The 121,173-nt window shown below is 34.4% G+C and overlaps 1 protein-coding gene and 1 long non-coding RNA gene across 2 annotated transcripts; both read right to left on the reverse strand.

Moving 5' to 3' along the window:
• Window positions 1–36,528: 36,528 nt before the first annotated feature.
• Window positions 36,529–47,529, reverse strand: LOC128558422 (uncharacterized). The gene is made up of 5 exons (XR_008371593.1): window positions 46,815–47,529; window positions 40,367–40,413; window positions 39,932–40,013; window positions 38,658–38,743; window positions 36,529–36,979 (listed from the first exon to the last, which is right to left on the reverse strand). It is a non-coding gene; the product is annotated as an uncharacterized LOC128558422 (long non-coding RNA).
• Window positions 47,530–50,937: 3,408 nt separating this feature from the next.
• Window positions 50,938–95,876, reverse strand: LOC123554999 (neurogenic locus Notch protein-like). Its single transcript, XM_053548946.1, has 32 exons — window positions 95,811–95,876; window positions 94,272–94,364; window positions 90,008–90,080; window positions 89,509–89,625; window positions 88,673–88,786; window positions 80,313–80,426; window positions 79,750–79,869; window positions 77,791–77,904; window positions 76,899–77,018; window positions 76,111–76,227; window positions 75,702–75,815; window positions 75,325–75,441; window positions 74,212–74,325; window positions 73,571–73,684; window positions 70,121–70,234; window positions 67,839–67,952; window positions 67,146–67,259; window positions 66,746–66,859; window positions 63,915–64,028; window positions 63,527–63,640; window positions 62,160–62,273; window positions 61,628–61,741; window positions 59,104–59,202; window positions 58,281–58,394; window positions 57,883–57,996; window positions 57,353–57,466; window positions 54,721–54,834; window positions 54,193–54,306; window positions 52,582–52,695; window positions 52,184–52,297; window positions 51,657–51,767; window positions 50,938–51,002 (listed from the first exon to the last, which is right to left on the reverse strand). Exons 1-32 carry the CDS (start codon window positions 95,874–95,876, stop codon window positions 50,938–50,940), a joined length of 3,492 nt encoding a protein of 1,163 aa, XP_053404921.1.
• Between the last annotated feature and the right edge of the window lie 25,297 nt (window positions 95,877–121,173).

Here is a 121,173-nt window from a genome sequence, read left to right on the forward strand (position 1 = left end):
AACATGGAGCACATAGCCGCAACCCGACATATGCTCAAAGCGCATGATACCCGGCAGAAACAATGTTTCAAATTTTCATTCCATTGTTATATTTTCCCTCAATTTAGGATCCGTCCAGGCCTGGGGAAAATGAAATAATTAATAGTATGATTTGTCACAAGTAACTCTTGAGGAAAATTAATTTTAAATGACAAATGACATTCCTGCTCATGTAAGTATACGCTTAATTTCTTTAGCCCTAGAGGCAAATATCAGATTGCATCAGACATTAAAGAAAATATTTCACAACTCATTTCTTTTGAATTAAAATTAACTAAATTGGATGTTTTAGATTGCGATCTCGCGTGGACATAACGCAATCTTCGGAAAAATACCATTCGTGCTTTATATATGCAACTATACCGCAAACAAAGCCTACTGTATGTTGTTGTTGTTTTTTTGTTTTTTTCAATGACTAAAAAGTTATTGAAATTCTATCTACGCCTTTATAAAAATGTTACGCTATGATATCTACAATCTGAAATACAAAATTTTGAAAGTATCGAAAGACGTGAGAAAAAAATCAAAGTCGTTTTTAGCTTTATTTAACATTATCTTTTTTTTAATTTAATCTTATTTAGATTTCTGATATTTTATTAACAATATGTTGACATACAATCTGTTTCAAAAGCGTATGTTTAGTAGTTCTAAATAATATTGCAAACTGGTGGTTAGGCTGTTTTGTACAGGATATATTCAATCGATAATAATGGCTTTAGTGTGTAAAAGCTCATCGTGTGTAAGAACCGTAATTTGGTTATCAACTGTTATCAAGTGTGTGTTTCTCTTAAAAGCACAAAATATTGAGTCTATAAAATTATTATATTACAAAGTAAAACAAAAAGTTATTTCTGAAATGTGTAGCGACAATCTAATAGCTTTATTTCTGCAATGTGTCAGGTGAAAACCTCAGTACAATCTTAGAAATCGTCACCATTAAAATGACACTGAGTCACGACGAGTTTTCCTTGTAATATTCATTTATAATCAAATTACATGTTACAATGTATACATCTAAAATAGGAGAATAAATATTCATGACGATAATTATTCATACCACAGTAAATCTCGTCTATGCTGCCCTCACAAGTCGGCACACCATCACACAACTTTGCACATGTCTTCATGTCAGGACAAACGATTTCTTCCTTTTCACAGTCAAGTTTTCTTTCTTCGAAGCACTCCTCTGCATATAAAGAATAAAAAATCTACGGCGGTTGACACAATATTTTTACGGAGCCCTCTCACTATAAAGAGCAATTAAGTACGACGGTTGAGCACTATTTCCCCGGTATCTTCCCCTGAATATAAAAAACAAAATGAGTACGGCGGTTGACCCAATATTTCTCCTGTACCCTCCCCTGAATATAAGGAACAAAATAAGTACGGCGGTTGACCCAATATTTCTCTGTACGCTCCCCTGAAAATAAAGAACAAAATAAGTACGGCGGTTGACCCAGTATTTCTGCGGTACCTTCCCCTGAATATAAAGAATAAAATAAATATAGCGGTTAACCCAATATTTCCCCAGTACCCTCCACGGAATATAAAGAACAAAATAAGTACGGCGGTTGACCCAATATTTCTCCAGTACCCTCTCCTGAGTATAAAGAACAAAACAAGTACGGCGGTTGACACAATATTTCTCTAGTACATTCCCCTGATTATAAAGAACAAAATAAGTACGGCGGTTGACCAAATATTTCTCCGATACCATCCCCTGAATATAAAGAACAAAATAGGTATGGCGATTGAACCAATATTTCTCCAGTACCCTCCAATGAATATAAAGAACAAAATAAGTATGGCGGTTGATCCATAATAACAACTGGCAATTTTCTTTTGATTACGTCTTTTTCTGTCGGAATTTCCCTTTTCTCACCTTGACCATGCTCAATGTCTATGATAAACTTGTCTATTTTTCAAATTTGGTCAGTACAATTAACTGATAAAAGGGGTGTTTATAAAACCCACGGACTGCCTGGCGAAGGGTGCAGATCTTGATCAAACTGTGTGGTAGGATGTGAAGCCGTGGAAAGGGTTAAAGCCATGTCAATGATCAAAGAACACAGAATGCGGACACAAAAGGAACGTAATAGCAAGGAAACTTCCAAGCGCAATTACGTGTGATTCAAAACCATTTATAATACAAGTTTACATATCACTACTAGAATATGTATGAGGAAATGCAACGACGTTGTTTCTGTTGGGCTAAGTAAATAAAATCTGAATTTACCTCGCATGTTTGCTCTCTCAATTGCCCTTTTATATGTTGAGATACTCGTTGCAGATTGATACTTGCCACGACAACTTTTTTTATCAAATAAACCAAACAGTGTCCACCTCCTGTTCACAAAACATTGTATGGCGGATCCTTTCTTTGCCTGTTAATATTAACAAAATTTTTCATATAAACGTAAACAAGAGATGTTTGAAGGGAACTATGGGCTGTACCAACTAAATTAAAAATACGTTCATATAATAAGATTAAAACATAGTATGGACGGACACTTACAGCACACGATGCTGAGGAATCTTCAACCTGGACACATAATTTGTTCTTTGCCCTTTCTGCCGTTAAAGGAACATTTACTCGCAGTCACCACATACACAGTCTGGACATCTGGTTTACCTGATAGTGTTAAACAACAGATACCTTAACGATAGTTTTGATTAGACAATAATTCTAAGTACTTGTACACTCATTTGAGATACGTTATTAACTCCCTCACTAGAATAAATCTACATAGAAAATATAAGACATTTGCAAGGATAAAAGACACGAATCAATATATTGAAAATAGAATTCCGACAATGCTTTATTATAAAATTGCAGAAAGTGCCTAGAAACTGGATTTACTGTCCGGTCATGCTATAGTCTGTTTCCATACATATTTTGAAAGTACAATGTCTTGCGGATCAGAAAAATCGGGCCTGCAAAACAAAACTGATCTTAGAAATGTAATGTCATGTTTTGTAAAAATAAAAAGAACTTTTAGAATAAAAACTGCAATATACATAATTATACCCCCTTAATATTCTCAAGTTTTTCAAAAGCTTTTGTTTTGTAGGCCCAAATTTTCAGATCCGCGAGACATTTATCTTTCATAATACGTATAGAAACAGACTATAGCATGATTGGACAGGCTCCCCGGTTATAATTGCTTATTACCACTGTCGTCGAAGCCTGTGAGAACGCATGGTTTTCCGGCCACTTTCTCATCTTTGGCCTCATTGGCAATTCTCGGCAAGCGGTTGATGCCGTCTTCAGGTATATCAACTTTTCCTTTTGGGGTAATAAATATTAGGCCGCCATTTTTACTCTGTAATTTGATATCATAAAATGTTTTAGAATTTTACTTCCCTACCAGTACATACCTGTTCTCCACAAGTAACTGCCATTTTCCCCACAATAATCAGACATGGAGGACGAATGATATCATATGAAATGTCGTTTATCAATTCGTCACGGAGAACAAACCATAACATGCTTTGGGATCGAACTCGCGACCCCGATCTGAGTTCTCCCTATTGAGCTAAACGGGCGGCCATACCTTAAATGGTCCATGATAACCAAAATAAACTAAGTCATATACTGTGATCACTGTTTGATTAAGGGGATATATGTTTTGAAATTATCTCGATCTGAGCGTATCATTCGAAGTAAACAGACATTTGTTTATTATTCTAACTGTTTGCCATACCTCTTCAGCTCTTTTTATTCCATTTCTTGCCACGTCGCTATTCTCGTAACCAAAAACGAGCCTGTATTCTCGGAGCTTCCTGTATTAGAATACAATGTACAAATAAATATGTATAATAATGGTCATATTTTCTTGTGAGTTTTATTGACAAAATGAACCGCCGTGAAAATATGCAAAACTTTCGATAAAAAGATGTTATGATATTAATCAATAATCGCACGATTTTGATTTTGGTATGGCATCGCGAATGTGTGTTGGGCTTTTTTCCGTGTCATGTCTATAACTCTGCTATCTATGAAAGGATTTAAATATTACTTGACACAAATGTACCCCATGATAAGGCAATGTGTTATGCACAACTTGTAGGCCCCTGACTTAAACGTCAAAGTCATACTTGGTAGTCAAATATTAACATGGCATGAACAGGGCCTGTTTCGTATCTGATCCGGAATTCATGTCATCCATTAAAGGACTACAATATAACTTGGCATAAATGTTTCCCATGATGAGAAGAGATGGCATGTTCAACATCTAGAACCCCAGCTTTAAGGTCGAGATAACACTTGGAGATCAAAAGTTTTTTTTCCTGTCCGGACTAAAACTCTGTCATATAAATATCAATTGGCACAAGTATTCCCCTGTATGAAACGTGTCGTGCGCAAATCTCAGATCCTTAGCTGAAAGGTCAAGGAAACACAAGGAAGTCAAAATCCAAGATGTTGTTTTTTTCCTGACCGGCTTGTAACTTAATAATATGTAAGGGATTTTAATACTAACTGGTACAAATATACCCCATAATTAGGCAATGTATCATGCGCAAAACCCAGATCCGTATCTCGAAGGTCAAAGTCACACTTGGTAGTCAAATATTAATATGGCATGAGCAGGGCCTGTCTTTTGTCCGATCCCATGATTAGACTAGATGTCATGTGCAACATCTAGAACCCCAGCTTTAAGAACAAGGTCACACATTGAGATCAAATGTCCATAGATTTTTTCCTGTCCGGTCTAAAACTTTGTCATTTAAATATCAGCTTGCACAAATATTCCCCTGGATGAGACGTGTCGTGCGCAAATCCCAGATCCTTAGCTGAAAGGTCAAGGTAAAAAGGATGTCAAAAGTCAAAATGTTTTTCTTTTCCTGTCCGGTCTGTAACTCAACAATATGTAAAGGGTTTTAATTAAACTTAGCACAAATATACCCCATAATTAAGCAATGTATCATATGCAAAAACCAGACCGTAACTTAAAGTTCAAGGTCACAATTGGAGGTCAAATGTCAAACTAGTTTTTTCTTAAATGGTCAATAACTGTCATCCATAAAAGAATTTTTATATCACTAGGCACAGATCTTCTCCATATTAAGAAATTATAGCGTCTTAAAATTAGATACGTTTTATATTTATAGATGTTATGAAACAGTTTTTGCATATGCATATTTTAATCCAAGTGTTGTGTAGTTACATATAGTCTATTGTATTTAGATATCAGATCATTTTATCATACTACAGTAGAGAAAATTAGATTGCACGCCAATACTTCACTCTCTTGTTATTTATGCTTCGAAGAAGAGAAAGGAATAGTACAAATTCAAATTATTTGATTATAACATCTAATATAACAGTCACACATACGTCGCGGATAGCTACGGATAGAAACGTAGTAATCCGTATCGATCCGTACCTGAGTCGTACGGACTGTTACGGATTGGTACGGGTTACTACTTCAAGGTACGGCTCAGGTACAGATCGATACGTATCGATACGGATTACTACGTTTCTATCCGTGGCTAGACATAGCTATCCGCGCCGTATTTGTGACTGGGGTATAAGCAAGTTTAGGTTGCGTCACGGTTGGCGCTGTTTAATGTGGCAGTGCTAGGTTTCCGTATATAACAGGGACCGTTAATAGATCTCTTTCACCCGGAAGACCTATTTTCAATAATGTACTTTCTGCCCCCCCCCCCCCCCCCCCCCCGCCAAAAAAAAAAAAAAAAAGCTTTAACGTCAGGATTTTTTTAATGTCCCTTTTATTCATTCCCCTTTGCACAAATACTGAGCAATTTGTCCCCAAATCATAAGCCTTGATCTCTACCATTCATGTTCAAATAAACCCGTGCTTTGACAAGACTTTGCGAACTATCTTATAGTTTAGCATGACATTAGAATGAGTATTAAGATTTAGAAACGGCATTGCAAATTGGTATTAAATTTTGGATTAACATTAAAATTATATGTGTTTGATTTTACCACTTTTATTGAAACGGAATGGTTAGGTCGAACAGGTCCTTGATCAGAGTTAAATTTTCGGTTTGATAACATTTTCGTGTTGTTGTTCTTTTAAAAAATATTGTTGTTGTTGATGATGAAATGAACCAGACAAAAGATGTTCAAATTATCTGAAAAATTGATACATTTGATATATATATCATTTAATTACAAGATTGACATTCAAGAAAGGGGTTTTAAAATAAGCTTTCAGCATACTTCTCAATCCTATCGCATTAACATATGTTTGCATGAAATGGATATCTGGACATAAATATTGTTTAAAGCAAGATTTGATAAGACACTTGATATTGGCATGTTTTTTGAAAATTATAATGACTTGGCCGATTACAATAAACTACAGGTGTTCGGGTTTTATGTGATTCTGGTGATTCAAAAGAAAACTGTTCGAGTTAAAGCCTCACTTTTTATTAATACACCCTGGTACAGTAAGTATTTTTTGTCTGCCCATTAGTATTCCTCCACATACGAATTTTCCATTTCTTTCTATCCTAACCACCCAGGAGTATCCATTTGATTTAATTTCCGGTTGATTGCTTCTACTCTTGACCACAACAGCACATAATACCATCAACAGTATCGCTGTAACAAACAGATGGAAATTTTGATATTTTTTCTCGTTGACAATCGCTTCGGCCTCTAAAACGGACTATATATTACTGAACAACAGTGTTTAATCCGTTAGCTACTGCTAACAAACAACAAGTTTAATTTTGCAGCAAAAGCAAATTTCTTCTACGAGTATTTAGACAACTACATTGATCACTAAGGCATTACTAACTTTGCAAATGAGGTAACATATTAAATTTTACAGACTAGGTTCAGTCACGACAGATGATAAAACCAGCACATATACTGCCACAAAATACCGTTTACAAACATAAAGGATGTTACATGCAAAGTTTCGACTTATTAAATAAATTGTATCAATATTAGATTACTGACAATAACAGCGACAATACTACTACTATGCAAAACATTTTTACAAAATTATTACTGAAACCAACAATTGTACTATTGTAATAAATATTCTCAAATTTAGACAATGACAATTGAAAACAACAACGGCCTACTAGCTGTAAGTACAAATTGTATCATATTTTACAATATACTCATTTCCTGCAATAAAATATACACCTCATATAGTGAAATAACTGCAAGATGAACATGGGTATTTAAATAACAATGGAGAACATTGTCCTGCCTTCGAAGTTCAGACTTGAACAGAACCTAAAACAGTTTGCTACTAAGCTCATTCTCATAAAATTTTGAGTGCAGTTCAATCTTATATTATGGAAAAAAGATCAATTGGAATGAATTAGAAAAAGAAATCTGGAGTTGCTATGCTAATTTTTATTATACAAATTCTTAATAATGTTTTGACTCTTAAATTGCATAATATCGCGGTTTGTACTGAAAATATGAAAACTATGTCGAAGTATAAAATATCATAGATGAGCTTAAGACCAATATTAGGATTGCGTTAAACTTTACATTTAAAGCAGCAAGAATTCCTTCCTAATGGCAACTGCCGAAATCACAGGAAAAATGTTTCCTGATGGCAATTTTTGAGATCGCAGTAAAATTATTTTTATAGCAGTTATCGAGATTATAGCAAAATATTTTTTTTACGAAAAATCGAGACATAAAAATATTTTTCATCTATTTATTCATCAATCTATCATCAATCAGTGTTATTTTCTCCCTCGCTACGCTCGTCCGAAAATAAAACATTTCTTGATTATACTGTGATAAGTAAAGAAAACAACACTGATGACGGTTTCAAAGAATTTTATAACAATTATTGTTAATGATTCATACAATTGTATTAATTAATATATGATTAACATAGTATTAAACAACTACTAGATTATGTGCATGAAATGACATCAAATAGATATTGTAAGTTACTTAGAATAACCACATGTTTGGAATTTAATAAAAGAGCTATTTATCTTTCAAAAATATGAATTTCTAAATAATAAAATATATGCGAGCCAAAAAAAAAAAAAAATATATATATATTTAAAATAAGACATCATTAGTATATTTATAGATTATATATCCGGCCTCACTTTTACAGATTTATTCCAGAAAAATTTAGCGCACAAACGACTTTCTTCTATCAGTAACGCCCGTCGACTGATTTGAAACAACAATACTTTACACACGCCTGGATAATTTGGCGCCACGCGTTTTATTCGTGTTTATAAATTCCTTTTAATTTTAAAGACCCGATAATCAAAACTAGAAAACCAGTTAAAGACCCATAATGGAGTACCATAAAGAAATTTAATTATATTACTTCAATGCCTTGCATAACTTCTTTGATATATTTTCGTATATAACAAAAATACAGTTCTTAAAAACTATAACTAGATGAACAATACTAATTCGCTAAGTAAAAATGTGCATTTGTCTTGAAAAAAAGAAACTCTCATATTTTCTTTTTAAAATAGCCGCCGGTTTCTTTTTGCCACGCCGGTATTAGGCAAATTCAGCCCATATTTATACGCGCTTTACAAAAATCGGTCGCGTCATACCAAAGACGTAAAAATGGTGTTAGAAGCTTCCTCACTTGGCGCTCAAGACGGTAGTCTTAGGACTTGTCAGTCCGGTGTCAGTATAATGTTACTGGGTGAGTTAACATATCACGTTTTTACTGAGTGATATTCTAGTAAGGCAGCACTATGAAGTTGGGCGTTGTGCACACTGCTACATTTTTGTTTAATTTTTCATAAAAAAGTGATTTAACAATGTCCAAACGAATGCATTGGTAGAAATATATTGTTTCATAGGGATAACTCAGTTGTTTATTTTATTTTGCCTTGGCAATTAAGTTATTTTTAAAGGAAGTTCGATAATTTTAGTGATTATGAAATACAATACAAGAGAAACAGAGAAGATTTTATATTTCCTATGTTGGCACATTTAAATCGACAAGCACAGAATCTTGCTTCAAAGATTATCTCGCCATTGTTGGGATAAATGCTAATGTTAATTTTCAGTGGCAATGATTAGTTTTTTACTTCCTTGTTTTAATGAATAAAAATTGATGAAATGTAATTGTAATATTATATAACAGTGATCATATGACATATATTTTTCTGATTAGAACAATACATATATTTCTCGAATTACACATATAAAAAGTAAGTTTCTTTCGTTTAATATGAAATACGATAGTAGTTATTATCACAGTATCTTAATCTTTGATGTTATATATGACTCGAGAAGTTTAGCAGGCTTGGATAATCTTAGCCGCGCAAAAATAGAAAAAAATATCCGAACAAAAATGTTTAGTACTTTAAAGTTTTTTTTTATATATTCTTGATCTGCATTGAGGTACTTACGCATTCTAGACATAATTGTGAATACAGCGATTTTTAATGACGAATAGAAAGAATGTGTATCAGATTTTCCCTTGTACATAGGTTTGTGCAACATATGCTATGTTACAAAAATGAGCATTTTTCAAAACCCGTAGAAAGTCACACACCTGCGAAACCGGTTATAGGTTCGATGCCCGGTCGCGTCATACCAATAATAAGACATTTAGGACAGCATATAAAGAAAACAATCAACAGTGTGCAAATATCAAAATGAAATTAAATGGCACAAACCTAGGATTTCCTTAAGACAAATTCGATTCATCCTTTCAAACAGAATTATTAAACTCTACTGTCTGTTTTTCAAATATCTATAATCTAAAATCATAATTAAAATTCCTTAAGGCATGGAATTTTTTAATCAACAAGTCACGTTACATTTACATACATCTTTTCGTAAAATATTTATCAATAAGATATCTAAGATATTTTATAATTAAAAGTTATTGAATATTCAACCCGATTTCGCAACTCAATTTCTTTTGTATACATGCATAAAAATTGTTTTATACTATTATTATAATTACATGTATTATTATTATACCAGATTTATATAGCGCCCTTTTCATGATCAATTTCACGTTCAAAGGCGCTTTACATAATTCAAATGCAGCCACATATGCAGGGCGCATAATTCATCCTCTACTAGTACAGACACAGAACGATCTGACCAGAGGGACAGAGTGAGACAAAACCCCCACGACAGAGAGATCAGAAATCAGATACAGGCTCGCCGGCTAACTTAGCCTAGCTCGTTTCTAATAGACAGCCTGGTTCTTTAACGTGTCCAGTGTATAGCACTGATACACTACAGATGGTTCAAATTTCTAACTCCTTTTTTTATACAAATACAATATGTAATGATAAAATCTGTATAAAGATCCTTTGGAAGCAACGAATGCAACCAAGAACAATAATAGCAGACTCGGTTTGATTAAGTCTGTTCATGAAAGTTCTTTTTTCTTCATCTGTAAATGATAACGTAAATTCGACCATTATACACAAGTTCAAATTAATATGTTGGTGGGCTGTTTGCGCTTAGAAATCTCCGTGATGATGACAAAATAGCTATTAATAAATCATAAAAGGATAATGTTACGGTTTTGATGGACATAAATGATTATATATATAATCATATGTGAGCATTACTATGCAAAGGTTAAGGAAGATCGTGTGGAACAATTATATTAAGATAATACGTGTGATAGTGATATCCTTTCTGCAGCCTTAACGTACTAAAACGTATTAGCGTCTGATGGCCCTTTCACGCTTCCGTAGAAACAACATTTATTACACGAAACTTATTTTGAAAATATTTCTGAAATGTCTAGGTCTGCAGCTCTCAAATAGGGTTATATCTTACATCTGAGGCATATACTGACACTCTCAGACAACATCAAAAATGACATTTTGAGCGATTTGATGAAGTTCCAAAATTATCAATGTACCCTTGGTCCGTTACGGACACCTGTGGGATTTCTGTTTATCCAGAGCTCAAATATTTTTTTCATAGATTAAAAGCTGACATGCTGTACTAAAGCCCAGGTAATTTCAATTCGTAATTAAGTGCTGAAAATTGGCCTCCCAGTAGCAAAAAAAAAAAAAAAAATAAGTCCACGCGCATACATTTAGACGGGATGACCCCTGCGCGTGACCCCTGACTATCTACGAATCAAAATGCGGCTTTCGTTTTCAAGTTTAGCATTTCTACTTTCATTTTATTCACTTCCGGAAATAGCTGAAGGTCAAGTGACGTCATTTTCTGTGTTGTCAAAAACTTACATATACCTGGCGAGATTGCATAAATATGTGCTGGCCGTCCTAAGGATATGGACCGCAATGCTTATTTAAATTAAGCTAATGATTTGCTGATGATGCTAGAACACCACAAGTTATATTTGGCCCAAAACGACGTACAAGGATTCTAATAATGAGCTATTTCTTGATATATAGTGATGGCATCCCGATGCTTCATATGGAATTCTTATCCGCAACTTGCAAAAACTCCCCAGACTTTATTCATTGTCATTGTTTAAGGTCATTGTCAAAGTTGACTCACAATTCGTAACAATGGATTCTACATCCCTTTACAGCAGACCACACTAAATGGAATAGAGTCCCGTGAATTTTATTTGAATACATTCAAATGTATTCACACAAGTTTCTCTTTTGCAAATACATGTGAATTGATCAAGCTGGTTTTGACTATAAATCTTTTCTAGTTAAAAGGCGATAATTATGTCCAAGTCCTAGGTTCGACTATTGGCCATTGTTTCTCTTTATTATTTTTTACTTTTCTTTTTTTTTTCGTTAAATTTTGCCACTGAAGCAACAGAGTGAGAATTCAAAACTAAAATCTTGTATTAACGATTTAAAACTAATTTTGGTTTTACATATTTTGCTTTCATCTAAATCTTTCTATCAACAATTTACGACTTCGCCGGCGTTCTGTCAAATCTAACGTAATGACGTCAGTGTGACTTCATTTCTATCTATCTTTCAATATTGTCTTACTGTTTACAGAGACGTAGACATTTTTGAGCATTTGAACCTGTTTTCTGAGAAATAAACGCTTCATTTCATTACCAAAATGTATCTGTTAAAAACATTTATCAATTTATTAATTAAATGGAAGCAGTCTCATAGGATTTTTATCTGGTATCTTTATTATAATGAATCTTACTGACTCAGTCGACTGATACATGCTCTTCACTGCGAAGCATTGTGACGTCATAAACCGCAATAATAAGACTGAACAATTATTATACGGTGCTAAAGAAGAAACTATTCTAATATTCAAACCTACATATACTTTGTCATATTAGATAGTAATTGCATGGTAGTGAGGTGAATATCCAATTCTACTGATCTTTATTTTTACCGATATTATCATAAAAACGTGTTTCAGATTAAGACTACATATAAAAGAGCAGTATGACGAAAAGCTCCTTTAGATTCTTCATAGAAAATATAAAAAATCTAAACAAATGAATTGTTATAATAACAAAACCTTGATGTGCAATGTTTATTTCGGCTAGAACGGTTTTTCTTTGAGACCTTGATATTACAAGAACGAGGCACTTTCACCTGGTGTAATCAGTTCTGACTTTCCAATAACGTTTGGCTGTGTTACTGCTTTGACATAAAACGATTTACTTAAACACGACATTGTGCGTGACGTAAAGCACTGTATGGTAACTACGCTGGTAGCCGTGTGTTTGGATCTGTCCAATATGGCCTCTCCCAAGGAAAAAATGACAAAAACGTAACGATAGTTTTTATTATTTCTACGATTAAACACATATTTTTGCATGAAAAATTATTACGTTTTCAGTTTTCATTTCAAGGCTCAAATTATTCGATACAAGAAGTACAAATCATTTCAGTTTTAATTGCTAGGTGATAAAAACGTGCAGATTATGGAATCAAGAAACGACAACGAAACTTTTAAATGATGTTATCAAAATTCTTGCAATAATATTATTTTGTATCATCAGAAAAATCTGTTGAGAAGAAAGACGAAACATTTTCACATATCTTGGCACCGGTCTCTTAACTGAAATTGTAGAATTTTTGCGAAAAAAATACCATCCTAAGTCAATCACACGTATCAAATATGTAACGGTTTAGATACAAGCGATTGAAAAACAGTAGACGGTTTGGATTTAGCATATGCAACGGTTTGGACAACAACTTAATTCACATTTCTGCACGAAAAGTCGGTATCAAGGTTAATAAAATCAGATTCAACAATATATATCTCCTTCATTCATTTCTGGAATATCAGACGTTACCTTTTGTATGGGTTGCATAAAATCTAGGGAAAGAAATAAACTGAACGTCACAAAGCTAAATATCTTAGGTAAAGGGAAGAACTGTTTATAAACGATTTTTGATTAACATTGTACCTACTGTAATTATTGTTTGATACCGGTGCATAAAAACGTGTCACATTTGATAACGATTTATTTCCGGGAACATTTTGTCAACGAATCACTATATAATATCCTGATAGGTAAATTAAAACGACTTAAAAACAGCGTTTGTACGTTTGAAGACCAGGCCTAAAACAAAACGTTTGTTTGCCCTTTCCAATACCAACAAAAAAGGAATACCATTAAAATAATATACTGTCATCCTATTTTAGCCAAACTGTAACCTTTCATATATTTTACATGTATTAGATAGTTGCAAAATTATTGCAGGAAAGAGGTATAAAAATGATAATTGCATTCATATATTATATAACATTTTTTGCCTTCATGTATTTAAAATAGAAAACCCATGCTCTAAGTGATATTTTAATCAAATGAAAAGTGATTACATTACGTGAAGAAATTTAGAAAAGAAGGTTAAGGTAATGCAGGCATTGTTTATTCATATCTGTTTTGCTGACCATTGTTTTAAACATATCTGACATCCTGAACGAAATAAACCCGACAATATAATTACGTGTATATAAACCTAAAGTAATCTTATACTGTCATGTTGTCAATCGAATGTAGGTGTTTATTCGAATTATATTATTTCCATTACCTCTCATGAACAGACTCAATCAAACCGAGTCTGCCATTATTTTGCTTGGTTGCATTTTATATTTTCAAGAGATCTTCTTACAGATTTTAATCATATAGCATTGCATGGTCATATTAAATTCCATTATCGATTGATTTAATGATACTACCGATGTTGTGCGAAAATAAGAAACAAAACAATGAATTATATACCATAGAAAAACAAAATTACACGAAGTATGTAATTCAAAATACAAAATGATTATATGTCCAGCCACCTAACCTACTGTTCCCTCAAGCCAACTATTGATTTTATTTCATGTATCTTTTGTTATAAACGAGAGTGCAACTGATTGTTTATTTATATATCGCTAAAAATAAAAACGCCATAATACTGTGCGGTATTTTTTCATACTTTGTATTATAGAGACTTCTCAGTGACTTGAGCAGTGATTAAATAGTATCAGCAAAATTTATCATGAAAGCTTATTTCCACAGAAGAAGTATTGCATATTCTTAAAGTAGTGATATATTTTTTAAGATTATTGAATAAAACATTGAATTGAATTGGAATTGAATATGCCCATATTTGACCGTTAACAACTGTTTGTCTAGTAAACGTCATGCTTCCTATTCCCTTATTTGTACTACAAATCTCATACACTTAAAGTGGAATACAGCCTATATATTACTTACTGTTGTATTTATGTATACTTAACTATTGTTGTTATATAAACAGTATTTTTTTCTGTGTGATGTATAATAGATGTGTTAGAGATGGACTCAATCATCAGGGACGGTTTGCGTGCTGTGATGCATTTCACAGGTACCATACTGATTAATTCTGTCTACATCCTTTGTTCTATTTTGTTCTATCAAGATCAGTTAATACATACATATATATATATGAAAATTATATATATATAATATATATATATATATATAATTTTCATGTTTTGATCACACCTATTGGTTCGTCTTTTGTTTGAATACAATGAATGTCTGCCATATCTATTTATATATTATCAATTACCTTTATAGGTCCATTTGGCCGGGTGTTCTTTTTGTATTTATAATTATTGTTATAATTGTATTATGAATGCACATGTTACTATAATAAACACTTTCTTATCTTATCTACTATTATATTATTGACTACTACCGTAATTAGCGAATCTTTAATCTTAATGGTGAATACTACACGCCTGATTTCTATAATGTGCTAGTATTCAAATTTCTGACAGAATCTTCTTTTTTTATCTGATCTGGATTTCCCCTTAACAGGGGTTAAGTACGTAAAACAGTTAGACATTCAGTAATTCGTCGAGAGCTTAATACATGTTAGATTTTCACTGGATGTAGTTTTTAGATTTTAGTTTGACTTTTCTGTCCTTTGTTCAACCAATATAATTATATAGTGAGTTTTAGCACGTGAATAAATTAAAAAATAAAAAGACCTTGCCAAAGGAATTTTAAAACTATAAGAATAATTTTATTATATTTCTCAAAAACATTGCATTTACCTGTATTTCATTAGAGGTGCAAGTTTGTAAAATTATTATTACTTTCCTTTGCCTATCATTGCGCAACCAAAATAGATTAGAGTAAATGAATTCGGAAGCTACGCGCTCTTTTTGTTAAATATTGTTGAAATATCCAAATATCTATCGAACGCAAATGTAAAAGAAGAAACTAAATTGAAATCAAAAGAAAAAGACCGTTGACGTATATTTACATATTAGAGAGGAAAGGACCTGGATCGAAGAGGGGATAGTTACTTAAATCTAACAGTAAAGTAAAAGATACACTTCTAGAGGATCAAGTTCTATGAAATGGGTCTTTGTTTATTTAATTGATCTTTAACACACAGCTTGCAGCGGGTGCTCTACCACTAAGCCAAGGCGGTTCAGGTATTTTAAAATGTATGTTATACAGTGCAGATAAGGAATATCAATCTCATATAAAAAAAAATGAATCGCTTGACTATCATTTCCGAGTTTTCTACATATGACTAAAATATTTAAATTTTTCAAAAAGGCGTCGGAATCGCTTTATTATTTATTTTTTTTTATATACTTACTAATGATATCATTTTCTGCACTGAAAATAGATTTGACATGAATCTTGAAGTTTGCAACTTTAAACCAAAATTCATAAGAAATCGATGCAATTTTAATGAAAGGACATTGATGAATGCGCATACGTGAACCAAGATGGTAAAATATTTTCAAACAGAAGGAATATATTGATATTAACTGTTTTTTGTGGAATATATATTTGATTATGCGAATCAAATGTGATGCAAATGATGTAAATATAGAAACATTCATGACAAAAAAAGCGAAACAATGTAAAAAAAAAACTGCCAGAATCGACGCAAAACTCTATAAAAAGAGTCACAACAATGGCACAAAATGGCGCGAGCACAAATCAAAATTTGAACAATGGACAAACCGGACAACTGGACCATTTTGGGCCAATACAAACAGGTCAGATCTTTAATATGCCTTCACCAGTGTTTTATAGTAATAACAATTCATATATGCAAATGAAATCAGCGTCGCCGCCTGTTGCTAAAAATAATGTCTCATCATCTCCAGTGAACAGTTCTCAGCAGGAAGATATTTGGACAATGATTATACAACGTCTAGATTTAATGGACAGTAAACTGCCCCAGTTAGACCAAATACAATTAAGTATTACCGCTGTAACGGTACGCGTGGATAATATAGAGCAAAAGGTCACAAAATTGGATCACAAAATCAATGTAACAGATTGATAGTGATAATATGAGAGACTTCGAGAAAAAACAAAAGGATATTGATCTATCGCTATTGAAATTTCGAAAACTTGAGTCAGAATAACATAGCCGTGAAGAGCAATTACGACGTGAAATAATCGATTTGAAATGCCGAAGTTTCCGGGACAATTTACTTTTTTTATAGAAAACCAGAGGAAAAAGATGAACAGCGTGAAGAAAAAGAACTTGGACTGTATAGAATCAAAGCTAAAAATTGAAAATGCTAAAACGGACATGAAAATAAAAAGAGCATATAGGGTTGGTCCCTATAACGCATCTTAAGTATGCCCGATAGTAGCCAAATTCTCCTATTTCCCAGAGAGAGAGAGAGAGAGAGAGAGAGAGAGTTAGAAAGGCATCGAAAAATCTAAGTGGTGCACAGTATGGAGTTGGGGAGCAGTTTTCCAAGGAAATCGTTGAAACACGGGAGCGACTGATTCCAGTCATGAAGAAAGCCCGGAGTGAAGGCAAAGAGGGCATTTTTAAGTGTGGACAAACTGTACATTGATAAACGTCTATACAGAGGAGAAGTTTAGGATAGTTATAAGAGTGTTATAAAATGTGTGTATCGGGATGTCAAAGGACTTACCTAAGCAATAAAGTCATCTGACGATTCTTTAAATATTCTTAGCCAGTATAATTTAGTATGTTTAAGTGAAACTTGGACAAACAGTAAATCAAATATATCCTTAAAGGGATACAGTACTTCTTTCTGGTCTGTGGGCCAGTTTCTGAAAGTCCTCTAGTTTTTCGATTTCGTAACCCAAAAATTAGGCAAAAGTTCATCCACTTCAGCCATTAATACATTCATTCCGGGATTGTTTAAGACCGGATGTCGCTTTCTACCGTATGTCAAATAAAAATTATACACATTTTAGTTAACCTTGTGTATGAAAAATGCGGAATTCTCTCTCTTTGAAAGTATTGATGGCTACACACGAATTCTTAACAGATTGTTTCAATACTGACTTTCAAATATTAGAGTTTTGCTTATGTAACTGTTCTAAATCAATTAAAGCTTCACTGTAACAAAGTTTTCCAAATTTTGACGATTTCTACTAAAATTTAGGGATGAAAATACCCCACCCACCCGAGCTACATTTTTGCCATTTTAAATAACTCATAAAATTATCAAAATTACTATATTTTTTAATAAGACATCATCAAATAATTGTGTTAAGATTCACAATTTTATATATTTTCATGAGAAAATATGAAATATTGCAATCACTTTAGGTTATAGACAACGTGCATGCAAATGTAATACATATAAATCACATGCTGTTTCTTAATAAATCAAGCCTATTTGTGTTTCATTCAGAAAGGTTTTGGGTACCAATAATTTTCTTCTATTTTAGATGTCAAAGTAAGCTTACATGTATAATTTTAACCTTTATTTGATAAAGATACTTTAAAATGTAACATACGTAACAGTCGCCACTCAAATTTTCCACCTTGAAGAATTAGCAACATTGAAAATACTCCAGCAATTGTATTTGTATGCTTTTAATTAAAATAAACTATGCACACATGACCGTTATAATTTTGTTGGACTTAACCCTGTAACTATTCTCAATTATAGGATGTCGACAAACTACAGTAAAACAACGGTGCCTCTTTCAGCATCACTGTAAAGATAGCATAGATTTAATAGCATTTTATGGATTCTGCTTCAAAAGATAGCATATTGATAATTAACAATAAACTTGGTTACAGTTTGTACGCAGTCTGAATATTTTTGCCTTTCATTCAAAATAAATACAGAACGTGCGGGTATCTAAGAATCAAATGTACGTTACCTAGGTTTTAGTTTATACTTATTTGTTATAGCTCGATTGTAATGAAAGCTTCAAGCCTTTTGAAACCACTCTTTGAGTCCGCTTCCTGGAGAAACCAATACTGGTGCCATATGAGAGGTCATGGTCGTGATTCTAGTGAGGCTCGAAACCAGAACCACTGGATTGAGCGGCCGGCACCTTATCCACTAGACCACCTCTCCTACCTAGGTTTTAAAGGTCACCTATTCAATTTTATATTTCGTATATAATTATTCTAGGCTAATACATAAATCATGCTTACTGGCATCGCAAAGCACCAACTCAGTCAGTTTTTACAGCATTACAAAGATGAAATGAATAATATATTATGAAACATACGTTACCAAGATTACACAGAACATTAAGTAATATTAAAGCTACATTAAGTAACATTAAAGCTATTATAGTTTTGGGGTTTCGATGGACTTAGGCGGTTTCAAGACAGGGGATTTTATATTTTAATGCGTTGTTTTGATATTCACGGAAGGTAAGATTGTATTCATCACTGAAATTATCGGTTTATATGCATTATGTGTTCAAAGTTGCTGATATAATTCCTGAAGTAAATAAACACAGCACATTTTGAACTTATGGAGCATCATACGTATACAGCACAACATGTGGGTACATGTAGTGAAACAAATGACACTTTTTGTAAAACATGCTTTTTAAAATAGTTCTGTTTCTGACCATGATGATTTTCAAATATCACTTAAAATGTGGGACGGAATTACTGAACTACGAATTCATATTACATTCCCTTAACGGAAACATAGATAAGACTCCTTGTTCATATCCTGATTGTGGTATCATTATTGTCAGTTCTGCGTTCTTACTAAAATTCAATATTCTATTTTCAAAACTATTAACAAATACAAAGAAACTAGTTCGTTCAAAAATTGGTGTATTTCAACTGTTACATTTAGATTACCTTGGTATGTAACTGTGTTTCAACCATTAAGTCTAGTAACTACCTTAATCTAATTTCGGTAACGTATGTTTCAGAACTACACAAGAGGGCACATTATAACACCTATGTACACCATATGACAGAAATATACTCTAAATTTTGATATGAGAGGTTGCGTGGAAGTCACTTTTCGGTATCAGTATCAGAATAAGTTCATCATACACGTATAAAGGCATATGCACATACTTACAGAGTCTGTACTATTTGCTTGGAAAACGCCAGTGGTAATTTGATATCTTCATGACATATCTGTAAAAACTCTTTTTAGTTAAGTGCTTTATTCCGTAGTAAAATCATTAAGCTACATCCTAAAAGGGATTGAAACATACGTTACTTTAAATATTAATTACAACAATACCAATAATTATTGCTCATACAACCAAATAAAAAACAGATACGATACACGACTTTTTGATTCCAGGACTTGCTCAATTTATAGCTGCGAAGCTCTGTACTACCTGTTCATTATGTCAAGCAAATGCATGACTACAGATATATTCATAACAGTTTGGCACTATTTCAGAGGAATACGCATTGAAAGGATTTTGTTGAATGATGTATGATATATCTGACTATTTCTATTTCAAACAAAACAGATAAAACTTTCAAGCACAACCTAAAGGTACATCAATTTATATGCATCTTAAATTGCTTTGATAGGTTTAGAACTGTATATGCTAATTTTTAGGATACACTGTATATGTAACATCTATCAGGCAGCCATTCTGATACAAATTTATATTACATTTAGCTACATTCAAAATCCTTTGAATGAAAATTGAGAGTAACATGTTTAGTTTTAAAAGAAATAAAAGCAGTATTTAAATCATATTACTATTATGTCTTTTATGGTACGCATTTTGAAAATGGCGCCATCTTGATTAAAACAATAGAAGTAGTTCATATTGGTAACGTAGTTTTCAATTGAACATTATAAATCCTTTAAAATGTTTAAAAAGACATAAGTGTTTGTACAATGATCTTTTTCACTACCTCAGAAGAAAGTGACAATTTCATGATATGTTCCATTCTCCATTTCTCATTATTCCACTAGGATACACTGTATATGTAACATCTATCAGGCAGCCATTCTGATACAAATTAATATTACATTTTAACTACATTCAAAATCCTTTGAATGAAAATTGAGAGTAACATGTTTTGATTTAAAAGAAATAAAAGCAGTATTTAAATCATATCACTATTATGTCTTATATGGTACGCATTTTGAAAATGGCGCCATCTTGATTAAAACAATAGAAGTAGTTCATATTGGTAACGTAGTTTTCAATTGAAATTATTTTAACTTCTATTACAGCAATGATTAATTAAATCTTATCCATATGTATGTTTACAAACTTACTTTTGGCGACCAGTTTGAAAATGACAGGACAGTATCTTTATTAGATTGATCTGGATAACCAAACTTCAATACTTGGAAACTTATTTGGTTTGTTTTATAATACTGAATACCTAAACAGTAGTAGCTCATCAATAGTTGTACATGTAGCCGATTTCAGGTGGTCATTTTGTGAGCGGTAAAATCCTCTGTAACATGTTTCAATCAATATCAAGTGATTCGTGTTATAGTTTTGACTTTTAAAGAGCTACGCCTCTTTCATATGTGCATGAGTGATCAAATTTAAAGCAGTTATTTGGAAATTTGGAAAGTGGTGGCCGTCTAAATTTGTATAGTCTGCGTAACTAAATAACCTAATTTGTTGGTAGTTTAACAAACATAAATTTTGGGTGATTTAATAACTACGTACAAAATGACTACTAAAAAGACCTAAGCTAGAAGAGAACTAAAGTCATCAAAATATAAAAACTTTTGTTGCATTAACTCATATGTATAATAATTTTGGATTAATTTGAAATAGCTGTCATCTTGAATAAAGACTTATATTGCTGGATCTGCTTCCATTTTGATGTTCTCCATAGGGAACTTCCATAAAACGTTTGCGGTCGTTTTAGTTTTTGCAATACTTTCATCATTTTTACTGCACTAGCAAAGAATAGGTCTGTCAGTATGCAATTCGCCCAGAAATAAAACATAAACCATAGGTTTAGCCAACTGATATTAAAGTGTAAAGGTGTCTGAAATTTTAGTTAATTATTCATTCATTTCGTTTTCATTACTGTAAACATTAGGATTCTGTTCCTTTATAAAGGATTAAAAGTTTTAAAGATTTCCCGCATAAATATATGTACTAATGTGGTGGGTGGGGTACATCAACCCCTACTTTTTACATTTTATTCAGTATATAATACATATCGTAGCATTCTTTGACAATAAAAGTAAATTATTGATTATTTCAGACATTAAAAGATAAGATTTGTTATAAGAAATGTCGCATAAATGTCTCTTTTACCATCCAAATCGGCGATATCCCTATGCAATGCTAAATCGTATTTATTAGACACCAACGTTTTTAAAATCGTCATTAAATTTTACTGACATGTCGCTCAGACCGACATCCACCCTTAAAAGTTTCCTGAATGATAGTATAACATCATGATATAGCTCAACCTTTGCCTAATTTCTGGGTTACGACTTTCAAATTTTTTGGCCTTGACCCACGGACCATTCTTTCGTATCGCAAATTTCAGCATAGAAGAGCAAAACGCTGCAGTGGCGGAATAATAATAATAATATATAAGGGAAAATGTAAGAAAAGGAATAAGATTAGTTAAAAATACTGTAGATTGCATTGTATGGCTAAAGTTTGATAAAACATTTTTTTCAAATCTGGCCGTTACGTATATTGCGCCTGAAAACTCCACTTCCTATGATATGTACGATATCGACATTTTCCGACAGATGGATATTGACAAATTATTTTCAAAATAAAGGCAAAGTTTTTGTCACTGGTGATACGAACTTAAGATCCTTGATACACCATTACCGCGTTATTCACCTGATCAGAGATTTAATCGTTTTGGGGATTATTTACTTGTCTTGTGCAAATCTACCAATAGTAGAATTGTAAACGGTAGATTTCATGTTGATAGTACGAGTATCGCGTGCACAACAACGGGGAAAGCACTGTCAACTATCTATTGAATTCATCGTCTAATTTTGATGATAGTTCATGAATTCAACGAATTTTCCAATCATGCACCTATTCCGTTTAACTTCAAAAGTCTTTTTGATACGAATATGAATAAAACAAAGTCACAGATTTTTTATAAATGGTTACCAGAACATAAAGAATCTTTCATTGCAGAAATTAAGAAGAATATAACAAATATAGAGGAGAGGCTGGCAGAGGGAATAGAAAACGGCGAGAATACCGATTACTAAACAAACATTTTAGGTGAATTTCTCAGTTGAAAAGGTTAAAAATACTCTGAGAAAAATGTTAAAAATTGCGAAGTTGTATTTGCTTCTATAGATAGTAATAGACAATAATGATTTAATCAAATGTGTAGAGGTAAGCGCGAAATATATCAAAAAGCTCTATATATAGTTACAATTTAGAGAAAAACAATAAAACAAGCCATGCTGTTCTGAGTGCAAAGATAAATTATAAATACTGTTGTAGAAAAAGAAGAAATGAATACAATAGAAAGTTTGGAAGTAAGATGAATGAAATGAAACATAACAGCTCGCGCAAGTTCTTGAAAATGTTTGAATCTAACAAAAGCCAACCTGCAGGTGAAAACATAGATATTCAACATTGTTTCAATCATTTGGAACAATTATCGCAAACCAATGAAGAAAACAAGTCAATATTTCAACGATAATGCTGGCGAGTGTACATTTGAAGAACTTGATATACCAATTTTAATGGCTGAAATTTTTGCAGCAGTCAAGGTTTTAGGGTTAAATAAATCGTGTTCACATGATAATATTTCATTTGATTATTTAAAAGAGATCATTGAGGTAACAGCACATTCTATTGAAATGTTATTCAACTATATTTGGCGCAATAAAGTCTTTCCACGTAGTTGGTCAAAAGGAATTATCATTCCGTTATTATAAGAAAGGCGATTCATCCGACCCGAACAATTACAGAGGAATAACGCTTTTCGGTTGTTTTGGGAAGCTTTTTACAACTATCTTAAATAATAGACGTAAAAAGTAGTCCGAGTAAAATGATATTCTATCAGATGCCCAGTTTTGTTTTAGGGCAAATTTCAGCACAGTAGACGCATTTTTATTTTAAACGCTTTAACTCAGAAACAATTTCACAATAAGTTAAACCTTATGTGTTGTTTCGTGGACTGAAAAAAGGCATATGATTTAACCGATAGAAATTGTCTATGGTACAAGTTGCTTAAGTGTGGTGTTGATGGAACTATGTTAGCGATTATCAAATCTATGTACGACGAGGTTGAATTATGTATTTGTCATATGAATTCACTTTCTGATTTGTTTGAATGCAACCTAGTTTTATTTGAAGGGCCTAAACTATTTTCATTGTTTTTAAATGATATAGGAATGCAGTTACAGAATAATTTAAATGCAGGCATTGCGCTTGATCAATTATCTATATATTTGTTATTATTATTTGCCGATGACGCTGTGTTATTCTCAGAAACAAAAGAAGGTTTACAAAGATCTTTAAATGAGTTAGAATTATATTGAAAAATGGAACCTGACTAAATGTAGATGAAACGAAAATAATTGTGAAAGGTGGTAGTATAAACCGAAGTTATAGATGTACATATGACGGAAAAGAAATTGAAATTGTTAACAGTTTTAACTATCGAGGTGTTGTATTTTCTAGTTATCTATTTTAAGTTACAACTTTGAGATATCGGGTTTTCTAAAGCGGAAAATATAGAAAGAATCCATAGAAAGTTCTGTAAATGGCTTTTCTTAAGTTAAGACTGTAACTGTACTTTATCTACTGTCGTAAGTACTCAAATAGAAAAATTAACCAAAAATCAGAACGTGAAAATACTGGGCAGCTAATGTACGTAACTTGTTGCAAAATTCTGGCTTTAATGGTGTTTGGTTATACACAGAATCTATTAAGGATGTAGGAACGATTTTTTTCTAACGTTAAGAATGTTTTCATACTCTGTGTGCTTGAAGAATATTAGTTTCCAAGGCAAACAAGAGGGAAAAAAACCAGAGGTCACCGAACTCTTTTTAATTTTTTAAGGCATTTTCTTCTCCTACCGTTTAAGCATTTCTGAAATTTTGTAAAATTGAAAAAATGGTGCTACTTCACAAAACATATAATATCCAACTTAATTCCATAGAGATTTAAAGTCTTACATGTGAATATGAATACAAGGTGATGTCAGTTTTATATAAGCATACTTGTCACTAACAAATCTCTTTCATTTTTACGTGTTGACACAATTACCCCACCCATTTTACAGTCAATGGAAAAAATGTATTTAGATCTACAAAAAAAATCTGACGTTAAGATTTTCAAAATATTTTGCAGATTTAATGACACACAAACATGCTTCAAAATGGAAAGAAAAAATATGGGGTCACCGTGCATCTAAGAGATTTATTAAGAAAAATCTGATAAAAACTGGTGACTGTTGTTATTGTTTGTTCTTTTTGATTTAATTTATATTTTCTAGAAAATATAAAATGCTATCTTTAAAACCTTTATTTTAGTTACAGCTGATCATTATATGTATCAGTCAGGAAAATATCAAAACCAAACCTGATCTACTTTAATAGATATTTGATATTACCTAACCCTAACACACTTACGTCAATTTTAGGCAAATGCCAGCCGAAAATAAGGGCGAAACATTTATTTCGCAAAAAGTAGAATCTATTTGGCTAAATGGTCCATTATTAGCCATTTTTAATTATTTAGCATTATGTTTTGGCAAAACCTTTGTTAGAAAGCAATATTCGTAAAAGCATTTCTCAAGATGGCGGATATCCAGAAAAAAACGCTCGTACATCCTTAATATTAAAGTATTTGTACCACTTCGTACTACCCGTCTTCGGGATATATATATTTTAGAAAGGCATACTAACGTTTCTTCGGGATCCTCATTATTTTTATATAAACAGTTAAAGGCGTACGCTAGAATTCCCTGTATATGAGATGGGCGAAAATTTTCCCAATAACAGAATTTCTTTAAACTTTGGATATTGAAGGACAATCATCTAAGAAACAAAAATATGCAATAAAAATCATAGGTCACCGGTATCGAAAAAGAGTTATCTGCCCTTGAAAACGCCATTTTTGGGGGAAATGCGGTTTTCAAGGGCAGATAACTCTTTTTCGATACCGGTGACCTATGATTTTTATTGCATATTTTTGTTTCTTAGATGATTGTCCTTCAATATCCAAAGTTTGAAGAAATTCTGTTATTGGGAAAATTTTCGCACCAAATTCTACCATACGTCCTTAAAGCTTATTTTCAACGTGCTTGTTACCTGAGAAATATACCAAATCCTAAAATAAGAAATGCTCTGGCGAACATAAGGTTATATTCACATAATCTATTTATCGAAACAAGACGCCATAGAAATATAGAAAGAACTCAAAGGGAATGCTGCTTATGTAATTTAAACGACATCGAAGATTAATATCATTTTGTTTTAATTTGTCCACTATACAGCGATTTAAGAAAGATATATATATATACAAAAATATTTCTATACAGCTCCTAGTATGTACAACTTCATTGTTTTACTCGACTCGGATAAAAAAAGTCATGAGATGGGGAAATATTTTTCCGACAAATATACTAAAATTTTAAAACGTTTGAAAATTTAACGTCCATCTTGCCACGCATGTACATGATATTATTTATTAGATATATTGCTATGTTATAAAAAGACAAGCCACGGATGCGCACTATCTTATATACTACTATGTTATAAAAAGACAATTAAATATTGCATGCATTAATTTAGTCACACATATAAAATATTCTATATTTCACATAAAGCATTGCATTGCTTGATTGAGACACACGTTTAATCATTGAAACCACCATCTTTTATCGAATCAACTAATGTCTCATTGACCCTTGCGGGTTTATTCAGCCGTTTCAATACTAACTGACCTCGGATTCAAAAAGAAGCTGAGTGTACTCCATTTACATGAATTGGACGTGTGCATACTGTCGGGATTTTAATACCAGGCCTTTTTTTCATGGCTAACTCAGCCACATCTATACATTGTATACCTAGCTCCTCCTTACGCTTTGAAAATTCGTTGGCATTATCAACATGGATTGGGCATGTACATAATCGGGACTTTCATGTCAGATTTGGACTAGCCTCCTTTCCAGACTACATAACATTATTCTACGTTACACTTGTTCCGTTATTTCTATGTTGATCCTCTTGAACTTAACAATATCATTAGGGCAAGCATTAATAGACAGAAGGTTAACACCACTCTTGTTAACTTTCTTGCTTATTGAACTGTTCCGACTAACAGACATTTTTTTTTATTTTCTGATAAATGCTATGTTTCAACGGACGTAGACTGTTTGTAAAAATGGGTAACTATTTGAACGTTCAAAGCATTAGTTTGTTCAGAATATCTAAAGAGCCAGAATACCTATTATAAATGTTGTTTAGTATGTATAATTTCCCAGTGCTAATGGTAATGAAATAAGAATGACATTGGTTATAATGCGGCTTTAACTTTTGTTAAACATAAAACATGCAACTGTTTTGTTATTTCCTATGATCGTTAAATGTTATTCCATACGATTGTTATAGGTTTGAATACTACATTAGCATAGACAAAGTATCGAAGCATTAGTGAATTTATTCTTCCAACTATAGCAGCCAAGGTCAGTGAGAAAACAAAGATACTATAATATAGAATAAATGTTCTTGAATATGACAACAAACAGTTAAATGATACAATAGAAAAGGTGCAGAAGGAGATGAAAGCAAAGATCCATGACCTTCCAATATTAGAAAATGAGAATGAGCGTCGAAGCAGAAAGGAAATGCAGCTTACAAATTACAATTAACAATATTCACGTAAGACTTACATTGAAATTGCAAATGTTCAAATAACTGAAGGCGAAAAGAATGAAAAACTAGAAGCGGAAGTACAGGAAATCTTAAAAAGCATAATATAGCTTTAGTTTAGGCTGACATAGTAGCAATGCACCGCTTTCCATCTTAACGCAGTGATTTTAAACCCGTGTTGGAGGACCATAGACAATGAAGCCAAACTGGGGATGACGAGGACAAGGAAAGAGATGAAAAATGATTGTTACACGAAAAGGGATGACTAGTTTGAATACTGGTCTCATCAGTAGACTACTAAGACATGATGAAATCGCAAGTGCTTGGTTCCTTAATGGAGCTATATATGGTGAGTCAACAAGAAATGAAAGACTAAAATTTGACATTTATGACTGTATTAAAGAAATTGTTTCAGCCTATAGACAAAATAAATTAAAGAAAAGAAGAAAGACATAGACAGTGCTGTGAATTTATACTAATAGTATATCAATGATATTTCTGCTGTATTGCCAATACATTAAAGTATGGTACACCTGTATGTTAATGCAATTTTACATTTAGTTGTTTTGTACTTTCTTGTACTGTAAAGTAGATTGCGTTAAGATAAACTTGTTTTGTACTTTCTTGTACTGTAAAGTAGATTGCGTTAAGATAAACTTGTTTTGTACTTTCTTGTACTGTTAAGTTGATTGCGTTAAGAAAATCTTCTACTTTCTTGTACTGTAAAGTAGATTGCGTTAAGATAAACTTGTTTTGTACTTTCTTGTACTGTAAAGTAGATTGAGTAAAGATACACTTGTTATTTCCTTTTTGTACTGTGCAGTAGACCGCGATGAGATGTTATGTAACTGCACACTACACAGTTAGTTTACATTCAAATGAAAAATTGCACTGCACTGAATTATCTATACAGTTTATTTAAAAACATGAAAATCTACTATAAAATTATGATATATATATATATAATAACATAAACAGAAATACATGTACTTCTTAAAGTTGCAGAACATTCAGAATATTGTAAAAGGTCATACGCTGTCATTTCACAAGGATAACAGATTTTACTATATGGAATTTACTGTTATTGTAGAAGACTATAAGTATAGTTTCTTCATAGTTTATGTTTTAGTTGCTCGTTTGTTTGTTTGTTTTCAAATTATCACCACAATAAAAGATGGGAGCCTACTGTTTTTTCCCTATACATTCCTAGAGATATTGTGCTTAAATGCAGTTTTGAAGCATGCAGAGATTTTATAGTTAAGGAAATGAATAGTCCAATCTGCAATGGCTGATCTAAATATCTATTCTTATAATTGTTGGACTGAGGGGTGCCAAAATAAGGTTATATATTTTAATTTTGTTCGAGGAAAGGAAGGTTAATATTTTGTGTCTGCAAGACACTCACTTACTCCAGAAATTGAAACAAAAACATTACATACAGAAAGGAATGGAAATTGCATGTTAAGCCATGTAAAATCAGACGCAAGAGGTGTTACCTTTTCAGAAATCAGTTAGATATCAAAATAGTTCATAGCAAAACACATGTAAATGGTAATTTTTTGATCTTAGAAGTATTATATAATGACATAAAATTCGTTTTGATAAATGTTTACACACCTAATATTGCTGCTCCCGAATTTTCAGCAAACTTTTTGATGTTGTTGATACTTTAAATACTGCAGATGTTATCATGTGTGGTGACTTTAACCATGTGTTAGACCCAGACATAGATAGTAGCAATTAAATCATAAATCGAAAAACCATAATGTGCATGGAAAGCAAACCTTTTATCCATAATTGATGACAGAAATCTCGTTGATCCATTTCGTGAATTTCATGGCAACTTAAGAAAATATACATCGAGAAGAATGAATCTATTACAACAGGAAAGGCTTGATTTCCTTTTGATTTCAAATAATCTATTGAAAAATACCAGGAAGTGTAGTATTGATATTAGTTATAAATCAGACCGGTCGAGCATATGTCTGGAAAGTCATTCTCACCAACAGTACATGGGAAAGGGTTCTGGAAATTTGAAAATTCTCTACTACATGACATTGACTTTATAAACAGCATAAAAAATGAGAATATTTTACAATATTGCATACTCGTATATAATAGAACAAGTGTTTTGAATATAGACAGAGCTAATCTTCAATTTGTTGTTTATGACGAATCATTCCTAGAAACACTGCTGATGGAAGTTAGAGGAAAATTATATCTAATGCAAGTTATAAAGCGAAGGAAAGAAATAATAATGAAAAAATCTTGAAAGAAATTACAAATATTAGATTATGTCTATCAGATACAAAAAAGGACAAACTGACTTTCCTGAAACTCAGTAGAAGAATTGATAATTGAGAAATACTAAATGAAATAGTTCATTTATTAGGTCTAGAGCAAACTGGGTGAACAAAGGGGAAAAACTACAAAACATTTTTGTAACTTGGAAAAAGCTCATATTTCAAACAAAATAATATCATTCCTTGAAAAGGCTCATGGATCAACTGTCTTTGACTAGGGCGAAATCTTATAAGAATCCGAAATATATCATAAAACTCTTTATAGTTAAACACGTTTGTAGATGCTTTTAAACTAGAAAGTGAACTAGAAGAGTATGACATACAGAAATTAAATGCTGAACTAGCCACTGAATTTGAAAGTCTTTTGAATTATAATGAGGTAAATGAAACACTAAAAATATGAAAAAAGATAAAAGTCCTCGATTGGATGGTTTTACTTTACAGTTTTTCAAAGTGTGTTATGGAAAATTAGGGCATTTTGTTGTAAGAGCAATAAACTATGTTTTATATCAAATGCTTTTTTAAAGAAAATTAAGCTAGGACATATACCTTGCATCCACAAGGAGAATAAACCAAAACAATTTTTAAAAACAATTAGAGACCAATAACACACTTGAATGTACTAAATAAACTGGCTTCTGTTAGCATAGCAAATAGGTTGAAAAAAAGTATCAAATTCGCTTCTATATAATAATAATAATTTGTGCAACTTTTGTCAGAGCCACGAGGAAACTTTAATCCACATTTTTTTTGGGAATATTCCAAGATCAAACCAATCAAACAATATTTAATAAATGAACTAGAACATTTTGACATAAATTATGAAATAAGTAAGTTGACTGTCTTGTTGGGATCTGGAAGGACAGATTACATATTAGATATTCTCTGTTTAGAAGCAAAAAGGAATATATACTTATGTAAACGGAAACAAGGCATGCCTAGCATTGTAGGTGTAAGAAATAGTCTCAAGTTTTCATGGGAGATATCTCAAAACCCAAACATGACTGATTTAGAGTTTGACAGATATGGGCAATTGTAAGACATTTTTATATCTTAAGGTAGTTCTGCACGTTTGGGTCGAACTTTTTTCTACAATGTAGAATTTGATTAAACCCTGATTTTTCAATAGTTCAGAATATGCCTAGATAATTCAGTTCAGCAAATAAAAAGGATAGGGTCGTGTGCTTGATTTTTTACTAGACTGATTTGAAAAGTTTGGACCTCAAGCAATTTTTCATAATGGGAGTCTATGGCAAAATAGCAATTTTCATAACATTTTCGCGAATAGAAAATTTTCCACGATGTAGATTTTAAAGAAACTTCTCACAGTCGTAAATAAACATATGGCCTATAATATAGTGAAATAAAATGTATAGGTCCGTGTGCTTATTTCTGAGATATTTGGCCATGATTAAAGTAAACCGCCTTTTTGAAGCTAATTTTAAGACATAATTTTGAATTATTTAACGTGTCAGATGTTTTAATATCATGTTTTTACTTTAGAAAGATAGTAACTGTTACAATTTAATAAATTTATTCAAAGATTGCCATTAATTCATAAACTGATTGTGATTTCCGTACGCCGAATCCAGCATTTATTCTACGTTTTCCGGATAAATGACGTTACGCCATCACTTCCGATTTATCAAACGTGCAGAACTATCTTAACAAATATAGTGTCTTGACATGATGTTAATGTAGTCTTTGAAAAGCCACTGAGCTTGTCTGTAATTATTATATGTCTTATAACATAAATGCATTATCCAAAAACAACTAACGTCTGATCTGCTGCTTATCAGTTTATTTTATTAAGTCAATGTAGAATAATAATAATAATAATAATTGTTGTTATTATTGTATCTATCATTTTTATTAATATTATCATTATTCAACATTAAATTAATAGTAGTAATAATAAACAATCGTTGAATCAACAAGAGCTGTCCATAAGACAGCCAGTGCTCGACTATTCGAGGTATTGTCCCAGAAGCAGGAAAATATTACCCTAAATGTTAAAAATCTATAGAGTTTCAATCCGGTATCTGTATTAGCTTTCGTAACTTGCATGCAAAACTTTAACCAGAAGTTTTCAAGTTCAAAAGGGGACATCATTTAACCAAAATGCATGTCAGAGTTATGGGACTTGATGCTACCAACTAGTTTTATAACCCCAAAGATTCAATATCTGCATTAGTTTTTGAGATAGTAACTTGCATGTAAAACTTCAACCAGGATTTTCTTAATCCAAAAGGGGGCATAATTTGCTCAAAATACATGTCAGAGTAATGGGACTTGACCTAGTGAGGTTGGTAATTGACATAGAAAAAGAAAGAAAATAAGTTTTAAACCTATATGCCTTTAAATGATAGCCATATGTTCTTGCATGCAAAACGTTAACCAACGTGTGACGCCGACGCCAGTGTGTGTAGAATAGTTGATGTATGTGATTGTTGTTTCTGTATATATGTACAATAAAATATGATAAAACTAAGTAGAATAGCTAGACTATTATTCGGATAGTCGAGCTAAAAACTAAATAATTTTTGTATTGACAAGCAATATCTGGCAATATTATAATAATGAAAAATGTCAAATGTTGCATAAAGTATACCTTTATGCTATAACTATGAAATGTACATTGGGTTTTTAATCTTAGACAAATGTTCTTTACAATATTCAGAAAGAAAAAAAACACATTATCTATAGATGAATGTCACTGTTTAATATCAAATTAGATTTGTGCACATTTAAAAAAAGAAAATAAATAAAATAAAATAAATAGAAAATAACTTGTTATTCTTCCTACAACATAATAAAACATGTAATGTATTCCTAAATAAGTTTCTTGTCATCTTATTATTATATCTGAATAACGAACAGTTTTTGTTTAAATATAGAAATAATTTTTAAGTTATCATAAAGTTATTAAATTAATATAATTATAATACACGGTTTCCTCTGCTCACTTCAAACTTACTGATACAGTTGTGAAGTAGCCTGACTTTCCAATAATCAATGATACTTGTTTATTGGAACCACACTGAAAGTCATAAGACCCCAACTGTTCTAATGAAGAGAGAAATCCCTTATACTACTGCAAAGTTCTAGGCCTTTGAACACTGCTGTTGTTAGAGCAAAAAACTAAAATAGATCATTCGGAACATACATAGAACACAACCTATCAGTTTAAGGACTTTTCATTTTGCTGTTCTTTTTTTTTTTTGTTTTTTTTTTTTTTTTTTTTTTTTTTTGTTTTTTTTTTTTTTTTTGCATTTGAACATAACCTCAAACGTTTATGCCTTGTAATTTGCTTGATTTTGACATCGTAAAATTTCTTCTGTGTTGAGTAAGCGTAATGCTCTTGCCGCTTTCTCAGCGCATGGTATATGCAAATTATGTAGAACGTGTTCTATGTTTAATTTTGTTCTTTACTGAAAGTGATGAAGAGCTTAAATGTGATTGTCACAAACTGACATATGGGCCTCGTTGTATCTGTAGTGTAAATGCAGGTATTGCATCATCTTTTTGTAAATTTTTGAGTTACTGAGGTAAATGTCAGATTTCACGCATAAAATACCTCTAATGTTTTTCTGTATTTCATAAGTTAAAATTCCATGTAAATTTTGTTAAATTCGGTTCAGTAATAAGAAAGTTGATATTTTATAAACTTCAGTAATTCATGTTTTTATCGCTAAAACCACTATAACGGGCCTCAAATTGTCAATTTCAATCCGCGCCAAAGTAGTCACATTTCCGGGCTATATCGTGAATCCCGTGGAAATACAAATAGTCGGAGTCCACGGATTAGCCGTGAGTCCCATGAAATTCAGTATTTGGCGGGACATTACCCTACAAATAGACTGGACTAGATATGCCTAGCGCACACCACATTCCGACATTAGACGAATCTATGTCCGATTGATTTTTCTTGCTAGAAATTTATGCTCGATCGAGGTAAGAAATTTATTTGTTAGATTTTTGTACAGAATTCTGTAACATTTACTTTTCGGCATGTAATTTTGGCTAGTTTCGGTATGTCAGGATAATTTATTAAATTTTTCAGACTTTTGTAAATTATTTCGAAAGAGGAGTCTAAAATGTTTCGTTTACATAAGATGTAAGATTTGTACTGAAATTTGTAACATGATAATTGTAAAGTACTCTGTTTCAAAAATATATGTCAAACAATTCGTTGTTATGGAACGCCGATACTGCATTGCACTGTAATGTGTAAATCTATGTGGCAAGTCTAGTACCATGTATGTAATATATTACTGAAATTTGAAATATTGTTCCCGTCTATAGCATATACATATAATATCCGTTTTGTTGTATGGCATTAGATATTATATGGATGCCAACTATGATATAACGTTTGATTTGCATTGAATTTTGTTAATTTGTAGTTGTAACTAATAGCTGCAGTTTATCATTTCCGTATCTATAATTTTTCATCATAAGCTTTTCATATCTTTTTCATACTTCAAGGATAGACTTTTCAGTAATTAATTTTAGTAAATTTTGGAAGTAATCAGTGACGTATTTTAATAACGTGAAAGTAGCACGTATTATTTAGTGGAGTCTACGGAGGTATGGTTTACCCAAAGGAGCAGTTTTATGCCCTGACTTATTTGTTTTGCTATGGTGCTTACCATATGTTATATATTTTAGCTTCTTCCACCAGACGATTTTACCTGGTGATGTCACAACCCGGAAGTACAATACCCGAGGTTCACTTGTCTTCACTCGCCTGGATGTGATTTTCCCAGCGCAGAGCTTTCGTCCCATGGTTGTGCCGTAAACCGCAAAGACGATGATTTTTGTTATCCTCTGAGGTCAGCTCAGGGATGCAATCACCTACCATCATAGGGAGCCAAGACGGAGTCAACGTATTCACGGTTTAAAGGGACTTTATCTGAAGATATGTTACATCTTTAGTGCTACTTAAAGTTCGAAATTATCTGAAACATCCGTTACAAAGAAAATGTCAGTGATAGAACTTTGTATCTAGAGATACTTAACTCTGATATTTTTCTTATAATCAGGGTTTTTTTTCTATTAATCATCTATTCATTATTAATAATCATTTTATGTAAATAAATTTGTAAATATTGTAAAGGGTGTTGATTTGTTCTGATAGTTATTGTCGCCGGTACGTCCATCCTTGTCACAGTGATATAATCAAAGTTTTAAAAAATACTGTTATATAACTCAGCAAACAATACCAATATGACCGTTTCTTGAAATCTGCGTTTTTATGTCATTTAAACCACATAGTGTATCGTGAATATATTGATTTTTTTCATTCTCTTTACAATTAAACAATACCCATGACAATCTGACTTTCTCGAAATGTGCGTGATAATGTCATTTAAACTACATAATATATCTTGAAAATACATGTATTGATTTCTTTATGAATGTCTGTCTGCAATAAATGTTGTTGTTTTTCTATATGACCAAAGGCGCGTACTCTGCAGATTATCATTTTAAAAATTTGAAACTTGTTGAAAAGTAAGAAGATATAAATAGTGTAATTTGTCTGTTTTTATGTTAAACTAGTGGACCTTATTTCAACTTGCTGCTATGTCCAAACAGTTTTTTATATTATATATAATCATAAGTTACGTCTTTAGTCTACAAGTTCATTATGTGAAACATCTTTGTTTTATGATTGTATAGCAGTTAATTTGTAAAGGACAATATTCACTAAATTCCTACATAACTGGGATCTTTGTCAACTTTATGATAATTGAAAAGGTATAGATGTTTTGCTACCAGAATGTTTATCTTCTACAATGAAGTTAGCTTTCGTGATACAGATTTACTATATTTAATTTATCGTTCGAAACATGTCAATGAGTATTGTCGAATTCACAGATTCCTAGAAAAAATGGGTGTTTTTTTACATATTTAGGTCACACAGGAATGTTTTAGTAGTGAGCACCGTCAAAGACCAAAATAATATTTTTACCATAGGTCAAGATTCTTTCACAAAATTATGGTGTTGTTTTGGTTATGATCGACAACTGAGTGCATACCAAAATTTAAGATACGGGTCCATATCCTTAATTCAACTTATTTGTCTGCATAATGTAAAATCCTTAATTGTTGTGAGACAGTATAGACAAAAATACGTTCAATCCAAAAATGATGGAGGCGGCGTTAGAAGCTGAATTCTAAAACTTCTACTGAAATCATCATTTAATCGAACAAATGTTTGGTCAGTTTAATATACAGTCTAATTATATTTGTAATAGAACCAGGTTTATGATTTATAAAAAGTGTCGTCAATTATATTCAATAATGTTTTGGAAGAATATACTTAATAATGTAATTTTCTGAAAGGAAAAGTACACAGTTTAATGGCACAGTAATATGTTTAGATAAAATTCGACCAAAAAATCTTTTGATCACAAAAACAATCTGTAAACGTTACATACGAAATTTAATAGGCAAAGAAAAGATAGTATTAGCATGCACGTGCAATATAGAAATACTTTGTATTGCGTTTTATTATATTGTTATGTACAGGCAATAATGGTTGTTAAATAAACCTGCTAAATCAAAGTGATTTTGAAATGAAACAACAGGTTATATTTTATAAAGAATCAGTTCAACCAAACGTAGTTTAGTTTTTATTTACTTATATTGTAAAGTTATGTGTTAAACATTTCGTTTCATGAAAAGACTCAATCAAACCGTGTCTGCTATTCGTTTTGCTTCAAACGAACCTACATACAGATTTTATTGAACTTTGAACTGAAATTTGAATTGATGAATTTGTTAAACATGTTACACAAATATGCATGCATACTCACTGTATGGTAAAATTAAACAAAAGTAAAAAGAATCGAAATAACTAGTTTGTTAAATTTTTATTTTACATTCAGTCTATCTTGTTCATAATATAGTATTATATACATCCGGCACAAGTACTATTACTTTAATGGCCATCAAAGTGTTGAGGAATTTGAATTCGTACATATATATATAATTGACCTAATTTATCACCTCTTGTAACGAAGTTGTTGGGATTTTCCGTGAATATCAGTGTTTCTCCATTTAGAATGTTACATATGTACAGGTAGTGTTTTATAAAGTAATATATTCACAATTCACAAATATATTTATAGGCCAGGTGACAATAGTTATCGTCCCATTTGTTTCCATAATAGCCAATCCAGACACAATCCCTGTCTTTCGGTTCCCCGGGGGCCCAATTCTGAAAGAACAAATATAGAGAAAAAAATGGACCTAATTTGAAGTTATCACTTAAGACATGATCAAATACTTTAAGATTTAGATTGTAAACAATCATAGGGTTTTTATAATAATTGCATTTTAGATATAGAAACAAGATAATAATTATAAGGATTAAAACAAAACACGAGCATATGTTTCGTTGCATTTTGCTTTTAAAACTGGTATATAGAATTTACAAATGATTGGATCTGTATTACAATGTACATGTACTAATAGGGCTAGAATATTAAACGCATATAATCATGTTAAATCGAAAACACACAGTTTGATATCAAACATCCCAACAAAATGTTCCTGTTTTACCAAACTAGGAAATAAAATCTAAAGCCGTCATTTATTATTCTATCATCAATTTATGCATGATTCATTTCACGTTATAATTCACTGTACTTAGTCATGTGACTTAACAAAATATACTTTCAATTACCCTTATCTTGAATAAACCAGTGGACATTACATATCACTGATTGATACCATGTACTTAGTCAAGGTTCTCCTACTTGCAGTTACCCCTCTCCTATATATATATCTTTTCAATGTATGACACACTGTAGTTAGTTACGTGCATTAGTTAAATACTTACAATTACCCCTCTCCTGTATATCTAATATCAACCCAAGTAGTGGTCATATCACTGTATGACACACTGTACTTAGTCACGTGCCTTATTTAAATACTTACAATTACCCCTCTACAGGTCATATCACTGTATTATACACTGTACTCAGTGACGTGCCTTAGTTTAATACTTACAATTACCCCTCTCTATATATATCTAACATCAACCCAAGCATAGGTCAAATTACTGTAAGGGGCCGAGTGGTTAAGGTCGCTGACTTCAGATCACTTGCGCCTCATCGACGTGGGTTATAGCCTCACTTGGGGCGTTGAATTCTTTATGTGAGGAAGCCATCCAGCTGGATAACGGAAGGTCAGTGGTTCTACCCAGGTGCCGCTTGTGATGAAATTATGCACGGAGGGGCCCCTTGGGTCTTCCTCTACCACCAAAGCTGGAAAGTTGCCATATGACCTATAATTGTGTCGGTGCGACGTTAAACCCAACATATCACAGTACGATATACTGTACTCAGTTATGTGTCTAAACTAACTCTCTATTCTTTTTTGTTTTTGGTTTAACGCCGTTTTACAACAATATTTAAGTTATGTTACAGCGGGCAGTTAACCTAACCAGTGTTCTTAAATTCTGTACCAGTACAAAAAACAAGGATGAAAACAAAAACAAGGATGAATATCCAGCAGTGAAAGCCACGTTTTAAAAACGCAGCCTCCGAAAACGTAGTTCGCACACGCACACACACGCACACACACACACAAAAGTAAACAAACAAGGACAAAACAAACAAATAAAGGAACACACCTGTAACTGCCAACTTCCCCACATGAATCAGAGGTGGAGGACGAATGATATCAGATACAATGTCTTTTATCAATCCGTCAACTTGAAGGAGAACATCCGGCCCGCTCGAGGATCGAACTCGCGGCCCAGAGATCCGTAGATTGGCGCTCTCCCTTGAGCAAAGCGGGCGGCTTATCAAGCATCTTCCCATGAACAGTTCTTACCAGTGTTTAATACATTATACTTAGTAAAGTATCTCTATTTAGATACTAGTACTCACAATAAATCCGCTTTCTAGGTTTCTACCATCAACCCATGCACAGTTGGTACCACTTTGACATCTCAAACCAATCCAGTGCTGAAAACCTAAGTAGAATAAGATTAGTTCTTGTTTGATATCTAATAATAATATGATGGTAACACAACTTAGATATGGCAATAATACGTACATAAGTATTACTCAGAAACAAAACGAAGAAAAGAAATGCAATCAAAAAGACCACTGCTTCAAAAGTAGACACTTATCGTAACAAGGAGCTTCTTTTATCAAAACGCAAAATCATGGTACTAGGCGTATGACCAAATATGTTAACTCTCGATAAGTTTTAAGTTGAAGGTAATATGAAGATCAATGTCATCTTTTTATATAGTCAGTTTAAAGGTCTTTCCATAAGGTTTGCATAGTGTGAGTATCAACTAAATTGGAATATTTATGTAGGCTGTAGGACCAAAAATGTTGTGTACTAAGGTTATAAGTTTGAAGGTGAAGGTCATGTGAATTTCAAGGTCAACTATTATAAAAATCAGTTTGTAAGTCCTGCACAAGGTTTGTTGAGTGCGGGTATGAACTAAATCGGACCATTAATGCGGCCTGTAGGCGGGTTTGAAAAGACGGACGAACATTTTGATCGAAATATGCCCTGGGCATAACAATATAATTTCAACACTTATAAGTGGCATTAATAAAATCTGTTCGAATATTTCTGGCAGCACAGAATCTAACCAAGCAAAATAATAGCATGTCTGTTCATGGATAAGATGTCGGTCGCTCAATCCAGGGATCGTGGGTTCGAGCCCCACTGGGGTCACGGTCACGACTTCTGATATGACACTAGTACTTGTTTTTTTTTCAGAAAGCGGATTAGAGAGTGGTTCCAATAAGATTGAAGCTTCATCACAATCGAACAAAACAAATAAGTATAAACTAACTAAAAGGTTTTTATGCTTTTTTTTTTTTTTTTTTTTTTTTGGGGTTTTTGGATTTAACATCGCACCGACACATGATAGGTCATAAGGCGACTTTCCACCTTTTAATGGTGGAGGAAGACCCCAGGTGTCCCTCCGTGCATTATTTCATCACGAGCGGGCACCTGGGTAGAACCACCGACCTTCCGTAAGCCAGCTAAAAGGTAATGGAATATTCAACACTCATAGTAGTTCCTCAGTCGGCTTTAAACTGCGGTCAAATCAGGTTTTAGTTTACCGTTACAGAAGCTGCATCAACAGAAACTCTATCATTGCCATGTTTTGCAAAACAAGGTCTTGACATCGTACCTGTTAAACGACTTTGGAGTAAGTCAGTTTCCTCTTGATCGTCTATTATCACAAGTTTCATTGACATCATCTCGCATGCTGCCTGAAGAAAAGAGAATATATATTTAGTTTGTTACTACTATGTAGCGTTACAAATTGAAAATAATGCTGTTTATATATGGTTAGATGGTATATTCAGCTGTTACTTTAATAAAATGATAGATATAGTGTTTATGTCAAGGTATATTCTAGTGTACCGCTTTTTTCGTTTAAAGTCATTCCGTATAAAATAAGACTCTATAACTCTTTACATAAAATTCACACTTAAAAAAGTATTCACGATATACACAAACGTATCTGTAAGTGGTACAGCAATGACAAGCTTGGTGTTCATTTTCAAAGTTTAGTCTTATTTCTGCAGATTGTCTAAATTCTTATGAAAACTCCACTCATTACCTTAGCGTCGTCCCATGTCGCTTGGCTGGTGCTAAAGTAATAGATGTCTGGAAAGTAATGATACATATTACCTTCTTATACATTATATACGCATTAAGATAATAAAATATACACATGTTCCTGTCGGTAAATATTTACATCTATCGCCAAGGTTAGGTTCGGAGAACCAGGGACCAATAGTTATAGGTTATTAGCTTTGTATCGGGAAATATGCACGAGTTCTGCGGCGGAAATATTGCGCGACTTTAGGAGCGCAATATTCTTCCGATAAAGAACGAGTGCATATTTCCTGATGCAAAGATAATAAACTTTTTATTACATACGTATCTTCACGTATAAATGTAATTATGAATTTGTTCAATAGCCTAAATAAGATTGACAATACTCAACTAAATAAAGAATTAATACAACGATACACATTGAATTACGTAATTCACCCGATATGAAATTCAGGCGTTAGTGTATGAAAAAGTATTGACGTTCCCGGTACCATTGTAACTTAACGGAGAAAAGAAACGGGTATGTAAAAATTTCGATTATTGACCGGCAAGACATTCAGTAAGTGTTTTATTACATGACATCCGAAATTTATGTGTACGTTTTTCTTTTACTTATTAGGCCAGTAAACATTGTTAAATACTGACCGGACATATATCACAAACTTAGGAACGGCGATTCATGTATGTTGTCATATTATAATGCTAAAACGTGTGTAGAGCTACTAACAAATCGCTGCCTCGGTTAAGCCGTGTTTAATTTAAAGAGGCACTACAAAATAACTGTATTCTTTTGTATATCCATAATGGTAATTATATATGATTTGCGTGAAAAATATGTGATATACAAGAATTTAGTTTCAAATTGACACTGACAAAATATTAGGCCAAGACAATGTGTTTATTGTCTTAACATTTTATTGAGTTAATGTAGTAATATGTACAGAAATCAATGTATTTAGTTAAATTTCAATCACGTTTTGTTTCTACAGTGTAAGACAGTTATTCATCTATATTCTTAAAACTATGCTGAAAAGAGATTGACTGAATAAGTTTGCAGATAAAGTTGTGAAAACACATTTATTCAGGAAGGGCCTAAATTGTCCGCCTGAAAATTTCTAGTAAAGCTGTATATTATCTGTATTATAAGAATGATTTTCATGAAGTTATTGTGGGCTCAAAAAATAGGTCACTAGGTCGTGGTGGGTCTTTAAGGTGTCATCGTCACGCCCAAACAAATCATAGATCATGCATTGAGTCTTCAAGTTTTCCATGGCGAGGGAAGTACATATGTTTACTTCCATATATTATTTCATGCACAATACTTTACTATATCTATAATATCTAATAATTAATCACAGCGTTCATTTCTTCATGTGCGTGTGGCGGCCGTAAAATTTCTACCAAATACCTGTATTCAGTTTTGTCATAGTTCTATCCTTTCTAATCATGGAGACTATTCAATATCGATGTAAGAGAGTTTCGTTTAAGCCGGAGTTAGTGGGGCGTGAAGGATGTTGCACTTTCCATTACCTATCATTAACAGACTCAGTCAAACCGAGTCTGCTATTATTTTGCTTTGTTGCATTCTACAATTCCAACGGTTTCGACGTTTGCCTAAACATGCAAAATATTGGAGCAATCTTGTTTATATTTGGAATGAATGTTAACCTCAGTGAGACGGAGTGTAGGTCCTATCTCAAAGTTCAAGACCCCAATTGAAGGTCAAAGGTCATGTCATATCTTGTCCGGCCCATAACTTTGACATGCATTGCGGAATCTTGTTTATATTCAACATGAATGTTTAACTCAATGAGACGGAGCGCCGTGTGCAAACCTCGGGTTCCTATCTCTAAGGTCAATGTCACATCTAGGCGTCAAAGGGCGGACTCGACAAGTTGCCCTTGGGCATCTAGTCTATTGTATAGAAAAATATAATATATTTTTTTAGTTTTCTTTGAAAAACCTTTACTTCAATGAGTGGTGATTTTATATATTTTAAATATTATTATCTTAACGTAATTCTGTATTGATATGGATTAACGGTGCTCAATAAATGATACAGACAATAACTGTAAAGCACGCTATAACTATTTATAAAACTTTTTATGGATTTTTAGCAGAATAACTCTTTGTAATTAATTTAAAACATATACTCCACCAACGGTTAAACCTTAATTCAGGTTATCTTCATAGTCTACATGATAATTAACTCAAAGAATGCGCACAAAATTCTGTCAGAAAGGACAAATTTTATTAAACATAGTATTTCTATGACGCAACTCATGGAGAAGCCATACGTGAATCACACTTAAATCTCTATAACCGTCATATGGGTGAGCGGTCAATGTATTGTGCATATTAGATTTTAATTTTTAATAAAAGCGGTAGATAATTGTTATTCTTTTTCTTTAAACATAAATCTAACATTTAGTGGACGAATACCGATTTCTCGCAAACATTAAATATAAAGGATGGCGTGAGATGTCAACATAGCGGCGTTGTTTGTCACAACTTTGAAACATGGTAGTGCCAGAATAAAATCATTTCAGTCAAGTGGACGAGTATCAGGCATAACATAGACAAGAACAGTGCGATCTTTAACGTAATTCTTTATGAAAACAATGAAAACAGTTTGTCATTTAACTTTAGATCGGAAACTTAATCATGCGAGCTGAGTTTGAACTACCCTGAACATCATACATTATTATATTGCTGAAGGATGGCAAGTGAACTCTAAAATTGGTAACATCCTAAATCAAGTGTACACAAAAATAGGTAAAATCCTAAATCAAGTGTACTCTAAACTTGGTAATATTTTGAATAAAGTGTACTCTAAAATTGGCCATATTTTGAATAAGATGTATCCTAAAATTGGTAATTTACTAAATCAAGTGTACTCTAAAATTTGAAATATTCTTTATCAAGGGTTTCTAAAAATGTTGATATTCTAAATAAAGTAAAGGTTGAAATTAGTAATGTTCTAGTAAAGTCTACTCTAAAACTCGTAATATTCTACATAACATGTACTCGAAAATTGGATATATTGTGAATTAAGTGTACTCTTAAATTAAGCGCAGCCTAAAATTAGCAATTTTCTAATAAAATCTTATCCAAAAGTGGTAATATTCTAACTCTTTTGTTCTTATGAGATCTACTTTATAAATAAGTAAATTTGATTTCACTGTCAAGTATTTTCAAACAGAACTGCAAAGCTTTTGTTGAGTGGCAAGTTGTTTAAATATATATAAGGCATTAGCAAGAATTGCAAGCTCAAAAGTCTGATAAACTCATATATTTTCATTAGTAGTAATTCTAATATGATCCGATTTATTTCGTTATAATACAAAGGAAACTGATTGTGTTATAACACAAAACGCACACAATTTGTAGTTATTTTAGAGGAAGATGGATATTAGATATCTTTAAATTCAATCTACACATTCAAATATCAGTTCTTACAATAAACATTCAGCGTAAATGTAATAAGTGACACATTTTTCGTCTTAGATCTCATTTTTTTTCACAAACATAGTTCGTATTGAACGTACTGGAAGAAAATGGTTAATATGGCACTTTTGCCTGTCTGGCGGTGAAAAGCAAGGTGGTCCAGGTGAAAGAAAACCTTATCTTTTACTTTCAGAAAGTACACGCTATTCATGCGCCTTCTGACGCCAATAGTCATAATTTTACATCATACTGTAGTGTATGACGTCATAGTGTATAAGCAATTTTCATAAATGTATTTAAGACCTTTTCAATAATATTAAGGGTAGGTAATAAATTATCCTACATGTCTACCTAAGTAAAGCAGATGTTGTCCTAACTCGCGGGACAGCACGGATGGAAAACATTGTTTTGTGCACGTTTTGTCATTCCGTATTTTCCCCGCATCCCTAGGGTTTTGGGAGTCCATGTCTGACGGTCAAGAATGTAAGAACATTATGATACACACAGCATACAATCAAGCGGATATTGTTACACGTAAAGAAAAATCCTTATCTCCTGTTCTAAAATCACCCTACCAATGAGTAATTGACTTTTGTCTAAATACTAAATAATCTTGATATTTCTTCTTAAATTGAAAAGTCGCGCACATTTCTTACAGGACAGAACATACATTTTACTAGACTTGTAAATAGTTTATCATCAATATAAAACTTACCTTTACATTACATATAGTAACAGAACACGTAAGACAAGACTGTATGGTGAATAATAACATATGTTAAGCAGTTTGCATTACGGTTGATCAGATTTTGTTGAGCATTGTATTTCTAATTTCCAAACTTTCTTTGATATATTTTGCAATTTCTTATAATACAGTTTGCAATAGCTCACTAAATGTGTACATCGATTGTTGTACATGAAAGTATTTCTGTATGTATTTCCTACGTAAATTACTGTAACAAGGACAAATCCGAATGAAACGGTACTCATCTTCAACATCAAGGATATTATTGCGTTGGCAATGACTCATTTCGTATCAGTCTGTTTCGAATAAAGCGTAAATCTTAACTATTTGATAGAATATCAAGATAAATTTCATATGACAAACTAGTTTCATAATGTCAGTAAAGCTCTAACGCCTTGTTATTTTGAATGGAGGTATGCCAGTCTTGCATATAATTATCAATAAATCTTTGTTTAAATATATTAAAGAATGTTTTAAAAATTATATAAAACAATCGGTATATTTGGTAATTCAAGGGCCATAATACCGAAGTGCATGGGCCAATTTAGAGCTCTGATTATCGAATTTGGCCGATGACTTATGGTCAAACATATTTTGTTCAAGTTTGGTGAAGTTTGGATGAAAAATGTTTGACATAGAGCGCGGACAAGAGTAAAAAGGCCGATTTTCGGTAATTCAAGGACCATAATTTCAAAGTACCTGAGCCGATTTGGCTAGTTATCGGACTTGGCCGAACACTTACGGTCACACACACACACACACACACACACACACACACACACACAGGGTTATACATTGGGAGGCATAACTAAATTCATATAGTATAAACAGCCTAGATTATTAGATTATTTTTTTATTGAAAGCGTATATCAAAGGTCAGATAAATTAATAATGCAAGTTGACAAATACCCATTTAAGTAAAATTTTCAAACGACAATCAGTCCCGGGTCTGTTGACGCAGCAAACATACTAGGAAATGTGCACTTCCGTGATTTTAAGTTTGTGAAAGTACAATTGGTAGTATAAAACGAACTGTGAAATGAATGTTAAAAGTTTTTAAGCATTTGTTCTGTTTCGGACGAAGCCTCTCTTTAGTTTGAATACTAGTTGAACAAAACATTGAACAACTTTTAAGATTATTTGACAATATTTCAAAATATGAGTTTCATTTATATCAATTTTAATGACGACACGTACAAAATAATATCATGTAGCGTACAGTTCACCATGCTTTATTAATACATAAATAATGGAAATAATGGATAAAGACGAAAAGAAACATTGTTGTTTTTTGTTTTTTGTTGTTTTTTTTTTTGGTACGTTCTAGAGGCATTGTAAAATAATAATCATTATTTCCTTTTAAGGTGCGTCCATTACCAAGTGGGTAATGTTGCTGATATTGTATCATTTGCATCTGATTGATGGGAGTTCGAACTTTTTTTCAGTTTTGAGTCTATTCCGTTAACTTAAGAAAGGTCGCTCGTTCAGCCCTGATGCCCACATATGCCCGGGATACGGCTCAGAGATTCAATTCTATGTGCGTGTGTGTGTGTGTGTGTGTGTGTGTGTGTGTGTGTGTGTGTGTTAGAGTAGGGGGATGGTTTCTCCGTGGTCGAGTGGTAAATGTCGCTGACTTTACATCACTTGACCCTCATCGATGTGGGTTCGAGCCTCACTCGGGGTGTTGGATTCTTCATGTGAGGAAGCAATCTAGCTGGCTTAAGGGAGGTAGTTGGTTCTACCCAGGTGCCCGTTCGTGATCCAATAGTGCACGGAGTGGCACCTTGGGTCTTCCTCCAACATCAAAGCTTGAAAGTTGCCATATGATCTATAATTGTGTCGGTGTGACGTTAAACCCACCAAATAAAATCCATGTGTGTGTGTGTGAGGGGGAGGAGGCGTGCGTCAACCTTCGCAACCAAAAGCTGAAACGTCGCCATTTGGTCTACAAGTAGGCCTATATCGGCTTTACTTTTAACCAAAGAAAGCAAAATTGAAACATAATTATATTTGTTTGAAATAAAATGAGTTATCATGTGTAATTATTTTATATAGCTTTGTCTCTTTCTCGGTATATGTAAAACAAATTTTAACAAACACGTACACGTTAAAGAAATCAAAATATACAGATTATTTTGCTCCGCAAGGTGTTATATATTTTTTTCGAAAATAAACATATTTTCAGAAAAAAGAATGACTTTTGCTTCGTTTACAAAATGATATCACATGCTGTAGAGCACTCTACGAAATGTCTTACCTGTCTCACAGTAAAATCCAGTGTATCCAGGACTGCACGTGCAGCTGTAGGAATTGACTTGATCATTACACGTTGCCCCGTTTTGACAAGGGTCTGGGCTACATTCATCTATAGGCCGATTTTCGGTAATTCAAGGACCACAATTCCAAAGTGCCTGAGCCGATTTGGCTAGTTATCGAACTTGGCCGAGGACTTATGGTCAAACGCAGACACACAGACACAGACACACACAGGGTAACACATTGGGAAACATAACTAAATTCATACAGTATAAACAGCCTAGATTATTAGATTATTTTTTAATTGAAAGCGTATATCGAAGGTCAGATGAATTAATAATGCAAGTTGCCAAATACCCATTAAATTTTTCAAACGACAATCAGTCCCGGGTCTGTTGACGTAGCAAACATACTAGGAGATGTGCACTTCCGGGATTTTAAGTTTGTGAAAGTTCAATTGGTAGTATAAAACGAACTGTGAAATGAATGTTACAAGTTTTTAAGCATGTGTTCTGTTTCGGACGAAGCCTCTCTTTAGTTTGAATATTAGTTGAACAAAACATTGAAAAACTTTTAAAATTATTTGACAATATTTCAAAATATGAGTTTCATTTATATCAATTTTAATGACGACACGTACAAAATAATATCATGTAGCGTACAGTTCAACATGCTTTATTAATACATAAATAATGGAAATGCAGGGTTTCAAAATTGGATAATGGCGAAAAAAACATTCTTTTTTTCTTATTGGTTCTTTAGAGGCATTGTAAAATAATACATTATTTCCTATTAAGGTCGTCCTTGCAAGTGGTAATGTTGCTGACATTGTATATTTGCATTGTTGATGGAGCTCGACCTTCCTCTTTTGAGTCTAATTCCGTTAACTGAAGAAAGGTGCTCTTCATGCCCTGATGCCCACATATGCCGGATATGTCAGAGATTCAATTCTATGTGGTGTGGTTGAGTAGGGGATGGTTCTCCGGGCGAATGGTAAATGTCGCTGATTTACATCACTTGAACCTCATCGATGTGGTCGAGCCAACGGTGTTGATTCTCTGAGGAAGCAATCAACTGTAAGGGATAGTTGTTCACCCAGTGCGTTCGTGATCCAATAGTGCAAGGAGGCACCTTGGTCTTTCAACATCAAAGCTTAGAAGTTGGCGTTAACAGAGAAGCAAAATTAAAAATTATAATATTGTTTGAAAAAATGTGATATGTACGTTATTATTTTATATAGCTCTTCTCTTCTCGATATTAAACAAATTAACAACACATACACGTACAAAGAAATCAAAAACATAGATATTTTGCTCCGCAAGTGTTATAATTTTTCGAAAAATAAAATATTCAAAAAAGAATGGACTTTGCTCGTTACAAAAGAATCACATGCTGTAAGCACTCAATACAAAATGTCTTACGTCTCACGTAAAATCCAGTTATCCAGGCTGCACCGTGCAGCTGTAGGATGACCTGATCATTACACTTGCCACTTTTGACAAGGGTCTGAGCGACATTCATCTATATCTGTGTTATTTTTTTCAAATATAAGGAAAAGAAATCAGAAATAAATCTGAATGGTTCTTGAGATAAGAAAGTATACATTTCAAAATACATAAATTAACATAGACGAAAAGATGGATTGTTGAACGCAACTGAGGCACTCAATAAATAAGAAATATTATACAGTACTACAGAACTACGTTTTCGACATTCCATTATATTCTGAACATGTTATAATCTTATTTTACCGAAACGTAAATGAAAAGCAAGTAAATATCTTATTAGTTTCCATGTCTTGCACCGCAAGGCAGTATTATTTTTTTTTTAAAATAAACATATTTTCAGAGGAAAGAATGACTTTTGCTTCGTTTACAGAATTATTACATGCTGTAGAGCACTCTACAAAATGTCTTACCTGTCTCACAGTCAAATCCAGTGTATCCGGGAATACAAGTGCAACTGTACGAATTGACTTGATCATTACACGTTGCCCCGTTTTCACAAGGGTCTGAGCTACATTCATCTATATCTGTGATATTTTTTTCAAATATAAGAAAAAGAAATCAGGTAATAAATCTTTGAAAATGGTTCTTGGAGATTAGAAAGTATACATTATTCAAAACATACGTAAATTAAACATAGACGAAAAGATGATTGTTGAATGCAATACTGAAATAACTCAATAAATTAAGAAAGACTTACTACAGTACTACAGAACTACGTTTTCGACATTCTAATTATGATTCTGAACATGTTTATAATCATCTATTTTACGCAAAGAAATATTAAAAGCAACAGGTAAATATCTTACTAGTTTCGCATATCTTGCACCGCAAGGCAGTATATTTTTTTTCAAAAATAAACATATTTTCAGAGGAAAGAATGACTTTTGCTTCGTTTACAGAATTATTACATGCTGTAGAGCACTCTACAAAATGTCTTACCTGTCTCACAGTCAAATCCAGTGTATCCAGGACTACATGTGCAACTGTACGAATTGACTTGATCATTACACGTTGCCCCGTTTTCACAAGGGTCTGAGCTACATTCATCTATATCTGTGTTATATTTTTTTTAAATATGAGAAAAAGACATCAGGTAATAACACTTTAAAAATGATTCTTGGAGATTAGAAAGTATACATTAGTCAAAACATGCATAAATTAAACAAAGACGAATGGATGACTGTTGAACGCAATACCGAAGTAACTCATTAAATAAAGAAAGACTTACTACAGTACTACAGGACTACGTTTTCGACCTTGCAATTATGTTTTTGAACATGTTTATAATCATCTATTTTACGCAAAGTAATATTAAAAGCAACATGTAAATATCTTACTTGTTCCGCATGTAACACCGGTGTATCCAGGACTACACGTGCAACTGTACAAGTTCACACCATCTTCGCACGTGCCTTCATTCGAACAAGGGTTTGTGCTACATTCGTCTATGTCTGTGTGCATTTCCAAATAAGAAAACTTAACTGTAAAACGAGTTATATAATGCACAACAAAAACTATTACGAAAAAGGGGGGAAGGTGTAAGGGGTAGCAAGGGGTATTGAAGAGGAGGGCGGTTGAATGAGCATTAACAGTTATCAGAATGGTGACAGTCATTCAAAAGAAACACGTATCCGATAACAATTACACTTAACAAAGCAACCTCAGCATTGCACAATTAGCAGAAAACAATATTCACACTAGGATCTGCACCAGAATAAATATAATTACTTTAAAATGAAGGACGTTCCAAATATAGAGCAAATGCATTGGAAAGGATGCATAACTTGAGAAGGAAAGAACGAACAATAATTCAGTATTGTAGCAAATGCATCTGTAAGCTTAAAGAAATCAAAATTCAAAGTGTTTAACTTGACTGAATGATAAGTCAAAAAAAACATTTTCAAAAAATAGAAGACTTTGATTCTTTAACAGAATACATGTTGTAGAACTCACAAAATGCTTCTCCTTCCGTAAGGCAGTTATGGATGTTGCACTGTAGGAATCATTGATCATAACACTGCCCGTTTACAAGGTCTGAGAGCACATTATCTATACTGTGTATTTTTTTCATTGGACAATCAGGTATCATTTGAAAATGTTCTGAGTTAGAAATATACATTATTCAAAACTAGTAAATTAATAACATTTCGAAAGATGTTGTTGAATGCATAGTAACTCATAAATTAAAGACTACTACAGTATACAGAACTACGTTTTCGACATTATTAATGATTTGATAATGTATAATCATTATACCAAGTTATTAAGAAGGAATATTCAATATTGCAGAAGATATTTTTTTTTTCAAGACTTAGACATATAAAAAATACTATTCTTCTTTACATGAATTTAATGTGCATCTACAATGTTTACTGCCACGGTTCATGTATAGGACGTCATGAGAATTGACTTTCTTTTTGCTATTCCGTACTGAACACAATTCGTGTTTTAACTGAGCCCAAATAACCAAGATACTGGCTTAGAAGATTTGCAAATATTAATGGATGTGTGAAGAGTAGATGTTCTCCGATGACATGGTATATACGCTACAACTACATTGACCCTCTGATGTGGTTGAGCCTACGCGTGTTGCAATGTCTTCATGTGAGAAGCAAACTAAGTGCTAAGTGTAGTAATGATGTTCATAACAAGGGTTGTGACCATAGTCGGGAGTGGCATTTCTATAACCAACAATAAAGTTAAGTTGACACAAAACCAAGAAAAAGGGAGGAAGGTTAAAGGTAGCAAGAGGGTAGAGTGGGGTTGAAAGGAAAAGGAAAGTGATAATATTCAAAGGAATGCTACGTTTCATTATCACAGTTACACTCAAATAAAACAGCATGCAGACAGTCATGTAAAAAGACAAAACACATAATTTAACAGATAAACAGAAAAATATAAAAATATACAACACTGTAGGGGCACTCCAAAGCTACCTGCACAGTGCAAATCACATACAATGCACTCATTAGCAGGAAATGAACAATAATTGGGACCGCCTAGGACTCTAGGCAGCCATAAAAAGGTGGCACGATAACTTACTCATAGTAATGGGAAGCGTTCCAAATAAAAGCACAAAATTAAATAGGGAAAAGATGGGTGACGCATAGGGGGAATCTAAGTAGAAAATGAAAGAAACGCTAACACTTCCTTCCATTATATGTTAAAAGCACATTTGAACTCGTACACGTTAAAAAACAAAATTCACAGTTTAACTTGCACTGCAAGGCAGTATTATTGTTTTTTAAAATAAACATATTTTCAAGAAAGAATGACTTTTGCTTCGTTTACAGAATGATATTACATGCTGTAGAGCACTCTACAAAATGTCTTACCTGTCTCACAGTCAAGGCCAGTGTATCCGGGACTGCAGTGCAACTGTAGAATCGACTGATCATTACACGTTGCCCCGTTTTCACAAGGGTCTGAGCTACATTCATCTATATCTGTGATATTTTTTTCAAATATAAGAAAAAGAAATCAGGTTATAAATCTTTGAAAATGGTTCTTGGAGATTAGAAAGTATACATTATTCAAAACATACGTAAATTAAACACAGACGAAAAGATGATTGTTGAATGCAATACTGAAGTAACTCAATAAATTAAGAAAGACTTACTACAGTACTACAGAACTACGTTTTCGACATTCTAATTATGATTCTGATAATGTTTATAATCATCTATTTTACGCAAAGTAATATTAAAAGCAACAGGTAAATATCTTACTAGTTTCGCATATCTTGCACCGCAAGGCAGTATATTTTTTTTTCAAAAATAAACATATTTTCCGAGGAAAGAACGACTTTTGCTTCGTTTACAGAATTATTACATGCTGTTGAGCACTCTACAAAATGTCTTACCTGTCTCACAGTCAAATCCAGTGTATCCAGGACTACACGTGCAACTGTACGAATTGACTTGATCATTACACGTTGCCCCGTTTTCACAAGGGTCTGAGCTACATTCATCTATATCTGTGTTATATTTTTTTTAAATATGAGAAAAAGACATCAGGTAATAACACTTTAAAAATGATTCTTGGAGATTAGAAAGTATACATTAGTCAAAACATGCATAAATTAAACAAAGACGAATGGATGACTGTTGAACGCAATACCGAAGTAACTCATTAAATAAAGAAAGACTTACTACAGTACTACAGGACTACGTTTTCGACCTTGCAATTATGTTTTTGAACATGTTTATAATCATCTATTTTACGCAAAGTAATATTAAAAGCAACATGTAAATATCTTACTTGTTCCGCATGTAACACCGGTGTATCCAGGACTACACGTGCAACTGTACGAGTTCACACCATCTTCGCACGTGCCTTCATTCGAACAAGGGTTTGTGCTACATTCGTCTATGTCTGTGTGCATTTCCAAATAAGAAAACTTAACTGTAAAACGAGTTATATAATGCACAACAAAAACTATTCTAAACATTGAAACCGGTTCTGAAGGATTAACATGGATTATCGAGTACACATAAGAAAATTGGTATCGATAAGTGAAGTACCTTACAAGTGCTTTGGTTTCCAATGGTCTTATCATATTCTTACGTTTGGGATTACTGGAGATGTTAAAGGCTTCACACAGCAGGAGCAGTACTAAAATTATTTTGGTGCTCGAGTAAAGTTTTAAAGTTGGTATTTGAAGAATGACTCCTTTTAAAAAAAGCCTCTTCTGTCACATTATGAAAAAGTCCCTTTGTACATAAATGTACAAGATTATTGCACCGTACTTGAAAAGTAAACACGTTTTTCTTTTGGCCAGGACATTTGACTTTGTATAACTTTTCAGCGATAATTATAATGTCAGACGGTTGCGGGATATCCAGCTCATTGCTTCTCTGATGTTTGTCAGATTTATGACCATTGTTTCAATGAGAATGTAAGAATGAAAATATAAAATACCTTCTTCTGGTTAATCATCCAATTTACCACGGTTCATTCGTTCAGACGCCTGGATGTTGATTTTTAATTCTAACGCATCTGAACACAGAATCGTGCTTAATTAGACAAAAGACCAAGGAAAGGCCTTGATAATTTGGCAAAAGATAATAGGTAAAGGTAGATTTCTCGAAAGCACAGAGTACCGCAAACACATTCTCGGGGCCACGCGTTTGCAAAGTCGGCCCACAACAAAAAGAAGCTGTGACGGAAAGATATTACAAACGGGTTGTTTGAAAAACCAACAAGTATAGTTTAATGTTACGCAAAATATAGAAAAAGGGGAGGAAGGTGTAAAGGGTAGCAAGGGGGTAGAGTGGGGCGGTTGAAGAGGAAAGAGAAAGATGGATGAATATTCAAAAGGGAATGCTACGTTCATTAATCACAGTTACACTACAAAGTAAACCTCAGCAGTGCAGACAGTCATGTACAAAAGACAAACACACATAACTTACAGATAAACAGAAAAATAAAATATTACAACACTGTAGGGCACCGCCCAAAGCTCACAGACGTGCAAGCACATGAATGCACATAAATTAGCAGGAAAAACAAATATTGGGCACCGCCCTAGGACTCTGGCAGCCAGAATAAAGGTGGGCACGCTAACTTACTCATAGTAAAAGGGAAGCGGTTCCCAAATAAGAGAGCACAAATGCAATATGGGAAAGGATGGGGGCGATAGGGGGACTTAGGAGAAAGAGGAAAGAAACGCTAACAACTTCCTTCCAGGTATATGTAAAAGCAAATTTGAAACTCGTACACGTTAAATAAATCAAAATTCACAGTTTAACTTGCACTGCAAGGCAGTATATTGCTTTTCAAAAATAAACATATTTTCAACAAATAGAATGACTTTTGCTTCGTTTACAGAATGATATTACATGCTGTAGAGCACTCTACAAAATGTCTTACCTGTCTCACAGTCAAGGCCAGTGTATCCGGGACTGCACGTGCAGCTGTAGGAATCGACCTGATCATTACACGTTGCTCCGTTTTCACAAGGGTCTGAGCTACATTCATCTATATCTGTGTTATTTTTTTCAAATATAAGAAAAAGAAATCAGGTAATAAATCTTTGAAAATGGTTCTTGGAGATTAGAAAGTATACATTATTCAAAACATACGTAAATTAAACATAGACGAAAAGATGATTGTTGAATGCAATACTGAAGTAACTCAATAAATTAAGAAAGACTTACTACAGTACTACAGAACTACGTTTTCGACATTCTAATTATGATTCTGAACATGTTTATAATCATCTATTTTACGCAAAGTAATATTAAAAGCAACAGGTAAATATCTTACTAGTTTCGCATATCTTGCACCGCAAGGCAGTATTTTTTTTTTTAAAATAAACATATTTTCAGAGGAAAGAATGACTTTTGCTTCGTTTACAGAATTATTACATGCTGTAGAGCACTCTACAAAATGTCTTACCTGTCTCACAGTCAAATCCAGTGTATCCAGGACTACACGTGCAACTGTACGAATTGACTTGATCATTACACGTTGCCCCGTTTTCACAAGGGTCTGAGCTACATTCATCTATATCTGTGTTAGATTTTTTTTAAATATGAGAAAAAGACATCAGGTAATAACACTTTAAAAATGATTCTTGGAGATTAGAAAGTATACATTAGTCAAAACATGCATAAATTAAACAAAGACGAAAGGATGACTGTTGAACGCAATACCGAAGTAACTCATTAAATAAAGAAAGACTTACTACAGTACTACAAGACTACGTTTTCGACCTTGCAGTCTTGTTTTTTAACATGTTTATAATCATCTGTTTTACGCAAAGTAATATTAAAAGCAACATGTAAATATCTTACTTGTTCCGCATGTAACACCGGTGTATCCAGGACTACACGTGCAACTGTACGAGTTCACACCATCTTCGCACGTGCCTTCATTTGAACAAGGGTTTGTGCTACATTCGTCTATGTCTGTGTGCATTTCCAAATAAGAAAACTTAACTGTAAAACGAGTTATATAATGCACAACAAAAACTATTACGAAAGGGGAGGAAGTGTAAGGTACAGGGGGTGTGGGGCGGTGAAGGAAGTAAAGATGGATGAATTCAAGAATGCTACGTTCATAAACACAGTACACTACAGTAAACTCAGATCAAGTCCTGACAAAAGACAAACACTATACAGATAAACAAAATAAAATTTAAAACCTGTGGCACGCCCAACAACAGACGTGCAAGCACATAAATGCACATAATTAGCAGAAAAAAAATATTGGGCACCGCCTAGACTCTGGCAGCCGATAAAGTGGCACGCTAATACTCATAAAGGAAGCGGTTCCCAAATGAAGCACAGCATAGGAAGGAAGGGGCGATAGGGACTAGAAAGAAAACGTAACAACTTCCTTCAGGTATATGTAAAAGCAAATTTGAAATCGTAACGTTAAAAAATCAAATTACAGTTTACTTGACTGCAAGCAGAATGCTTTCAAAACATATTTTCAAAAAAAAACTTTGCTTCGTTTACGATTATACTGCTGTACATCTACAAAAAGTCTTACCTGTCTACAGTCAAGCCATGTATCGACTGCACGGCAGCTTAGAATCGACTGTCATCACTGCCCGTTTCACAAGGTCTGAGCACATCACTAAACTGTGTTATTTTTTTAATATAAGAAAGAAACAGGTTATAATCTTTGAAATGGTTTGAGATTAAAATTACATTATTCAAACATAACGTAAATTAAAACAGACGAAGTATTGTGATGCAATACAGTACTCATAATTAGAAGACTTACTACGTACTACAGACTACGTTTTCGACATCGATTATGATTCTGACATGTTATAATCACTATTTACGCAAAGTAATATAAAAGAACAGTAAATACTATAGTTTCGCATATCTTCACGCAGGCAGTTTTTTTTTAAAACTAAACATATTTTCAGCGAAGAATGACTTTGCTCGTTACAGAATTATACCATGACTGTAGGCATCTCAATGTCTTAACCTGTCTAACGTCATCAGTTATCCGAACATGTGAACGTACAATGCTGATCATACGTGCCCGTTTCACAGGTCTAGCTACATTCATTATAGTTTAGTTTTTTACAAATGAGAAAGGCTCAGTAATACTTAAAAATTCTTGGAAGAAGTATACATTAGCAACATGCTAATAACAGAGATGGATGACTGTTGACGCATACCGAAGTAATCATTAAAAGAAAGAACGTTTTCGACCTGCAATTATGTTTCATGTTAAATCACTATTTTACGCAAGTATTAAGCACATGTATATCTCTGTTCCGCAGTAAACGGTATCAGGCCACACTGCAACGTAAAAGTTCACACTTTCGCAGTCCAATCATTCGAACAGGGTTGTGCTACATTCGTCTAGTCGTGTGCAATTCCATAAGCAAACTTAATGTTTAAATGGTTATAAACACAAAATATAGAAAAAGGGGAGGAAGGTGTAAGGGTAGCAAGGGGGTAGAGTGGGGCGGTTGAAGAGGAAAGAGAAAGATGGATGAATATTCAAAAGGGAATGCTACGTTCATTAATCACAGTTACACTACAAAGTAAACCTCAGCAGTGCAGACAGTCATGTACAAAAGACAAACACACATAACTAACAGATAAACAGAAAAATAAAATATTAAAACACTGTAGGGCACCGCCCAAAGCACACAGACGTGCAAGCACATAAATGCACATAAATTAGCAGGAAAAACAAATATTGGGCACCGCCCTAGGACTCTGGCAGCCAGAATAAAGGTGGGAACGCTAACTTACTCATAGTAAAAGGGAAGCGGTTCCCAAATAAGAGAGCACAAATGCAATATGGGAAAGGATGGGGGCGATAGGGGGACTTAGGAGAAAGAGGAAAGAAACGCTAACAACTTCCTTCCAGGTATATGTAAAAGCAAATTTGAAACTCGTACACGTTAAAAAAAATCAAAATTCACAGTTTAACTTGCACTGCAAGGCAGTATATTGCTTTTCAAAAATAAACATATTTTCAAAAAATAGAATGACTTTTGCTTCGTTTACAGAATGATATTACATGCTGTAGAGCACTCTACAAAATGTCTTACCTGTCTCACAGTCAAGGCCAGTGTATCCGGGACTGCACGAGCAGCTGTAGGAATCGACCTGATCATTACACGTTGCCCCGTTTTCACAAGGGTCTGAGCTACATTCATCTATATCTGTGTTATTTTTTTCAAATATATGAAAAAGAAATCAGGTTATAAATCTTTGAAAATGGTTCTTGGAGATTAGAAAGTATACATTATTCAAAACATACGTAAATTAAACATAGACGAAAAGATGATTGTTGAATGCAATACTGAAATAACTCAATAAATTAAGAAAGACTTACTACAGTACTACAGAACTACGTTTTCGACATTCTAATTATGATTCTGAACATGTTTATAATCATCTATTTTACGCAAAGAAATATTAAAAGCAACAGGTAAATATCTTACTAGTTTCGCATATCTTGCACCGCAAGGCAGTATATTTTTTTTTCAAAAATAAACATATTTTCAGAGGAAAGAACGACTTTTGCTTCGTTTACAGAATAATTACATGCTGCAGAGCAATCTACAAAATGTCTTACCTGTCTCACAGTCAAATCCAGTGTATCCAGGACTACATGTGCAACTGTACGAATTGACTTGATCATTACACGTTGCCCCGTTTTCACAAGGGTCTGAGCTACATTCATCTATATCTGTGTTATATTATTTTTAAATATGAGAAAAAGACATCAGGTAATAACACTTTAAAAATGATTCTTGGAGATTAGAAAGTTTACCTTAGTCAAAACATGCATAAATTAAACAAAGACGAATGGATGACTGTTGAACGCAGTACCGAAGTAACTCATTAAATATTGAAAGACTTACTACAGTACTACAGGACTACGTTTTCGACCTTGCAATTATGTTTTTGGACATGTTTATAATCATCTTTTTTACGCAAAGTAATATTAAAAGCAACATGTAAATATCTTACTTGTTCCGCATGTAACACCGGTGTATCCAGGACTACACGTGCAACTGTACAAGTTCACACCATCTTCGCACGTGCCTTCATTCGAACAAGGGTTTGTGCTACATTCGTCTATGTCTGTGTGCATTTCCAAATAAGAAAACTTAACTGTAAAACGAGTTATATAATGCACAACAAAAACTATTACGAAAAAGGGGAGGAAGGTGTAAGGGGTAGCAAGGGGGTAGAGTGGGGGCGGTTGAAGAGGAAAGAGAAAGATGGATGAATATTCAAAAGGGAATGCTACGTTCATTAATCACAGTTACACTACAAAGTAAACCTCAGCAGTGCAGACAGTCATGTTCAAAAGACAAACACACATACCTAACAGATAAACAGAAAAATAAAATATTACAACACTGTAGGGCACCGCCCAAAGCACACAGACGTGCAAGCACATAAATGACATAAATTAGCAGGAAAAACAAATATTGGGCACCGCCCTAGTACTCTGGCAGCCAGAATAAAGGTGGGCACGCTAACTTACTCATAGTAAAAGGGAGGCGGTTCCCAAATAAGAGAGCACAAATGCAATATGGGAAAGGATGGGGGCGATAGGGGGACTTAGTTGAAAGAGGAAAGAAACGCTAACAACTTCCTTCCAGGTATATGTAAAAGCAAATTTGAAACTCGTACACGTTAAAAAATCAAATTCACAGTTTAACTTGCAAATGCAAGGCAGTATATTGCTTTTCAAAAATAAACATATTTTCAAAAAAAAGAATGACTTTTGCTTCGTTTACAGAATGATATTACATGCTGTAGAGCACTCTACAAAATGTCTTACCTGTCTCACAGTCAAGGCCAGTGTATCCGGGACTGCACGTGCAGCTGTAGGAATCGACCTGATCATTACACGTTGCCCCGTTTTTCACAAGGGTCTGAGCTACATTCATCTATATCTGTGTTATTTTTTTCAAATAAGAAAAAGAAATCAGGTTATAAATCTTTGAAAATGGTTCTTGGAGATTAGAAAGTATACATATTCAAAACATACGTAAATTAAACATAGACGAAAAGATGATTGTTGAATGCAATACTGAAGTAACTCAATAAATTAAGAAAGACTTACTACAGTACTACAGAACTATGTTTTCGACATTCTAATTATGATTCTGAACATGTTTATAATCATCTATTTTACGCAAAGTAATATTAAAAGCAACAGGTAAATATCTTACTAGTTTCGCATTTCTTGCACCGCAAGGCAGTATTTTCTTTTTTTTCAAAAATAAACATATTTTCAGAGGAAACAATGACTTTTGCTTCGTTTACAGAATTATTACATGCTGTTGAGCACTCTACAAAATGTCTTACCTGTCTCACAGTCAAATCCAGTGTATCCAGGACTACACGTGCAACTGTACGAATTGACTTGATCATTACACGTTGCCCCCGTTTCCACAAGGGTCTGAGCTACATTCATCTATATCTGTGTTATATTTTTTTTTAAATATGAGAAAAAAGACATCAGGTAATAACACTTTAAAAATGATTCTTGGAGATTAGAAAGTATACATTAGTCAAACAATGCATAAATTAAACAAAGACGAAAGATGACTGTTGAACGCAATACCGAAGTAACTCATTAAATAAAGAAAGACTTACTACAGTACTACAGGACAAACGTTTTCGACCTTGCAATTATGTTTTTGAACATGTTTATAATCATCTATTTTACGCAAAGTAATATTAAAAGCAACATGTAAATATCTTACTTGTTCCGCATGTAACACCGGTGTATCCAGGACTACACGTGCAACTGTACGAGTTCACACCATCTTCGCACGTGCCTTCATTCGAACAAGGGTTTGTGCTACATTCGTCTATGTCTGTGTGCATTTCCAAATAAGAAAACTAACTTAAAACGAGTTATATAATGCACAACAAAAACTATTCTAAACATTGAAACCGTTTCTGAAGGATAACATGGTTTAAATCGAGTACACATAAGAAAACTGGTATCGATAAGTGAAGTACCTTACAAGTGCTTTGGTTTCCAATGATCTTATCATATTCTTACGTTTGGGATTATTGGAGATGTTAAAGGCTTCACACAGCAGGAGCAGTACTAAAATTATTTTGGTGCTCGTGTAAAGTGTTAAAGCTGGTATTTTTAGAATGACTCCTTTTTAAAAAGCCTCTTCTGTCACATTATGAAAAGGTCCCTTTTACATAAATGTACAAGATATTACCAGAAAACTAAACACGTTTTTCTTTGGCCAGGACATTTGACTTGTACAACTTTTCAGGATAATTATAATGTCAGACGGTTGCGGGATATCCAGCTCATTGCTTCTCTGATGTTTGTCAGATTTATGACCATTGTTTCAATGAGAATGTAAGAATGAAAATATAAAATACCTTCTTCTGGTTAATCATCCAATTTACCACGGTTCATTCGTTCAGACGCCTGGATGTTGTTTTTTAATTCTAACGCATCTGAACACAGAATCGTGCTTAATTAGACAAAAGACCAAGGAAAGGCCTTGATAATTTGGCAAAAGATAATAGGTAAAGGTAGATTTCTCGAAAGCACAGAGTACCGCAAACACATTCTCGGGCCACGCGTTTGCAAAGTCGGCCCACAACAAAAAGAAGCTGTGACGGAAAGATATTACAAACGGGTTGTTTGAAAAACCAACAAGTATAGTTTAATGTTACGCAAAATATAGAAAAAGGGAGGAAGGTGTAAAGATAGCAAGGGGTAGAGTGGGGCGGATGAAGAGGAAAGAGAAAGATGGATGAATATTCAAAAGGGAATGCTACGTTCATTAATCACAGTTACACTACAAAGTAAACCTCAGCAGTGCAGACAGTCATGTACAAAAGACAAACACACATAACTAACAGATAAACAGAAAAATAAAATATTACAACACTGTAGGGCACCGCCCAAAGCTCACAGACGTGCAAGCACATGAATGCACATAAATTAGCAGGAAAAACAAATATTGGGCACCGCCCTAGGACTCTGGCAGCCAGAATAAAGGTGGGCACGCTAACTTACTCATAGTAAAAGGGAAGCGGTTCCCAAATAAGAGAGCACAAATGCAATATGGGAAAGGATGGGGGCGATAGGGGGACTTAGGAGAAAGAGGAAAGAAACGCTAACAACTTCCTTCCAGGTATATGTAAAAGCAAATTTGAAACTCGTACACGTTAAATAAATCAAAATTCACAGTTTAACTTGCACTGCAAGGCAGTATATTGCTTTTCAAAAATAAACATATTTTCAACAAATAGAATGACTTTTGCTTCGTTTACAGAATGATATTACATGCTGTAGAGCACTCTACAAAATGTCTTACCTGTCTCACAGTCAAGGCCAGTGTATCCGGGACTGCACGTGCAGCTGTAGGAATCGACCTGATCATTACACGTTGCTCCGTTTTCACAAGGGTCTGAGCTACATTCATCTATATCTGTGTTATTTTTTTCAAATATAAGAAAAAGAAATCAGGTAATAAATCTTTGAAAATGGTTCTTGGAGATTAGAAAGTATACATTATTCAAAACATACGTAAATTAAACATAGACGAAAAGATGATTGTTGAATGCAATACTGAAGTAACTCAATAAATTAAGAAAGACTTACTACAGTACTACAGAACTACGTTTTCGACATTCTAATTATGATTCTGAACATGTTTATAATCATCTATTTTACGCAAAGTAATATTAAAAGCAACAGGTAAATATCTTACTAGTTTCGCATTTCTTGCACCGCAAGGCAGTATGTTCTTTTTTTTCAAGAATAAACATATTTTCAGAGGAAAGAATGACTTTTGCTTCGTTTACAGAATTATTACATGCAGTAGAGCACTCTACAAAATGTCTTACCTGTCTCACAGTCAAATCCAGTGTATCCAGGACTACACGTGCAACTGTACGAATTGACTTGATCATTACACGTTGCCCCGTTTCCACAAGGGTCTGAGCTACATTCATCTATATCTGTGTTATATTTTTTTTTTAAATATGAGAAAAAGACATCAGGTAATAACACTTTAAAAATGATTCTTGGAGATTAGAAATTATACATTAGTCAAAACATGCATAAATTAAACAAAGACGAAAGAATGACTGTTGAACGCAATACCGAAGTAACTCATTAAATAAAGAAAGACTTACTACAGTACTACAGGACTACGTTTTCGACCTTGCAATTATGTTTTTGAACATGTTTATAATCATCTATTTTACGCAAAGTAATATTAAAAGCAACATGTAAATATCTTACTTGTTCCGCATGTAACACCGGTGTATCCAGGACTACACGTGCAACTGTACAAGTTCACACCATCTTCGCACGTGCCTTCATTCGAACAAGGGTTTGTGCTACATTCGTCTATGTCTGTGTGCATTTCCAAATAAGAAACATAACTTTAAAACGAGTTATATAATGCACAACAAAAACTATTCTAAACATTGAAACCGTTTCTGAAGGATAAACATGGATTAACGAGTACACATAATAAAATTAGTATCGATAAGTGAAGTACCTTACAAGTGCTTTGGTTTCCAATGATCTTATCATATTCTTACGTTTGGGATTATTGGAGATGTTAAAGGCTTCACACAGCAGGAGCAGTACTAAAATTATTTTGGTGCTCGTGTAAAGTGTTAAAGCTGGTATTTTTAGAATGACTCCTTTTTAAAAAGCCTCTTCTGTCACATTATGAAAAGGTCCCTTTCTACATAAATGTACATAATTACAGAAAACTAAACATGTTTTTCGTTTGGCCAGGACATTTGACTTTGTATAACTTTTCAGTGATAATTATAATGTCAGACGGTTGCGGGATATCTAGCTCATTGCTACTCCGATGTTTGGCAGATTTATGATCATTGTTTCAATGAGAATGTAAGAATGAAAATATAAAATACCTTCTTCTGGTTAATCATCCAATTTACCCCGGTTCATTCGTTCAGACGCCTGGATGTTGATTTTTAATTCTTACACATCTGAACACAGAATCGTGCTTAATTAGACAATCGACCAAGGAACGGCGTTGATAATTTGGCAAAAGATAATAGGTAAAGGTAGATTTCTCGAAAGCACAGAGTACCGCAAATACATTCTCAGGGCCACTGCAAGGCAGTATATTGTTTTTCAAAAATAAACATATTTTCAGAAAATAGAATGAGTTTTGCTTTGTTTACAGAATGATATTACATGCTATAGAGCACTCTACAAAATGTCTTACCTGTCTCACAGTCAATGCCAGTGTATCCAGGACTGCACGTGCAGCTGTAGGAATTGACTTGATCTTTACACGTTGCCCCGTTTTCACAAGGGTCTGAGCTACATTCATCTATATCTGTGTTATTTTTTAAAACATGAAAAAAAGACATCAGGTAATAAAACTTTGAAAATGGTTCTTGGAGATAAGAAAGTATACATTAATCAAAACTTGCATAAATTAAACATAGGCAAAAAGATGATTGTTCATTGCAATACTGAAGTAACTCATTAAATAGATAAAAGACTTACTACAGAACTACGTTTTCGACATTCAAATTATGTTTTTGAACATGTTTATAATCATTTATTTTACGAAAAGTAATATTAAATGCACCAGGTAAATATCTTACTTGTTCCGCATGTAACACCGGTGTATCCAGGACTACACGTGCAACTGTACGAGTTGACACCATCTTCGCACGTGCCTTCATTCGAACAAGGGTTTGTGCTACATTCGTCTATGTCTGTGTGCATTTCCAAATAAAAAAACTAAACTGTAAAACGAGTTATATAATGCACAACAATAAATATTCTAAACATTGAAACTGGTTCTGAAGGATCAACATTAATTAAAGAGTACACATAAGAAAATTAGTATCGATAAATGAAGTACCTTACAAGTGCTTTGGTTTCAAATGGTCTTATTATATTCTTACCTTTCGGATTACTGGAGGTGTTAAAGGCTTCACACTGCAGGAGCAGTACTAAAATTATTTTGGTGCTCGAGTAAAGTTTTAAAGTTGGTATTTGTAGAATGACTCCTTTTGAAACTAGAACTGTCACAGGAGTGACTCATACCCTCACCATACGGTCATGTCACAGAAGAATGGCAACCAAAAGAAATCTTAAAAATACTTAGAATAATATAAAAATGTCAAAAAAAGCTTAATACTTAAAAATAATTTTACTTGTACTTGGAGTACTTCATCCTGGGCTTCCACATATAATTAATACTAGTATAATACTAGTATAGTAATAATAGTAAATATAAAAATATCTCTAATATTAGAGATACACTAAAAGTGAATACAAAAAAGTGTCTTACCAACACATGTTACCACAGAAAATGTAGTTACTTTTTACATAGGTCTTATAATAAAAAAGTTTTAAAAAAATACCTAAAATATTGAAAATCTGAAAATAGGATTTCTAAAAATAGACTAATTTCTGGAATTTAAGGAGAAGAAACTTAGTACAAAAGTTAAAAAAGGTTACTTCCCTTTGGCTCTAAGCCAATCAGAATGAGATATAGTGAAAATACATCAAAATTAACCTTAAATTCTAAGTAAAAGGGGACATAATTCAAGAAAAATTGGTGTCAGAGTTATGCACCTTGTGTCACATGATGTGGGTGATGAGGTGGAACATCTTTTTTAAGTTTGAATCAAATCCATTCAGTAGTAACTGAGATATAGTGAAAATACATCAAAATTAACCTTAAATTCTAAGTAAAAAGGGGCATAATTCATGGAAAATTGGTGTCAGAGTTATGCACCTTGTGTCGCATGATGTGGGTGATGAGGTGAAACATCTATTTTAAGTTTGAATCAAATCCATTTAGTAATAATTGAGATATAGTGAAAATACATCAAAATAAACCTTAAATTTAAAGTAAAAGGGGACATAATTCATAACAAATTGATGTCAGAGTTAAGCACCTTATGTCACATGATGTGGCTGATGAGGTGGACCAATTATTTTAAGTTTGAATCAAATCCATTTAGTAATAACTGAGATATAGTGAAAATACAAAAAAAAATAACCTTAAATTCTAAGTAAAAGGGGACATAATTCATGAAAACTTGGTATCAGAGTTATGCACCTTGTGTCACATGATGTGGTTGATAAGGTGGAACTTCTATTTTAAGTTTGAATCAAATCCATTTAGTAATAACTGAGATAATAGATTTCGCGACGCGACGCGACGGGACAAAACTGACTCCTATATAGCACCCCCCAAACATGTTTGGTGGGGGTATAAAAAGCCCCTTCTGTCACATTATGAAAAAGTCCCTTTGTACATAAATATACAAAATTACTGCACCGTACTTGAAAAGTAAACACGTTTTTCATTTGGCCAGGACATTTGACTTTGTACAACTTTTCAGCGATAATTATAATGTCAGACGGCTGCGTGATATCCAGCTCATTTCTACTTCGATGTTTGGCATATTTATGATCATTGTTTCAATGAGAATGTAAGAATGAAAATATGAAATATCTTCTTCTGGTTAATCATCCAATTTACCACGGTTCATTCGTTCAGACGCCTGGATGTTGATTTTTAATTCTTACGCATCTGAACTCAGAATCGTGCTTAATTAGACAATCGACCAAGGAACGGACTTGATAATTTGGCAAAAGATAATAGGTAACGGTAGATTTCTTCGGAAGTACAAAGTACCGCAAACACAGTTTCAGGTCCACGCGTTTGCAAAGTCAGCCCACAACAAAAAGAAGCTGTGACGGAAAAACATTACAGACGGGTTGGTTGAAAAAACAACAAGTACATTTTAATGTTATGCAAAATATAGAAAATGGGGAGAAAGGTCTAAGGGGTAGCAAGGGGGTGGTTGAATAGGAAAGTGGAAGATGGATGAATATTCAAAAGGGAATGCTACGTTCATTAATCACAGTTACCCTACAAAGTAAACCACACCAGTGCAGACGCTCATGTACAAAAGACAAACACGCACACACACACACACACACACACACGCACACGCGCACACACACACACACACACACACACACACATTACTAACAGACAAACAGACAAATAAGATGTAACAACACAGTAGGGCACCGCCCCAGACACGCAGACGCATTAATGTACACATATAAGCAGGAAAAACAGATATTGGGCACCGCCCTAGTATTCCGGCAGCCAGAATAAAGGTGGGCACGCTAACGTACTCATGGTAACAGGGGAGGGGATGCCAAAGGAAGGGAAAGCTAATGCAATATGGGCAAAGATGGGGGCGATAGTGGGACTTGGAGAAAGAGGAAATACCCTAACAACTTCCTTTCCGTTAAAGAAATAAAACTTCACAGTTTATCTTGCACTGCAAGGCGGTATATTGTTTTTCAAAAATAAACATATTTTCAGAAAAACAAATGACTTTTGCTTCGTTTACAGAATGATATTATATGCTGTAGAGCACTCTACAAAATGTCTTACCTGTCTCACAGTCAAGACCAGTGTATCCAGGACTGCAAGTGCAGCTGTAGGAATTGACTTGATCATTACACGTTGCCCCGTTTTCACAAGGGTCTGAGCTACATTCATCTATATCTGTGTTGTTGTTCTTTTAAATATGAGAAAAAGACGACATCAGGTAATAAAACTTTGAAAATGGTTCTTGGGGATTAGAAAGTATACATTAGTCAAAACATGTATAAATTAACATAGACGAAAAGATGATTGTTGAACACAATACTGAAGTAACTCATTAAATAAAGAAAGACTTACTACAGTACTACAGAACTACGTTTTCGACCTTCCAATGATGTTTTTAAACATGTTTATAATCATCTATTTTACGCAAAATAATATTAAAAGCAACAGGTAAATATCTTACTTGTTCCGCATGTAACACCGGTGTATCCAGGACTACACAAGCAACTGTACGAGTTGACACCATCTTCGCACGTGCCTTCATTCGAACAAGGGTTTGTGATACATTCGTCTATGTCTGTGTGCATTTCCAAATAAAAAACTAAACTGTAAAACGAGTTATAATGCAAAACAAAACAATATTCTAAACATTGAAACCGGTTCTGAAGGATTAGCATCGATTACCGAGAACACATAAAGAAAAATAGTATCGATAAGTGAAATGCCTTACAAGTGCATTGGTTTCAAATGGTCTTGTCATACTCTTACGTTTGGGATTATTGGAGATGTTAAATGCTGCACACTGCAGGAGCAGTACTAAAATTATTTTGGTGCTCGAGTAAAGTTTTAACAGTGCGTGTCTGTAGAATGACTCCTTTTTTTTAAAAAAAAATCTCTTCTGTCACATTATGAAAAAGTCCCTTTGTACATAAATGTATAGAATTACTGCACCGTACTTGAAAAGTAAACAATTTGTTCATTTGGCCACGACGTTTGACTTTGTAAAACTTTTCAGCAATAATTATAATGTCAGATGGCTGCATGATATCCAACTCAATTCTACTCCGATATTTGGCATATTTATGATCATTATGTTTCAATCAGAATGTAAGACTGAAAATATAAAATACCTTCTTCACTCTACAAAATGTCTTACCTGTCTCACAGGCAAAGCCAGTGTATCCAGGACTGCACGTGCAGATGTAGGAATTGATTTGATCATTACACGTTGCCCCGTTTTGACAAGGGTTTTGGCTACATTCATCTATATCTGTGATTTTTTATCAAATATAAGAAAAAGAAATCAGATAATAAATCTTTGAAAACTGTTCTTGGGGATTAGAAAGTATAATTTAGTCAAAACATACATAAATTAAACATAGACGAAAAGATGATTGTTCAACGCAATACTGAAGTAACTAATTAAATAAAGAAAGTCTTACTACAGTTCTTCAGAACTACGTTTCCGACCTTCCAATTATGCTTTTGAACAAGATTCATAATTATCTGTTTCACGCAAAGTAATATTAAAAGGAACATTTTTAGCTCACCTGTCACATAGTGACAATGTGAGCTTATGTGATCACCCTTCATCCGTCGTCCGTCGTCAGTCAGTCCGTCCGTGCGTCCGTCCGTGCGTCAACAATTTCTTGTCCGACGATAGTGGTTTCATTTATGATTTTATTCTAACCAAAACTGAACACAAGCAAGTTGCATCATCATAAGATATTTGTTCCTTTCTTGAACTTGCCAGATTCAGTTATGGCCCCTGAAAGGGCCAGAATTAGCTGTTTTGACCTTGTCGGCACAATAGCAGCTTCATTTATAAATTGATTTTAACCAAACTTGCAAACAACTTGTATCATCACAAGTTCTCAGTTCCTGTCTTTAAATGGTCAGATTCCATTATGGGTTCCAGAGCTATGGTCCCTGAAAGAGCCAAAATTAGCTATTTTGACCTTTTCTGCACAATAGCAGCTTCATTTATGATTTGAATTTAATCAAACTTGCACAAAACTTGTGTCACCATAATATGTTGGTTCTTTTCTTGAACCGGCCAGAACCCACAATGGATTCCAGAGTTATGACCCCTGAAAGGGCCAAAAAATAGCTATTTTGATCTTTTCTGCTCAAAGCAGCTTCATTTATGATTTGATTTTAACCAAACTTGCATACAACTTTATCACCATAAGATCTCAGTTCTTGTTTGAACTGGCCAAATACCATTACTGATTCCATAATTATGGCCCCTGAAAGGGACATAATTAGCTATTTTGACCTTGTCTGCACAATAGCAGCTTCATTTACAATTTGAATTTAATCTAACTTGTACATAACTTTTATAACCTAAAGATATTGGTTCCTTTCTTGAACCAGACAGATCCCATTATGTGTTTCAGAGTTATGGCCCCTGAAAAACCCGGAAATAGCTATTTCAACCTTGTCTGCATAATAGCAGCTTCATTTATGATTTGTTTTAACCAAACTTTCACAGAACGTGTATAACTGTGAGATCTCGGTTCCTATCTTGAACTTGGAAAATACCAGCAGTTATGGCCCCTGAAAGGGGTTTGGGGCTTGTTTTCTCTATATGGCTATATAAAAAACTGATTTTAAAACAATTTTACACAAGACTAGTGTTTCTTAGGTGACTCTCTACTATATTCCTTCAAAATAATTTTGATTCAGCGAAAAACATGGCATCCAAGGGGTTTCGCTTATTTTCCCTATATGCCTTTATAGAACTTTGAAAATCCTTTTGTCAGAAACTGCTGGTCCGTTTCCAAAATAATTTTATAAAATGTTTCTTGGGGGACCCTCTACCACATTCCTTCAAAAGTTTTTGATTCATTGAAAAAGTGGTCGCCTGGTGGACCATATGGCTATACAGAAAACTTCTACTGGCCTGATTTGAAAATAACTTTATTTGAAGTAAGTTTCAGAACATTTCAGATGTATTTTCTCATAATTCTTTCGATTGGTCTTGATTATGATTTTTTGACCTTCTTGTCCTTAAGTGCAATGATAACAGATGAGCGATATAGGGCCATTATGGCCCTCTTGTTAGCTTCAAGAGTCACAATGACACAACCGCGGTTATCTGCCGCATTTTACAGCTTTTGATGTTACCCTCAGCATACTGTTTCAGGCAATGACGAACTGTCGACCTCTTGAAAACCAGCTGGGTGGCCTCCTCACATTTAAGGGTTCTACATCCCAGCGAGGTTTCGAACTTATATCGCATTAGGGCGTGTGATTTGAAGGGAACGCCCTGAACTAATCGGCCACAGGGGACTCATTATTGCAACGTACATTTGAACAGCAAACCTAAAGTTCTACATCTAATTATATCCAAATTTTGAATGAAATTGCTGTGACTTAAGCTGTTATCAGGATTATCGTTTATCTTTCACCTTCTTCATTAACTTCATTTCCTACCTGTCTGACAATTACTTCCCGTGTACCCTGTATTGCACGTGCACCTGTAGGAATTAACACCGTCAACACATGTTGCTCCGTTGTGACATAGGCCTGGACTGCACTCATCAATGTCTATTGGTTATAACAAAGAAATAAGTAAAAATACAATATTCAAAGTATACCCGGACTCTGTCACTTTTACAAGGACTTACATTTCTATGTTCCTTCACCAGAATGTTAAAAGTATATATTAACTATCTTAGATGAAACTGTAATGTCCAGAATATTTGAATTCATTGTTACAGTAAATTGAATTTAAATGTGTTATTCGCAAGAAAAACAATTAAAATCATTTATCCCGCCGTTACATAACTGAATACTGTTGAAAAACGGCGTTAAACCTAAAACAAACAAATACATTCGTTTATTGTGCTTCGAAAAGTGTTGTTTTTTTTTCCTTACAAAGTAAAGGTATCGCCCAACAAGGAAACTGAATGCCTCTCGATTTCTTTTGTATAAGACTTTAGACCTACTAGGTTCTTTCTGCAAATCAATATCATAAACAGTAGGTATAAACTGAGTAACATGCCTCTTATTGAGAGGAACGTGGCAGATGCTCAGTTTGAACAGTAGGTATAAACTGAGTTAAATGTTCTAATTGTGAAGGACATGGCAGATACTCAGTTTGAACATAGGTGTAAACTTATTGAGAGGGACATGGCAGATGCTCAGTTTGAATAGTAGATGTAAACTGAGTCAAATGTTTTTTTATTGAGAGGGACATGGCAGATGCTCAGTTTGAACAGTAGGTGTAAACTGAGTCAATTTTACTGAGAGGGTGACATATCAGATAAATACTATGGATTAGTCGACGAACATGTGTTATGACTTCCGTTTAAGTGAGGAGACATGGTGCCACTCGATCTGCATTATTCATACGAGAGCACTGGGAAACAACTTCGTAACCGTGCTATTACAAGATTCAACGCCGAGTTGAGGCTCGAACCCACATCATGAGGGCAAGTGATTGATGTCAGCGAAAGCAAGGAAGACCAGAAATGATTGGACAGTGGACTTAAATAACCGAATAAGTCACCAATTCAGTAAATACTCAGTATAATGTAAGCAGCATTTAAGACGCTCGATAGTTAGCCGAGGAACAATATCTCAGGCAAGCCTGTGACGTTGACGAAAGCTTACGTTTGATAAACCGAAAGTGATGGCGTAAGGTAGCTTATCCGGAAAACTTCGAATAATTCCGGGATAAGGCGTACGAAAAAGAAAATCGTTTTATAAATCGATGGCAACCCGCGAGTAAACTTATTACAATGTCACAGTTACTACCTTTCTAAAGTTAAAATATGATATTAAAACATCTTATAAGTTATATAATAAAATTTCTGAAAATTTGCTTGAAATGTGCGGTTCACTTTAATTACTTTTAATCATAGTCAAATATCTCAAAAGATAAGCACATGAGCCTACACATTTTATTTCACCACATTACAGTTCATATGTTTATCTACGACTGCGAGAATTTTTATTTAAAATCTACTTTGTAGACAAAATTCTATTCGCAAAAATGTTATGAAATATGTGATTTTCCCATAGACTCCCATTATGAAAAAAAGGGCGAGGTCCAATTTTTTCCTATCAGTCTAGCAAAATATCAAGCCCACGATTATATATTTTTTATTTGTTGAATATTCTACGTATATTCTAATGTTTTGAAAAAATCGGGTTTTATAAAGTTCTGCATTATAGGAAAAAATTCTATCTGAACGCGCAGAACTACAGTCGTTGGTTCTACTGAGGTGCCCGCTCGTGATAAAATAATACACGGAGGGGCATCTGGGGTCTTCCTCCAACATTAAAGCTAGAAAGTCGCCATATGACCAATAATTGTATTGGTGCGACGTAACCCCCCCCCCCCCCCCCCCCCCCCCCCCCCCCCCCCTCACACACAAAAAGAAATTGATTATATAAGTACGTCCTTTTTCCTTAATAGCATAACTGCACACATTGTTGTTATTGAAAACTCATCTTAAGTAAATTGATTAGGATCGTGTGTGTTACCCTCTTTATGCGAAATAATATGAGCCGCGCCATGAGAAAACCAACACAGTGGCTTTGCGACCAGCATGGATCCAGACCAGCCTGCGCATCCGCGCAGTCTGGTCAGGATCCATGCTGTTCGCTTTCATAACCAATTGCTATTAGAGAAACTGTTAGCGAACAGCATTGATCCTGACCAGACTGCGCGGATGCGCAGGCTGGTCTGGATCCATGCTGGTCGCAAAGCCACTATGTTGGTTTTCCCATGGCACGGCTCATATAAAGTTTAAAACATATTCTTTAAGTTAATGGTTTTGTTTTGCAAATATCTAATGAGTAAAACGCAATGTGTGTCTAAGCTTGCTGAATAGCAAACTGAAGTTCTTGAAGACTTTCGAAGTAACGTTTATATACGTTACAGTCAATTCAGTTAGTACATGTATGTCGAAAATCTTAAATTGCACTATTACAAATCTATAAAATAAATTTTAGAAAATTCAGGAAATTATACGAAACTGTTATGTACAATAGAGAAAAGTGGAAACTTCACAGGTCGCTCAACACGACCAAAACGAAAATGTTGCAGGTTCGGTTTGATTGAGCCTTTTCATGGACGGTAGTGGAAATGAACGCTACCGTCCATGCCCTCTAGCCCTGCGTTGAGCAGAACTCAACATTTACACATGCTAAAAGTACAAAAAGCAATTTAGAGACATCCGCAGATGTATTCAAACGGCGGTGAACATGGAACCTTCAATAATACACGTGTTGAGGCGTGTAATTCCATGAAGAGCGGCGTTTGGTCCCCAGATAAAGTAAAGGGTTTGCCCCAAACGAGAAAACAATGGGAAGAACTAAACAAACTGGAATTTAGGAAGGGGATCTGAGGTTATGGAGCCTGCGTATCACAGGAACTGTCAAAAGACAAAATTAAAAAGCAGGCACCATATCCAAGGGGTGATTAAACAATACCCAAGGCTATGAAAGCGGCCGAAAAGGGCATGTTGAGAAACTAAACAGTACCAATAACACGACATAAAAGTCGTGCCGAACGATCTGAGAAGATCGAAATATAACAGCCCTGATTGAATGTACGGAGAGACTTTTTACGGCCGCCACACGGCACAAACAACGCTGCTGTGATAATAAAATAGAGAAAAGTGGAAACTTCACAGGTCGCTCAACACGACTAAACGAAACTGTTGCAGGCTCGGTTTGATTGAGCCTGTTCATGGACGGTAGTGGTAAGCCATTTATTCATTTTCAAAACTATTCACCTAAAACTACGGGGAAATTGTCTGTCTAAAAAGAATGCTTCAATGTATCCAGGACTGCAAGTGTAACTGTAGCAATTTATTTCGTTTTGACAAGGTCTTGATTTCTGTATTTAAACGTCAAAAATAAATACCTTACCTGTGTCACAATTACTCCCCGTGTATCCTGGACTGCACGTGCAGCTGTAGGAATTCACATTATCAATACATGTTGCCCCGTTTTGACATGGTTCTGAACTGCACTCGTCAATATCTATGAGATAAGTGAAAGCACCAATTTCTAAACAATAGGAAGAGATCAAATCAAATTCATTAACGTCTTTATATTTCAAGGTCTGGTTATTTTAGTAAGTCCTTTTCTGTATTATTGTATCAAATATTAATACATTTCTTGGAAATGTGCGTACTGAAATTTTATTTTAAACGCATAAGCTGGCTCGATTCGCACAGCAACGGGCTATCCCGATCAGGTGATCGGTACACCGGAATGCTTCGTAATGTTCCGTCGGGCTAGTCGGCATGTCTGTCCAGCATGTGTATCAAATTAATGCGCGCTCAACTAGCCTAACAGAAACGAGTATAAATCGGGTGATACCGGGCCGTACAATCGAGCCTACCTTTGATTCGGATAATGTTTGTTATATCCTTTATGTGAAAGAACACAAATGCTAAAATATAATTATATTATTTTGGGCTGATTTTCGCTTGAAAATTTCTATCTACCTTACTTTTAATTACCGTGTATATGGGACTGACGTGCAGCTGAAGGAAGTGACCTACCTGTACTACAATTAGTTCCCGTGTATCCCGAGACACACGTGCAACTGTAGACGTTAACACCATCAACACATGTTGCCCCGTTCTGACATGGGTTTGAGATGCACTCATCAATGTCTATAGGTTTAATCAAAGTTCTGCTTTTACAGCAATATCAAAATATTAAATAAAACTTTCACATAAAAATAAATTTAACAAAGCCTTACATTTTGTTTACCATAACGTTCTTCCTTCACATTTCATGAAAATAATATAGTTCAACATTAAAATAAAACTACGATACATAATACATCAAAACATTTTTAAATACATTAAGTGTGCCATAAATCACATGCATGTGATTCCTTATGACGAAAGTTTCATTCCTTTTTATTGGGGGAATTCATTGTTTACTTAAGGCATTGATCACCAGTAATTAATATTATCGGCTCTTTTCGTGTAATTACCTATTCTGCGCATGCCATTTCGGTATTTTGTGGCTAGTTGCGCGTAATACAGTAAGAGAATTCTGACCTAGCATTAGCACATTATGCAATCTCAAGTAAATCACAAATTGTCATTAAGGGTCCGTTACACTATGATCAAACTATACATCAACTGTATGCAAAGCAAAATTATAAATAGCATGTATGCTTCTCATTTGTTGCAAATGTAACACCGGTGTAACCAGGGCTATACGTGCAGCCGTACGAGTTGACATAATCCACACAAGTGCTTCCGTTCAAACGAGGATTTGGACTACATTCCACCATTTCTGTTTGTGTTCAATCACATTATCAAACATGGGCAAAAGTCATTAACAATCAATATTAACATTCTAATATGTTGTGCATCTTTCTACATTTCTATATGATTGACTTTCCAAAAGAACTTTAAATATCAGTAGTAGTGGTGAATGTATATAGTATCGAGTTCGCCTTCAACCTTTCTTATCTGTCTCACAATTAGTACCGCTGTAAACAGGACTGCACGAACACTTGGACAGTCTTCGTGAAACTACACATTATATAAGTGTGCTGTATGAAAATTAAAAAAAAAACATATCTTTATAAATATTAACATAAAATTCTGTGCCAATTAAAACAAACAGTTTGCCCTAGCCTCTTTATTCCTTACTTGTCTCACAGTTGGTACCGGTGAATCCTGGAATGCATGTACACATGTATGAATTTCCGATATTGACGCAAGCACCATTTACACAGGGGTTCTGGTTGCAGGCACCCGTTCCCAATTCTTGATTTTTAAAGAATAAATTGAACGGTATGTACATACGTTAAACATAGTATTTTTGACACAATCTATGTTGTAAAACATTGAGAAATAAACACTTTCAAATTATGCGCATACTTTCGACCTAGCTATCTAATACATCTACTTTTTATCTTGTCAGCTTTTCGAATGCACAGATCAATAATGTTATCTTAAAGAGGAATTAACGAGATGCAATCATTTGCATCCAATATTTACAAAAAAAAAATAATAAAATGCCTTACCTATCTGGCAGTTAATTCCTATGTAACCTGCATTGCACATGCAGCTGTATGAATTAACACCGTCGATACATGCTGCCCCATTCTGACATGGATTTGGACTACAATCATCGATTTCTAAACGTCGATTAGTCAAAAATACATAAGTTTAGTCTGAATTTTTATTTAGTTACACACAGGCAAAACTGAAAAATTAACAAAATCTTGTTATATCAATATCTTCTCTATATATCGGAACTCGTTTCATTTTCACACGGGTTTAAACACCGTAATCAAATCTAAACCTATTCGAGCTTAGCGAAGCTTGAAATATTAAATAATAGCACTATTCTGGGTATATAGTTAACAAAATACTTGGTACATTTTTAAAAACAAAACAGTTCGTTAGGGTCTGCCAGTATACATTCCTTACCTGTCTCACAATTTGTGCCAGTATATCCTGGACTACAAATGCACGTGAATGAATTGCCGATATGGACACAAGCACCATTTACACAAGGGTTCGTACTGCAGGCACTCGTCCCTAATACTTGGTTTTAAAAAGTAAATTGAACAATTAGTACAGACGTTGAACGTTTGACATAATCTATGATATTCCGTTAACGACAGATCAAACATTCATAATTTAAGTAGTCTGAAATTGTATTACTTAAAACACAGGCAAAACTGTAAACTTTACAAAAACTTTTCATATCAATATTTCATGTAGATCTATATCATATTGATGAACATGATGAACGTTGCTCCATTTTCACACGGGTGTAAATACCGTCATCAAATTTAAACCTATAAGAGCAACGTTGAAGCTTCAATTATTATATACACCTATTTTGGTATATTCTTGACACAAAAATGCTTGGTACATTTTAAAACAAAAAAGACAGTTCGATAAGGTCTACCAATATACATTCCTTACCTGTATCACACCTTGTGCCAGTATATCCTAGACTCCGCAATCATTTTGTCGAAAACAACTTTTCTATCAAATTTTGAATCATGATCCTCGGACAGGTATAAGTGCTCAACTGGATATGTTCCATTCAGAAATAAGAAAGTTATCACCGTTTTACGAATATTACTGCTGTCAGTACGTCACTGACGAAATCCGCCAACGTACGGCTGAACCGGATAGACACTGTAGTTAACTTATGAATATGTAGTAACTTAAAACCAAATCAGACAATGCAATTACTGCCTTACTTGTCTCACAGTTAGATCCTGTAAAACCCGGGTGACAGAGGCAGATGTATGAGTTGCCAACATTGGAGCAGTGTGCACCGTTCTGACATGGCTGTACACTACAGGCACTAGATCCTAGAACTGCATTCAAGTTACACAGTGAGATTTCACATAAGCAAGGAGACAGTCAAAATAAAATTTCTTAACATGAAACATCTTTTAACATTTAGCCTGCTAAATTTCTATAATGGACTGGTCCATCAGTCAAACTGGACAGAATCATTTATCATTTGAAGGGCTGTTTACTGAAAATTAACTGACTAAATAGTGCACAGTGCAGACCATGATCAGGCTGCACGGATGTGCAGGCTGATCTTGGTCTGCACTGGTCGCAAAGGCCGAATCACTTGCCGCCAGCAGGCTAAAGCTTAAAAATCAGTTGCACATCCGTAAACATTTAAAAAACAATTCGCATTTTAAAATCCAATATTTTGTAATACATAATTGAATGCTTTAAGTTACAGATGAATGAAAAATTTTAAAAAAAAGTACAGATATTTTCTGGCATGTCTTAAATGAACATTGTTTAGTTAAAACTTCTTAGTAACTTTTAACACTATGACACAATATCTTCAAATTTGATTTGTTGCTCATTTTTTTGGAATATTTCTCGGAAAAATTTCTTTCCTAATAATCGCTGTAAGTACAAATCAATATCTTGAAAGGCAAAAAAACTGAATTTTTAGCAAAAGTAGCATTTCATTTGTGCTTTGTTTAACCGTTTTCGTTTTAAATTTGTTCTTTCTAAACTGAAAACTAAAAATCTATCTGGAATAAATAAATTACTTCTTTCAAAATTTAAAGCTCACATGTCGTCCATATTCTTAAAAATGTCACTAAGTTTGCTTCATACCTGTTTCACAATTTGTTCCAGTGAACCATTGACTGCACGTGCAGCTGTATGAATTAATGCCATCAACACACGTGCCCCAGTTCTGGCAGGGACTTGAAATGCACTCATTTATTTCTAAATGACAACAAATAACTGATGGAGGTTTATACATTTACATATTTGAATGCATAAAGTGAAATTTACATATTTGAATGTATAAAGTGAAATTTACATATTTGAATGCTTAAAGTGGCATTAACATATGCGAATGCCTTAAATGACGTTTACATATGTTGTAATTCCTAAAGTGACATTTACATGTGCGGATGCCTAAAGTGACATTTACATGTGCGGATGCCTAAAGTGACATTTACATGTGCGGATGCCTAAAGTGACATTTACATGTGCGGATGCCTAAAGTGACATTTACATGTGCGGATGCCTTAAATGACGTTTACATATGTTGTAATGCCTAAAGTGGCATTTACATGTGCGGATGCCTTAAATGACGTTTACATGTGCGGATGCCTAAAGTGACATTTACATGTGCGGATGCCTTAAATGACGTTTACATATGTTGTAATGCCTAAAGTGGCATTTACATGTGCGGATGCCTTAAATGACGTTTACATGTGCGGATGCCTAAAGTGGCATTTACATGTGCGGATGCCTTAAATGACGTTTACATATGTTGTAATGCCTAAAGTGGCATTTACATGTGCGGATGCCTAAAGTGACATTTACATGTGCGGATGCGTAAAGTGACATTTACATGTGCGGATGCCTAAAGTGACATTTACATGTGCGGATGCCTAAAGTGACATTTACATGTGCGGATGCCTTAAATGACGTTTACATGTGCGGATGCCTAAAGTGACATTTACATGTGCGGATGCCTAAAGTGACATTTACATGTGCGGATGCCTAAAGTGACATTTACATGTGCGGATGCCTAAAGTGGCATTTACATGTGCGGATGCCTTAAATGACGTTTACATGTGCGGATGCCTAAAGTGACATTTACATGTGCGGATGCCTAAAGTGACATTTACATGTGCGGATGCCTAAAGTGACATTTACATGTGCGGATGCCTAAAGTGATATTAAGTCACTTACTAGTATTTTATTATTAATTATTACTGCATTATATTACGAGAAAACTTTATGTTTAATTGATAAATTATAACGTTAGTTACTTATGAATACAGAAAAAAAAGTCTTCAAAAGAAATCGAAGGCAACATCCTTTATATTTTAATTATACACACTATTGCAAATTATCTCAAATAAATTCAATTAAACGAAATATTACTTTCAATTACTTTCATTTCTTTATTCATAAGCTTGCATGACACGATAATGCGGTCGGTTAAAGAAACATTTTATAAATGATTGCCATAAATGTTTATGAATTTCGAGCAAATATTGATGTTCAAGTACCCAACCAATCTGCAGTGGTAATTTGAGTATATTTTAGTTTTATAAATCTCATATGAATGTTTTTCCTTGTGTCTGACTTTGAGATACACATGTCTGATGTTCAACCCCGAATAACTCCAATATCAAATGGTTTGTTTTATAGATATGAATCAAAAATTCTATCTTCTGAATTTTGCCACCTGTGTTCTGAATTTATTGAACCCGACGCTTTTGTCAAAGACGGTAAAATAGTAGCATGTCAGTACTTGCTACATATCTCAAATTTTCATTTTTGCTGACGATCAAAGCACACATTTATGCTGAAATAAACCGGCTCTAGAAACATACAAAATTTGGACCACAGTAACGGCTACAGTATATGGATGAGTCCAACATGCTTGTTTACTTAATTATCTACTTCATCATATACAGTGCTGCAGTCTCTTATGGACGTGCAAGCTGGTCTTGGTCTGCACTGATCGCAAAGGCAGAATCACTTGCGTCTGCAGGCTAAAAGATAAAATGTATAATAATTTGACAAAACAACACAGTATATTCTTACCTGTTTCACAATTAGTTCCCGTGTATCCATGACTGCAGGTACAGCTATAGGAATAGCCGTTGCTGGAACATGCTGCACCATTTCTACATGGACTCAGACGACAGGCATCATGTCCTACCACTGTATTATCATTAAGAAAATTGAAATATCTGCAGACATAGATCTTCAAAATTGTTACAATGCCTTTTTTTAATAGAACTGTTTTGTAACGAAGGAGCTAGTGCCAATCCATGTGAATTTTCTCTACGCAGGTAACAGTTGTGCTTTAAACACGGATTTTTAAGAAATATAGGGCAAGAATTGTTCCTTCCTCGCGCAATGTGTCTGTCAGACATTGTCAATAATGTCTTCAAACCTTTCGTCCAAATTCCAAACACATTTGGTCCTCAAACAAATATCCGGGCGAATTGCTTGAGAAATGTACTAAAATGTTTGGCAGAGGCGGGACTAACCTTCCTGCCTGAATCAAGCGATTTTCCCCGTATGTACAATACTGAGAAGTCACGTGAGCTGGTCATCTTGTATTAAATAAATTATTCTACATTTGTATTTTGAATATTTACCTGTCCCACAGTTAGCACCAGTGAATCCAGGACTGCACGTGCACGTGTAATGATCAATACCATCAAGACATGTTGCCCCATTTTGACAAGGGTTTGGATAGCATTCGTCAATATCTGCATGTATTTTTTACAGAAATTAGTAATTCAAGAAACACAGTTCAAATGTGTATCCAAAAATTTAATAAATCCTCCATTTTGTTTTTTTGTTGCCATGGAAACCAATTTGACCAAATATTTAAATGCTTATAACTTTCTCATTTTACTCCAATTTTAAAAATTCTTTCACTTCTTTAAATGATTTAAGAAATTCCAGCTGACAAAAGTAACATAAGAACACCGTAGCCTTTGCCTTATACAGTTTCCGATGAAAGAACAAATATGCATAAGGTAACATTACGAAAATTCGAAACATTGCCACTTTTGTCAAGGTTTACTCAAATATACTCAAGTGTATATATAATATAACACATTAATTTATGTGGGACACCAAAAATTGTAAGCCTAAGCAGAACAATGTTCGCCAAGAAAGGTTGCCAATTTATCATCTCTTAAAAAGCAATATGATATCAATTTAACACTAGCTTACATACCAAGCTTTACCAAATTGCTCTAAGTTGCAGACTTAAGACTACAATTGAACCTTGCTTAGTAAGAGTGGACTATGCATGATGCAGAAGGCAAATGAACAGTTTTAAAGCTTTAGATACTGATACAGTAGAGTATATAATAGTTCCTAAGTGAAATCCTTCTTTCATGCAAACTTTCACTAAACGCTATGTTATATCTGTTAATGAGCAGAATGTTGACAAACGAGGCATAAATTTCACAAACAATGATCTAGACGTATGTTATTTATCACGTGAGGTCACCAGAGTATAGGCCGATTCGTTTCACATTTGCGGCATACGCCGTTTTGCCTCTGGCAACCAGCTAGACGTTCGTTTGATTTCCCGAGATAGCCAAAGCGGCAAATCATATATATTCGCATTATAAAATCGGTTAAACATCTGAAAAATTGGATTAATAACAGTAAAGGTAGAAACATAATATACAAGAATAATTTGCTAACGTTTTTGACAAGGCCCCACTAGAAAATAATTATAAATTGGAAATTTATCTTTTATATTTGCAGCTCACCTGACCGGCGTACGCCGAAGCGTTCGTTTATTATTAAACCGGCGAAAATTATTTTTTTGCCGCTCATGTGACCGGCATGCCTCGGGTTGAGTGAAACGAACTGGCCCTATTTGTTAGAAAATGTAGTGGGATACGATTCGGTGAAGTAGTTTTAGAGAGACTTACTTACATGCAAAACTTTGGTGACTTGGACTACGACAAAAGTTCCTCTGTCTAAAAGTTTATATATCAACTAGTTTTATAACCCTGAAGACACATTGAAGTTTCAATTAAATATCTGCATTAGTATGGAGACAGTAACTTGCATGTAGAACTTTAACCAGGACTTTTTGAGTCCAAAAGGGGGCATAATTTCTCCAAAATACATGTCAGAGTTATGGGACTTGATCCATTGAGGTTGGTAATTGATCTAGGAAAAGAAAACAAAAAGTTTAAAATCTATATGCCTTTAAGTAATAGCTGTATGTACTTGCACGCATAATTTTAAGCAGGATTTTCCAAGTGCAAAAGGGGGCATAATTTGCCTAAATACATGTTAGAGTTATGGGACTTGACCCAGTGAGGTTGGTAATTGATCTAGAAGAAAAATAAGTTTCAAATCTATATGCCTTTTAGTAATAGCTGTATATACTTGCACGTAAAACTTTACTTAGGATGTTCTTAGTCCAAAAGGGGGCATAATTTGGCCAAAATGTAGGACAGAGTTATGGGGCTTGATGCTATCAACTTGTTTTATAACCCTGAAGACACATGTGAAGTTTCAATTCAATAATGCATTAGTTTTGGAGAAAGTAACTTGCATGTAAGCTTTATACAGGATTTTCAAAGTCAGAGTAATGGAAAATAATCCAGTGCGGTTGGTAATTGATCTAGAAAAAGAAACAAAATATAAGAATCAAATCTATATGCCTTTAAGTTATAGCTGTATGTACTTGCACGCAAAACTTAAATCAGGATTTTCAAAGTCCAAAAGGGGGCATAATTTGCCTAAAATATATGTCAAAGTTATGGGACTTGACCCAGTGAGGTTGGTTATTGATCAAGAAAAAGAAAAAACAAGTTTCAAATCTATATGCCTTTTAGTTATAGCTGTATGTACTTGCAAGGAAAACTTTAACCAGGATTTTCCAAGTACAAAAGGTGGAATAATTTGGTCAAAATGCAGGTCAGAGTTATGGGACTTGGTGTTATCAGCTAGTTTAATAACCCCGAAGATACATATGAAGTTTCAATTCAATATCTGCATTAGTTTTGGATACAGTAACTAGCATGTAGAACTTTAACCAGGATTTTCTGAGTCCAAAAGGGGATCATAATTTGCCCAAAATACATGTCAGAGTTATGGGACTTGATCCATTGAGGTTGGTAATTGATCTAGAAAAAGAAATCAAAGTTTCAAATCTATATGCTTTTAAGTAATAGCTGTATGTACTTGCACGCAAAACTTTAATCTGGGTTTTGCGAGTCCAAAAGGGGGCATAATTTGCCCAAAATACATGTCAGAGTTACGGGACTTGACCCAGAGAGGTTGGTTATTGATCTAGAAGAAAAACTAGAAAATGCTTTTCTAAAAAAGCGCATGTCTCCCCAAATGCAAAGTCCTATAGGCAAGAAGTCAATAGGGGTCAGGAGCGGAAGTCAAAGAGACACTGGTGGTTGGCTGCAATAGGGATCATCTACTTGGCATGTCCAGTCATCCCGCTAAGTTTCAACACTCTTGGCCTAGTGGCTCTCAAGTCACTGTTCAGGCTCCTGTGACCTTGACCTTTGATCAAGTGACCCAAAAATAAATAGGGGTCATGTACTCTGCATGTCCAATCATCCTTTTAAGTTTAAACATTCTAGGTCAAGTGGTTCTCAAGTTATTGATCGGAAATAATTTTACATGACCAGGCTCCTGTGACCTTGACCTTTAATAGATTGACCCAAAAAACAACAGGGGTCATCTACTCTGCATGTTCAATCATCCTATGAAGTTTCAACATTCTGGGTCAAGTGGTTCTCAAGTTATTGATCGGAAATTGTTTTCCATGTTCAGGCTCCTGTGACCTTGACCTTTAACAGAGTGACCCCAAAATCAATAGAGATCATCTACTCTGCCTGTTCAATCATCCTATGAAGTTTCAACATTCTGGGTCAAGAGGTTCTCAAGTTATTGATCGGAAACGGTTTTTGATGTTCAGGCCCCTGTGACATTGACCTTTAACAAAGTGATCCCAAAAGTGTTGGGGGTCATCTTCTCTGCATTACCAATCACCCTATAAAGTTTCAACATTCTGGGTCAAGTTGTTCTCAAGTTACTGACCGGAAATTGTTTTCAATGTTCAGGCTCCTGTGACCTTGACCTTCAAAGAGTGACCCTAAAATCAAAAGGGGTCATCTACTCTGCATGACCAATCATCCTATGAAGTTTCAACATTCTGGGTCAAGTCGTTCTCAAGTTATTGATCGGAAATGGTTTTCCATGTTCAGGCCCCTGTGACCTTGACCTTCGACGGAGTGACACCAAAATCAATAGGGTCATCTATTTTGCATGTCCAATCATCCTATGAAGTTTCAACATTCTGGGTCAAGTCGTTCTCGAGTTATTGATCGGAAATGGTTTTCCATGTTCAGGCCCCTGTGACCTTTACCCCAAAAACAATAGGGGTCATCTCCTCCATAAGTCCTACCAACCTATGAAGTTTGAAGGTTCTAGGTCAAATGGTTCTCCAGTTATTGCTCGGAAATGAAGTGTGACGGACGGACGGACGGACAGGGCAAAAACAATATGTCTCCCCCAGAGGTGTGGGAGACATAATAAATTTCAAATCTATGTGCCTTTTAGTAATAGCTGTATGTACTTGCACGTAAACCTTTACATAGGATGTTCTATGTCCAAAAGGTGGCATAATTTGGCCAAAATGTAGGTCAAAGTTATAGGACTTGATGCTATCAACTTGTTTTATAACCCTGAAGACACATGTGAAGTTTAAATTCAATAATGCATTAGTTTTGGAGAAAGTAACTTGCATGTAAAGCTTATTCAGGATTTTCTATTCCAGAGTAATGGAACTTGATCCAGTGAGGCTCGAAATTGACATAGAAAAAGAAACAAATTAAGTTTCAAAGCTTTATGCATTTAAATAAAAGCTGTATGTAACGCCAGGGTGAGTAGAATAGCTAGACTATTCAATAAAAATACACATGAAAGATGCATTTTTAGAAAATGAATATATACAATTTATAGAAATAAGGAAGAGTAGATATTGATTATACTTGAAAATGTTTAAATTTCACACAAATATTAAATGCTCTTTTGCGATAGGGCATGCCGACGCCATTATTGTTTTTGTTGTCATTTTCTTTCCTCAAAACGTTTCCGCTAGTTTCAAAATTCTAGAGCTTTAGTATTTTAAGATGGGTTGAAGTTAAAACGAGCAAATTTGAAATCTTGTCAACAGCATATTTTTCTAAGAGAAGACTGAATTTCAAAATTGTATGTTCAGTGATTTTTAAATTACTGGAAAAAGATCCATTGTGGGTTAGAGGTTTTGTTCAGTATAGATGCAAACTAACTCTTTGAAGCAAGTCTAACCTGTCTCACAATAAGTTCCGGTGAAACCTGGACTACATATACACCTGTACGAGTAGCCGCGATCGACACATTGTGCACCGTTTTCGCACGGGTTTAGTCTGCAAGCACTAACTCCTAGAACTATGATGAAATATGGAATAGACAGACATACCAATATTTTATATTCAGACATCTACAAGCTTGTCTCTTAACACAAAACTTCCTTTCACAATCATAAGTTTTGTTCATTGAAATTAATTTATTCATTTTACAATTTATATAACAGCTGACAGGTATACACGTATGTAATTAAGGACTTCGGACACTTTCTATATGAACTTGCCTACTCCAAGAGTGAAAAATAAACCACAAAGAAATAAGTATTTAGTTACATATACCATAAAAAACATATTTGAGATTATTTCTTAAAGTCAAATTGTTCAATATTTGTTTCATAAAATGGTAATTTTTGCTCTAAATAGAATTACGTACCCTGTTATATACATATAAAAGCTATTTTGCTTTAAAGAGCATTGTTCCCCCCCCCCCCCACCCCCCGTGCATCAAAACCATATTTGACCAGCATATGTAGATATTAATTATACACATTTTCTGTGACTATTGTGTTGATGCAAGGGGTGGAGCAGTACTTTTAAACAAAAGATATAACTACAGGGTGTTCCCAAATGTAAAGTAACCAATACTTTTTATATTCATTTTTAATAATTTGATAGTCACATATTTTTACATCTGTTTGTAACTAAAATAATATACAAATGTTTGAATGGGCATATATAGCAATGCTATACATGTATAGTAGTGAGAGAAGCAAATACTGTTAATTCATTATTATTCGTTGGGTTACATTTTCATTGGTTTATCCTGGTTGTTTGTAGTAGTAGATTGGCAAATGTGTGCTGTAAAATTCTATCAACACACCAGGTAATCTTCTGCACGCCCTCCTCGCGACGCACGCGCCACTAGCGATGAGGATGTAATTTGTTTTCCATTTTGTTTTTATTATTTTTGTATTTTCTATATATTTTTCATTTCTTTATTTCTTCATCTTCTTCTCTGTATTTATATTTATTTCTTTTTAACACATACTACATATGACACGCATTCATTACTTCATGTTCTTCCTTCAGTGAGAACTGAATTGAAGATTGTTCTTTGCGGCGGACTAGGCCTAAACAGAACAAAAAAGGGGCAATATGTGCACAGCAGTTAATCTGATCCTGACTATAGTCTATCCAACAGAAATAACGCTTGGCATTGACATGCCTGTGATGCATAGGTAAGAACAGTAGCTTCTTGGCAGGTCATATCGGTGACGGTTTCACATTCAGTGTGATGCCACGAAAGTGATGTGTCAAGTCGCTTTCCATGCAGATGACATATACAAATACGGCTAGACGCGAAAACGAACTAAACGGTCCAGCCGAGTTTCAGATGAAATTTTTATGCAGCGGCCTGCTTCTACTTTAGCCCTACAAATGACACATTTTGAATATGTTTTGCCCACAACTTCAGCCCTGAATAGACAACATTATCTATAGATGGGTTGTTGTCAGACTTATCCCGATTTAACTTTTTTCCGATCCAGCATCCTTAGGCAAGCCTCAGAAAGAACTGTCATTTCGGATACATTTTTATTACATGTTTAAGCGAAATGAGCCGTGCTATGAGAAAACCAGCATAGTGACTTTGCGACCAGCATCCATGCTGTTCGCTTTCAAAGCCTACTGGAATAAGACAAACCGTTAGCGAACAGCATGGATCCTGACTACCAAGTTATTACAAAATGTATGTTTTGTAATCTGTGCTTATCAAATAAAAGATCTGTTCTGTTCTGTTCTGACTAGACTGCGCAGATCAGGATCCATGCTGGTCGCAATTGCACTATGTTGGTTTTCTCATGGCGCGGCTCAAATATTATGTGTGCCACTGGTACTTATCCCAAGCAAGAACCCCCCATACGGCCTTGATAAGATTACTGCCTTTTCTTAGTATTAATGTTATACAGCAAACAAATATCTGCCATCACTTAGAGCTATACAGACATGTACATGTACTTTAATAACTACCTGAACCACTGGCACCAGATCAGAAAGAAAATGCCTCCGTACGTGTTATACCCTACCCCTAGGTATTCTATAAGAACCATGGTCGTGAACGGGAAATTATACTAACCCGTTTCAATCGTACATTTCTCAACTTAAACGCGCAGTTCGGTGAATGGGTATGTAGCATATTGAACAAGCGATAATTTATCTTCCATCGTGCACCAGTCACATTGTCTCAATATTCCATATTGCTGAGATTATCAACATATTTTATGCTTTCGTCAACGTTACAGAAAAAACTTGCTTGACCTTCCCTAATGAACATCCGGTCTAGAGGTCACGACAGTGTGCACATGTTTGGCGAAACGTAAACAAACAAAAACAGAATTTAAAAAAATCACAATTTTACACTAAAACTCCAAATGATGAATGAAATTCATCTTGTATACGATATTTAATTTGAAATCGTACATTGGTCTGCATCTGTTCTGTTTATTTTATTCATTTTGCACATTAATGCTGCATTTTCACATTTTAGCGAACACGTGTAGTAAAGTGACGATTGACATACATTTTCACAACAGCCAATCAGAATGTTTTTTTAATCTAGAACGGAACTTCACCAGGGAAGTTCAAGCAAGTTTTTTGTGTTACGTTGAAATTACTATAAACTACGCGTTGTTTTTCTAAGATAAGATGTATTAAAGAAATGCGACCGGTACTCAATGGAAGATAAATTACCACTTGTTTGATATCCATAGTACACATTTACCGCACTGCGTGTTTTAGGTATGAAATGCGCGATTGAAACGGGTTAGTATATTTTCCCGTTCATGACCATGGTTCTTATAGAATACCTAGGGGTAGGGTATAACACGTACGGAGGCATTTTCTTTCTGATCTGGTGCCAGTGACCTGAACCACTGTAATAAAACTGACCGGTCACTTATACATGTATACCTATTCACATATGTAATGCGTCAATAACTTTACATTACGAACAGTGTATAGATAGTACAGGTTGTTTGCAAAAATATCGTTCTCTTTATTATTTATTTATGGGATTTTAATCTTAAAATGTTATTTTTTTCCTTTAAAAAAATAGATTTTGTCACTTTTTTCGACTGAAATTCAAATATTTAAAACTTCTGTAAAGTGATGACATTATATTTTTAGGGAAATTAAACATTTTATTTTTTCAAGAAAATAAACCCAGGCCCAGATAAAGTAAGAAAAACATCTAGATAGGAACATATACAAATAATAATTTCTGCTGTAATAAATTAACTAATATATTGGTTTATCATTGACTCGAAACGATTTGGGTATTGTTTAAATACTTAAGGAGAAATTTGCATTTAAAATGTAGGCTAGAAGCATATGATAGTGTCCGAAGTCCTTTATATTCTGAAAAGTAAATTCAATCAAACTTCTTTTCATCAAGGTAATTATTATGTCCCTTAGAAAGCAAAAGTGAACTTGATAATGTTATGCTTTTATTAATCATTTTGTTTACCTTTTTCAGATATTTTTTTCAGAAAAATTTAACTTTAACAAAAAGTCAACAAAGTATAAAATACTATAAAACACGTGCACTTTACCTGTTCCACAATTTAAGCCCGTGTACCCAGGTGCACACATGCAGTAGTAACTGTTTACGTCATCGACACACACTGCTCCGTTCTTACAAGGGTTTGAACTGCACTCGTTTATTTCTGTTTATGTATAAAAATATTCTATTTATCTTCTAACAAAATAATGACTGCAAGAATTATTAAGTATCAAAGATAAATTCCGCTTCAAAATGTGCAATGCTTTTAAATAGAAATAAATACAGAGCAATGCAAATTAAACTAGGCAATGACAGGAATATCAAATACTACATAAAAAGTAGATGATCGAAAAATCAAACAGGACTTAGTCATATACCCTGGCATTTGAACATAAAGAACATTTGGTGATCGAAAGATTATAGCCATTTTTCTTTTCCGGTATATTAATTTGGTATTACTTGGGTATTTCAATTGACAGTCTCTCAGACATTTTCCACTTCAATTTGTCTCGTGCCAATAACAAGGACTTGGCGCAAATGTCGGAGTAGAAAGATTTTAGGCATTGTTTTTTCTATTATACGCATTGTTAGGTATTCAAAGGAGCATGGTGTAAGTTTTCTCCCTAACAAGACATTATTTTATATAAACCTCATTTTATGCCTGAATGATTTTTTTTAAACTTTTTACATTTAAATGGGTCTAGTGGTACATCTAATTGAATATCTTTTCTTACTGGCTACAGCTTTAACTGAACTTAAAATATGCCCAACCATTAACCTTTATATAAAATAAGATAACTAAATGTGGTATTTTAATGGTCTCTGTGGGCCAACGAGCTTGAATTTGATTTCGGCATTTTCATGGGAAGATCTGGGAATATTTACCTGTCTCGCAACTGATGCCAGTATACCCTGGAGCGCAGGCGCAATTGTATGAATTGGCCGAGTAACTGATGCAAGTGCCCCAGTGTCGACAAGGGTTCGGATCACAGGCACTGATATCTACAATTTTGTAAAGCGAAGATATAATATAATCTGCAGCCAGAACTAATGAGTCAAATGCTGTCAAGATTTAAAATTTTATATTTCTGTGAAAAATCATTTCATATTAAGATAGAAAACAGTTACAAAAAGCTTTAGTACAAAACCAGTTTTCGTAAAAGGAGAAAATAATAATAATAATAATAACTACCTTACCTTCCAGTTGTATATCCGACAAATTCAAAAAGTCTAAAAGTACCGCTTTGTGTATATCATCTTTCGAACCATTAACAACATATTTAAGACGAATGCATTGCAATGCATTGCTGCTTAAAATTTTCTGGAAATCAGTTGAAATATAAAACGCTGACAGTTAAAAATTTAGATATTTAAAATAGCTTACATTTGTAGCATTTTCCGGGATCGCAACCACAATCAAATTCGGGATTGAAAACACATACGTGGTGTTTTGGACACTAAAATGTAAAAAGAATGACGTTAGGTTTACAAAGAAAAATGTCTCTGAACTTGTGTATGTATTGCCATTTTGTTTTGGATGTAGAATTCTCTATGCGCAGGAGCCATCAAATGAAGGTCAATGGTTCTACCCAGATGTCCTCCCATGCCTAAAACAATACACGCGGAACTTGGATCTTCCTCTGCCATCAAAAGTTGCTGTTTTTGTTGTACCGGTACTTAAAATTGGTTCAAAATTAATTTCCTATTACCGCGTTTTTACAGCATCTACTAGTATATGATCGGCACCTCCCGTAGATGTGATCAGCCAGTTGCTATATCAGTCCCAGTCAGCTTTTAAGTTCAAATACTCTACCGATACTTGCCTTATACATCTGTTAGATCATATTAAACAGAATAGTTCTGAAGGTTTACATACTGGCACGATTTTGCTTGATCTACAAAAGTCGTTTGACACAGTCGATCATGCTATCCTTTGTTACAAGCTTACAGCAATGGGAGTTCAATCAATATATTTGTTTAAATCTTATTTTACTGACCGAACTGAGACAGTTTTTATTAACAAAGTTTCATCCGAATCTGCCAAGGTCACATGCGGAGTCCCTGAGGGAAATGTCCTTGGGTCTTTACTCTTTCTTTGTTCTTACGTAAATGGCATGCCAACGTGTATAGATTCGGACTGCAAGCTTGTATCATATGCCGAGGACAGCGCAATATTGTCTGCCCATAAAGATCCCCACATCATTTCAGAAAAAAAATAAGCAGAGTTATGTAAAATTGTTCAACATGGCTAATTGATATTAAATTGTCCCTACATCCTGGTAAAACGGAATGCATGTTGTTTGGTTCTGTTAGGAAGCTCAAGATAATTTCTTACCTTAAGTTGTTTGTAACGGTCATGTAATACCTTCTCAAAGTAATATTAAGTATCTTGGTCTACGTATCGACATGATTTTAAATGGTGAGCATATAGTAGACTCAATATTTAATTTCTACACAGACACTGTAGTAAATTTAGTATTCAAACAAAGGAAAAGTTGACAAGTGCATTAATACAGTGTCACTTACACTTCTCTTGTTCGGCGTGGTATGCTGGTCTCACTAAGTCTCTAAAAGCCGATTACAAGTAACCCAGAACAAGGTTATCCAATTTATACTTAATATACCACCCAGAAATAGTATTACAAGCGATATGTTTGAAGTAGTCAAACTTTTAAGGGTCGAAGATAGGGCTAAACAATTACGACTGAATCGTGTTTATAATATTTTCCACGGCATTACTCCACAATATCTTAATCAAAACTTTTGCAAAGTTTAATCAATAAACAACCGCACTAGATTTAGTAAATTCAACTTTGTTGTTCCAAAAGTCAAGGAATGTGGTGCTAATACTTATTATTTCAATGCAATTCATGATTGGAATAATCTTCCCGAGTTTATTAAGGCGAAACCAAATAATCATAGCTTTAAACAGGAAGTGAAGAAATATTTATTCAAGTGTATACGTCTAAGAGAAGTCACTGATACTATTTTGAGCTGAGACATTCCTGAAGATGAATATCTGTATTTTCTTTCGTTTAGTTTTAAATATTGAAATCATTACTCTGATGATATTCAGGACATAAGTTTTTTAAATAACGTTATGTTTTTCACTTATACATGAATTTTTGTACCTACAAATTAGTAACGATCACACATTTTAATTGTGAAGATAATGATTGAAAATTATATCTATCTAATGGGACCCCCATTGGAAATAAGTGATTCGTTTTACTCAGGTGTCAAGCATATCTTTTTCTGTGTCATAAAATATAAAATATACTTGACGTAATATTTCATGTATTAATAAGCATATCTATTCTAAGATTTTTATAAAATTCTTATCACAGCATTTTAAATATATTGATTATTGCATACATATTTTGTTACTATATAATGTTTTATGATTAAATTTGAATTGAACTGGAAGTAGCCGAGGTATATCGGTCTGCACCACTCGCTAAAAATATCCGATATTAATCGGTATTTGGTTAGACAGCGGAAGGGAGACAACTACATGTATACATAGCGCTGTTCTTAAAAACAAGGGAATATAATAGAATCGATTTTCATCCAATTCTTTAGTAAGGGAAAAATCTCTGTAAGACCTGAATTGTGTTGATGTGACTCAAGCCCTTCTAAGCATATAATGGCCGCTTCGCCCAACAAACGTCCCGCAATGGGGAACATTAGTCAGTTACTTCCCCTGATTATGTCCAAGAAGTAGATTGGTCCTTCCTCTGTTTTTATCGTTGACTTCTTTGTAATTTTCAAAATCAATATCTATACTAAATTTCATTGAACTGGAAAATGATTAAGGACAAGTTTTCTTTTAGTGCCTCTCTGCTAAATTTAGGTTTGATTAATCATTTTTATTTAGAAACTTACACATAAAATGTATATTTATTTTGACCAACCGCAACATCTTGGACAAAGGTTATAACGAAAAAGTCAGAGGAATCCAACTGAAAGGGACCAATGTTACATTTGGTTATCCTTGCGCTTTATCATACAACCTTTCAAGGGAAGTAACAAGCTAATGTTCCTCATTCCGGGCACTCTCAGGAATTTAGCGAAACTTCATAAGAAGCTTCACTATCATGAGGAGATTCGCATATTTTATTTTATGTTTTCCAGTGAATTATAGAGTTTTTCAGTGAAATAACAGTGATAATCCACAGTTTGGAATCAGTAGATTATCATTTTTATTTTTCACTGTTTTTGCCGAACTAGTTCCGGTTATCCGTCGCGACTGAAGTCAAATTATATACCGAGCGTTATGAATACCGGGGACCATAATGACGATGACGTCGTTAAAATGACGCCAATGGTTGTTATGCTTTCTGTTGATCTTTCCCGCGATTTTCGACATATTATAAAATACACAACAAAAGTAGAGTTTTACACATGAAATAAAAAGAAAATTTGTTTGTGTCAGTGAAATATCAATTTTATTTCACTCGTGAGCACCAAAAAAAAGTCATTTTCACTCGTCGCTACGCCACTCGTGAAAATATCAGTTTTTGATGCTCACTTGTGAAATAAAATTGATATTTCACTGAAACAAACAAATATCCTCTATGTATTCGTGATCCAGTCGGGTGAACTTTTAACAAGCTATTGCCCTTTGATTGTTCATTATTAGTATACTATAGTACAAGTTATGTCCGGAGTATTTTGTCAGCAACCACTTGTTGGAATTTAGCTTAACTTCATATGAAGCTTTTCTATCAAGAGATGCGTATATGATCTTCATGATCCGGTCGGACGATTTTCATCGACATTTCTAGTCCATAGTACTCCTCCGGAACAATTCGCTGAAATTCATCGAGACTTCGTAGAAACTGCACTCTCAAGAGGAGATGCGCATGTTGTCTTCATGTTTTGGTCGGATGATTTTCACTGAGTTATTGCTCTTTAAGGACGTATGCTAGAATTTGGTGCGAAAATTTTCTCAATAACAGAATTTCTTCAAACTTTGAATATTGAAGGACAATCATCTAAGAAACAAAAAAATGCAATAAAAATCATAGGTCACCGGTATCGAAAAAGAGTTATCTGCCCTTGAAAAGGGCATTTCCCCCAAAAATGACGTTTTCAAGGACAGATAACTCTTTTTCGAATCTGGTGACCTATGATTTTTATTGCATTTTTTTGTTTCTTAGATGATTGTCCTTCAATATCCAAAGTTTAAAGAAATTCTGTTATTGGGAAAATTTTCGCCCATCTCATATACAGGGAATTCTAGCGTACGCCTTTAATTATTCAACATAGTTAACAATAGAGTCATCCAAGTCAGAAGTATTTCTCAGCAGCCAAGAGGAAGTGAAGACATTTTGTTCATGTTCTTGTGGCATGATTTTTCAACGAGACATTGCGCTTTGATTATTCAACATAAAGTAAACTATACGTGCCCAGTCAGTGAATTCCAATTTTGTTCATTTAACATGCAATACTCATATTTCGGGGAGCATCATTCGGTTTAACCGATATTTTCTTGTTACTTTAATTATTATTCAAAAGTTGAGATTTTTCACAAGAAGTCTATGATAAAGTGTAAGTAAACTGTAGCCATTACCCAAGTGAAACTGTTACTGGTCTGCAATGTTTCGGACATGCAAAAATAATTTATAAAATAATTTATTTTTTACCTCGGAGTCTGAGTAGCATTCACTCTTGTGATGTTTATGTTTCAAAGCTCTCGCTTCTGAATAGTGGTAAACCGTTGAAAAACACAAAATGACCTGAAATGTACATGAAAAGTATGTTATATGGACAACAAACACACGAGAAACCCGTGAAAAGCATACTTATTTATAACCGAGTTTTAGATAACCAGAAATGTAAAGCAAGAAATTTATGTATAGGTATCACATGTAACGTTTCCAATATAGATACTAATTCCCCGTTGGCCGTCTCGGACTTTTTCTTTTTGAGTTCCATTTCGGGACCCATATATAGATTTTTTTTTAATTTGAAAAGTGTGCATAATGTCTTATTGTTTAGTAAAATTCAACGAAGTTCTCTCAAGCTAGTAAATGTCATTACAATACGTTTTAAATAATATGATAAGATGTAATGTTTTTGTAGCTCACCTGTGATATTTCAATACTATTTTATTTATTTTGTTGGATTTAACGTCGCACCGAAACAATTATTGATCATATGGCGACTTTTCAGCTTTGATGGTGGAGGAAGACCCTGTGATATTTTAAAGCACAACGGGATGGTTTTATACAGTTTATGAAAATCTTAAATCTCACTTTAAAACAACGCATTGCCCGGCCTCAATTTCGGTATTGCTTAATTTAAGATACTGCGAAAATGAGAACAAAACAATATATAAGAAAGAAGAAACCTACGTAAAAATTGTAATGCAAAATAAAAAAAAAGACAGATATAAGATTCGAACCGTCAAATTATAAATTTATACGCCTCGATAGCCTATTGGTAGAGCGTCCGCTTCCAGTGCGGAAAATCGTGGGTTCGATCCCCGGCCGCGTCATACCAAAGACGTGAAAAGTGGTACCAGTAGCTCGCTTGCTTGGCGCTCATTAAAAGGGAAACTGGTCTCTTCTCTCATTACCTAGTGGATATGGACTCCAACAGGAATGAGGTGTCGAGAGTGATTAATATAAGTTGTAGATATTCCTTCACAATCGACCAAAAATAAATTATGTATAAACTTCATTATAAATTATCACTAAAAATGATTACAATTCCACCCACTGTTGTTGATTAATGTTCTTATCATCATAATTTGTGTTCTAAAAATACAAATTATCATACCACTGCTTTGCAAGTTAATCTCTCAAAATCACGGCCTGTAAATACTAGTTCTACCTCTTTTTGGTGGTTGGTTGAAAAAAAAAAGAGTTAATGATACCCCCGTGACAGCGCTATAATTACCGGAACTATAGGAGGTCTGAATGTAAACAAAGAAAGCGGTTGAGTCGTTGCGTAATTCTTCCATTGTTATGACTTCATGTGCTACATATGCTGTCAAACAAAATCAAAGCTGAAGAGACATATAAAAAAGGACACAAAGACAAAATTCGCCAGTGTTAACAGATGCAAAAAAGCCTTCTACTGCGTTGGCGAGCTGATGTAAACCTTCATGGAACAGTGAACCCAATGGTATGTCTACAGTGTGGAACGCCTTTTTTATTACAACCACTATAATTGTATACCTTAAGAATCAGTACTAATTTCAAGTTCTTAGGCAAGTTGGAGCCGTCATTTTGTTCTAACTCCATCTATCCATTTTCATATACTTCAATTTAGTAGCAACATATGGTAACGTGGCTCTTACAAGGGTGGAGCATTAAGCATCTTTTTAAGCATGTTGTTCTTTGTTTTTCTACTACTTATCACTGTTTTGGTAGATAAATAAAGTGAATAAAGGTATGTTTCCCTTGTTTATTTATGAAAACGAACAAGAAAACTCAGAAGCTCCTATATTACTGCATCTTGCAGTCGCTGATCCTGTGTCTCCTGCGTTACTGACCAGCACGGTCATAAATCGTTTTATACTGGTCTTCCAAGAAATATAATTCATCATTTATGATAAATATGTTACAGGAATGTGTCAATTATATCGCGGAAGTGGTAATTTTGCGTTTTTGTCGAATAACGTTCTGATATAATGCTTTTTTCTGAGTCGTTGCATTGTTTACCAGCTATTTTCGCAAGGTTTTCCAAAGTAATTGAGAAAAGTGCTTGGACTTGCTGGAAAACGATAGCAACGAGTATTTCATAATATTCGGAGCACATCTTGCACTATATGCCGTCCTTGACAACAAATTCTAACTAACAGAAAAAAATATATGATTTTCTTACCCAAAATCACCAAACGCGCTCCATTAGAGTTACTGATCCAGTTTTTCAAAGTAACGATTGGATACGGTGATAATATTGTGCGGTACTTATACTTTGTATCATAGAGACTCCTGGCTTTAGCAGTGACTAAATTGTATAATATCATTGACTACATGTACTGTTGTAATTAGTGAAACCAGTCCTTAAATGTTAATGGTAAATAGTACCTGTCTTTGTGTTCTTTATATTTTCTTTCTCTTGCGTGCTAGCATTAAGTAGTGTTTATTCGGTGATTAATGCATGTTTGATTTTCATTGGATTTATTATCAAATTTAAGTTAGACTTTTCTATCCCGTTTTTTAACATGTACAATGGATATAGTTATTTTAGCACAGGATATAGTTATTTTAGCATGAATATAAAGTTAAAATATGCTTTGCGAAAGGAACTTTAAGATTATATCAACTAACACTATATTTGTCAGACATTTGCTTTGACAATTGTCTATTACACGCATATCATTGATGAAATGAAAGTTTGTAAAAGCTTTGCCTATATTGCGGAACAAGGACAGATTAGGCATAAAACGTTTTGGTGTTTCCGGTATCCCCCCGACCTACTCTTGTTTTTGGCCCGACCCTAAATGTTTTTATGGCCTTACATTTTTTTTTCATTTTTTAACAAAATGTTGCAAAACTGCACTTTTTGATGCTTTAAACATGGTCAGTGATGTTAGAAGTCAATTTACTGATGCTCTAAAAGCAAATCCCTTTTATTTGTGTTCATGTTTGACACAAACAAAATAACTTCTAAAAATTCCCAATTAATGAAAAAAAAATTCAAAAACATTTTTCCGACCTACCTACCCTAATGTTTTTAGAATGTTACCGGAAACAAACAATTGTTTAGGCCTTAGAATAAATGAATTTTGCAGCTATCTTGAAATATTCCTGTATCTATTGAACGCAAAATTGAATGTAAAAGTAGAAGTTATATTGAAATCTATGGATAGCCGGTACGCCAAGTTAATTGCCAAATGCTAAATAATAGTGCAAAATGCTATTTTTCAAATGCTTAATGCCAGACATTGACCATCAAACGGTAATAATATTATTGTCAAGCTATAAATACTAATTATTAATTGCGGAAAATGAAACAATAAATTCCAAATGTTTATTGCTAGGTGCTCAGTCAGATAAAGAGCTGACTATATCAGTGTATGAATGCATCCTTTAAATAATCATCGGCATTTGTTATATATTTTTTCTCTATCAAAAACATCTTTGAAACATTTAATCAAAATACACAAGAAATCGACGCAGTTTAGATAAAATAAGAAAAAGAAACTCAAATACCTTGATTATAAGACACGCCATCCTTCATGACAAATCAGTCATTCAGCGTAAGCGCCGGATTAAATAATATTTTACTGGCACGTGGTCGTACCTCTATAAACGTTGAAACCAATAAAGTGCTTTCATTTAATATGTGGATAATAACACAAAATGTCCATTTCAAGAAATAACTAAGCCTAAGAATATGTGGATAATAACAAAAAATGTCCATTTCAAGAAATAAATAAGCCACATCAATATGCTAATAATAACAAAAGATAGACGAACAGCGAGTGTGAAAAACTTTTGACATACATTTAGGGATCCATAAATTTTACAGCGCTAAAGCGGCGATGAAAATCAGTAAATCATTGCTTTTATATAATTTATAATTTTTATTGTACTATTCAGCATATCCGTGTTTTAAAAGACGTTCGTCTTGTTTGCACAGTAAGGTAATAACAGGGTACCCTCTCTCATAGGATGGCTTATTCAGCATGTGAAGTTGGGCATCTGAATTTTGAGGATCTAATTTAAACTATAAACTTTATTGCCAGTAATACATCTACAAAATTAAATGCATACATCATAGTTTTAACAAGATAAGCAGGAAAGGCTCGTGGTCATGGAATTGTTCTCCTTCGCGGACAAAATAATTCGTTCAGCCCTAGAAAACAAACAAATCTGAACATAATTGTAAAGATGAAAAGCAAAAATAAACAAAAATGTGTATCTAGCAATAAGACGAAACATAGAGGAAAGAAGAGGGAGAGGGGGCGGGGGGGGGGGGGGGTGAGGATTTAGGGATTTCAGTCAATAAGACCAGAGTTATGTTCCTCTTAGACAAGCATATGTATAAATGACTTAAAATTCAGGTCACTTGACATTATTAGGATTGTTATTAAGCACACGAAGTCGTTACCTGCGATTTTGTTTCGGAATTCACTAAACCAGACCAGACTTATGACCATATGAGCCGTGCCATGAGAAAACCAACATAGTGGGTATGCGACCAGCATGGATCCAGACCAGCCTGCGCATCCGCGCAGTCTGGTCAGGCTCCATGCTGTTCGCTTTTAAAGCCTATTGGAATTGGAGAAACTGTTAGCGAACAGCATGGAGCCTGACCAGACTGCGCGGATGCGCAGGCTGGTCTGGATCCATGCTGGTCGCATACCCACTATGTTGGTTTTCCCATGGCACGGCTCATATGCTTAAAAGGCATAAAAGTTATGTCAAGTATTTGTCCAAGGGTCATAAAACAGTACAGGAATGAAAGTTGTGCGATTGGGATTTTACAAAGCCAGTCCACAACTTTGTAATGCACTGCCGTTTGTATATATAATCCCGCTCGAAAATAGTTGAGAAATATAGTCACATATACCAAATTATTTCTTAGTCTTAGTCTTAGACAAAAACCATATACATTTGTAAATGACGTCATCAATATGGTGTTCAATTATAAAAATAAAAATGCTAAGTAATGTCTGGATAAATCAATAGAAAGACTTATGATATAAGATACCTTGCCACGAAACAATATAATTTGGCATTCTAGGTATTCATATTTCCGCTTTAATATAAGAAAAAAAATGTATTCAATCCCTTTTACCCGTTTTCTTTGTACCCTATCCACTTCATTGTCAATACATTTTTACATGTCGCTATTACCTCTTGATATTTATTATGTTCGAAAGTTCTTGCTGAGTTTAATTTGAAAAACGATTATTTCCGAAATTGACAAGAAATATAACATAAAATAAAATACATATTATCAAAATCTGCTTTAATTCAGTACCTAGAATGAAAGAAAATTGAAGAAAATTCAGTACAAATCAATGTAGGCACAATCAACAACTTTTTATCTATTATAATTAGATTATGTGCACTCTGTATGTTTTGTTTACCTATTATAACTAGTTTAAATGTAAATATAATCAACAAATTATGTCTGGAGAAGTTTTATAGAAATATTTTATTCAAGGAAAATGTTCATAATAGGCTTCTTAACTAGGCGTAAAAAATAGTTTGTTTCCGGTATCCTGGTCTACCCTAAAGTTTTGGCCCGACCTTCAATGTATTTATGACCTTGGAGAATTTGTTTTCCAACTTTTTAACAAAAAGTTGCAAAACTGCACTTTTTATGCTTTAAACATGGTCAGTGATTTTAGAATCAACTTACTGATGCTCTATAGGCATAACCTCCTTATCTGAGTTCATTTCTTGACACGAAAGTTATTTATGAAAAATCTCAATTAATACAAACAATCCAAAACAAAAAAAATACCGACCTATCTACCTTATTTTTCAGCATGTTACCGTAAACAAACAATTTTTACGCCCTATTTGAAATTACTGATAACTATCTCATTCAAACTTGACTTCCAACACTCATGCAGTCTGCCTCAGCCCCGCAATACACCAGCTATTTACATACCAGAGTACTTGTAAATATAGTCATTCATACTTGACCCTAACACTAACTGTGTTTTACTTAATTCGTCCTCACCCTAGCCAAAATTTACACATAAACTTATTAGTACACCCGCATTTACAATATGCAGAGTTTAACATGCACTTTCTTGTTTACATTCAACTAATTGCAAAAGGGCATCAAGGGCAGGTGGAAATGTTGTCGTTACTGCAACAAAACGATCATGTCATATCCTTTCTTCCATCTTTTTTTTCTGTAAATGAGGGCGAACCTCCACACATACCATACGTTATTGTGATACTTTGCAATTTATACGTTAATGTAACGTTTCAAGAACGCTGCCTCTTAACAATACAGCAACATCGTTATGTTTGGTTTAGAGCATGGTAAAACATGAACAGTTTAAATAATACAGACAAGCTCAAAACGTACAAATAATGGAAAGTAGTGCAGCAACGTCAACAAAAACCAAAAACAACCGCCTCGATAGCCCAGTGGTAGAGCGCCCGCTTCGAGTGCGGGAGGTCGCGGGTTCGATCCCCGGCCATACCACAGACGTAACAAATGGTACCAGTACCTCCCTTGCTTGGCGCTCAGCATTAAAAAAGGGAAACTGGCCTCTTCTCTCATACCCTCGTGGCGATGGATTCCATCAGGAATGAGGTGTCGAGAGTGATTCATATAAGTTGTTAAACTTCCTTCATAATCGACCCGCCCGCTTAGCTCAGTAGGTAAGAGCGTTGGTCTACGGATCGCGGGGTCGCGAGTTCGATCCTCGGGCGGGGCGTATGTTCTCCGTGACTATTTGATAAACGACATTGTGTCTAAAATCATTAGTCCTCCACCTCTGATAATTCATGTGGGGAAGTTGGCAGTTACTTGCGGAGAACAGGTTTGTACTGGTACAGAACCCAGGAACACTGGTTAGGTTAACTGCCCGCCGTTACATGACTGATCTCTTTAAACCCCTGCGTGAATCCTCAGAATAGTCAATATCATAAAATTAATCCTTCATAATCGCCTAAAATAAATTTGTATAAACTAAAAACCAACGTTGGTGTGTTTACAACAGTAAATTCAAACATTCTCAAACTCTATATCCCTCCCATGTTACAAAGTTAAAAAAAGTAACACCGACAGCTGGTTTAAAACTTCTGACCCTTCAGAAATCCATTCAATATGATCGATATAGAATTCCGCTTAAGGTTTCAGGGGTGTGAGGGAACAATATCAAATAACACAAATCAAGAAAGTGAAACGTGATATTGCAATGCAAAATGTTGGAACATCGATTGTCAAAACATGTACATTAGTATTGAAGTAAATGCTAGTATAACTAAATAAATTTTCCGAAAAATGCAAATGCTATTCCCGGACATCAAGTTTATAAATCACATTTTCAAAAACAGTTAATTATGTTCGTTATTGATCAGCAAATAGCGACAAGAAGCGTGAAAATTTGATAACAAAAAGTGTTTCTGACCTCGTTGTAATCTGATTATGCTTTTAATGATTCACTTTTGAAGTAGATACAAATTTCCCGATTATTTAAGGTACAAATGACAAAAAATCATTCAAAGGGGTACAGCTCGAATGAGTTTCTAAGTAATCATCTGAAAAAAAGTCGTCCTCCATTCGGAAACCGAATGCCATTATTTTTTGCAAAAATAACAATTCTGAAAAACAACGTTCCACAGTTGTTACGTGAAAGTTTCACATCGCGCTATTGCAAAAGCATCAATTCAAACAGGCAACAGTCTTGAAAATTGAGTTTTTAAAGGCGTTTTTGACACTGTCCGCAAGTGGAGCCTTGTAGAGCTGCCTTTTAATTCAATGTTGTATTTCACAGTATATGATCATCTTTTTGTAAGTAATAACATTTGTTTTTCAGCATGTTAATTATTATGTCAAACAAACCCTACCTATGATTTTGGTAATAGTTGATGTCCAACCCCATCGAAACCTAAGCCTTGTTAGGGGATTCAGTGGGAATTCGTTCCTTATAACAACCAGTTTAACCCAGACCTATTATCTTGCTAAGTTACGTTCTTTACATCTAATTTATCTTCTAAAAGCCTTTATTAACGAATCATTAACGAATATTTTATTATTATACCAAAACATTAACAGGGCAAATTGCCGTGGAAACTGCTCATAATAACTGCTTATAACTACTTATAATGGCCGTTTTTGCTATACCTTGTCACAGATGTGTGTGTGTGTGTGTGTGTGTTCGGGTTTAACGTCTTTTTCAACAATTTTTCAGTCATATTGTCACAAATGTGGCTTTAAATTGCAAAAAAATGAATATATAACGAAGGTAACATTTGGTCGAATATTACCGCTGTTGCTTATAACCGTAGTCCTGGTGAGGCATTATGTATTTCATTAGATTGCAGTTGGGATATTCCCAGCTAAAAACACAAAGTTTACAATAAATGAAGTAATCTGTTTACTTCAATCAATCTTAACCCTTAGCCTGCTGGCGGCAGATGATTCTGCCTTTGCGACCAGTGTAAACCAAGATCAGCCTGCACATCCGTGCAGTCTGATCATGGTCTGCACTGTCCGCTATTCAGTTAGTAAATTTTCAGTGAACACCCCTTCGAATAATAAATGGTATTGCCCAAACTGAATGATGGAACAGTCCATTTTAGAAATTTAGCAGGCTAAGGGTTAAATATTGAGATGTTGAAGCGTCCGAATCATAGGTTGTATTTCACTGCACCTCCCAGCCAAAAAAAAAAAAATCATCAACTACTATTCGAGCAACAGCTGATCATTGAGATTGCATGAATCATTCTACATTTAGTAACCACATCTGACTGTGTAAAACGTTTAAGCCTCTCTTCACCATAAACAAATTCTGCGACAAATTAGTTACCAACAGTTCCCACCAAAATACAACTTACCCTTCAGGAAATTGAACGCCATATCCGGGCATATATAATGTTCAAATGAAAGGAGAGGGTCTTTCAAACTGTGTCAAAAGTTAACTTGGTAAAATGCAAGCAGAAAATCTTTATTAAATCTAACTTCCCAAAATATAATATTTTCCCAGGCAAAAGTGCCTTTCAAATAAAAGCAGGTTGTTTGACATTTTATTACAGAATGTGGTAAGGTGATATATAGAGTATAGAAATCGTATGTATTGACTGAAGAAACCTTGTACTTGTTTTACTTTTATAGGATTTCGCCAGATTCTTAACTGATTTCAGTTATTTTCAGTGTTTGCATATACATTATCGCAATATATTTTCAAGTTGGGTTTAATAGCAATTAGACTTAAAGTTTTGTGAAGATGTTCAATTAGCAATGAGACGAGCTCCATGTAACTTTTTATGCAACTAAGGAATTCAGTACATACCGAAAATCGAATACTGCTGAACATTAATTCAAACTTTGAACGAAAAAAACTTCAGTGATGATTAGAGACCAAATCCTGTTCAGTGGAAGAACTAAAGGTGAAGGTTTTAGTGCTATAATGTTCCTTACGTAAAGCATAAATATAGTGCATGCGTCAATCGATGATGACATTTATTGACCATCTAGTCTGCTGGTACAAAACATTTATGCAGACAATAATTTTTGCGGTTCCATTTTCAGTTGTCTGAAAGTAAACTCGGGTCTTTTAATAGGTAATAATAGAAGAAATATATTTTTCGCTTCCAAGTGTTTTATGTTTTAGAAACAGCATTCTCTCGGCTATGATATTTAAGTTTTGTCGATGGATTTCGCATATTGGCCACAGTGTCGCCACATTAGCCTGAACGAACACAATGTATATCGGCATACGTTCTAGATAGTATAAAACTTCTGTTCTTGTTACTTTTCGAAGTTGTTTTAACAGGAAAGAAACGTATGTTAACAGAGGGATTATCGCACTCACGTGCTGTTAAAACAGCATTTTATCTATGCGCGTTCCGTGGCAAAGCGTAAACGTTTTATGGCCACAAAATGACGTTAACATTATAAAACAACGCTAACATTCCCGCGCATTTCATGGAATTTTAATGACGTTGAGGGACAAAATATTTATTTATTAGTTAAGGAGGTAGGTTACCTTGGTACAAGGGTAAATTCAAATTAGTTGAACCGCAGCATTTTTTTGTATTTCGTGTAATATGAAGTTTTAACTGCTACAATCTCAATTTCGTTTGTCTCTGTCCCTTCAAGTTCAATTTTTATCCAGGTTTGAAGAAACTGACCCTCCAAACGTATTTCATATTGAAAGAAGAAGGAAAATACGGAAATTTAACACTTTTCAGAGTATTTTAGTTTCATTGATATCCGTAGAAGTCTGCATAATTGATAATTTTACTAGTATGCACGTTAGCTTTCTAATATAAGCTTAAAATGTATATGTCGCGGGGCTCGTGTTTCCATGGTAACGCATTTTCTCTCATTTTTAAACAACTATGTATAAAAATAGAGGTTTTCGACGGCTTCAGTGCCATTCTGTTAATGACCATCATGGAATATTTGGGTTATATTCAGCAAAATACCACAAGTTTACATGGTAACTACTTCTATTTTCTTACAGTGTGAGTGATTGCCATTGGCCAGGTAAACCAGAGATCAGCTGACATCAGCTTGATCATGCGCATTTCGCTATTCGTAGTAATTTTTCAGTGAACACCTAAAATAAATGTATGCCCAAATGAAGATTGAACTCCATTTTAGTAATTAGCTGGCTAGGTTAAATATTGAGTTTTGAAGCGTCGATAAAGTTATATTTCTGCACCTCCAGTCGTAAAAAAATTCATATCTATTCAGCAACACTGATTCATTGAGACTGCATGAATCATTCTACATAGTACCCTCTGATGTGTAAACGTTTAACTCTTACATAAAAAATTCGCGATTAGTTACCATAGTTCCACCGAATAATTCCTCAGGATATTGAACGCTTCGGAATGTAATAAACGAAAGAAGGTCTTCAAGCGTGTCAAGTTAACTTGGTAAAATGCAATGCAGACAAGCTTTTGAATTATTCCAAATATAATATGTTCCAGGCAAGTGCCTTTCAATTAAAAGAGTTATTTAGACATATTTTTCAGAAGGGTAAGTGAATAAGTTAGAATCTTAGTTTGACTGAAGTAAACTGTACTGTTTTAACTTTATCAGGATTCGCCAGAATTCTTAATGACTCAGTTATTTCAGAGTTGCAATACATTATCGCATAAATTTTAGTTGGGTATTTAAATAGCCAGTTAACTAAAGTTTTGTAAGATTTCAATTAGCATTGGACAGCTCCATGTACTTTTATGCAACTAAGAATTCACTACATACGAAAAGAAAATGTGAATTAATTCAACTTTGAACGAAAAAACTCAGTGATTAGAGACCAATATCCTGTTCAGGAAAACTAAGTGAGTTTTTGCTATAATTCTACGTAAGCTTAAATATAGTCAGCGTCAATCGATGATGACATTATGCATAGTCTTGGACAAAACTTTATGCAGATCAATAATTTTGCGGTTTCATTTTCGTTGTCTGAAGTAACTGGCGTTTAATAGGATAATGAACGAATATATTTAGGCTTCAATTGTTTTTGTTTTGAACAGCATTCTCCGGCTATGATTTAAGTTTTGTCGATGATTTCGATATGCACAGTTCGCATTAGCTGACGAACACAATGTATATCGCTACGTTAGAAGTATAAAACTTCTGTTTGTTACTTTCGAAGTTGTTAAAGAAAGAAACGATGTTAACGGATTTCGCACTCCTGCTGTTAAACAGCATTCTAGCGTTCCGTGCAAAGCGTAACGTTTTATGCCCAAGACGTTAATTAAAAACACGTAATCCCGCGCATTTCATGAATTTAATGACGTTGAGGGACAATATTCTTATATAATACCCGTTTTATGCTAGAATAGCGTTAGCGCAGACTCAATTCGTGTCATAACTTCTTCAGAATCCCTCGGGAGACGTTGGTACCCTCGCTCTACCGGGATCGGGCAGCAACCAATCCCTCGTGATTCTGCAGATTTTGTAACACGAAAAAACATGCGTTATCCCTACATAAATATGTTATTTGACGATAGAAATGATATGTTATCAAACTAGTTCTTTTCTTTGTTGAACATTCTGCACCATGAAGTAAAAATTTGTTGACTTAACTTCGTTATTTAGTCATTTTGTGACAGTAATTAGTATTATTTTCTTTGTAAATATAATCAATTTTATCCATATTTCAAAAAGTGCCTTTATCTGCTAGAATAAACATTTCATTCACTGAATGTATCAATATCACAAATACAACATCGTATTGAGGACGTGGTCAGCTGTAATAATTCGGAAGTCAAATTTATGACGTCATAACCTTTTTCAGTCGAGATACATGGGAAATTTCGATAACTCGCTTCATTCTACAATGTGGCAAGGTCTCTATATTTCTCAATATTTTTCTCATGGCGGCCCATATCTCCACAAATCGCAACACAATAATGCGACTAAGAGTTTGTGGCGCATGTATTGAAAGAAATTTGATAGTTAATGTTTCTGCGCGTCTGAAGGTGTGTGCCAGTGGTTTGATTTACCAACCCCTCAAACTTTATCCCTATTTCAGCCTTTCCCACCCCGCGCCACGCCATCCCCCACCGACCCCAACAAAAACACTTCTAGTTCCTTTTATCTTGTGTTTGTTGATGTTTTGTATTATCCTCCTTCGACTGACAAATTTAGAAAAAACATTAAATGAGTCACAAAAAAAAACTTTGTGACGATGCATCAAGCTGGTCGTGAAAAGAAACCGTTTAAAGCTATTTCTACATATATTAGCCCCTCAAAAGCGCGAAGCGTCTGTCACGAAATCCAAAACCACTGAACATCAGTATTTTGTGTATGTTTTGTATTGTCCTCGTTCCGTGTATATATTATATGAAATATCTTTATGTGTTATTATCTTGTATTATTTCCATACAGTCCGATCCTATATGAATTCCTATATAATTTTCATTTTATTCATCCATCTAACATTTTCTAACACTTACCAGTTAATTAAAGGCCTTAACAAGATTTGCATGCCGGGCCTCATTTTTTTAAAAATTTTCCCGGATGTAACTACACGCATGCGCACTTGGAAATAGATTTTTGATGGCTTGCGCCTGAAGTTTTTCCTATCTCGATAAATTTATTTATCAAGGTTTTGTTTTTGTGCCTTTACATGCCAAAATGCCCCATCCCTAGAGAAAGAGAACACACGACACGTCCCAAATTTTTTTTTTAAAAATTGAAAGACGACATTAAAATGACGCTATTTACCAAGTTTGATGCAGATCTGTGGTTTCTGAGAAATTGTTTATAAGTATTTCTATTTTTATGTTCAACAGCTGTTGAAAGGGACCGAATGCCCCATCTGACTTCGGAGAGGACCTAACACTTATGCTGCAGACCATGTTTGATGAAGAACCATTGAGTGGTGCATGATAAGAGGCCGTTTTAAGCTTTTTCATCTTTTAGCTCTAGCGGCTTCCCAAAGGAGGACGAGAGTGGGGAGCAAGTGCCCGGTGTCCGTATTTGAACAAAATCAAACCATGAAATAATTTTATAGATCATGTAGAGTAAAAGTATTTCTATGTTTAGTTATAGCGTCCCCATATAAAAGACCTGTCGCCCCATTTGAACACACTCTAGAGAGAACCTTACAGTTAAGTAATGAAGTCATTTTAAGATAATATTGTTTCTGTTCTAAGCTGTAGCAGCCTCTTTTTGAGCGCACTCATTTAAACAGATCAAGTTCGGAGAAAATCTATCAAGTTATTCATAAGAAGAAATCCTTTAATATTTTTTTTATATTTCGCTCCAGCGACACTTATAAGGGACAAAGTGCCACCTGGTCCACCATTTGGATAATTTTTTTAGAGGACCTTATATGCTATAGACAAGTCCATCAAGCTGTTCATGAAAATTAAAACAATATGGTGAGGACCTCATAACGATCCTACAGAATAAATTTGATGAGTATCCATTAAAGGGAAAGTTAACGTTGTTCTAATGTTAAGTTTGTCAGTTGGGATTTCTTAAGTCATTTAAAGAAGTGAAAGAATTTTCAAAATCGGATAAAATCTGAGAAAGTTGTAAGCATTTAAATATTTGGTCAAATTGGCAGTCATTTTGTTTCCATGGTAACAAAAACAAAGTAAAAAAAGGACGAAATAAAGAGGCAAATTTAGGAAGTCAGCTGAGCAAAATCACCTGGAGAGGTAAGCGACCCAAATTTTCAAGTCATTTGTGCATTGTTTGTACTAAATAAAAGCAAGGACCATTATTTTGGTCGGGCTGAGTGAAATCCCAAATAAAAATCCTATTACTTGGTTTAGTAATGTGTCTCCTATCCCATAATGGAGACATATTGTTTTACATGCCCATCCTTGAGACCCTTTCAGCTAAGACCTTCAAACTTGATAGGGAGATAGGGTACAGAATAAATGATCCCTATTGCTTTTGGGGTCATTACATCGAAGATCAAGTTCACAGAGGCTTGAACTTGGAAAACCGTTCCCATTCAATAACTGGCGAGTTCAGAATGTTGAAACTTCATAAGATGATTGGAGATGCATAGCAGATGGTCATTATTTTGGGGTCATTCATCAAAGATCAAGGTTGAGGGTCCAGAATCCGTCACACTTCATTTCCAATCAATAATTGGAGGACTATTTGAACCTTCAAACTTCGTAGGTTGATATAGCTTATGGAGTAGATGATCCCTGTTGTTTATGGGGCCATTCCATTAAAGGTCAACGTCGCGGGAGCTTGAACTTGGAAACCGTTTCAGATAAACAACTTAAAAACCACTTAACCAAGAATGTTGAAACTATATAGAATGATTGTAAATAGAGAGACGATCCGTACTGATTTTAGGGTTGCTGCATCAAAGGTCAAGATAATATGTGCCTGAACATAGAAAACCGTTTCCGATCAATAATTTGACAACCACTTGATTTAGAATGTTGAAACTTCATATTAGGATGATTGTACATGAAGAATAGATGATCCCTATTTATTCTGGGGTCAAGTCATCAAATTCAAGGTCACTGGGACCAGAACATGCGTTTCCATTCAATAAATATCTTGATAACCATTTGACCTAGAATCTTGAAACATTACAGGTTGACAGGACTTACAGAGTAGATGACCACTCTTGTCTTTTGGGGGTCACTCCATCAAAGGTCAAGGTCACAGGCCTTGAACATTGAAAACCATTTCCGATTAATAACTTGACAAACATTTGACCATGAAAGTTGGAACTTACCATGAAACAATAGGACCTAGGACTTTACGAGAGTTAGCGTATGTCCCCGAATCAAAGTCCGTCAAGGTACACAGGGTCTTAGAACATATGGATAACTCTCAATTTCTGTTACAAATAACTTTGACAAATTACAAATTGACCAGGAATGTTCAAGCTTCACTCGATCAAAGATCACGGTTACAGGGGCCTGAACATCGAAAACCGTTGCCGATCAATTAACTTGTGAACCACTTGAACCATTATGTTGAAACTTGATAGGATGATTGGACATAAAAGAGTAGATTATTCCTATTGATTTTTGGGTCACTTGATCAAAGGTAAGGTTCACAGAAGCCGGAACATGGAATAGAGATAGACCCTAAAATTTTCAATGGTAATAATACATAAAATTAAGTCTAGAAATTGATTTCCAAGTCCTTGAAATAACCAAAAATGATTTCACAAATGTGAAGTTTATGATAGTTTTGTTAATATCAATAACAGAAGTTTTAATTTTTAATTTAAAGTTGTGATCCACAAAGAATGACAACTCTTGCCTTGGGCTAGTACTATAATTATAAGCACAGATATCCATTAGTTTACTTCCCTTGCAATTACACAATTGAGTGGAAAATGAAAACTGTTTTAGACACAATATCATACTTTTTTGCACAACAAAAACATATAGGATTTATTCATTTGTGTTTGATTTACCCCTCAAAACATGGTTCCTATGATTTTGTCAACTTACATATAGTAAAAAATTAACTTTTAACAAGTCAATAATAAAACGAAGTACCAGTAAGTAAATAATAGTGCAGATAATACAGTTTTGCTTGTATCAAAATGTCACAATAGAAGCACTTTGTAATACAGAACACCTGGTAGGATTAGTAAAGGTGCAATTATATTGATCTCTATTTCCTATGCCTACATGGAAAACAATTTCCATTCCGCAACATTGAACTTTCATGCGATGATCTGACATGCAGAGTAGATGATTCCTATTGCATTTCAATCACTAAGCCAACCACCTGTGTCTCTTTGATTTTCGTTCCTGTCCCCTATTGACTTCTTGTCTTTTACTGCTATGTCTTCGGGGAGACATGAGCTTTCCTTCAAAAGCTTCTTCTAGTTGTGACCTAGAAATCAACCGACACAATCCAAAGTGCAGCTTAATCTTCAATGTCTCAATGCAAATTTCCTATACACTAATCTGGGTTCCATACTAAGTTTATACTTAATATTTTATTTCTATATGAATATTCTAAGCAAGACAACTTTATCGTCTGGAAACAGTTTTACTGACTTCGATTCCAGTGACAAGAACGTTCATTTCTGTCTCAAAGTAGGCTACACATGTATCACGTTTATATGCAATAATTTATTCCTTAATGAAGACTAATATTATTCTGTAAGGGCACGAGCGGTTTCGTTTGCAATATATCCAAAATTTTACATTTCACAGGAATTCTGCAGCTTTCAGGACCACATTTTCCTATATTAAATATAATAACGTTTCAACCAAAATGAATAGAAAGGAACTGTTCATGACTCCTACATTATATGTTGCAATGGTGTGACACAGGTTCGACCGAGCACTGCATTTTACAAAATATGTCAGATTTCTTTACAATTTTCCCTTCACATGTCAATCACGTGCTATACTCTGTTCAGACTCGGGTGGGTTAAAATGTGTTGTTTTATATCTGTTTAATTTTTAATCCAGTTTTCCAATCAGAGCCCTGCACAATAATAATACACTTGTTCATTCTGAACACGGTATTACTTTGGTCTATAATTCTATAATACAGTATTCTTTCCCAAGAAGCTGCATATTTCTCCCAAAAGATGCGCTTAAAGGCATTTTGTCCAATTTCCTTATTCCTCCGCTTTGATTCATGTGGAGAAGCTGACAGTTCTTAGGGAGAACCAGTCACTACTGATCAGAATGCAAGTTTGTTTTGTGTTTAGAATAATATTTCAACAGTATTTCAGATATAAGTAACAGTTGCCAGAAAACCTATCCAGTTTTTCTGGGTTCTGTATCAATACTAACCTGTTCTTCGCAAGTAACTGCCTACTTCCCCATATGAATCAGAAGCTAAAGACGAAATATTTCAACCATCAAGGAGATAATACGTCGTCTCGTCCAGGGACCGAACGCAGGACCCCATGATCCGTAGATCTGCACTCTCTTTACTAAGCTAAGTGGGCGGATAGGAACACTGATTAGGGTCCTACCAGAACATTTATTTATTTGGGTTTTACGGCGCACCAACACAGTATAGGTAATATGGCGCCAAACAGGACTACAAATTTTGGTTCCACATCTCATTTACATCGAAATAAAACCATGAGGTATGGAATCAAAATTTGCATACCTGCTGGAATCACAGTTACTTCCAAACCAAGTGTTAAGACCCTATTAGTCGCCTCTTACGATCATGCAAGGGTAAGGCAGTGGTTCCAATTCTTTTCATACACAGATCGTCCAAGAACCACATGGGGCCCTTCCACAATATAACTGATACATTGTTGAAAATTGTACTAAACTAGAAAATGCTTTTAAAAAAGCGCATGTCTCCCCAAATGCAAAGTCCTATAGGCAAGAAGTCAATAGGGGTCAGGAGCGAAAGTCAAAGAGACACTGATGGTTGGCTGCAATAGGGATCATCTACTTGGCATGTCCAGTCATCCCGCTAAATTTCAACACTCTTGGCCTAGTGGTTCTCAAGTCACTGTTCAGGCTCCTGTGACCTTGACCTTTGATCAAGTGACCTCAAAATAAATAGGGGTCATCTACTCTGCATGTCCAATCATCCTATTAAGTTTCAACATTGTAGGTCAAGTGGTTCTCAAGTTATTTCCAAAAAATGATTTTACATGAACAGGCCACTGTGACCTTGACCTTGACTCCAAAATCAATAGGGGTCATCTACTCTGCATGTTCAATCATCCTATGAAGTTTCAACATTCTGGGTCAAGTGGTTCTCAAGTTATTGATCGGAACTGGTTATCAATGTTCAGGCTCCTGTGACCTTGACCTTTAACGGAGTGACCCCAAAAACAATAGGGGTCATTTACTCTGTATGAACAATCATCCTATGAAGTTTCAACATTCTGGGTCGAGAGGTTCTCAAGTTATTGATTGGAAATGGTTTTCCATGTTCAGGCCCCTGTGGCCTTGTTCTTTAACAAAGTGACCCCAAAATCGTTAGGGTTCATCTACTCTGCATGACCAATCATCCTATGAAGTTTCATCATTCTGGGTCAAGTGGTTCTCAAGTTACTGACCGGAAATGGTTTTCAATGTTCAGGCCCCTGTGGCCTTGACCTTTCACAGAGTGACCCCAAAATCGTTAGGGGTCATCTACTCTGCATGACCAATCATCCTATTAAGTTTCAACATTCTGGGTCAAGTGGTTCTCAAGTTACTGACCGGAAATGCTTTTCAATGTTCAGGCCCCTGTTACCTTGACCTTTGATTGAGTGACCCCAAAATCAATAGGGGTCATCTACTCTTCATGATCAATCATTCTATGAAGTTTCAACATCCTGGGTCAAGTGGTTCTCTTGATCGGAAATGGTATTCAATGTTCAGGCCCCTGTGACCTTGACCTTTGACAGAGTGACCCCAAAAACAATAGGGGTCGTCTACTCCAGCAGCCCTACAACCCTGAAGTTTGTAGGTTCTATGTCAAATGGTTCTCCAGTTATTGCTCGGAAATGAAGTGTGACGTACGGACGGACGGACATGGCAAAAACAATATGTCTCCTGAGGGAGACATAATAATAAAACACTCCTTCAGAGATTTAATCAAAAACTTAGTAAAATATATAAACATAGAACAAAAAATACTGTCTTTCTTAATTTTATTTGTCAAACATGTGCAAGTTATACAAATCAACAGTATCAAATATTTTACAACATAATAACTATATTTTTTTCATCATGGCTGTCTATGCTACTAAACTAAATTTGCAGAATAACAGTCTAGAAGTTCACAATTCAATCATATACTGAACAAAACAGCAAAACACCAGTCCTAATTTTCCCCTAGATCTTAAAAATTATTAAACGTATCTTTCTGAGATTTATCCTACATTTAAAACAATTCTGAGTTGATGAACATATCGAATTTCTATAAAATTAAACTATGCTACTCATTTTACCACTAATTTTTGAAAGTCACAAAAATATTATTAACTACTAATACATGTCTAGAATTTTCATTTGCTAAAATATTGGAAGCGAAGAAATGACAAAATTATAACATACTTGATGTGACCTTTAACAAACACTTAATATTGTAATGATATTCAACTATTTTCTAGTTCAAAATGCAAGACTACTACTCACATTTATCTAATGTTATTCACTTGCTATCTAAAATACAACTAAAATGAATAAAATCAAAACATTTTTGTGCTTTGCTAAATTTTGGCATGATAGAACACGCTGATGTAACAGTGAGCTACTGTTCAGTAGTTAAACAGAGCAAATACTAAGCTGTTTTGTTAAGTATTTACACAAATAATGTGAAATCATTCAATTCGCTGGCATGAAATTTCGCGCAAACGTGAAAAAGTCAATTTTTTTACGTCTCTGGTACGACACAGCCGGGGATCGAAACCACGACCTCCCGCACTCGAAGCGGACGCTCTACCACTAATTGATAATAACAGCCTACATCACGTACACACGGTTTTTCTTTGATTTGACCTAGTGACTCATTTTCGAACTTAGTCTAGATTTCATTAAGGTTATCATTCTGGCAAAATTTAAAGAAGATCAGTTGAAATATACAGTCTCTATCGCATACACAAGTTAATTGTTGACAGACGACAGACAGACGCTGGACATCGAGCGATCACAATAGCTCACGCTCAGGTGAGCTAAACAAAACAACACATGAGTAGTATAGGAAATACCGATTTTAAGCCACTCTGACCCCATTTTGACCTTTAGCCCTTGGTTCAAAGTGACCACTGCTGACAATTAAAAAAACACAGCTGGTTTGATAAAGTACTGAAAAAAAAATATTGTTTAACTTTCAAAATATCTTAAAAACCATAACAAAATCTTTACACCCGGACTGAAAACAATTTACAGAATAATTTTAGCCTTAGCGTGTACACAATATTAGTTTTCCATAAAGAGTATTTCGCTGCCAGGTGATTATTGGATTCTCACCGGTGAAAATTAATGCTCTTGATTTAAGTTACTATATAAGTTAAGCCGTGTAGAGTTTTGTCCCTTTGACCAAGTGGTTGGTATTAAAAGTAGTGCGCATAATTTATTCATGAGTTAAAGCTAGTTTCTATTTCTAAATATTTTAGATAATCATGTAATAAAATGGTCAGTAAATATTTATTTTTTCACTTGAAAATAATGCTGAAAGATTTCGTAAAACTTCGGCAACGAATAATCTTAATTGATTTCCACTTCCGCATATAGAACATTCGTGACGTGTGAGTTGGCAGTGTGCCTCAAGTATTTTATACAAGGAAATAACATTATTAAGGCTAACTTATTTGACATAAAGAAGTAGAATTAAAATGGATAACATTACAGCAACAGATAAAAATTGGAACTTTAATTAAAAAAGGAAACTGATTGAGGAAATATGTATAGAATTGAACTGGTAACTTCCGTGTACAATGTTCACGTTTCTGAATTATGTAACAACAATACACAGCAGGGTAACAATAGACAGGATTATGTAACAACAATCTCGTCACTTTAGTTGATTAACAGCGCCAGGACATTGTTTGCTTTAATAAGCTACGGCTAATTCCGTGCAATTATAGCTTGTCTTCCAATTGTGCGACATTATTGGGAAGGGAGATAACTGATCTGACCTTATCTTATTGTCATGTAGGAGTTACTCATTAAATTACCTCATACTGTCACTGAAATCTCTTCCAAATTACTGGAGAATCCATCAGCTCAGGAAAAAAATTTGCTTTACTCAATTTTCAAATTTTCTTCTTTAACGGGGTTTCTGTTTTTGTCAAATGCGATTGATTAATGTGTATTATGTTTCGCTTTCGATTTTGCACACAGTTTAGTTTGCAGTAGTTAAATGGGTTTTGCAATTTTGATGAAATTTTAAAACGACAGGAGAGGCACGATGTCGTGCAGGGCACTGTGTATTTGAGATATCAGTCCTGGCAAGAATGCTCTTCAGTTTTTAGTTGTTTATGACACAAAATCTATACTGTATTTAATGCAATTAATCAGTTGGATGATTTTTGTGATGCATTAGATTTAATCTAATTTAAAAAAAACAAGAGCGCCATGAAGGCCCTGTATCGCTCATCTGACCTAGGAATCATCAAGATTAACATTCTGAGTTTCATGAAGATACAGTCATAAATGTGGCCTCTACAGTGTTAACAAGCTTTTCCTTTGATTTGAACGGGTGACCTAGTTTTTGACCCCAGATGACCCAATATCGAACTCGTCCAAGATTTTATTTAAGGTAACATTCTGACCAAGTTTCATTAAGGTTGGGCCAAAATTGTGACCACTAGAGTGTTAACAAGCTTTTCCTTTGATTTAACCCAGTGACCTAGTTTTTGATCCAATAAGACCCAGATTCGAAACTGACCTGAAGATCACCAAGATTAACATTCTGACCAAGTTTCATTAAGATATGGTCATAAATGTGGCCTCAAGAGTGTTAACTAGCTTTTACTTTGATTTGACCTGGTGACCTAGTTTTTGACCCCACATGACCCAGATTAGAACTTGACCTTAACATCATCAAGATTAACATTCTGACCAAATTTCATGAATGTACATTCATAAATGTGGCCTCTACAGTGTTAACAAGCTTTTCCTTTGATTTGACCCGGTGACCTAGTTTTTGACCCCAGGTGATACAATATCAAATTCGTCCAAGATTTTATTGAGGGTAACATTCTGACCAAGTTTCATGACGATTGGGCCAAAATTGTGACCTCTAGAGGGTTAACAAGCTTTTCCTTTGATTTGACCTGGTGTCCTTGACCAGATGACCCAATATCGAACTCGTCCAAGATTTTATTGTGGGTAACATTCTGACCAAGTTTCATTAAGATTGGGCCAAAATTGTGACCTCTGGGGGTTGGAAGGGGGTGTGATCAAGGTATGGGGGTGACCAGGTGTGGGTACACAACTTCACATGCTTACAACAAATGTTCATTGAAAAGAATGAAAGAAATTTAATGAAATTCTACCAAATGGTAAGTTTGTTATGTACAGATATGTGGATTTTTATACAATTAAAGGGCAATAACTCTGAATTTACAAAATAAATCTGAAAGAAACTGTGTGTACACAACCACATTATGGTGATCTAAAGTCTGTTTAAGTTTCATAGTTCTAGGTCAAATATATCAAAAGTTATGATGCAGAAATTGCCATATTTATAGTACCCTATATAGTTAACACTAGAAACTTCTAAGTGCCATAACTCTGGTGTTACTAGGGCAATCTGACTGAAACTTGGCGGGCCGTAAAAACTCATAGTGGTGAACATGTGTATGAAGTAATATATAAATATTCCCAACCATTTCCTAGATATGGCTCCGGACGGACGGCCGGCCGGAAGGACGGACGGACGAACAACGCCAAAACTATATCCCTCCGACTTTCGTCGGGGGATAACAAACGATAGAACAGAAGGAAGGAAAATACAAAACGACTAAAATGTAAGTTTTATTTTGCTATTTTTTACTAACTTTAGAAAAATATTTGTGTTCAATGCTTGAATATTTTGAAATTGGTGTAAACCATGGTTCGTACACATTCTTTGAGACAAAAATCCCTGACATTTCCCCTGACATTTTGTAAAATTCCCTAACAATTCCCTGACGCGTATGAACCCTGCAAACAATCTATTTATTTTTTCTATTTTCAGGGATATTTACCAACATTTGCTTTCATACATTGAGTATTTGGAAAGTGTTGTTGTATCGAAAGAAAAGGATATTGTAACAGAGGAGGACTATAGAAAATTTCCTTTTAAGACTTTCGAATACATACACAAACTTCTTTCTTTGATAAAGAAAAATAATGGTAAAACTATATCTGTTCTCGAAACAGAAAAAATGAAACAGCATCGTGAAATTCTTTTAAAAAGTGATGAATACTTGAAACTACAACAACAGCAGCAAAATATTGGAGAACTAGTTCCAGAATTCTCCAAACTTGTCTGGGACTCAAGCAAATATCAACAGGAATATAAAAAAACTTCAAGAAGAGAACAATAGATTAAAACAAAATATATTGGATTTACAAAAATCTTACAAAACTCCAAAAACAAAATGATGAATCTAAACAGAACACACCGAAAAAACAACAAAATCACCCGAAACAACAGCAATAAAATACAATAAAATAACAACATTCCTTCAACAATCATATTCAGAAGAAAGAAGAATAACCGGAGAACATACGCCAAAAGAAGAATCAACCGAAGACGAATGTATTGGACAACTGAAAACATTTGACAGTTTAATCAACTCAGACAAGAAAAACATAATTTTGAACTCAAGCCACAAAGGACACGTCTTAAAACAATTGAAAATATTATCAAACAAGAGCTGTCGGATGACAGCGCACTCGACTATTCGAAGAATTGATTGAAGAATGGGGTCAAAATATTTCCATAGATTTTTAGACAAAACAAAAAAAATGGATTAAACAAAAAATGTTCCTGTATTTGTTGATTTTGATTAGTCTTGCCCTAAATGGCAATGTGTGACCATAATGGCAAATATGTTAAGTTATCTGTTAGGCAAAACATGGACTTATATGAAAAATTTAACAAATTTCCAAGTCCAAAAAGGGCCATAATTCAGTCAAAATAGTTGACAGAGTTATGTACTCTTGCCTACAGATGTAAATCATGTTGATAAACTAGTGTTAAAAGTTTCAAAGCCACAGTTCAAAGAGTTTTGACAAAACGCTGACTTGTAAGACAAGAGGACCATGATGGTCCTGAATCGCTCACCTGTCCCCACATGACCCAGTTTTAAACCGAGTATGATGTCGTTTTTTTCTATTATTTGATATTGTGACCTAGTTTTTGAGCTCATGTGACCCAGTGTTGAATCTGATCTAGATATCATCAAGATAAAAATTCTAACCAATTTTCATGAAGATCCACTGAAAAATATGGCCTCTAGAGAGGTCACAAGATTTTTTATTATTTGACCTACTGACTTAGTTATTGAAGGCACGTGACCCAGTTTCGAACAAGACCTAGATATCATCAAGGTGAACATTCTGACCAATTTTCATGAAGATCCATTCAAAAGTATGGCCTCTAGAGAGGTCACAAGTTTTTCTATTTTTAGACCTACTGACCTAGTTTTTGACCGCAGTTGACCCAGTTTCAACACCTGACCTAGATATCATCAAGATGAACATTCAAACCAATTTTCATATAGTTCCCATAAAAATATGGCCTCTAGAGAGGTCACAAGGCTTTTTAGTTATTTGACCTACTGACCTAGTTATTAAAAACACGTGACCAAGTTTCGAACAAGACCTAGATATCATCAAGGTGAACATTCTGACTTATTTCATGAAGATCCGTTGAAAAGTATGGCCTCTAGAGAGGTCACAAGGTTTTTCTATTTTTAGACCTACTGACCTAGTTTTTGACCACAGTTGAACAAGTTTCGAACTTGACCTAGATATCATCAAGATAAAAATTCTGACCAATTTTCATACAGATCCCATTAAAAATATGGCCTCTAGAAAGGTCACAAGGTTTTTTTGTTATCTGACCTACTGACCTAGTTATTGAAGGGCACGTGACCCAGTTTCGAAACTGACCTAGATATCATCAAGGTGAACATTCTAACCAATTTTCATGAAGATCCATTCACAAGTATGGCCTCTAGAGAGGTCACAAGGTTTTTCTATTTTTAGACCTACTGACCTAGTTTTTGACCGCAGTTGACCCAGTTTCGAACTTGACCTAGATATCATCAAGATGAACATTCTGACCAACTTTCATACAGATCCCATGAAAAATATGGCCTCATAGAGAGGTCACAATGTTTTTTTATTATTTGACCTACTGACCTTCTTTTGATCGCAGTTGACCCAGTTTCGAACTTGACCTAGATATCATCAAGATGAACATTCTGACCAACTTTCATACAAAATCCCATGAAAAATATGGCCTCTAGAGAGGTCACAATGTTTTTTTATTATTTGACCTACTGACCTAGTTTTTGACGGCACATGACCCAGTTTCGAACTTGACCTAGATATCATCAAGATGAACATTCTGACCAACTTTCGTGAAGATCCCATGAAAAATATGGCCTCTAGAGAGGTCACAAGGTTTTTTATTATTTGACCTACTGACCTAGTTTTGTCCGCAGTTGACCCAGTTTCGAACTTGACCTAGATATCATCAAGATGAACATTCTGACCAACTTTCATACAGATCCCATGAAAAATATGGCCTCTAGAGAGGTCACAAGGTTTTTTTTATTATTTGACCTACTGACCTAGTTTTTGATCGCAGTTGACCAGTTTCGAAACTTGACCTAGATATCATCAAGATAAAACATTCTGACCAACTTTCATAAAGATCCCATGAAAAATGTGACCTCTAGAGTGGTCACAAGCAAAAGTTTACGCACGCACGGACGCACGCACGCACGGACGACGGACGCTGCGTGATCACAAAAGCTCACATTGTCACTTTGTGACATGTGAGCTAAAAAACTGAACAAATTTCAAAGTCCAAAAAGGGCCATAATTCAGTCAAAATAGTTGTCAGAGTTATGAACACTTGCCTACAGATGGAAATCATAATGATAAACAAGTGTTTAAAGTTTAAAAGCCATATGTCAAATAGTCTTGACAAAACATGGACATATACAAAACAGAACCAATTTCCAATTACAAAAAGGGCCATAATTCCGCCAAAAAGGACGACAGATTTATGTACTCTTGCCTATTGATAGAGACTATTATACTGAACAAGTTATAAAAGTTTCAAAGCCTTATGTCAAACAACACAAAATATAAACTGGTACGAAAACCTTAACCAAGATTTCTAAGTCAAAAGGGGCCATAATTCAGTCAAAATGCTTGATGGAGTTATGTACTCTTGCCTACAACTGGACATTGTGATGGTAAACAAGTGTTGAAAGTTTCAAAGCTTTATCTCGAAAGACTTTGTCAAAATGTAGACTGGTACGAAAAACTTAACCAAGATTTCTAAGTCAAAAAGGGGCAATAATTCAACCAAAATATTTGATGGAGTTATGTACTCTTGCCTACAACTGGACATGGTGATGGTAAACAAGTGTTGAAAGTTTCAAAGCTTTATCTCAAAAGACTTTGTCAAAATGTGGACTGATACGAAAAACTTAACCAAGATTTCTAAGTCAAAAGGGGCCATAATTCAGTCAAAATACTTGACAGAGTTATGTACTCTTGCCTATCACTGGACATGGTGATGGTAAACAAGTGTTGAAAGTTTCAAAGCTTTATCTCAAAAGACTTTGTCAAAATATGAACTGGTACGAAAAACTTAACAAAGATTTCTAAGTCAAAAGGGGCCATAATTCAGTCAAAATGCTTGACAGAGTTACGTACTCTTGCCTATAACTGGACATGGTGATGGTAAACAAGTGTTGAAAGTTTCAAAGCTTTATCTCAAAAGACTTTGTCAAAATGTGGACTGGTACGAAAAACTTAACCAGGGTGT

The sequence above is a fragment of the Mercenaria mercenaria genome, chromosome 7 (assembly GCF_021730395.1).
Source record: "Mercenaria mercenaria strain notata chromosome 7, MADL_Memer_1, whole genome shotgun sequence".
NCBI classification, from domain to species: Eukaryota; Metazoa; Mollusca; class Bivalvia; order Venerida; family Veneridae; genus Mercenaria; species Mercenaria mercenaria.

Coding starts and splice junctions, on each gene's coding strand:
- LOC123554999 (XM_053548946.1), bottom strand. CDS start 95,876: ATGGAGTTAGAACAAAATGACGGCTCCAACTTGCCTAAGAACTTGAAA. Junction 94,365..95,810: donor AATTAGTACTGATTCTTAAG/GTATACAATTAT, acceptor TGTACATTTCAG/GTCATTTTGTGTTTTTCAAC. Junction 58,395..59,103: donor TGGCCTTGACTGTGAGACAG/GTAAGACATTTT, acceptor AAATGCACACAG/ACATAGACGAATGTAGCACA.